At 41.5% G+C, this 144,179-nt stretch overlaps 1 protein-coding gene across 2 annotated transcripts; it reads left to right on the forward strand.

Annotated features, from left to right (window-relative positions):
* The first annotated feature begins 3,468 nt into the window (after positions 1 to 3,468).
* On the forward strand, positions 3,469 to 113,501 carry TBC1D22A (TBC1 domain family member 22A). Of its 2 annotated transcripts, XM_035128570.3 has the most exons (14): positions 3,469 to 3,751; positions 6,316 to 6,370; positions 9,487 to 9,543; positions 15,448 to 15,785; positions 17,066 to 17,239; positions 32,319 to 32,389; positions 37,004 to 37,132; positions 38,691 to 38,753; positions 40,292 to 40,406; positions 56,524 to 56,630; positions 61,106 to 61,181; positions 69,110 to 69,237; positions 83,975 to 84,070; positions 109,732 to 113,501. In XM_035128570.3, exons 4-14 carry the CDS (start codon positions 15,575 to 15,577, stop codon positions 109,858 to 109,860), a joined length of 1,299 nt encoding a protein of 432 aa, XP_034984461.2. In that variant the 5' UTR covers positions 3,469 to 3,751; positions 6,316 to 6,370; positions 9,487 to 9,543; positions 15,448 to 15,574; the 3' UTR covers positions 109,861 to 113,501. The 2 variants fall into 2 exon arrangements, with proteins under 2 accessions (XP_034984461.2, XP_034984459.2); XM_035128568.3 differs by lacking the exon at positions 6,316 to 6,370.
* Positions 113,502 to 144,179: the final 30,678 nt, after the last annotated feature.

The following is a 144,179-nucleotide window of genomic DNA, read 5'->3' on the forward strand; positions in this document are numbered from 1 at the left end:
CTCTGCCAGTCCCTAGAAATCTACCAGTAGTATCACTTTCTGCAGACTAGCGATTTTGTGGCCTTGTTTGCAAAGATGTAATAACGTGTTGTAATAATGAAACGTTCTAAGTAATGTGCCAAGGGTCACCTACTCTACAGAGGATCAGGCTTTCTGAAAGCATCTGGAGCTGGAAGCACCTTTCTTTACACAGCCATTTCACTTTTGAACAACTTCCCCCTGTCCTAAAAATGCCATATCCAAGTAGGAGCAATCTGTTTTATATTCAACCTCGCTTAGAATTGCAGCATTCACAATAAAAGGGAGTAGACCTACCAAGCAAGAGCTGCTTTGCCAAGAAATTAACTGCAAAGCTGTGACTGCCCAGCGCTGGCCAAAAATTTAAGCAAAACCCGTTGTGCCTTAGGTTTCATTACCCAATAATGGGTATGGAGATCAGCCTGTACCTTCTCCTCTGAGAAAGCCGTCTGAGAGCCTTTTAAGCCAGCGATGAGAAGTTCCTGCTCTTTCCCCCCCAAAATCTTCCAACGCTTGCAGCTTTCATATTCTTACACGCCATCCCAATCTCCAGAAGCAGTGCGAGATTTCAGAGGTTGCAGGCGTACTTACTGGGATCTGTCTTCCCTTTGGGGGCAATGAGGCACAACAGAGACAGTGGTGCCTTTATGATATATGGTTTTATTTACACCGACATACGACCTGCCCCTAGATGGAGACATTGCAGAGTATTCACACCCTATGAGGCTCTGGCTCTTAGCATTGAACGGACTGCCAAAAGCCATCCTCTGTGTTTCTTGGTTCCAGCCTGCTCACATGGAGTTCTGCCCCTCTTTCTCATTCTTGCTGCTAACCGACGCCCCTCAGCCTTCCACATTCAAAGTTTATTTATTTATTTCATTTATTATTACATTCACACACCACTTTTCCTCCGAAGAGTTCACACACTTCTTCCTCTGCTCCATTTTTTTATCCTCTCAACAACCCGGCAAGGTAGGCAGGGGTTGGCAAAGTTTTTGTGGCTTGGACCGGTTCACGGTCCTGCAAATGCCGCGGTGGGCCGGAGTGTGCAAGTGCGTGTGCACACAAGCGCAAACGCTATTTCTGGCGCTCCTTCCGGCGTGGAGGTGTGTGCAGCTTCCCATTGGCTGCAGGAGCTTCCTGCAGCCAATGAGAACCTGGCTAGCATCATGGAAGGCGGTCCCCACTCTGCTCCGCCCTGGATTAGCACGGCGCACGGGAGCTGACCAAGGGGGTGGCGAGGGTCCCCGAGCAGGCGGCGGGGGGCCATGGAGGTAGGCTTAGGCCAGGCATCCCCAAACCTCGGCCCTCCAGATGTTTTGGACTACAATTCCCATCTTCCCTTACCACTGGTCCTGTTAGTTAGGGATCATGGGAGTTGTAGGCCAAAACATCTGGAGGGCCGCAGTTTGGGGATGCCTGGCTTAGGCTGAGAGTGAGTGACTCAAGGTCAACCAGTGAGCTTCATGGCAGAGTGGGGATTTGAACCCTGGTTTCCCAGGTCCTAGTCCACTGCTCTAACCACTGGCTCTCAAAAGTGAAACCCTTTGCCCACTAGCACCCAGCAATGAAGGGGGCCCACTCCCCCTTGCCTGTCAGTCTGCTCTCTGAGGGTTTCCTTGATGGGCCATCACTGGCATTTGTTCCCTAATGGCCCATCCAGCTAGCTCTGCTCAACTGACTTGGCTCTTTGCGTAACTAAATCCAGGTGGTTTACATGGATGTGGGCAGGGGGGCGGCAGCTGCCCCCCAATTCAAGTAAATAAATAAAAATACTTACAGTAACTGACCAATCGTGTCACAGATAACTCGGTTCTGCCCCCCCCCAACATAAAGCATGCCCCTAACATAAATCATGGCTAGACCCATGTGGGTTTCCACATTTGACAAAGTTTGATCAAGCCTTCATTAAGCCTGACTTTTACTAAATCCAGGAATTATGGGGAGTCTGCTCCAAACCCTGCCCCAAATTCATAACATTATACCAGACTCTCCAAGTGTTCCTGTTTTCCAGGGTCAGTCCTGCATTTACAGATGTTTTTGTGGTTTCTGATTTGATCCCAGAATTCCCTGCTTTTCCTTAGGATGTCCCTCATTTCATCGGAGAAATGTTGGAGGGCACGGGAATAATATACCGGTAATAATAATTTATTATTTGTACCCCGCCCATCTGACTGGGTTGCCCCACTCTGGGCGTCTTCCATCCTATATAAAAACATAGTAAAACATCAAACCTTACAAAGCTTCCCTATACAATCAATCACACCCAAAACAAGAAAGAGGTTTAATAATAATAATAATAGTTTGGTTGATCTGATTTACATCCTATGCCCTTTTAAAATGTGGTTTTTTTGGGGGGGAAATTGGATTGTTGTTTTTATTTTCATTATGTATTTTGTGATTTTATATATTGATTTTATTCTGTAAACTGCCCTGATTCCCCCGGGTATAGGACGGTATATAAATTCAATAAACAAAAACAACAACACTAATAATAATAATAATATGAGCCAACTCTTTGGCTGATTAGCATCCTGTACCATTTTAATCTGATCAGAAGGTCGGCAGTTCGAATCCCCGCAACGGGGTGAGCTCCCGTTGCTTGGTCTCAGCTCCTGCCAACCTAGCAGTTCGAAAGCACGTCAAAATGCAAGTAGATAAATAGGAACCGCTATAGCGGGAAGGTAAACGGCGTTTCCATGTGCTGCTCTGGTTCGCCAGAAGCGCCTTTGTCATGCTGGCCACATGACCTGGAAGCTGTACGTCGGCTCCCTCGGCCAATAATGCGAGATGAGCGCCGCAACCCCAGAGTCGGTCACGACTGGACTAATGGTCAGGGGTCCCTTTACCTTTACCATTTTAATATGTCGGTAGGATTTATTGTTCTCTTCTTGTTTTTATTATGAGTTTTGTGATTTTATCTTGCCTTTTTATGCTGTGAACTGCTCCGAGATCTCCAGAGGAAGGGCGTCATACAAATACAAGAAATAACAAAACAATAATAATTTTTAAAATGCACGTTTAAGTAGCTCTTGGAAACCAGAGAAAAGAATCAAGGCATGAAGGAAGTGCATATCAGATGTTTGCGGGTGGCACAAGCCGAACCCTTTGAAACTTGACTATGTATAAGGGATGTTTTTGAGTCCTAGCGTCTAATTGACTCCAATTCATCATCGCTCAGCTGTAAAGACGCCAAGCGCCTCCAGGCAAATTATAGCCACTTCAGAGTAGGCGGGGTCAAGCGGCGCGAGGGAGTTCCTCGAGAGCCAATGAACAGCCGAGAAACAGCGAAGGCCATAACACTGGGGCTTCCATTGGCCAAAATTCCAGCTCCTCCTCAGATCTGATTCGAGGATTTTGATTGGGCAAAAACAAAAAAAACCCACACGCCGGGCAGTACGCTCACTCGCGACTGGGCGTAGTCGACAGCTGTTCCCCGGCAGCCAATGGGGAGAAGGGTTGTTGCAGGGTGCCAAGATGGCGGCGCGCTGCTCTCTGTCAGGGAGAAGAGGGGCAGGGATGGAGTGAGGGCCGCGGCGCTCGGCTTTGGGGGGAGGGGGCGATATAACGTTCGGGGCCCCCGGTCTGGCTCTGTGCGTACCTGCGCTCGAGGCCGCGGCGGCGGCGGCTCTCGCTTTCCGGGTGAAAAAAGGCTATGAGGTGACGGGAAGATGGCGAGCGACGCGGGTAGGAAGCAGTTCTGGAAGCGGAATGCGTCCCGGGTGCCGGGCAGGTGAGCGAGGGCGCGGGTGGAAAAGTTTCTCCCGGGTGGCGGGAGGCTTTTGCTGAGGCGGAAATCTCGAAATGTTATCAGCTTGCCCCTGTTTTCTTGGTTCTCGGTGGGGCTTTGCGCGAAGTAAACATGCCCGCCGGTGTGGCGCTCGCTGTGGGACGGCACAAATTCGCGGGGGGGAAACGGTTGGGGGTTGCTGCTAGTATTGATTGTGGTACAGAGCACGGGCAGGTTTTATGTTAGGAGTGGGGGCAGGCAGCCAGAATTTATGTCGGGGAGGTGGTCCAGGAGTCCCAGTGCCGGATTTACGTATAAGCTAAACAAGCTATAGCTTAGGGTCCCACTCTCTTGCCCCCCCCCCCCCAAATTATGGGTCTTTGTAAATTGTGTTTCTAAAGGAACTTTTGTTATTGCCAAATGCCAATGTGTTTGCGTTACATTATTAAGCTGGTTATGTATAAAACATCAGTTTAAGTTAGAGCTTAATTATTATTTCCCTATCAATATACTTCTTCTTAATTGTATTTCACTATTAATATACTTCTTCTTAATTGTATCTCAGTTTAACAATTACAGTACTTTGATAAAATACATATTTTGTTATGTGCAAATGGCTTTAGATACCTATTAGGTCCTTAAATTACTATATAGCACATATCCAACACAAAATACAGTGACAATTTGTTGTTGACAAAGGACACTGGACATATAACGGGCCCATTACCTTCGATAGCTTAGGGCCTCATAAAACCTAAATCCGGCCCTGTCCAGGACACCTGCTTGTTCTCATCTTCTGTCAGGCAGATTAAGAATGAAATGCCTCAGGATTTTAATTTCACTTCTAGTGTATCAAACACCACGGGCAATATGGATTGATATAAAAGTTAAGAGAATGGAAGAATATGCAGTTGTAAATGTTCAAATTGGGACCCCATGGAGGGGGTGGGGGGAAGTCGCGAGATTTTGAGGAATCTCTGTATATGGATATATATTTGGATATTTATAACTTTGTATTTGTAAAACCAAATAAAAATGATTTCTAAAAGAAAAAGAAGGAATGCAATGTCCCTGCAACAGTTGTTTCAGCTTACTTTCTTTCAACCTCAAGGGTTCATTAAAGATCTGTCAGAATCTTTCGACAATTTCTACTCTGGCTTAAGTGTTTATTTACTTGATTCAGGTAGCTGCCCCCCACCCCGCAGCTACGCCCATGGTGCAGAGACAGGGTGGGAGGTGGACTAGCTGACCTCCAGGCGCCTTAGAATAAGGTTGCCAAGAACTCCTGACCCCCAATTAAGAGTGGGATATTAGCTTGGGACACAGGTGGTGCTGTGGTCTAAAACCACTGATCCTCTTGGGCTTGCCGATCCGAAGGTCAGTGGCTCCTGTTGCTCTGTCCCAGCTCCTTCCAACCTAGCAGTTCAAAAGCATGCCAGTGCAAGTAGGTACTGCTGCGGTGGGAAGGTAAGTGCCAGAAGTGGTTTAGTCATGCTGGTCACATGACCCGAGAAACTGTGGACAAACGCCGGCTCCCTCAGCCTGAAAGCGAGATGAGCACTGTACTCCATGGTCATCTTTTGACTGGAACTAACCATCCAGGGGTCCTTTACCATTACCATTACCATTACCATTACCATTACCTTATTAGCTTGGTGCAGCATTGGCCCAGTATACCTGAAGGAGTGTCTTGTCCCCCATTGTGCAGGCCAGACATTGAGGTTCAGCTCCGAGGGCCTTCTGCTGATTCCCTCACTGAGAGAAGTGAACTTGCACGGAACCAGGCAGAGGGCCTTCTCGGTAGTGGTGCCCACCCTGTGCAATGCTCTCATATCACATGTCAAGGAAATAAACAGCTATTTGACTTTTCAAAGACATCTGAAGGCAGCCCTGTTTAGGGAAGTTTTTTATGTTTGATGTTTTAGCGTGTTTTTAGTTTTGTTGGAAACTGCCCAGAGTGGCTGGGGAAATCCAACCAGATGGGCGAGGTATAAATACAATAAAATCATCATCAACAACAACATATCCCTGTACTTAGTAGCTGATCAGAGGCACCATGTCATTTTCCTTATGGCTCCAGTTAGTATCTTTCTTTTGAGGGGAGGGTCTCCTAAATTTATATCTGGCCTGGAATCATTTCTCACTGTTAGGAGAGATGCTGAAACAGATGGTTCTTGCTCAGATCTGCTCATATGGCCTCATGCATATGATCAGGTCACCCAAAGCCTGTGGAAGGAGAGGTAAATAGCAGTGTCCACTGAAGAACAAAGTATTTCACCCAATTTTGGTAGGGAAATATAATTTTATCTTTTTTGCTTAGAGTTACTTATAGCATTAAATGCTCGGGTCTCTCTTCTGATATGGTTCCTAGCTGGACGAGGTGAAGCTCTTTACAATGGTTCGCCTTTATGCTAGTGAGAAGGAAACTGTATCTGTTGAGTTTGTGTGTGTCATGTAGCTGTTAAAGATATGTGGACTCTGCCATAAAAAAAAGTGTGAGTTCAACAATGGGAGTATGTTTATAACAAGAAAATCTGTTAAGGTGCCTATGTGCATTTCATTGACAGTGGAGAATGTGATGCCAGAATAGGACAACAAATACCCATTGGAGAAATTGAGGCGGTGAGTTTGCTTTGAACAATATGAATTACAGAATCAAGGCTGTTGAGTTGGTCTCTCTACCTCTTAAAAGTAGCATAGTTAGTAGAATGTCCACCATTTATGGAATCCCTTTCCTTCCAGGTCTTGGCGCTGGCTATTATCTTATTTCAGCTCAACCTTAAAACATGTTTATTTGCCCAGGCATTTGTGGGGTGCTATTTTTTCCAGCCTAAGGGATGTTTTATGGATATTTTATGATCCTACATATTGTAGACTGTTTCTCTGTGGTTTCATGAACTGTTTTGTTTGAACTTGTTTTATCTTTGTTGCAACCTGCCTTGGGATTGTTGAGATTGTTAGATGAAGGGAACATTTCAAATAAACACATGTGTTATAGTGTTGCAGACAGCAGATGTTGATGACTACAACAGAAAACAATGTTCAGATTGCTAGGGTGGGGGAGCACATCTCATTACCTTTTGTGATGGCCTGTTGACAACTGCCTTCAGAAGGTCATGGGAGCCTTTATTTGGCTAAAATTGAGGAGACAGAGCTTGTGGATTTCATTAATAATTAATAATAATAATTTGAGTATCGAGAAAAAAACCCATAGCTACTGGAACTTTTGTTCCTACAGTGAAGCCCTCTGTACTTATCTAGAGCAGGGTGAGAATATTTGGCTGAGGTAGTTTCAAAGGCTAGGTTAAAATGGTGGGGATTTTTGAAGGGTTCGTGGGGTTCATGCTCCTTCTGAGGTAGTTTGTCCACTTTTGGTCCCCACCCTGCTCAGCTCTCATCTGTGACTCCTAGAAAAACAACTTTGACTGGTCCGCTAGGCTAAACCAGGTGAAGGTAGCCGATGGGTCACATACCATTGGTGAGTTAGGGACTTCCTTTGCATGCAAAGCCAGAGTCTGATGGATGGAGCAGACAAGACCAATAGTGGGTCCAACAGTCAAGAAGGCAGTTTCCGCATGTGCTGTCGAGGGAAGTGAGGAGCATGGAAGAATACCCCCCTAAATCAGGCATTTACTGGAGTGTAGAACTGTTCTTCAGGTCCTCTCCTGGGGCCAGTGCCTGGCCTCGTCTTCAGATGAATAACCAATGAGGTTAATCTGAGACACGATTATTTACTAATAGGTGCTGCCAGGTAGTGTGATCCTGTCCCTCGGTAATCACATGGTGTCCTGTTTATGTAAGTAATGTTTGAAGGATTCTAGTGTTGGGCTAGGAACTTTGTGGATTCCTGCCACATGGGATGCACTAGAATGTTTTTCACCAGCAGGCTGTGTCCATAGCATAGGAAGATGTCCATTTTCCTCAGCAGATAAAGAGTCACTTGTAACAGCACTTAATAGTCTACAGTTGTGACACCTCTGGCTTGGCTTCTCCACCCACATCTCCCAGTCATTGACTTTCTTGCACAACCTCTCCCTGGCATCATCTGCTGGATCAGGTTATGGTATTATGGTATAAGTGATATATTAAAATTCTCTATAGTTACTTACATAGTTTTTCTACAGCCAATCCTGAAGAATGTGGTATGGTGTGTGATATTAGAGAAGGAAATGTGGACAGTACCACATGTAGGAAGTTCTACACTACAATATATGCAATACTTGTAAAACTGTAGACTTATTTGTTTCACAATTAGCCTACTAATATGCAATTTCTTAGTACTGTAATGCACTATTCAAGATTATTGAGCGCTTATGACTTCTAAGATTGTATATCAGGCATAGGCAAACTTGTTCCTCCAGATGTTTTGGGACTTCAACTCCCATCATCCCTAGCTAACAGGACCAGTGGTCAGGGATGATGGGAACTGTAGTCTCAAAACATCTGGAGGGCTGAGTTTGCCTATGCCTGTTTTATATAAATCCAGCATTTAAAACTTGGATGAAAAGGGGTGTGATGGGGATAAGTCATTGAAGTAGTCTACATTAGTAAGTTGCTTTCAAGTATTTTGAGTTGAATGCTTTCTATTTCAGTTCTACTTTAAGCAAGGCACTTAAAACATCACAAAGATGAAACTAAGGCATATTGAAATTGACTTGTGTTTCTTTATATATATAATGGCCGTGCATGATTTTTCAGGAGAGTTCTTCTGGAAACATCACAGATGTGTAAAATGTACAGTGACCAAACGTGGCTTTTGACTATTATTAGGCTAGTTGGGTTTGTTTCACTTGGTCCTGGTCCACCTAGTTATTTAATAAAAACTAATCCATTGAATTTTGCAAGTAAAGCATTAGTGTGGTACATTGTGGAATATTCCCTATAGTTGAAAGAAATAAGTCCAAGTGAAGTGATGATTTGGGCTGGAGCAGTAGCAAATTTCAGTTTGGTAGGTCCTTGTCTTGTTAAACAATACTGTAATTTAAACAGCGTTCAAGCAGCAGTAGGTGAATCTCTACCTATTGTGGGATCATCAGCTCAAAGGTCTATTCTAGTGCTTTTCAGTACAGAATAGTTTAACAAGCTTGTTGTTGCTGAAAGCATTTTAATGTGGAGAGGGCTAGCATTGTTGTCTTGCTTATCTGATAATGTTAGGATTTTGCCTGCAATCCGACACCTACTACACCACTTCTATTGGCCATGCTGACTGGGGCTGATTGGAGATGGAGTCTTAACAACCTATAAAGAGTCTTGGCTTCCCTGTCTCTGATGAGTGCTTGCAGGTGCTTTCAGTATAGCTATGATCTAAATCTTAAAAGGATGTACAGAAGGTGACCATTTTATGCATGTCCAATTGACACTGTTCCCGTTTTGGCAAACGGAGGCGGGGAAAACTTATATGCGCACAAGGGCCAGGAATGGAAACTCTGCATGAAATGGTTGCCCCCTGTATGTTTATTGTCTTAAGCTGGATGGGCTCATCTGTTTATATAAAATACATTTTTGTTAAAGAGTGCAGCATATCCTTTCCTGCCAATGTATGGTTTAGTTTAACTGGAGTACTGTTTGTAAATATTATAAATAAATAGTATAAGACTTCTTATAGTATAAGAAAAGTCTTGAGTTATTTTTGAAGCCTGCTAAACACACTTATTAGGGAGTCAGCTTCAATGAAATTCCATGTAAATAGGCGTTGGATTATGCTGTAATTGTACTAAACTTTCTTTCTTCCTTTTTAGTATTCAACATGTATACGGAGCTCAGCATCCTCCTTTTGATCCACTATTGCATGGAACGTAAGTTTTTTTAAAAAAGCAAATAAAGGACTTAAATCTTCTCAGTATCTAATCTTTTGTTGAAGTCAATGCTTTAGTCATCTTCTCTTTCTGCTTCTGACCATATTGCTCTCTTCATTCCTGTTTTCCACTGGCTTTTTGAATTTTATTGCTAAACATTATTTTGGCTTAGCTTGAAAGTCCCTTCACTTTATGGAATATGCTAATCAGTTTGTAATGCTGCATTAAGTAATTTTAATATAAGCAACTGTGTTTCTTTACTATTGACAACTGTTGCCAAAATTAGGGTAACTTATTTTCATGTTTCAAAGCATTTGACTCCGTTTCAGCTGGCTTGTATTACCGTAATTGTGTTCATATTACAGATTTGCAAACAATGTTTTAACATTTCTTGGGCCAAGGCCATATTATATTTGGGAGTGGTAATTATTTTTCCTTATGTCAAACTAATATTTTAAGCTTTGTGCTTTGTCGATGTTTCATCAAGGGCTGCTTATTATTGATTTGTTTAATTTAAAAATATTTTTATAGTGCTTTTATATCCCAATTTAGCCTGGAAGGCTGTGCCCCCCCCCAAAGCCCCACCCAGCTAACATCATATATGATGTAAGGTTTGAGGCAGGGAAATATGTGGATGCAAGGAAATGAGTAAGAGTTTAAAGTGTGCTCCTATTGTTGGCAAGTGAGCTGTGCTGTCAGCTCTGATCAGTGCTGACAGTGAACCCCTTTGAAGGTGCTGGTTTACAGGTGTGGTTTGGATTCGAAACTGTGCTTGAAAACATACACCTCATATTTGTGGACTTGCTTTGCTAGTCGGCAAAGGAAAGCTATCCTTTTGCAGGCCTGGTTTGAATCCAAACTGTGGCTGCAAGTTGTCAAAGTGGGTCGTGTCAGCACCTTTGACGTTGTTATTTGACAGCATAATGATGTCGGAGGACAGACAGATGAGTTGCCCCACACACCTGTCAAAATGGTTTAGGGAGGGTGGGTCAGTCCTTGATCCAGCCCTCAAGCTGAAAAAGGTTCCCTATCCCTCACTTAAACCAAGAAATGTCTTCTATATTGTGCATTCATTAACAATGAGCAAGCATAATGTTTCCCATTGTTGTATGGACCTATTAAAGAAGCTCTGGCCATTTGGGAGCGCGCTAGCTGTCTTCTCAGTTTCCTTTGCGCAAGGGTCTCTTGTACTACGAGTTCACTGGAAATACATGAAGCAATATAAATACAGATCCATCTGTATTTACATTGCAGTCTTAATTCCTACACAGCAGTTTCACTGTGACATATTGATTGGTGATGTTAATAGGAAATAGTTTTCCCCCCAGTCCTGCTTGCAAGAAATACCATGTATGGTCTCAACAGTGGTAGGAGACAGGTTTTTCCTCCTGTAGAGCTAATACAACAAAATAATTTTGTTTCAATGATAATGCTACTCAGCCTTGGATTGTCTACCAGATTTTTAAATTGGTCCATTTTGCTCCTCCGATCTTTCGTATCACTACGGCTTTCCTTCTTGCACAGGCAAACTAGCTTAAGCAGATATAAACTGAGAAATAGCAGGAGGTGAATTATTTGAGAGGCTTGCTTTCTGTCAGCTGGAGGAGAACCAATTTATGAGCTGGCAAAAAGATGCAAACTGTAAATGTCAAGTCTGGAGGAACTGAACTAGAGTATGGATTTTATCGCTCCCTGTTCATACTATTATTATTTCTGGAATTGGAGTAGTTTGGCAGTGCAGCTGTAATGTTGCTGATCTCTTAACCATTTTTAATACATTGGGATTAGTTCCTTTCCTCCCCGCCTCCCATGGTGTGAATTCTCCCTTTTTCCTCTGCCCAGTTTAACAGGAATCACTGTCACGTATACCTACACTTGCTATGGTTGATGGTTACCAAGCTTTGAGACCAGTTTGTACACCCTAGTTAGATAAATCATACTTGTGCACATACTGATGGTAAGTCATAGTTGAGACTGGGAAGGTTGGTGAAATCTCCCAAGGAGCTAAGAGAGTGGCAGTATTATTTTGACACAACGTCAGGCAATCTCTTGAGACTACTCTGTGAATATAATACCGTTTACATGTTGCAGCAGGTCTGTGAGTGATCAAAAAATTGCAAGTATTATATTGGGTTTGTAAATGACCACTTGACTAGTGATGAGGAAAACAAGCTTTATAAAAGTTCTTTTGAATTAGGTAACTTTCTGACAAAGTTCTGGTTACAGGTAGGTAGCCGTGTTGGTCTGGGTCGAAGTAAAATAAAAAAATTCCTTCAGTAGCACCTTAAAGACCAACTAAGTTTTTATTTTAGTATAAGCTTTCGTGTGCATGCATCTGAAGAAGTGTGCATGCACACAAAAGCTTATACCAAAATAAAAACTTAGTTGGTCTTTAAGGTGCTACTGAAGGAATTTTTTAATTTTATTTCTGAGAAAGGTATCTCTGGCAGGTTACCTAAAAAAATTTACAGACTTGTTTGTGGATCTGAAACACACCATCTTTAACCATTTGTGAAACGTGTAATGTGGTTCCTACCTCTTTATTTTAGTACTCTGTAATTAATAAGTTGTCATACAGGACAATGAAGAATCTGAACAAGCTAGGAATTGTATATTGTTGTATAAACTTGCTCTCTCCCCACCATCATGATGCTACAATTTTACATTGTCTCCTTGATTCAGTGTCTGTAGTAAAAGCATATAAAAGGTGCGTGGTAACCTCCTGTGTAACAATAGTTTGCACCTCATGGAAAGTCTTTCCTTCACTGGGTTATTTTCTTAAACAGATAAACTGTGGTTCTGCCTTCCCATAACCCAAACGTGAGTGTGCCTTATACTACTTGAAGAAGAAAATGTTTCCTGGCAGACAGCAATAATAATTTGTATGTCTATCAAACATGACAACACAGTGTAAAAGAGAAATTATTCTTTAAACCCACTTGTTTCAGTGCTGCTTAAGATTTGTATTTTAAGGCAATTAAATTAAGCAGGTTCCCTAGACTTGACAGTGAAGTTTTCTTCAGCTTGATAAAAGCTAGGAAGATCTTGGAGGCTAAAATAGTCAGGACCATTGTGCACACTATATTCTGTATACAACCCCACATGGAATTGTAGCTAACCACAGCTTCCTCACAAGTGTCTTTATGATGTCTGCCATTCCCACTTTACTTGTTTAGACTTCTATTTACAGTACAGTTGTACCTTGGAAGTCAAACAGAATCCGTTCCGGAAGTCTGTTCGACTTCCAAAATGTTCGGAAACCAAAGTGCGGCTTCTGATTGGCTGCAGGAAGCTCCTGCAACCAATTGGAAGCCCCAGAAGCCCCATCAGACGTTCAGCTTTCAAAAATAGTTCGCAAACCGGAACAGTCACTTCCAGGTTTATGGTGCTCGGGAGCCAAAACGTTTGAGAACTAAGCTGTTCGAAAACCAAGGTACGACTGTATTGTGTATATGTATGCCAGAGTTGAAGTAGACCTCACTTATGACTCCTTCCCTTTGTGTAAAACAGCAGCTTTGCCCAGTGATTCCTATGACATGCAAACTGAAATCTGAAATAGTTGCCTTTAAAACATTACTTGCTAGGCATTTTTTTTTAAAAAAAGCATTGCTGCTATGCAGTAGATGACATGGCTCAAATGCACTTTGAATTCAAAAGGGAAGGAGGAATATGTTTACATGTCTGGAGAAAAATAATCCCTCTTTGTACTAAATCATTTTTTTTAGCCTTGTGCTACTGTCATGTGCACATTTGGGACATGGTGAGGTTTACTTTGGAGAGAATATGTATGAAAATGGGCTGGTGAATAGTCTTGAATAAAATTCAACCAGTAGCTAAATTTTAACAGGATTGCACTTGGTTCTTTGTACCGAGCTAAAGGTGTTTCAAGATAAGCAAGCTAATTCTCTCCTGCAATCTCTGAGGTTCGGACAGTTTCTATGATATTTAAAGGGAATAGCTCATGAGGTCCTTTACCTATCAAAGTAAGCACACACAGTGCAAATATGTCACTTAGTGTTTAAGACAATGAAACAATATCTTTGACAGGCTGTATGAAACAATAGGTTTGTGAATGCAGAAGAAAATAAAGGAGTAACAAACACCTTTTGACCTACATACCTTTCTTGTTTTACTTCATAGAACCTGTCTCTCCCTCTTTTTTTATTAAACTAGCAAAACTTTGTCATTTATAAGCCTTAAACATAAAATTACAAATAACTCTGGGAAGCTTTCCTGTGCGAGTCCCATTGAAATGGACTTGCTCAGCTCAATTAAAATTAATGGGGCTTGCACAGAATTTACCAGAGGATTGTGCTTGAAATAAGCAGCAAGTAGCATAATGGGGAGAGGGAGGAGAACTGGATGGAAAAGAGGGACTGGAGCAACTCTGAGTTAATGTAGAAGATGATCCAGAAAATGAATCAAAATGGATTTCAGTCCTACTCTTGTGTGGCTAGCAGTACTGAGCAGTATTTTGCTCAATCCCTCTTGGATCTGTTGAGCTGTAATGACAGGCTATTCTGCCCACATTTACTGTCTGTGATTAGTGCAATAGAAAATTTTGGAGGTTTCATTAAAAGTTTGTTTTGCAGGAAAATATTCAGAAGCCCCTCAAGTTTTTTTTGGTGATAATTTTCTCATAAAAATTGTTCAAGTTAAATGAATTCTTTGGGAAGTGAAGAGTAGTTTATTTTGAGTATTTTTTTAGGCATGAAAGAATGTGGAGCAGGAAAGGTCCAGGGTTCGAAATTAGCATGGTGCCAGGCGCATTTTGCGCCTAAAGATTCTCCATTTGTGAGCACCTAAAAATATCTGGGTGCCATTTTTTGCACCTGGCTGATACTCAAGGATTACTGAAATGTATGTGCTTTAAAGCCTCAAAGTGTATGTTAAGGAAAGACAATGTGTTAAGACGTTTAACAATAAAGAGTAGAATGTTTTGAAAACTGAAGTGGAGTACAGTACCAATATTTTTTATTGTAAACACCAAATTAAACATGTATTAACAATTTCTGCTAAAAATGTGATATAACAATGTGTCACTTATGTGAATTGCATATTAGATCATGCTTATCAAAATAATAAAAAGCGGTGTGCCCACAACCCAGGTTCCAGAAGCCATTTGGCTGCTAACTTTTCTATTCTACTTTCTAACCCTAGAGAGGGCAGTACCACAATTTAAAAGAAATGGATAAGTGAAGGGAGAAGCAGGCTGTGCTTGAAAGTAGCACTTAATTTGTGAAAGATGGAAAGTATTTTGTGCAAAGTATCTTCTTGAACAAGCTATCATTTATGAACTGGAAAAATACATACAGAGATCCCTTGTCCAAGACCCTTGTCCAAAATATGCCAGGCATTCTTCACAGCATCACTGCTTCTGAGCACCAGCTTGAGACCAGCCTCTTCCATTGCTATTCTAATTTAAAATGCAGAAATATCCTTATAGTTGGAGCTGAAATGGGGTTGTATCCAGCAAAATCATCCCCTTAGTGCAAGGACTTCATCTGCCTGCATGCACCTGGTGGTCCTCCAATCTGCTCTGGGGGGTTGGGGGAACCCCCAGAACAGATTTGAGTGGGTGCAGGGCACATGAGGGAGAGGAAGCCCTGTTGTGCTGATGGAGGGCCTTGCAGTAACATACAAACCACAGTAACTAGGTATGCCAAATGCTATGGAAAACTGAAAAAGCTGCACATCTAACTAATTTTTGGTTAGCTGCACATTGTTTGCTGATTAGCAGCTCACTTCTTACCAAGTCTTCTCAGAAATATGTCCCGTCCCGTTGAATTTGGGCCAGCCTTAGTGTAACTTTTTGCTTTAGTTGGAATGAACTATTTACTTTGTCAGGTAGTATAATAAGCACAAAAGTGCTTGTGTAAAGTGCTGTTTTTTCCTTTTAAACAGCTTAAAACCTGGAGCCAAGCCACCAACAACTCCAGTGAAACTGAAGAAAATCAGCACGTTTCAAGAATTCGAAAGCAACACGAGCGATGCTTGGGATGTTGGGGATGACGACGACGAACTCCTAGCGATGGCTGCAGAAAGCCTTAACACAGATGTAGTCATGGAAACGGCTAACAGAGTAATTCAGAATCACAGCAAATTACAAGAACAGCACAAATTGCAGGAGGAACAGGTGGAAAAGGAGCAACCACAGCAGCTTTCAGAACTGCCCTCAGCTGCGTGTGGTGACAGCAGACTGGTTAAATCTGTCAGTGAAAGCAACACATCAAGTTCTGCAGGTATATTAAACCTCAAACTCCATTGCCATTCATTGTTTCTCTAGGTTGAAAGCTGTAGTGTATACCTTATTCCAGGATTTCTTGAGGGCTTGGAAGCTTTCACTTCCCTCTTAAGCCAGACAGTAATTGAAAGGGTCGTGTTATCCATTCAAAAATAAAAATAATGAGAAGTTGGGGAAATGTGCTAGTAGTTCTTGTAGTTTATACCCTAAATCTACCCCACTAATGTTTATGGGACTGATCCAAATAGTGGCATTTAAGGACCATAACTCAGAAGGGCCATTTAATTGAGGTCCCCTTTCCAGTCACCACATGTGATGTTCATTCGTAGGGGGTTCTCCATGATTACCTATATGTGTGGGCATGTTGATGAAGGAGTAGGAGTTCAGACACCAAGCCATGTAGATCTAAAGCTCAATGCTGCTACAAGTCAGTGTAGACAATGTCTTGGACAAATATCTTGCTGTGGTATAAGGCAGCTTCCTGCATATACTACTTTAAACTAAGCGCCAGCACTTGGTTTGGAGTTCACAATGCGACTAGAAATCAGTGGAGCTATCAAGCACTGATGACACGATGCAGTCCCAACGCCCAGTTCTCTTTCATAACCTCATAACTGTAATCTTCTTTTTCAAGGCTGCCTTCAAAGGCAGCCCCACAAAGAGCACATTGTGACAGTCCTAATTTTGAGGTTATATGACCATAGATAAGAAAGTGGACAAACTAAACTTTTCTACTTTGAACTGCGAACAAGGCCCACTTGACACGAATACTTGGTAGCAGACTGCATGTCATGCAAAAAATGTCATGCATGACTATATGGAGGCGTTTTTAGCATTTTCATGTAATCCTGAACAAATGAGTCCCGAGTTGTTTTTAAGACACACAAATCACTGTTTCCTCTTTGTCTTGGAAGGAAAAAATGGGAAACCCTGCTACATCACTGTGAAAGTGTTTAATAAAAGAAAATATTGTAGGAACCTTTTAAAACATTACTACTTGAAGTGTGTGTGTTTATGCCGTTCTATATGAATAACCCATCAGTTGTTCTCAGCTGTTTCTTCACAAACGTGAGATTCTTGGTATTGACATGATGACAGGGAGTTCTATTTTTATAACTGTTTTGAAGCCACAGTGGATATAACATTTTCTGTCTCTAGCCAAACAGCTGTTACAAATGCTTGTGTCCCAATATTTTTCTGTTTTAAATGAAAGTTTTACCTTTGCATTAAAAAAAATGGATCACTTTATGTCTGTTTGCTCCTTTATATACTCTACAGATGGTGCTGATGAGGTTATTTCTGTGCCAAGATCTCAGTCCCTTCCGCAAGCCTCCACTCTGGTGGGTGGAGTGTCAGACCACAGTAGCTCAGGTATCCCTATGCTATCGGAAAGAGAGGCATCACGTTTAGATAAATTCAAGCAAATTCTGGCTGGCCCCAACACAAACCTTGGTGAGTACTCCTTAACCATTGGTCTTCAACTGGTGGGTTAGGGCAGAGTACTGGGTTGCGACTTGATCTGAGTTGGGCCACAACAGCAGTGCTGCCACCTTACAAATATATGGCAAAAAGTAGTGGGTTCTTCAATGCGTGTTTTAAGTTGAAGTTGGGTCTTTTGTAGCAAGGTTATCTCTGGCAGTTTGATCCCTGCTAAAATGTGATATGTACTTCTCTAGGGATTTAGTTATTTCGTAAGGAACAAAAGTTTTGAGCTTACCTATTTCAGACTTTCAAGGATTTTAAATTGTGATTCTGTTTTATGGCAGGTCTTAATTGGTGTTACAATGAAATTCCCTTTTTAGGGTTTGGTACTGAACATTGATTTATTCTCTGGTTTCAACTGCACTATTCATGAATGTCCATTTTTATACCACTTCAGCATACATTGTTTTCCCCAAAGAATCCTGGGAACTGTAGTTTTTAAGGGTGCTGGGAATTGTTAGGATACTCCTTTCCTCCTCGCAGAACTACAGTTTACAGCAGGCATCCCCAAACTTCGGCCCTCCAGATGTTTTGGACTACAGTTCCCATCTTCCCAGACTACTGGTCCTGTTAGCTAGGGATCATGGGAGTTGTAGGCCAAAACATCTGGGGGCTGCAGTTTGGGGATGCCTGGTTTACAGAGTACTCTGAGAGAGAGGGATTGTTGTTAAAGTTAAAGTTTGTGGTGTGGACGTGCCCCTCACCCTTTCAGCCACCTTGACTTGTGTTTGATTTGAAATCAAATATTCTAGTTTTATAAAGTAGCACTTGATTTCATAACCTGATAAGGACTTTGTGCACGTAAATAAAGGTTTATATTGTACCATCTGTATATAAATTGTATAAACTACATAAACTTGTATGCATTGACTGTTTTGTATAACATCCGCTTCTGTTAGGCAAGGGGAGCAGCAGGGAACTGAAATGGCATTCCTTCCTATTCATTTTATATTTATTCTGGAAAGTGAAAATGTTCATTTTCTGAGTTGTTCTTTTTCACCCCCACCCTCACCCCCCGGTCATTCCTTTGTTCTGTCACCTTCAATCCTTTTGAAAGCCTGGCAGCTTATCTGTTGGCAACAATTTGAAATCCATGTTCACTTTACAACATCAGTTTCATTTCAGCGTTTGATTCGGTTACCCACATTTTGTAGCAGCCCCTCTCAAATTCCCCAAGTGATGCCTAGTATTTCCCCCTGATTTCCTTCCCCAGCTCTTTATAGATCAAATGTAAAGCTGATCACCACTCATGAACATTAATGAAAATGCAGAGCTGAAGGAAAAGAAAACCAGTATTTGGCAGCACTAGGACCTTGGAGGAACTGGGATACACAGTGCTGCCCGAGCTCTAGGAACGGAAACTCTAGTTATCTAACAAAAGATATTTAAAAAGCCCTGAGGTCAGTTTGCTATAATAGAGCAAATGGTAAAGACTAGATGAGCTCCTGCTCTGATTTGGGACAGCATGATGGATGGCATCAAAAGCTGCAGAGGGGTGCAGGAGAACCAGTAGGATTGCAGTCTCCCATCAGTTCCCTAGAGCAAGTCATCCACCAGAGCAGGCATAGGCAACCTTGGCTCTCCAGATGTTTTGGAACTACAACTCCCACGATGCCTGACCACTGGCCCTGTTAGCTAGGGATCATGGGATCTGTAGTTCCAAAACATCTGGAGAGCCAATGTTGCCTATGCCTGCACCAGAGTGACTAAGGCTGTTTTCTGGCACAAATCCAGATAATCAGTATCTCTCCTGTGGAAATTGGACTGGAATTTCACCTCCCAGGACACACAGGCTTGGTGGAGGGGCAGAATCTTGTTTCACTTTCCAGATGCTTCTAAGAAGGCAAGAGGTGGATGCAATTCCTTGTACTTTATGCTGAATTCTGAAAACTCCCCCTCCAAGAGGAGGAAAAGATGAAAATTACACGACAAAAAAGGAAGAGCAGCTTGCTGCCTTTCTCCATCCAATGTTTATCTCTCCCTAATGACTAGATCTTTTAGTGTCTGAGATTTCTGCTCTTTCTTGCTTTTTCTGTGCCTTGTTGGTCAGAGAACCATAAGTTTCAATAGCGTGTGCTCAGATGGTGAGTGTCAGGCTTGGTGGGCTGTCTCTAAAATGCAGCAGATACCATTAAGCCAGCTCTAATATGCCGTCACCTTTCCTACCTCACTCCTGAATGACAGATACTTTGTAAAGCCATTAGGCACCTTATGTACAAGAAGTGTGATCACGGGATTTGCAACAGTGAAATGTCTTTATACCTCTCAGTAATGGGACTTGATTGTTGAGAGATATGGCCAGGTTACAGACAAATTTGGAGCTTGCTTAATTTTTAGAATTAAATTATTTTTTTTCCAAGGATGTGGCATTAGGCTTTCCGGGCATTATGTATTTGTTGGGGACTTGTCTCATCAATTGAGTGAAAGCCAGATTTTTCAAATTTTGGCTAGCCCTGGTCACCAAACACAACTTTTTGGTTACTATGGGCTTACCTTTCCTGTTCCGTGCAACTGTGTGTATGTGGAAATTCAAGTCCTGCTATGTTCAGTTGGGTTACTCCCAGGATGGTATACAGTACATAGGATTAATGTCTTGGTTCCTGATGTGCTACAAATAATGGTTTGACTTCACCCCCAGAGGTGCACTCCATTGTCTCTCGAGACAGATGGATGCCAACCAACCAACATGAGGGCAATCATCTGATGTAGTCTCTTTTTAAGCTTCAGAACTTTGGAGCTGGGGGAGAGAAGGTGGGGTGTCATTTTGGCAGTGGTTAGCTGAGAAGCATCTTGGTTGGTTGCTTGCCTGCTGCCAAAACAGCTAGCACCATCTTTCCTCTTTGGCAAGGGGGATGAGTAAAAACGTTAGTGAAAAACACTGCATTTTTAAAATACTCTGTATGAGCTGGTACTAAAGGAGCTATAAATGTTTCCAGAGGAAAAACCCTGTATAGGAAGGAAGTTTTATGAAGTACAATTGCTATGCAGATCAACACATATTTCTACAGCTCTCATTTGCCCTTTTGACCATCCACATTAAAATTCTCTCTTAATGATCTTCTAAACATTCTGTGCCTCCTTTCACTTAAGCTCTTATGCAGTTATTTTCTGTTTCTTTCACATCTCCACCTCATCTATTTCGCTATTAAATTTTCCAACTTTCTGCCCTAGTTAGCTAATCTAGCTTGCTTTTTTGTCTAGATTTCTTTCTGAACAGGTTAACTCCTTCAGCACACTTGTATTTGACTTATCAGTTTCTGTATGCATTCAACTGACACTTTTGCTTCATTGAAGATTAAGGGCTTTATTTGCTAGGATTTTTTTTTAATGAAGCACCTAACAGAGCTATTACTCTAAAAAAAAAAATGCTTGCAGTGGTTTCCATAGTGATATCAAGCCTTTTTTAATAAAAGTCATTTTCTGTATGTGCTGTTTGACTTCCCAGATGCTGTTGGGGGAGCTGGAGTTCCATGAATCTATTGTCTTGGAAGAATATTCTAGTTCTTTATAGTTAAATTATGCTAGGATTCTTTTTAATAAGGATGTGAAGCTTATAAATCTAGTTTATCATGTCTATCATTTAATTGTTCATGCAAACCGTTACTTCATGTAGCGATTTACATTCATCTTGCTGAATTAACTGTTTGATGTCGCAGGATGGATAATGCATGTGCAGGAATTGTGGGTACCCTTAAAATTATGATTCTAGAAATATGATACTTAAAGGAAAGTGATAGAAGAATGGATATTGGTTTTGAACACAATACTGCATTGAGTTATGTGTGTGATTTCAAGGAGACCCATAATCTGGCAGTACCCATTAGTTTGAAGCTGGGTGGCCCTATAATTTATAATAGAGAGAGATGTTCTGCCATGCAACTGTGTGGTATAGTTCTATGAATCAAATTGCTGTTAGGTAATATGGTATTTGTTTCAACATAAATCTGCCACAGACTAAATGAGGATTGTGTTGTAGAAACACATAATTGACATATCTGGTTCAGCCATTTTTAGCAAGATATGCAAGCCCCAATGAATTCAGTTGAACTTCAGGAATGTGTAGGTTTATCCCCCTTTCCTGAAAATCTGTTGGAGCCTACCTAGTTAATCTATTAGCTCCGACTGTTGAATATTCCTACGGTCTGTTTCCTACAGCTCCCCCAATAAGGAGAGGTTGGAGAAGCTTAAAGTATTGACTGACTTGTCATCTTTCCTTGCCCTTCCAGGAAAAATAGAGAATCCTGTGTAAGAGGAGCAGGATTAGGTTCTTGGCTGGGAGAAGGAGTTAAACTATTTACTTCCACAAGAGGTAGTGATGGCCACCAGCTTGGATTTCTTTAAAAGATGATTAGACAAATTCATGGAGGACAAGCCTAATGGCTATGCTGTACCGCCACTATTGGAGCAAGTATGCTTCTGAACCCAATTTGTTTGGAACTTCAGGTGTGGAGAATGCCGTTGTGGTCAGATTGTGTTTCTCATAGGCATTTGGTTGGTAACAGTGAGAACAGGATGCTGGACTAGATGGGTCTTTGGGTTGATCCAGCAGGGCTCTTATGGCTTGCGTTGAGGCTTGTAGTGCTAGGGCAAAATTGACTGCCATATCTAATTACCGATTTTAGCAGGGCGACCTAAAATAGCCTATTGAGGACAGAAAAATGCTCAGTGGGCACTGAATGCTTGGCTGATGGTTGGTGGAAATTGGGGCAAGGGAAATTGAGTAGAGTATTCCTGGAAGAAGACATCGGTGGGTGGGTGGCAGCCTAAATGGGAACAGTTGCACAGCAACATTTATGTTTCGGGTCCAACTTGATGACTAATAGCCATTGTTATACAAACTCATAGAAGACATGTCTAAATGCCTCTTTGTAGCTATTCAAGGTAGTGGTCATCACAACATTGATTGTGTGAAGCTATTTTCCTGTGTGAATTTGCTTCATCTGTCAGCCACAAATCTCTTCCATCATCAGTTTTATGGAATGACCCTTAGTATTATGGGACAGAGTAAAATGTTTCTCTCCATCTGCTTTAGCAGCACTGTGCATTGCTTTTGTTAAAACACTTGGTTAAAGACATTTCAGTCTGATGGCTACATCAGGATAGAGATTCTTTGTGATACCTTAATGTTCCCCATCCCTACACTCAAAGTAATTTATCTTCCACCCCCTTGATGTTGCTTAGAGACCCTGGGCTCATTAAATTTGTTGGGTCTAAAGCAAAAAAAGGGAGAGGGGGAAAAGCATTGGTCACTGCTGTTGTCTTCCTTTTAAGAGGAAAAACAGAGTGTGGATGAAGTCTGGGCTTTTAGTTAAAACAACTGGAGTACTTCGCTCCCTGGCAGCTGGAAGAGGAGTTACTCCTACCAATTGAATTTTTCTCGCAAAAGAAAATGAGCTGCTACATACCGGTACCTCACAAGTGCCTTTATTGTCAGAGAACATCCCTGTAAGATTTCTTGACATTGTCCATCATCACTTTCATCATTATATATTTTTCTCCATTAGTTGTTGTTGTTGTTTTTTAAAAATGGTGCCTCTCAAACTAACATCCTAGCTGTCCTGTTACTTTTACGGCTATCACTTGGTTTTCTAGCTTTTCTGGTTTGTTTCTGTATGGTAAAATAAATCTACTTGGTTCGAGAATGGACCTGTAGGACAGCCCACTTCTGCAAAGACCAATTAAATCCCCATCACATAAAAGAGCCAGGGCTCTTTCATTTCAAGGTTGTGATGACATGGCTCAGAGAGCCCTCTGATTTTCAAGCTTTTTCGAAAAGGTTTGTTGTAGGAGAGATGGCAGACTGCTGTTGTATCCATGTGCATATTAGTCCCAGAACAAAGGACCAGGGCACTTATTGAGTGGCCAGCCATTTCCAACTGGAAAGTCTCTTGAATTTCTGTCCTTTTTAATAGACAATGTCTGGCTGGGAGAATGAATTCCACCTTTGGAATACAGGAAGCCTGTATTGGATCTCAATATGCAATGCAAGGCCAACTGGAGAAGATGACATATTATGGGGGTTTTCATTGCTCATTCAAAAGAGAGGAGTTTGAAACAAATGCTGAACGATTACAGTGGTACCTTGGTTTATGAACTTAATCCGTTCCGGAAGTCCGTTCTTAAACAAAAACTGTTCTTAAACCGAGGTACCACTGTTATTGGAATCTAAAGATTGGGGGCATGCCACTCCTTACAGGACATAATAATAAGAATGAGGAAATCCTACTTAAAGTACATACAGAATGTTCAGAATTGACTTAACAACACTTAACAGGATGGGGGTGGGTAAGATTTGACGCTTCTGCTGTTTAACATCATGCTGCTCAGCAAAGGAAATTGAATACTCAGATGTAGCAGCAGCTAAACTGTTGAACTTTTTTGTGTGTGCCTTAGGAAACTTGAGTATATCATATTAAATGGATCAGATTCTAGACCAAGGGTTCTCAACCATTTGGGTTTTATGGACACATTGGGAATTTTGAGAGTGTTGTGGGTACCATCACAAAATGGGCAGTGGGGTGTGTGGCCTGTCCAAAAGTGGCTGCTGTGGGGTGTTGCCAGGCTATTTATTCTAAATATGAGAGCAAACTCACTCAACCAGTGGTTGAAACACATTTCCCCAGCCTTTTGTGATGCTTGATACATTTCAAAGAGGGCAAACTGGAGAGGATGAGGTTTTACTCCATTTCTTGGGCAGGTTACTTTGGAGTACAATGCAATAAACCTTATCCACCCAGGTCACCCCAATTTAACTTCAAATAATTTGCACTGCATCCAAAATTAATATCCCACTGGCAGGCAGTTTTGGGAGGGGTGGTTGCTGAGCCTCTTATGTGATCTGTGCCATTTGGCTGCCATCTTGGATCCTCCCCATTTGTAATGCAATCACTGTTCCCTGTCGGATTAGCACATCTGAGGGAATGGGTTGCCTTTCTGGAAGGGACCACAACCAGCAGCCATGGGCAGAACCCACGTCCTCTTAACCATTAGGACGTGTGACAAAATGGATTCCTGAGGTAACGGGTGTCAGATTATTCACTTTGAGCAATATCCTTTCTCATTGAATTTTCATTTTATAGGATCTTTCTAATTTTTTACCTCGTTTAAAAACCCAGCATTTGAAATACTTGCAGCCAACCTGTTGCAGGGATAAATGATGTGTTGGATTTGCACCTGCTTATAGTCTTCTGTAGTATTGTGAAAGTAACCTTGCTGTGGCATGTTCAAAGTAGTGGTGAACGAGGGGTTTGCAGTTGTTTACTAAGAAGCAACCAGCTTCTCTTTTTAAAATGTCTTGCCTATGATCAATGTAAACCTGTATAGACTTTTGCTATTTTAGTCATGGGAAGCTAGAAAAAGAGGGTCCGTATGATGCCATACAATATTAACCTTTTCCTAATTAAATCCTGTAGAACATTGGCTGTGAAATCAGCAGTATTGAGAGAGTAGTGAATGTAATTAGACTTTTTGGAAGTGTTTGTTTACAGTTGATTTCAGACAGAACTGTTTTTATATGCACAAAGCAGATGGTAATATTTGACACTAGATCCTTATTGGAATATGTTAAAGTCTCAATTTAAACCTTTTAAACACTTACTGTGAAATGCAGTCTTTGTCTTTTTCATTTAAGATGAGGGAGAGTAAAGTGCTTAATTTCTGGGATTGGGATTATACACACACATACCTCGCCCATCTGGCTGGGTTGTCAACAGTATGTAATCTGCACCCCCTGGGTTGCTTTTGACCCACTCCTAATCTTTTGTGGCTCACAACATACCACTAAGCAGGGAGAAGGAATAATCTTTTCTGCAGTCCATCTTCTTTTCAACTGTTCCCTTGTCACATGGATTGCGGAGAGAAGAGAATTTTAAACCTTTCTCCCTCTCCCTCCTAAAAAAAAAACACTCCTCTCACCATCCTGATGAAAATTGTCACCCTCTGTTGTTATTAAATTTAGGAAAAAAACTTAGTAGTAACATGGCCAGTAGTAATTGGGGTTGTTGGGGAGGGAAGAGTGTGCCAGCTGAGGTAGGATTACCTAGCAGGAAAATCAAAGACGGATAAGAGAGGGAGTATAAAGTATTCCTGGTCCCATCTGCTGCCATTTCTGACCCTGCACATTGCTGACAGATTCCTTCCAAGAGAATTCAGCTTTTTTATGGGAAAAGGTTGTCCACTCCTAATCTCATTGATGTAGTCTTTTTAAAGGGGAAGGAAACCCACAACACCCTTCTCTGCATTTATGAAGGGATCAACTGCCAGGCAAACAGGTTTCTTTCACTTACGGCAGCTGGTAATGATAGAGCTTGCATTAATTATCTCTTGGCTGAGACAAGGCTGTCAAGTAGCCAAACCTCAGGAGAAAATGGGTGATATCCAGTGATGTGTCTGCCTGCATGTGCAATGAAGATCCACTTGCACAGTGAGACTTATGATTTCTCTTCCCCCATCTGCATGCCTCCAAATTCTGCCCTAGATCGTTCTTCAGTCATCTGGAGCATATTTGGGTTAGCAGGCCACACGAGGGGAACTGCAGGGTGCAAGGAGAAGCTTAATCTTGAGCTCCTTGTCCCTAGATACAAATGGATTTCTTGCAAATCATTCTTGTGCTTGGCGAAATGCCAGTTCTGTGTGCTTATTGCCCTGTGTGCTTATTGCCCTGTCTCTGGCTGTTTACCAATCTCGCCCAACTTTTAAAAAAATGAGTGGGACCGGTGAACTAAAGAAGGAAGAAAAATCCTGAATGCTAATGCAACCTTTTTTTACTGCATCTTTTGGATTACGGCCATGTGCATCCAGAAGTCACAAGTGGGCAGACTATGACTAGCCTTGCAGGGATGAGGGCATAGGTTCCTGGTCTTTCTAACAGATGGCTCCATGACACTTCTGAAAGGTGAACCTTTTTCTAATTCAAATACAAGATGGCCTGCTGAGGAATTGGCTTGCTGCCTTACTGTTCAAGTATGTTTTGAGACTTGCTTCTATAGCTTTATTTTCTTGGCTTGTAACTATAGCTCTCTCAGCTATAGTTGACAGTGTGGATCTATGAGCCTTATTCAGGTTCCTCAGCAATGCTGGCCAGCCAGCCACTTTTTAAGAATGTTTGAATGATCAGAAGTACCCTGCATTTGTAGTGAGCAGTTATGTAGCTGCTGCTGTGTCATAAACTTCAATATTATCTACCTACCACGACTACTGGTGTTTGGGATAGTCTCAGGAATGTGTTGTGCCTAAGAAGATATAATTGAATTAATCTGCCGCTTGCTAAAATGATGTTTAAAATTGCAAGTAATGCTTAAATGCTTCTTGAAATAGAATAAGGTGTAATTAACCTAATGTGCTGAAATATTTCTATTAATATATCTTGTGCTGTAGTAGGACTAGACAACTTGATTTTCGAATTGGGCTTTGAGGGAGAATTTAGAATGTGACATTGAAGATAACTCCCTCTTTTATATTAAATGGCATTATACTACATTATATTAAAATCTGTTTCTCTCCAAGTTGCCAAGTGTTACAACAGGGTGTGATCAAAGAGAGCCAGCAATTTGTGCTGGACTGGGAGTTGGGAGACCAGGGTTCAAATCCCCACTCAACCATGAAGGCCCATTGGGTGAGCTTGGGCCAGTCACTGTCTCTACCTAGCTTACTTCACAGGGTGGCTGTGAGGGTAAAATGGGTGAGGGGAGCAGTGTGTACGTCACCTTGAGCTGCTTAGAGAAAAAGGTGAGATATAAAATACTACTACTACTACTACTGTTGTTGTTTAGTCATTTAGTCGTGTCTGACTCTTCGTGATCCCATGGACCAGAGCATGCCAGGCACTCCTTTCTTCCACTGCCTCCCGCACTTTGGGCAAACTCATGTTGGTAGCTTCGAGAACACTGTCCAACCATCTCGTCCTCTGTCGTCCCCTTCTCCTTGTGCCCTCAGTCTTTCCCAGCATCAGGGTCTTTTCCAGGGAGTCTTCTCTTCTCATGAGGTTGCCAAAGTATTGGAGCCTCAGCTTCACGATCTGTCCTTCCAGTGAGCACTCAGGGCTGATTTCCTTCAGAATGGATAGGTTTGATCTTCTTGCAGTCCATGGGACTCTCAAGAGTCTCCTCCAGCACCATAATTCAAAAGCATCAATTCTTCGGCGATCAGCCTTCTTTATGGTCCATCTGTCACTTCCATACAACACTACTGGAAACCATAGCTTTAACTATACGGACCTTTGTTGGCAAGGTGATGTCTCTGTTTTTTAAGATGCTGTCTAGGTTTGTCATGGTTTTTTCCCAATAAGCAGGCGTCTTTTAATTTCGTGACTGCTGTCACCATCTGCAGTGATCATGGAGCCCAAGAAAGTAAAATCTCTCACTGTCTCCTTTTCTTCCCCTTCTATTTGCCAGGAGGTGATGGGACCAGTGGCCGTGATCTTGGTTTTTTTGATGTTGAGCTTCAGACCATATTTTGCACTCTCCACTTTCACCCTCATTAAAAGGTTCTTTAATTCCTCCTCACTTTCTGCCATCAAGGTTGTGTCATCTGCATATCTGAGGTTGTTGATATTTCTTCCGTCAATCTTTATTCCGGCTTGGGATTCATCCAGTCCAGCCTTTCATATGATGAATTCTGCATATAAGTTAAATAAGCAGGGAGACAATATACAGCCTTGTCGTACTCCTTTCCCAATTTTGAACCAATCATTTATTCCATATCCAGTTCTAACTGTAGCTTCTTGTCCCAAATAGAGATTTCTCAGGAGACAGATGAGGTGATCAGGCACTCCCATTTCTTTAAGAACTTGCCATAGTTTTCTGTGGTCGACACAGTCAAATGCTTTTGCGTAGTCAATGAAGTAGAAGTAGATGTTTTCTGGAACTCTCTAGCTTTCTCCATAATCCAGCACATGTTTGCAATTTGGTCTCTGGTTCCTCTGCCCCTTTGAAATCCAGCTTGTACTTCTGGGAGTTCTTGGTCCACATACTGCTTAAGCTTGCCTTGTAGAATTTTAAGCATTTAAGCATTAAGAATTTGCTAGTGTGTGAAATGAGCGCAATTGTGCGGTAGTTGGAGCATTCTTTGGCACTGCCCTTCTTTGGGATTGGGATGTAGACTGATCTTCTCCAATCCTCTGGCCACTTCTGAGTTTTCCAAACTTGCTGGCATATTGAGTGTAGCACCTTGACAGCATCATCTTTTAAAATTTTAAATAGTTCAGCTGGAATTGTTATTTGCCTTGTTATTTGCAGCGCTTTCTACCGTGTTTCCCCTTTTTTAAGACACCGTCTTATAACTTTTTTTACTCAAAAAAGAACACGGTGTCTTATTTTCAGGGGATGTCTTGTACCTTAAGGCCTCCTTGGAGGGGCCAGGCCACTGGTTCGGGGTGCTGCTGGGCGCTCTGCGCGGCACCGAGGCGGCAGGCTGCTGGCTCGGCGCTCCGCCCAGCACTGCTGGGCGCTCCGGGCGCTCGGCGCTGCAGACCGCCGGTTCCGGCGGTGGGGGGCAGGCCTCGGGCAGCTCTCCCCCCAAAAGAAGAGGCCAGGCGCTGCAGGGCGCTCCGAGCGCTCGGCGCTTCGGAGCGCTCCGCTCTGCAGCCGCCGCTTCCGGCGGCGGGGGGCAGGCCTCGGGCAGCTCTCCCCCCAAAAGAAGGGGCCAGGCGCTGCAGGGCGCTCCGAGCGCTCGGCGCTTCGGAGCGCTCCGCTCTGCAGTCGCCGCTTCCGGTGGTGGGGGGCAGGCCTCGGGCAGCTCCTCCCCCCCCCAAAAGAAGAGGCCAGGCGCTGCAGGGCGCTCCGAGCGCTCGGCGCTTCGGAGCGCTCCGCTCTGCAGCCGCCGGTTACGGCGGCGGGGCGGCAGGCCTCGGGCAGCTCCCCCCCCGCAAAAGAAGAAGCCAGGCGCTGCAGGGCGCTCCGAGCGCTCGCTGCTTCGGAGCGCTCCGCTCTGCAGCCGCCGGTTCCGGTGGCGGGGTGGCAGGCCTCGGGCAGCCCAAAAAAAAGAAAAGAAAAGAAGAGGCCAGGCGCTGCAGGGCGCTCCATGCGTTCTCTGCAGCAACAGCAGCCGGTTCCAGGCCCCTCTGGCTGGCTGGGGCGCTCGGCGGTCTCGCATGGAGGTATGTCTTATTTTCGGGGGGTGTCTTAGATCTCACTAATGCTAAAAAATGCTGCCATGGCTTACTTTCTGACTACGTCTTTAAAAAGGGGAAACACGGTAAGGCCCATTTGACTTCACTCTCCAGGATGTCTGGCTCAAAGTCAGCAGCCACACTACCTGAGGTGTACGATACCTCCATATCTTTCTGGTATAATGCCTCTGCATATTCTTGCCACCTCTTCTTGATGTCTTCTGCTTCTGTTAGGTCCTTTCCACTTTTGTTTTTTATTGTAATCTTTGTACGAAATGTTCCTTTCATATCTCCAATTTTCTTGAACAAATCTCTGGTTTTCCCCATTCTGTTGTTTTCCTCTATTTCTTTCCATTGCTCGTTTAAGAAGGCCCTCTTGTATCTCCTTGCTATTTTTTGGAAATTTTGCATTCAATTTCCTGTATTTGCATTCAATTTCCTGTATCTTTCGCTATCTCCCTTGGATTTTGCTTGCCTTCTCTCCTCCGCTATTTGTAAGGCCTCATTGGACAGCCACTTTGCTTTCTTGGATTTCCTTTTCATTGGGATGGTTTTTGTTGCTGCCTCCTGTATAATGTTACAAGCCTCCATCCATAGTCCTTCAGGCACTCTGCCCACCAAATCATCATCTTCTTCTTCTTCTTCTTCTTCTTCTTCTTCTTCTTCTTCTTCTTCTTCTTCTTCTGCTTCTGCTTCTGCTTCTGCTTCTGCTTCTGCTTCTGCTGCTTCTGCTGCTTCTGCTGCTTCTGCTGCTGCTTCTGCTGCTTCTGCTGCTTCTGCTGCTTCTGCTTCTTCTTCTTATAAAAAACATTGTTGCTGTTGTTGTTGTTTAGTCATTTAGTCGTGTCCGACTCTTCGTGACCCTATGGACCATAGCACGCCAAAAATATATTTAAAAAATTGGGGTTCTGCAAATAAGAAATTTCCGTGAAGAGAAACTCCCAAACTGAACTCAGTGGCAGCACAATAAATACATATGACACCATGGCTTTTTGGCATATTACACCGATCCTGGTCCGACTGCACTGGCTACCAGTTGCCGGGCCCAATTCAAAGTGCTTTTTTACTTAAAAGGTAAAGGGACCCCTGACCATTATGTCCAGTCGTGACCGACTCTGGGGTTGCACGCTCATCTCGCGTTATTGGCCGAGGGAGCTGGCGTCCAGCTTCCGGGTCATGTGGCCAGCATGACTACGCCGCTTCTGGCAAACCAGAGCAGTGCACGGAAACGCCATTTACCTTCCCGTCAGAGCGGTACCTATTTATCTACTTGCACTTTGATGTGCTTTTGAACTGCTAGGTTGGCAGGTTTTGACTTATAATCCTTAAATGGCTCAGGACTACAATACCTCAAGGACTGCCTCTTTCCATATGAACCCACCCAGACCCTGAGATCATGTTCTGAGGCCCATCTTCATGTGCCTCCTTTTTGAGAGGTCTGGAGGGTGGCAACATGAGAACAGGCCTTCTCTGCAGTTGCTCCCTGTCTGTGGAATGCTCTCTCCAGGGAAGTTTGCCTGGTGCCTTCATTACACATCTTCAGGCATGAGGCAAAAACATTCCTTTTTAACCAGACCTTTGGTTGATCTGATTGACATACTATGCCCTTTTAAAAATGTGGCTCTTTTTTGGGTGTGTGTTATTGGGTTGTTGTTTTTATTTTGATAATATCTATTGTGATTTTTTTGTTATTTTCTGTGAACCACCCTGAGACCTCATATTTGTATAGGGCGATATACAAATATATACCCCGATACTGGAGAGATGCCTTTCATCTGAATCTGCCATGGTTGGCCATTTTATTCTGCCTCCTTATTCTACCTGTTCCGTGTACGGGATTATATAGGTGGTGTTTTAAAACATTTTTTAAAAAATATAAAAATAAGATGTAAGAAAGCTCAAACAACACCACAGCTGGCTCTTCAAGACAGTCCACTTCAACTTGCTTCATGATAGGGTGCCTTTTATAAGTGCCACACAAGCTAAGAAATTATCAGTTCCATTCCAGATTGTATAGCCTTCACTGATCAGTTGTTAGCAAACGGAAAGAGACAGCATGGTTTCAGTAACAACAGTGAAATTCCATATATTTCTTTCTGAGTTGCAACACCTGTATGATCTATGCTTTATGAAGGCAGCTTTATCTTGCAGGTGACTAGTGGATGCAATGTGCCATATAATTCCAGTCCAGATTGCATATGTGCCAGTAAATTGCAGTATGTGTGTTTTTATTTCCAGAGATAAAAGGATGTGACCAGCCCTGTGGCTTTGAAAATAGCCCTGAAGTAGGTCTGGGGGAACCTGCCAATCTTGAAATGTTTTTTTAACTACTACTATGGCTCCCTGACTATTGGCTATGCTGCCTAGGGTTGATGGGAGTTGTACTTCCACAGTGTCTGTAGGGTGGCCATAACCTTCCTTATTACTGCGAAGTTTCCAAAGTGCAGTGCAACTGTACTGTGATAAAGGTTTTTCTCCCTCTGCTGGGGTGCTGTAAGATCAAACTGTTAATTTCGTTACAGACCACTGAAGCTCCTTATTCTTGTTCTTTAAGATTATGTGACACAAGATACATGTTATTTTTTTTCCTATTCGGTGATGATGTTTAGAGCCCAAAGTTGTGGTCAACTGTTCTTATGCTTCATGTACAGTGCCTTGTATGATATATACCGTATTTTTCCGTGTATAAGACTAGGCCCCCCCCCCAAATGTCAAAAATTAGGGGGCATCTTATACACGGGGCCATCTCGCCCCCAAATTTTCTTATATCTGAATCCCCCAAAATAGGGGGCATCTTATAGACAGAAAAATACGGCAACTTGTTAATGTTGTATAGCTTGATATGTAACTTGGTATTTTTCTATTCAAGTGACCTTAATTTGAATGCTTTTTGGTGCCGGTTTCTTACTGAAGTTTGCTCTTTCTTTTTTGTTGGGAGAGTAGAAGAATTACGGAAGCTGAGCTGGTCAGGAATCCCGAAAGCAGTTCGGCCAATTACATGGAAGCTCCTTTCAGTAAGTACTTCAGTATTTTGTGATGATAGTGTTATTTTTCTCGCCACATATAATTTTGCTTGAGTCATAGCTAATCAGTAGCGCTCCAAAATAGTGTGACAAAAAGGACGTTGTTCTGTTCTCAATTTCAAGCTTGGTTTGTCATAAGAGAATAGAGTAGTAAATCATGACAAGTGCTGTATTTTTCTTTGTTGCCCCCCCCCCCGCTCCTAAATGCCTTGTAGTGTTAAATAAAAAAATAGTTTCAGACAATAAAGTTAAGTATATTCCAACTATGTGCATATGTGTGTTTCTTACAGTATTGGTGTAAATTAGAAATTGGTGTTTATTGATACTGGTGTTAAGTAGAATGGTTTCCTTGCTTAGTGGCAAAATGTTTTGAGGAAGGTGTATATATCTATGGTATCTTGCACCCAAGTGAACGTGAATGCTGCTTCATCAGCGAATATTCATGTTGGCTTTTTAACATTCCAAGTTACACATCCCACAGTTTAGCACTGTTGAATTTTTTAGAGAAGACTTAAAACAGTGTTCATTTTTACCCCCTTTTTTGAGGAAGATCAATCTGTGGGGAATGTGAAGTGTTCACTTCAGAAGAGGTCTGATTTCCAGTGTTTAAAAAGATTCTTTCTTGCTAATGAGTCTCAATAAATTTCCAGGCTTAGTGCTTTCTAATCCAAAATTCAGATGCAGCTCTTAACAGTGAATATTTAATAAGTAGTCTCTTGCAATTAAAATTAAGTACACAGAATGCAGTAGCTGTTTTTTTTCCCTTCCCCTGGTAAAGTATACATTTAAAATGCTGACTCTTCATCCTGAAGTTCAAGCTGAGTTAGGCCATCTATTTGCCCTATGCTGCTGGCTTGATAGAAGAATGGGAAAAGCTATAAGCCATGTTGGCTGTAAGGTTATTACTTTGATTAGATTGGGATTTTTTTTAAAGAAGCATGGCAGAAATTGTATAATGTTCCACACTCCTTCCTTGTCCCTGCTTCCTTGAATCCATGCTTCCCACCCAAAGTCAGTGTCCCCAAGATGGATTTCTTATTGAGCACTTCTCTACCATTTGAAATGATGGTGTTTTGTCCCCTGGTCTCTGAATATTTGACATGGTAGTGATCTTATGTAGTAGAAGAAATGCTTTATTTCATGCTGTATTGAGATGTTTGTAACCTGCCCTGGGACTGCATGGTGAAGGGTGAGCTTTAAATATAAGTAAATAAGTGTTTTTTAAACAATTGGCAGTAAAAAGAAAACATATTAGAATTAGAAAAAAGAACAAAGGTTCTCTGAATAGCCATTAGTTTGACATAAACATCCCCATTTTGTCTGAATGTCTTCTAATTTGTCCACATGCACAGATGAGCCCTTGAAGTATAATTTTAAATAAGGCTGTAAGATCTCCTAAAGCCAGAAGGAGAAGTAAATGATTTGAACTAGTGGCTAATTTGTGCTTTCTTAGCTGCAAAAATAAAACATGGCTTGCAAGGGAACAGGATATTGAACTTTTCTAACAGAGAGGGTGTGTTGATTAATCTTTGAAACTGATTAGCAGCAAATGTCTGTTCTAAGGAAAATATTGGTGTATTTAGTCATAAATTAAATTGCTTTCTAATGGGACAAATAATGTATTCTGAAGAGTACAGACTCCTGAAAAAGAAATGCAGTCTTGACATCTTAATATCCTAGCTCACTACTTTGCATAAGGTTAGATATTGAATTCTAGAGATTGCATCTGAAGCTGATACAATATATGGGAAACTTTGTCTTTCTCCAACTTACTGTTTCAACAGAAATATTTAGCTGCTGTCAGGGCTGGTCCAAGACATTTTGTAGTCTGAAGTAAACAAAAGGATGGCGCCACCTATTCAAAATGCAGAAGTTGTTTGGACTAGCTGTTGGGTCTGTTGTCAATAATGCCATGGAAACAGTGTCCTGTGCTACACTTGAGGGTAGCAGGCTAGCTAGGGATCACACAGCTATCTTCCGAAACCTCACTGCCACTTTCTGCCCCCAACATCTGGTTCTTGAGGCTGCTGCCTAATGGTTGGCTCTGATTGGTGCTGAAAATGAAATGCCCATAGAAACGTTCCAATAATGTATATTGGCATGGAAACTTTTATTCATGTCCTTGGCACCAGTGTAATAGATAAAAAGTTGGATCTCTGCGAGAGAGACATGAGCCCAGAGCCCAGATGAACCATGAAGCTTGCTGGCCGCCTTTGGACAAGTCACTGACCAAGTTCAGACATAGTGATCTTTCTAATTATGACTCCACCCCCCCCCCTGCACACTAGCTCTTCCCTTTGGTTGTGTGCCATAATGCAAATCTTCCAGGTTTTGTTAAACCACAGCCACCCATTGAATTTGGATAGCAACACTGATATATTCTCTACTTACAAACCAGAATATGAAATTGATATGAAATCAGTTTCCTGATTTGGTTGTAATTGGAAGTTTAACAAACCCTGAAAGATTCCCCTTACAACAGATGAGATTCCATTTAAAACCCTTGTTTGAATAAACCTTGGTTTATTAGACCGAGTTGGTTACGTTTGAAATTAGCCATTGTCGCCAGGCCTATGACACCTGTGGATTCTTCCTTTTTAGGTCTGAGGTGTGACTTCTTCCTATTCTCAGACTGACATTATAGGGTGGCTTATGAAAGATAAAATGGGGCTGTTAAGTGCTTATCTGGATAATAAGTGTATCTTTTCTTTTTGACTTTGACTTCAGATGAAAGATTTGAGAAAGTGGTAGCTAACTGCTTGAGTCCATTCCTTGGCTGTATTTATGTGAAAGACTTAATAGAACAGGAAACATGAGGATCCAGTAAATTGAGGAAATAGCTATCTTTTGATTTAGCTTTTAAGATAAGCAGTTTTAACGTTGATAGCTTCATTTTCCCAGACTTTTTTATAACTTGTGTGCAATGTTTATAAACTAGTTGAGTTCTCATACTACCAGCATAGTCTGTAACACTTTATACAAATGGCTTTACAGAAACACTTCCTGCATTGTATACACCAAGCACATAGGCTTGATTACTTAAATCCAGATGAGCTTATTGATTTGCATCAAAGCTTTTTATTACTTGTTGAATTGTTTTGTACACAACACTTCCCCTACTTCATAGACTGTAGCCTTGTTCTTTTGAAGGTTGTAAAAGTTTTTCAATACTGTAGATCCCTGAATCATTTCACTTAATAGTATTGGTACTTTGCCATGCATACACAAATACTTGCTTAATTTACATTAAGTTTCTTTTATCTTGTCTTCTGGGGTGTGATATATTAATCTTGTCCAAACTTTGTCAGAAGTGCTCTGGTGTGCAACATATGGTTTGATTGCTCTGAAGCTTTTCATTTTTCATCAACAGCTATTTCTCACTTTCATTTTGTTTTCAGAATGTTTTAAGCACTCAATCCAAAATCCAAAATGTTTAATCTACTGAGTAATAGGACTGCAGGGGGAAAAAACCCCTCTTCTACAAAGACAAATACATTCCCTTTTAAAAATACTGTTGATTCCCATAGGGATGTGATTGGAGAAAGCATTTTCTGGTTGCAAGCCATAACTGTGGGTCATAATTTTTTAGCTCCTCTCCCACCAACTCACCCATCACCCTAGCTGACATTTTCCTTTCATGGGAGGAGATGCATACATTTTAAAGACTGCTCTTTGTGTGTCTCCAAAGTGTTGGGGACAGACTAAATTTATTTTGGAGAAGCACCACTTCTTGATTCTGACCAAGTCTGAAGTGGCACACTTCACTTTGGACTGTGAAGCGAATGTGCACACAGTGACCCAGTATAATTCCTCAGTGCGATTTAGAAAATATAAGTACAGTAGCCACAGCTAGTTTGCTCAAGCTTCCCTACCTATGGTTTGGGTTACACATTCTTTTTGTTAGGCTGTATATGGTCTCTGTTGTAGCCTGTTATATGAAGTGGAGAAACTATTTACAGGCATCTTAGACTGGGAACTTTTTGGAGCTATCACCTCTTAGAGTAGGCAATATTGGGTTAGATGAGGGTTTCTTAAACTTGGGTCTCCAGCTGTTTTTGGACTACAATCCCCCTCATCCCTGACCCACTGGCCCAGCTGGCTAGGGATTATGGGAGTTGTAGTCCAACAACAGCTGGGGACCCAAGTTTGGGGACCCCTAGTCTCGATAAACCAGTGGAACGACTTTGAATAATACACCACATAAATGGAAGAGAGATGCAATCCTATATTGAAGTGAATGCTTTCTTTAAATGAGGAACAAAATGGATGGGGTTTTTTCATTGAATGCAAGGCCCGCTTTGAACGTACACCCCTGGTTCATAAAATATGGATTATGAACTCCAAAAAGAGTTGGAGGTCAAGTGATCTGTGCAAGTGGGAGAGGTTCTGGTTTGTTTTAAGTCAGAGATCCCCAGTTTGGATGTAATGAGGAACCTTGGCTTAAAACCAGGATACCTGCCCCAAGGCCAGTGCAAGATGAAAGATGTGCAAACTCTTAATTTGCACCGTAAATGGGCCATAGAACCATTTTCAAGGGAAGGAGAGTTTTTAATGAACAATTGGTAAACAAGTTTTCTACAATTTCAAATGTGTGTCACTTTTTAGGGTTACCTGCCTGCAAATATAGATCGGAGAGAAGGCACTTTACAAAGGAAGCGGAAAGAGTATTTTGCTTTTGTGGAACAATATTATGATTCAAGAAATGAAGAAACTCATCAGGATACATACAGACAGGTGAAGGAACTGAAAAATGTCTCCAGTTAAACGAAATTTCACATGCATTCCAATGCCTTTTTCAATATTACATCACATTATTTCTGAGAGTGCTCCTGGCTTTCTGAGAGAGCTTCTCATTGGCAGGAACACCCTTCCAGGCACACAAAGAGCAATGGAACCAGGCTGTCCAGATTTTCCTTTCTGTGGCTAACTTCCTTTTTCGTTCATTTTCTTAATTTATAGTTAACCTTGGATACAGAGATGGCCTTTGCATGTTTAGCACACTGGTTTCCAAATCTTCTGTCTTCATAGAATACTTTGCCCATTGACTTTGGGAATAGGGTTGCCAGACTCAATATAGGACAGGACTTCTGTGCCTTTAATTGCCCTGCTCTCTCTTGAGTCTGGAAACCTTAAAGAGAAACCAGCAGACCCTTTGTTTAATTTCCAAGCAAAGGGTCTGTTGGTTTCTCTTTAAGGTTTCCAGACTCAAAAGAGAGCAGGGCAATCAAAGTCACAGAAGTCCTGTCCTCTATTGAGTCTGGCAACCCTATTTGGGAACGCCTGGGCAGTTGCCAGTGTGAATTTTGCACATTTAAAATACTGGCGCAGCCTTTCGTAGAGGTCAATTTGCACAGAGCACTCACTGGCTAAGGCAGCTGGGCTTCTCCATTGCCACACCTGAATAGAGTCTGCATCTTGGAATGCACCTGACATTCTACTGCATCTTAACCTTGTTTAGAAAGTGTAGTGAGGAAACTGTCTTTCAGGGAAGTCTGTTGGCCATTATTGGTATTCTCCCTGTGAAATCCCTGATAGGTGTCCAAGATATTCTAAGATTCCTAGGAACAAAGTTTAAAAACCATGAAAGCAATGGAAGGGAAGGGATAACCCAGACCTTCAGGAAGCCTTTCTTGAGGGGCTAATAGAAGGAACACTGGAGAGCTAATGCAACTTGTAAAATATTACAAAATCGATCCTCTCAGCCAGATGTTTCCCTGTAGCCTTGTACCATTTACCTTGTGGATATGTCTTTAATATTTGTGTTGTGCTTTGTCTGCATTTTGAAGGAGTTTGTGCAGGCAGCAACTTTTATTCCTTGTACACTAATAGTTTTGTTTTTAAAGCAGCTTGAAAGCGTTATTCTCTTTCTTCAGTTCTTGGGGAGTGAGAACAAACCACCGTTCATGAATTGTAAAAAGCAGCACTAGATAAATAGTGGCTCCATAGCTTTGTTTCTGCCTGTGCAGTACTTTCCTGCATAAAAAGGATGAAACATGTACAAAAGGGAAATGTTAACCTATGTACTCCCCATATTCAGAATTACCATTGAATTCCCCCCCTTTATGTGTTAATTCACTGTCTATCAAATCCTCAAATTACTGAGTCCTGTGTAATGCATATGCACTTCAAATCCTTTTTAAAGGCTAACAGGGAAGGCCTGTAAAGAATAAGGAAAATTGAAAACCTGCGTTCCTTCACTAGCCTTTTTTTTTTAATAACCAAGTTCAACAGTAGCATTATAAACTTAGTTATCATTTTAAGGTTTCTGAAAATTAAAAGATTTCTTTTTCAGATTCATATAGATATTCCTCGTATGAGTCCGGAAGCTTTAATTCTTCAACCCAAAGCAACAGAGGCAAGTAATACTGCAAGATAATAAATCCAACTGGCCCATCTGTGTGATTTGCTTGTTTGTGTATTGTCGGAGTACACATTTCACTTTCTCTGGAGATGCCATACTGAAAAGTTCTTCTTGGCAAGCAATCTTACACCCATACAAGACAGCCATTTCTGCATTCTTGAGGAAATTCCCTGGGATATTTAATGCCCTCAACAAGGGCTGAACAATGCTTATTGTCCTTCAGGAGCCCTAATGTTGACAACTGAAGTTCAGTTGGGGCAAGCAGGGGAAGGCAAATGAGGCAGAAGATGAAAACTGGTGGACTCAAGCCACAGTTCATAGCCTACTGGAAAGAGGGATACACTCTCCTAAAGCTTGCATTACCCACATCTAATTTTCTCCCCCAATTTCTGATGCTGCAAACTTTTAGGGGCTTTGACCCTTATGATGTGGACATAATTTGGGGGGCATTTATTAGGATAAGAGTAAATATGCCCTTAAAATTATAATTAATCACTCAACCCATGAACTCTCTTAATTTGTCTTGAAATGGCAATAAAAGTAAGTTGGGGAGGCATATTTTCCATGAGGCATCCATCAGTTTAGTTGAACTCGCCTATACAGCACCATCAATTCTGCACAGTGCCACTCAGATTTGGGGTTAGATGAACAGTTCCCACTCACCTAGCCATGGACTTCAGTAGACTGTGCTATAAAGCAATTGTACTATAGTGCTGAGGCTCAGGGTTAGTTGAACAAGAAGCTAATCTTCCAGACCCAGATCTTGGCACTGCTGGGGAGATAAGTTTCCCACTTGTCTTTTTTACTGGCTCTCATTTTTTTGCAAGTCACAGTCTACTTGATTTCAGTTCTTTGACTTTACAGCAGCGAGAGTTACAAATGTCAACCATAAATAGAAGTGATGCTTCTAATGATTCGTGATCTTATTCTATGATCTCCTGTATTATCATGACAATATAGCTTCCTAGATGCATCCCCCTCCAGTGTAATGTCTGTGGTGTTTAGGACATATATGTAGAATAGAGGTATTTTTTTGGAAGTATGCATAACTCTTCATTGTAGAAAATCAGCTTTCTACAACATGGGAGGAGGTGAAAGAGTATCCAAGGTCCTAAAGGGCTCGAGTAGCATTCTTGGCCCACTTCCAAATGGCAAACTGCTTTTGAAGCTGATAGGTGTTTCAAAATATGTTTGTTATGGTGTGAGAGGCTGCTTTAAAAGAGAAATAGTCCGAAAGCCGCCTGGGCGTGTGCAGGACTCTCAATGCATCTAAAGAAGCTCTTTGAATTTTGGCTATGAAATGTAGGAAGGAGAACAAACCTTGTTAAAAATGGTACATTTGTAACAATTTAAATTTTCTATAAAGGCTTAATTTTTACATAGTGCTAGAAATCTTTAAACGTTTTCCTTGAATAATCAAGAAACTGAATTTATGCTAATTATGTATGCTGATACTCACTTGCATTTTATTATGCCTACATTTTGTGCCTTCTGATTTCATTGCTTTACAGCTCTTTACATTTCTTCCCCAGATCTTTGAAAGAATTTTGTTTATCTGGGCAATACGTCATCCAGCCAGTGGATACGTTCAGGGCATAAATGATCTGGTTACTCCTTTTTTTGTTGTCTTCACATGTGAATATACTGGTAAGAAAAGTTACATCAACATTGTATATTCTTGTAATCTGAAATTTTAAGAGTGTCAGTGTATAGTATCTTTGTAGAGTTTTAGGGGTTAAGTTATTAAAAATGTGCTTATGTATGCAGAATTGCCTGTCAGTTAAATTTTTATTTGAATTTGTTTCAAAATATTACACCCCCCCCAATGAAAGCCATGCATTTCAAGAATAGTTTTTGTGGATTCTTACGGCCGTGGTCATACAGACATAATTTTATTTGTATGCCACCCTTCAGTAGTTAAACCATGCTAAGGTGGCTTAAAACGTGAAGAAAAATGCATAATTCCAAAACTAACAAAAGTTGTTGGCATCCATCTTTCTCAAGAGACAATGGAGTGCCAAGGGTGAAGTCAAACGGCCCAGGGTGCAAAAGCCTGGGCAGTGTGTATGGAGGTCCTGGGCCGTCCAGATGACAAGACCCTTCTCTTGGCCTCACTGATGTGGTCCAAAGGAAAGCAGAGCAATATGTTTGGCACCACCGCTGTTGCAGGAGTTGCCAGAAGGAGGCAAATAAATCACAATACATTCTAAAATAAAGATACTAAAATTTGTATCAATAACAGCAACAACCTCCCCGCCCCCAAATACTCCAGTCCATGAGTCTGTTCAGTAGCCTCAGCTTTTGTAGTTGGAGTCAGTCAGGACCCCGCCCTCCCACGCCAGGTGGAAAAAGGCCTGCAAGGCAGGGATCAGGTCTTCCAGGACTCAGCCAAGATGGTCAATGTTCCATCCCCCTTCTCTCCCTCCATCCCTTCCCAGTTGGTTGTGCTTCACACGCCTCATCAATATAATAAACTAGATTGATTTTGTTTTTAATAGAGGGCAGATTACCCTTGAAGAGTTGAACGGCTGTCCACTTATTTGACAGGAAGGCTTCTCTTTTGCTGTGCTTCAGTTCATAGGAAGTCCTTTCCCCCCATACTGAGCAGTTAATGAGAATTGCTGTAGCTTGCTCCCCTAATAATCTATTAAGTAGAGTAGGGGGCTACTCTAGAGAGTGTTTACAGTTTCTGCCTCTTACTCCCTCATTTGACAGATAATGAAAATGTTCCTAATGAGCCTAGAACAGTAGGATCTGTGCTGGTATACTTTAGAGTTGTTAATTGAAATAAGTTTAAATGAGATGTGATTAGAGGATTGATATTCCATGTTAAATAGACCATTTAATTAATATAGTAAAAACGTTTGTCTTAAGTACTTTACCATCAGTTTACATTTCAAGTATATTGACTGTGTTTTTTTCTGAAATTTGCTAATAACAGACCAGGGTCTGTCTAATGGCCATTTGTGGTAATTGGGGACAATGCCATTGAAACGTGGTTGCTGAACTACCCTTGGCATTAAACTTATTGCTGTGTTTGACTGGTAGAAAAGTGTATATCAGGGCACAAGTGTGTATACTGTAACTATAATCCCTGCTCCTAGAACATCTGCCCAGCTGTGGACCACTGGTGCTCTGAGTGCTCTGAGCACTTTTTTGGCAGCACTTTTGTGTAAAGGGAGGAGACATTACCTCTGACCAGCAACACCTGAGCCAGTTCTGGGCACCTTTAAATAAAAGGAGTGGAAGTATTATTGGTTCTCTAGTATTGGGTGGATGTACATGACATCTGCTTTTGAGAGGGAGATTGCTGGGCTACAGATCTCTGTTAAAATGCAGTCCTAGTTGGCAAGTTCAATCTGCACAAGAGTATTTGTATTCTGTTGCTATCATAAATCTTCAATGTCGAGGTGGTGCTGTTTAGGGAATCTCCAGAATAATGACAGTTTTAGCAATGCCTTCTCCTGTAGTCATGAGAAAACAGTATGCAAACAGCGGACTGTTGTAAAAAGCCAGTCTTTAGCTTGATTTAAAAAATATTTATATAAAAATTGTAATAGCAGCTTATGAGGATCTGCAAGAGCCTCTTTGGGATAAAAGAGATTAACTTTTGAATGACTGAAACATTGCAGTAAGGAGAGACATTCAGCTCATTCAGAAGAACAGCAAAATAGAGAGAGGAAGCTCAGCTAAGAACCAAGCAGTCTGTTGTCACATTGACTGCATTCAAACAATAATTCAAACCTTCATGAACTGAACCGTGGACAGACACTGTGGTGTGTGCTTGTCCCTCACCCTTCCTATCATGCACCAGCTTCATCACAAAGATCCTAGCTTGCACTGATTCACAGCTCCCTATTGTGCATACAGGGGAATTTTGGCTTGATGGTGGTTACCAAATCAGGGAAATAAAACACAATCTCATCCTGCTTTGGTCACTGACATTAAACTAGAGTTTCACAGTTTGTATACAGTGGCCTGGCTTGCATGTCACGGCAAGCCAAAACAAACTATGGCTTACTGGGACCATCCCAATGTACTGGCTCCCAGAGAGGAGCTCACGCTTGCGGTCCTCCCTGACAGCTAAGCCAGCTAAGCCAAGGTTTGACTTAGCATATTGTCTGAACCTAGGATTGTGGTTAAGGCCTCTTCTCCGATAACCACAAATTGTAACCGTAGGACACACCTTACTACAGATTGTGATTAAGGAGGAGAAACCTGAATCAGGATCCCAGGTTGGAACAACATGCAAAGGCTTTGCTGCTGCATTGTGCTATGAGGCCTGGGGAGGAAGAAAGTAGGTGTGAGTTCCTCTGTTTGTGTAGCCTGGGTAAGCCAAAGTTTGGTTTACTGTGACATGCAAACAAAACCAATGAGGAACGCAGTTTAAAGCAAGCCAGGATATTCACATGGAAGTCTAGGACCTGGGGAAAGACAAGGGAGGAGTGCAGCCACGTGGTTTATAAACCATATAGTTTCATGAAGTATAACTTATTAAACTTGGCTCATTGTGCAAATGAGGCCATAGTCCTGTTCTAATGAACTTTCAGATTCCCTCTCACTTAAATGGCAACTCCAGTGTATATTTCAGAACAGAGCCCATGAAGGCTCAATTGTTAACAATTACTCTGTTAATAATAATTAGAGTATCCTTGTGACAAGATAAGTAGATTTACACTGGCCCATAGGGATGTAGCAAGGCACTAATGCACAGAATTTGCCATAAGATGCGTTTCAGTGATATAGGCATTTTTTCACATATTCCAATTATGAATTAAAATTGGATGACATTCACGGGAAGAAAAGCTATCATAGTTACGATGTCGATACGATAGATTATTATGAAGCTGACCTTGTAACTATTTGCATTTAATTTGCATTTGATTGCATTCCATTTCATGTGTCAAGTTGACTGGTCTGCTAAACCCTTATAGAATTTTTCATAATTGTTTGACTTCATAATTCTGAAGCCAAGTGTTTAAGGTTTTTGTCTAGTTAAACAACATAAACCATCCTAAACTTAGATTTCATAGGTTTGGAAACTTTATAACATGTGAATTGAACATTGGATGCGAAAGGGTTTTAACAACGTTTTTGAGAGCAAGATAATGCAGCACAACTTAGAAACGTTCATTGATGTGATAAATTAGCTTTCAGTGTTGAGAATACTTAATTGTAGCATGTTATGTGTTATGTTGTGTCTTGCTACTTTATCCATGGGTTATACCGTATTAAATTTAAGGATTCTTGTTAAGGTGATACAACTTTGGTCTGTAAGTCTATGATGATACATGGTACATGATCATGGGTGCAATGACGGCGAAGAAAAAGGAGCATATTGTTTTTCTGCTGAGAAAAGCAGTTACATCTGTCTAGGTTTGCTGTGTCTTTATATTTAGTTTGAAGCATCCAGAAATTTGTTGTTCCACTGGATGATCTTTCAGGGCATCAAAACTTTAATGAGTGTATAATTCTCATACATATAACAGGCAATGTGTCCACATTTTTAAAAATCCAACACATCTTCTGGCAAGACCCTGCTTCCTGAGGGTACAGGGAATTGAGCCTTGGCAGTAGTTGCTCCCATCTAGTCCTTTAGAGCCAATCCTTTCCCAGTCAACACAAGGAGTTTTAATCAGTTTGTTTGGTCTTCTGTTGTAAGACTAAACTTTAAATTTCGTATTTTGAAATATATAACACGAAACTCGCAACATCAAATAACCCAACTCCCCACCACATGTAACCAGTCACCGGCACTTCATTTTGTTGTTGTTGTTACTTATTCATTTTGTTTTGTTTTAGTTGTTGTTAACATTCTTATGAAATCATGGACCTCTTTGAGTCTCAGAGTCTAAAATCTACATACCTTCCAATATTTGCTGGTACTTTTTCTATTGGTATAATTAACTCTTGTTACTGATAGTAGCTTTTACTGTAGGTGTCCTTACGTAATAGTCTCAGTGATCAAGTAACAACCAGGATGGCTTCTTAATGGGATGCTTTAAATCCATGTTCATTTTCCCAGGGCAGTAATAGAAAAAGTAGACTCGTATCTCATTCTCTGATACAACCCTATCTGCTAGCAAAGGGCTTAACCCATTTGCTAATGTTCCATTAGACGCTGAAGCCAATAGAGGACTGATGAGACTTTACCCTACCACGTTAATAGCTACTTCAAAAGGCTGCACTTGGCTGAGTGTAGGTTATATTTATAGCTTGGTAAGTTGTTGCTGTTCAGCACTGTGTCCTCCTGCGTTGCTCTGTTTGCTTAGCCTTGCTGGTGTAGTTGTCCTGTCGGTCTTTCCAGATGTGTAGTGACCATAGTTTCAGTTTATTTAACCTTCTCAGCCTCATCTGTAGGGATATATTCATGTAGTTACTATGTGACTTGACCTGTTCTGTGGACACAGGTTTAATTTTCTACACCTTCAGGAGTCTGGGAATAGAAATTTGCAGTAAGAATTTCCTTTTGTTTTCCACGGTCATGGTGACATGCTTTCCCCATGGCTGTAGCTTGTGTGACACGGGCCTTTCATGAACACATTCTCCCATTCTGCATCCTTGGTGATGGCAGAGCTGCATCACGTGAGGAAAGTTTCTAAAACATCTGAACCAGCCCATAGAGTTGGCGGCAGAAATCCAAGGAGCCAAAATAGCTGGTTTATGTTCTGAAACAATGCACTCCAAGGTGCAGTGCCCAAATTGGGTTTCTGCTGCCAATGGGAGTCGTTTCCAAAGCTGCAGCAACATGTTTTGCTTTCCAGTGGCTCTGATCTATAGCATGCAGGAGGCTTGCTGCAGAACATAGCTCTTTGGGGGAAGCAGCTTTTTTCTGTGGCAGTTCAATCAGCCGCATGAAAATGTTGAGGGATAATTTGAACTGGGAGCACGTCCATTGTCACCCAGAAGAGAAACCTGGACCCAGAGTTTACCGAACTTAGCTGATGCATTGTGTTTAAATGATTTGAATACACAACTATACTAAACTGTTCCATCTGAACTCTGGCTTTATAATTACCTTTGCTGAAATATCACAATGTGGCTTTTGCAAATGCAGTTGCTTCCAAATGCCACTCTTTATCAGTCAGCCTCCTTATGTTTGATGTATTCTTCTCATGCTTTCATTGAAATGGTGTTTGATAGGCCTATTGTGAGCATGATGCATGAGAGGTTATGGAAGGACAGTGCATTGTTGCTAATAAAAAAGATGCTGACAAAAGGGATCTAGCATAGCTGCCGTCTTTAAAGGATGGTTTATTGCACTGGTGTCAAAATGGAGAAGTGAGAGAGCACTTGGAGTAACTCCTTTGTCATCTTTAAAATAGATTTCATGAGCGTGGTAGGCTTAGTAAGCATCTCCAAGGGAATTGTGGATGTGAATAACAGAAGTTCTTCAAGTGCTCTCACTTCATTTTAGTGCCTAGTTTGTTTGCGCCCTGGGTGAAGCTCCATGGCAGCTGTATGCAAAGAGGAGCCCCATTACAACTTGCTCATGTATAATGGCTTGAAAAGCAAAGTGCATTGGAAACCTCTACAGACAGACAGAGCTGATGAAAGCTTTAGTTTCTAAAAATAGAATTTTTACGCATTGTAGGATTCTGACGTTGGCTACTTCTTTTTTTAATGAAGTCAAGGTTTGGGAAGATAATTAGTTAGGTCTTTTTGATATGGTTATTGTGGTTGCCTACAACTCTAGACATTTGTTTTCCATTCTTGCAGTCAATCAAATGTCATAGTTATTACCTAATATGTGTAATTAGTGCTCCGTGCTAATCATAAGTTAAAATAAGGCTTAGTTTTGGAGTTTCCTGTAGGTTTACTCTCCATATTTCATAGTAAAGCACAGAGGATTTAAGTTATGGATAGTTTTATATTAGAAAGCATTTTTTCATGATTATAGAAGGCATCTTCTTTTTTTTTACCTTGAACTCTTATACTATATAGGGTACATTTGAGACAACAACTAAAAATCTTGTGTGGCGATGGGAGAACCATACCTCTGTACAATTTCTCACTACTGTTGTTCTTGAAATGGCCAGAGTCCACAAATGTGCTCCCTAGGTTACCATATTATCTAACCAGTGCCAGCTGGGCTTAAGAAGTACTTGAAAGCAGTAGGACACTTTGCATCTTAACAATATCTCTTAAGTTGCGTGCATGGTAGAGATGAGCCTCTGTTTTCTTTGGAGCCTGGAATTCAAAGATGAAGCAAGACTTCCTCTCCCCAAGGTGCGGGAGGAACAGATAGTACCGTAATTACCGTACAACAACTTCCTGACATTTAGAAAACACCTAAAGGCAGCCCTGTTTAGGGAAGTTTTTAATCTGTGATATTTTAATGTATTTTGTTACTTGTTGGAAGCCACCCAGAGTGGCCGGGGAAACCCAGCCAGATGGGCGGGGTATAAATAATAAATAATAATAACTTTAAGGTAGTTAGCACCACCACAATAAAGACATATTAGCAGAGAAGGAAGCAGCTGGGAAGGAAATGACGGGATTGGCCACTGGAGAGCAGTCAGAAGGACGGCCCTTTCCCCCAACGCCTGAATTGAGGTGCATGGCACCCCGTAGAGCGAGAGGGAGGCGCATTGGGATTCCCAAGCTGTTACGTTGGGTGCGAAACAGGAAGAAGCCATTGCGAGGTTCTGACTCAGACTAAGCAGGCATGTTTTCCAGACTCTTTGCACTGTAAATAATATGCACAATAAAAACACCTTAAAGACAAGGAGGTGTGGAGCGTTATTACTCAAGAGTAGCCACAATAACCTCCGACAAGTACCTTTTCTTCAATTCAAAGCCTATCCAGGAGTACATTTTTGAGCAGCAGCATATATATATATATATATATATATATATATATATATATATATATATATATGTGTGTGTGTGTGTGTGTGTGTGTGTGTGTGTGTGTGTGTGTGTGTGTGTTTTCTTTCCGTTCAGGGGCAATTGCCGACTGCTATGTCAGTGTAATATGGGATTGCTAATTAAGTTGGTCTCGAAGAACTCTGAATTGTCCAAAATCATATAAACAAATTACTTATTTGCCTATATTCTGCTGATTGTATATTCCAGTGCTACTAGAGATGGTTTATATTGTATGTCTGCAGCATCTTAATCAGTGCTAGAAACATCTCATTGATGAAAAATCAGACGTGTCTTTATTGCAGCAATATCATTTTCCTTATTACTGCCAAAATCTCCTCCTCTTCAGGAAATCCAATTAACAAAATTATGATAAATTGGGCTGTTGCTACTCATGTCTGTGGGTTTGTTTACTGCTTTTTTGCACATTATGTACAATGATGCCATTGCACTGTGTGCTTGGATACTATTCATTATACACTATCTCAGTCCATTTACCCAGTCCAAAGATGCTTGCTCCTCTTTTTAAAGAACTATTTTCCAGGCTTCTCCAAGCTTTCACAAGCCATGGCTGAAACAAACTAAATGGCCTTGGCCCAATGTACCTGAAGGAGCCTCTCCACCCCCATCGTTCAGCCCGGACACTGAGGTCCAGCTCTGAGGGCCTTCCGGCGGTTCCCTCACCTCGAGAAGTGAAGTTACAGAGAACCAGGCAGAGGGCCTTTCTTGGTAGTGGTGTCCGCCCTGTGGAACGCCCTCCCATCAGATGTCAAAGAAATAAACAACTATCTGACTTTTAGAAGACATCTGAAGGCAGCCCTGTTTAGGGAAGTTTTTAATGACTGATGTTTTAATGTATTTTCAATCTTTTGTTGGAAGCCGCCCAGAGTGGCTGGGGAAACCCAGCTAGATGGACGGGGTATTATTATTATTATTATTATTATTATTATTATTATTATTATTGGTGTTAAATTTCAACGTATCTACTAGTGGCAACTGAAGGCCAGAAGATTGTTGCCTTACTGATCGCCACAAACAAGCACTGAATTCTGCTTAGCATGAATACTGACTGCAAGCTGCCGGGGGGGGGGGGGGGCTTGTTTTGAAAGACGACATGTAAATTCTTCAAGTAAAGTAAATACTTTGTATTAGTTCCTCTGAGGATTCACTAGCTTAGATCATTGCCTTCTACTGCAAATTATCAGCAAACTTATATAGTTTTAAATTCGTATTTAATTGTGGTAGAGCCAGTAGTTTTTGCAGCATTGGGAATTTGTACATATGCTATTGATGCTTCAAAGTAGTATGTTTTGCGTAATTGATTTGTAGACGGTGTAGATACACCATAACATTGATTAGTTATGGTTGAAAGTATAGTGCTGCTAGTTTACTGCACGGTGCAATCCTGTGCAGGTTTTCTCAGATGTCCTATTCAGTTGAATGGGACTTATTCCCAAGTAGGTTATTCCCAATTTCAGTAGAAATGGATATTTCTTTTCTTTTTACAGTTGCTTAATTCTGAAGGCTGTCAGCCATTTTACTTCAATAAGTAAACTAGATTTACATCAATTAAAGTGAAATAAATATATGTATGACAAAACCTCAGTTAAGACACCTTTTGAGAGATCCTTAAGAGAATAGAAGAAACTGTAATGCAAAATTACTATTTTAACAATCACTCACAGGCTGGAGAAATGGCCGTCTTTGGTAGTGCTTCATCCCTTTTGGGATTAGGGTATGTGCTGCTTTAAATGGCTTTCAACATAAGCAAGATCATTTCAGGATGACTGGGAAACATCCAGTTTAAATGACACATCGACTTCAGCTGTAGACAATATAATTTTGCTGCCATTCTTTCCATTAGAAGGAATGCTAATGGATAGTGGAAGTTGTAATCCAAAACATCAAGAGGGCACCAGACTGGGGAGGCCTGTTCTAGCCTGATACAACTTATTCTTCTCTCTTAACAGCTATCTTAACTCCTAGCCCCTTTACTAGACCTCCTCTCTCTCCTCTAACTCCTGTTGGAAGACAAGTTTTTATTTTCAATTCATATTTTTTTTACTGAAATAATATTCATTTAAAAAAATAAAGCATTAAAATTGGATGGAATTGTGGCTTTTGGAAACACTTTATGTTTAACTGCTGTGCATTTGAAACTAAAGAGGCCATTTGGTTGCGAGTAGTTCCCTCCAATTGGTACCACTTCATTTCACACATGCAGTAAAAATAGTAATTTTTGTGCTGTTTGACCTACTTACTTAAACAGAGCAGCTTCATGCGATATAATTATTTGAGTGAGGTTTATTCATTCTAAAAGCCATATTGACTGTGGAAGTCTCAGTGCTCTGTTGCACTCTCTAGCTGTCGTTCGATATCTTGTCAACCCCGGCAGCTTCTTCTGCATATCTATTTATGCAACACTTCCCTTCTGCATATGATAGTTCTTGATATTTAGGTGTGTTGGAAAGTTTTTAGCAAACCTTTTGGTATAAATCTCACTTAAAAATTTTTTTTTTGAGACTGATGTGATTTCCCGGTCTCATTTTCAAATAAAGTTGCTGGAGCAATGTGCCTGAACATTGAGCACATTGAGTGCCTGGAGCCATGAGAACGAGATGTTTTACACTTGTTTACAAACCAAAAGTTTGGATGGTGACATTATTTGAAAAAGTCAGAGACCTAGTCATAAATGCTTGTTAATCACTGTAGAGAGAAGAAAGCTTTAGGCTGCAAGCACAGAAATGGAGAACTTCCCAGATTTTGATCCTTGGATTAACAGCCATAATGGCTCAAGAGAGCTGCAGACCCGCTTAGTCATATTTAGATTCCAGCTGTTTTATAAGCACAGTTGAATCTGCACCACCCAACATATTGTTTCAGCTTTTTGTTGTGTGCATCTGCTGCAGATGATCATTACTTTTGCTCTAAACCAGGCATCCCCAAACTTCAGCCCTCCAGATGTTTTGGACTTCAATTCCCATCTTCCCCGACCACTGGTCCTATTAGCTAGGGATCATGGGAGTTGTAGGCCAAAACATCTGGAGGACCGCAGTTTGGGGATGCCTTTTCTCTTGGCTTGACAAAATGTGCGGTTATCAAATGCAAAATAAAATAAAGAATGGAATGATAAATTATTTTTATTACCGAAATCTATATCTGACCTTAATGTAAAATAAATGAGGTGGCACGTATATTAAAAGTGCACCATCATTGAAGAAAGGAATCAGTTCTGACAGATTCAGTATATTAAGTCACAATAATTCGGCACTGCAGTCCCATGCTTAACTAGTAAGCCCCACTGAGTTCACTTGCACCTATTCCCAGGAAAGTGTGTAGAGGATTGCAATCTAGTTCTCCCAAATCATGCTTGTAATGTTGCACCACTCCTGAGAGGTATTCCTTCTTCTCTGAGCTTCAGCGTTTTTGTCATTTGGAAAGCTCTAACTCAGGGGTCAGCAACCTTTTTCAGCCATGGGCCGGTCCACTGTCCCTCAGACCTTGTGGTGGGCCGGACTATATTTTGAAAAAAATAATAATGAACGAATTCCTATGCCCCACAAATAACCCAGAGATGCATTTTAAATAAAAGGACACATTTTACTCATGTAAAAACATGCTGATTCCTGGACTGCCTTTGAGAAGGCAAATGGGCCGCATCCGGCCCCTGGGCCTTAGGTTTCCTACCCCTGCTCTAACTCCTACATCTTCCTTACTCTGTAAATGTTTTGTGATTGGCTTTCCAAATTCCTTACCATGGTTCAAGAGTAAGCTGCCTTTTTTGTATACAGTGGTACCTCACAAGACGAATTTAATTCGTTCCGCGAGTCAATTCGTTTTGCGAAAAATTCATCTTGTGAATCGCGGTTTCCCATAGGAATGCATTGAAATTTCTTTTTTGCCCATAGGAATGCATTAATTAAATTTCAATGCATTCCTATGGGAAACCGCGATTTGCAAGATGAATTTTTCGCAAAACAAATTCGTCTTGCAAGTCACCATCAGATTGCAAGACTCATTCGTCTTGCGAAAAATTCGTCTTGCAGGGCATTCGTCTTGCGAGGTACCATTGCATCCTGGTTACAACATTAATGCAACTGTCAGAATGTGCTCCTGAAACTTGTTGGTTGAATTATCCCCTCATGAAAACATTTTGTACGTTTCCAGCTGTTGCATATAACTGTCTCTTCCTTCATGTGGAACATTGTATTCACATTATATCGTGTATTGCAAAGCAGAAAGTCCAGTTCTCTCGCAGGCAAGTAGGTAATAATGCACAAATCATTTTAGCGGATTCTCTGGCAACATTCCTAGCATCATTGACTAATAATTGTTAGCAAATAGTGAGGCAAACGTCATAGGCCTAGCGATCTGCTCCACTTAAAGTGTACAGTTTTGATGTATCAGCATAGCAAACCATATTTGTGCAGCCATAGAACTTCTTGGTATATGTAACCATAAAATTGTAAACAGTTCTTTCATTTGAATGAAACCAGGCCATTTTGAGAAACAACAAATATGAATTAATTGCAACCATGGAAGGGTTAGCTTTGTAGTGTTTAATTGAATCCACAGTAACTTTCTGTGTTCGGTAGTGATTAGCACAGATTGATTACAAAAGTTTAATAGTTGAGAGTTGTGGCAAAATGTAATTCTTGACTGATTCCCCCCCCCCCAAATTTTGTAAACATATTTATAATCCCAGTAACAGTATTAACAGTGACTTGTGGAATAATGAGTTGCTCTGTAATTAGGTTATGCTAATGAAACAGTCTGTTGCATGCTGTGTATTTCCTTATGAAAAATTAAAATACAAATTATGAGTCTTTGATTCATTGTTCATACTAAAGGAGCTTTCTGAATTCACTTTCACTTATCCAAAGGTGCTTTTAATTAGCTAAGTATTGGCAATTTAATATATCTGAATATATCAAGGCAGAGCAGTGGTCAAGGGCATTTAGTAAATGGCATCTAAAAATAAAATTCCTTTCATTGTTTACTTGCTCTTCCACACCATGAAGCCTTTTTTGTGATTTAGTATCACTGAAACAGAAGTGGCATTTTATTCAGTATTCTTTGTGAATCTGAACATGTTTTATAGCTTGTTTATAACATGAGTTTGGTGAATTGATTCAAAGCAGCACATAAATCAGATGTTCTTACTGTGAGTCATGACACTAGTGGGCCCCACTAGTGGGTCTCTCTTTATTTCCAGGGTTCCCCCACCCCACCCCAATACAACAACATGCCATTACTGCTCTGTAGCCCTTTTAAGAGAGCGGCTCTGTATATGTCATGCTTGAATTCTATGTACACATCTAATAACATTAAAAATAAATAAATAAAAATAAGATACGTATTCTTGCATTTTTATTTATTTTTGATTTAAAGGGGGGGAGTAGAGCTCAAAAGGTACCGAGTTTCGTTTACAAGTGAGTCCCACAAAGTTGTGTACAGGTGGATCCTACTTCAAAACCTTTGAGAAGTGCAGATATAAATTATTTTTGAAATGTCATTCCTTTTCAGGCTTAAAATAGTCATTAATGAAGAACACGCAGCTACTATGGGAAAAGTTGACATGATGTGTTGTAAGCTGCTCAGCCTTAACAGGTTGTGTGTAGGGTCAGAGAAACTCAAAACAGTGTTGCATCATGCATTGTGAGGTAGCAGTAGGCAGTTCTCCTTGAAGGAAGTGCTTATTTAATGGCATCAGTAAACTACTGCGGCCCAGACACCAGAACAGCAGCATGTCTCTTTCTCAGATCTGTAGCTTGCTATGAAAGCAAAGCTTGTATGTTTTTGGACTTCATAAATCTGTAAAAATTCATCTCTGGCACCTGTTAGTGATGGTGACCATCCTGGAGTATAGGTGGTAGTCTCTTCAATCCAGGCAGCAACCCAACAATTTGATTGTACTTTCTGGTGCTTTTGAACCACCAAAAGACCATCACTGGGCTTGCTCTCAATTTCACCATTCAGTAATGCATCTTGAGATGTTGCAAACTGTAATTAATTCTCTTTTCATTGTGTTGCTTTGCTGCTTCCTGTGGAGAAGGTGTCTTGTTAAAGCCCTTCTAAATGAATTACTCTTTTTTTTTTTGCTCAGAGGAGATTTTCACAAGAATAGGATAATATTCTGTGAAGGAGTAAACAGCAGCTAACAGCAGTGCTTGCAGCAACCGTAGCACTTGGATCAGCATGTCACAGCAGTTTTTCTTTAGGCAGCTATTTTGCTATCTTCCACACTTACACAGACAGCGTGATGAGAATCGCCGCAGGAAGCTGAAGAAAATGAGAGACATTGCTGTGAGACATTATAATTGGGATTTTTTGTACAGTGATATCTTCCCTATCCACCCAGATATTGACAAAGATGCATGTTGTCCTGCTACTTAGAAAAGAAAAGAAAATCTACATACTATTTAATTCTTATGCTGCAACGTTTGTGGATTAAACTTGTTGATAGCCCTAAAAGACATCTTAACTCTGCTTCTAAAAGGATTACATTATTCATGCAGTTCCATTCTCAGCATTAGCTCTGCTTTTCTCAAATGGTCCCTTATTCTGTATTCTTAATGAGTCTGTATGGATTGCTCATCATATTCTACACACTCTCTCTCTCCCTCTGTGCTCTGCAGATCTGCTAGTGAATTTACAGTTGACAGCTTTTTCTCTGGTAGCATTCCTGTGCCATCTAGTAGGATATAATGGCCAGAAACCAGCAGATGAAGCCTTTCCTCCTCAATTGAGTCTTTGCGGCTGAAGATGAAAGAGTTCCACCTGCTCATTCTTGCCTGATAAGAACCAGTTAAATATACAGGCCCAGCCAGCAGAACGCTGACAGTCTTAGCTGAAATTGGAGGTAGAAGACAAAATGGGGCAAATAACTAACCACTCTGATTGAACACCCCCCAGAGTTTACTTTCTGATTGCACTGTGGAGACAGGTAGTTCTTAAGATTTTGAAACCTTTTTTTTAAGGCCAGAGGTGTAACATTTGCACACTTTGGACATTCTTTTTGTTTGAATGCTAGATGGATCATCAGGCTAAGAGGTATCTGCAAACACAGCCTCTCAGAATTATTTCTCTTCCCCTTTCCACAGGAATGGGGAACCCTCTTGAGCTTGAGAGGTTCATTCCCTACTGGGCAGCTTTCTCAGGGCTGTAGTGGCGGTGAGGACCGGAGGCAAAAGTGAGCAGAGCAATTAATGTAGATTTTCCCTTTGCATAGTAAGATAGTTTCTGTACATACCCACACTCCTTTCTGTTTGCCAACCGGACAAACAAAATGCATTATTGGGAGCATTCCAGCCAGGCAAAAATGTCTGGTATGAATCAGGTCATAGAATAGAATCATAGAATTGCAGAATTGGAAGGCACTCCAAGGGTCATCTAGTCCAGCCCCCTGCAATGCAGGAATCTCAGCTAAAGCATCCATGGGAGATGGCCATCCAGCCTTTGCTTTAAAACCTCCAAGGAAGGAGAGTCCACAACCTCCTGAGGTTCCACTGTTGAACAGCTCTTCCTGTCAGAAGGCTTTTCCTGATGTTTTGTCAGAATCTCCTTTATTGTAACCTGAAGCCATTGGTTCAAGTCCTACCCTCCAGAGCAGGAGATAATAAGCTTGTTTCCTCCTCCATGTGAGAATCCTTTCGATATCTGAAGATGGCTATCGTATATTCTCTGTCTCCTCTTTCTCAGGCTAAACATACTCAGCTCCGTCAACTGTTCCTTATAAGGCATGGTTTCCAAGCCTTGATCATCTTGGTTGCCCTCCTCTTTCTAGACCATTCACTTTTTAGCATTGGCTAGCCAATATAGACCTTGCTCCTGCCAAGCCTGCTGAACATAAAGCAGAACTATAGGTCTGGTTTTGTCCTGACTTGGGGCTCACCTCACTGACTGTGCAGCAGCTGTTCTAAAATGCACCATTACTCTGTGACATAAGAAAAATTACTTTATTATTACCATGGTTTCGCATATGGAAATTGAGGTATGTTGCTATTTGGCAGGAAAACAGATCTTGGGGTCACAGACTCATTCAGATTCAGGCACACTTGGGTTTGCTTAGCCTGGATTGAATTGTAAATTTAGTCTAGAGTCTCAAGTACATCATTGGTCAAAACAGCTATCAAGATTGGTTTTGATATCTTTTCTTTGCCATCACTAGTAAAAGTAAATCTAAGCTAAGCAACAACTGCCACTTAACAAACATTTCATTATTTTTCCAGAGGGTGGGGTTGGACACCTGTAGATTGCAGATGTGGGAGGAATGTAACTTTATATCAATTAATTTTGCAGCAATTACAGTTCTGATAAACTTATTCATTGCTGATATCTATTCACACTTGTTTGCTGTTCTGTTAGGGCTTGGAGCAGAAAACATAACTGGAACTTGTCCTTCAGTGTAGGGTCTCTGTGTATACTGCAGCAAATATGTGTCCCCAAGTGCTAGAGGTGTGATATTTCTCTTGACACTTCTGCATCTCTCTGTGGCCTTGAAATCCTAACTCAACACACGTAATCTTAAGAGGGTGATCTTGGTTGGCCCTTGGAAGTTGTGATGTGAAATGGACTGGAATTAGTTGTGGATAGATTTCATGCATTTTCAGATTTTTATGGTGGGTGTGCCATAGTCCTTTAAGTTTCCACAGTGGATTTGATTTGATTTGATTTTTTTTTAGCTCCTGTGCATTTCTAATATCAGGGGTGAATGATTGTTCAAAACCACCAGGTTTAGCTGAATAGTGCTTTTAGTCCTTAGTAAAGGTAGTACGGTTTAATGTTTATAGATAAGGTTAGTGATTGCTCTATCTTGTATATGTGTGTAAAGCTTTTGTTTATTCCGTGCACTTCATTTGTGTATCTTTTTTCCCCTCTCCCTTTTACCAAACAGAAGAAGAAGTGGAAAATTTTGATGTTTCCAGTCTGCCCGCCGAAGTGCTGCAGAACATTGAAGCTGACAGTTTCTGGTGCATGAGTAAACTGCTTGATGGCATTCAGGTAAAATTGATTTCCCCTTCTCTAACCATTGGGATAACTGATTAGCATTGTGACCAATAACAGCATTAAGGGTGTTGAAAAAGAATAGGGCAGTAGATGCCACTGTATTTAAAAAAATGTGAAATGTAAACAGGACATTGCTATTTATGAGGTACATTTTGAAATTGGTTCTCCTTCCCGATGTGCGCCAGTACAACCTTTCTTGAGCTTGATTGAAAACATATTGTTTTTCCACATGTTGGTGAACAGTTTTCTTTTCTTAAAAGTAGATTATTCTGATAAGATTGCTATTTTATTGTGAGCGTTTCTGGTCAGAGATGAGGCCAAACAGTCTTCATAACTTGCTTCTCATCTGTGGAGTCTTGTGTTAATTGGCAGGTTTCTTTTTGGCAGGAATAAACTCCCTGCAGCTGCTCATTCTGTTGCTTAGGAGTGTGGGGGGGAAACATTTTCAGCTGGAGGGTCTTATTCCCTTCTTGGCAGGTTGCCTATGCTTTATATGTTAACACAAGCGCACCATACAGTTCTTTCAAGATTGGTGTTACACGCTTCTGGTAGGTTGTCATATAACAGCTTAGCCACTGCATTTTGCACAAACTGCAGCTTCTGAAACATCCTCAAGGGCAGCCCCACATAGAGAGCATATTGCAGTAATCTATCCTTGAAGTCAACAGCGCATGGTCACTGCAGTCAAGCTTTCCAAGTCCAGGAACAGTTGTAAGTAGCAAACCAGTGTGATCTGGGATAAGGTTATTGATGGCAACTAGTCATGATGCCTATGCACTTTCTCCAGGATCAGACACAAAGCAGTTCTGAATGCCAACTGTTGGGAAGCAACACAGAGGGCTATTTCCTCATATCCTGCTTGTAGGCTTCCCCAGAGTCATTTGATTTGTCAGTGGAGGGAAAAGGATGTTGGACTATAGATACCAGCAAGTCTTTGGTCACATTCAGCAGGGCTGTTATACAGTTTTGTCCAGGAAGCATGCTGGGAAGAAGAAGAAATAATCCTGGTCTGTATGGCAGTCCGTTACACATGGTTGGCTTACCTTGTGAAAAGGATTCTTTCATTGCCTTCACTGATGCTCATGAAAATGCACAGGTCCAAAGACGAATGGCCAATAACTTAGAAGTGCTCCAAAAACCAAGAGCCAAGTTTCAGTTTCTGCACAGAGCACCACCTACTTCATAATGAATCAGGGATTCATTTGTGAATACATTTTGGGACCCTGTGGGGGCAGAGGGAGATTGTGGCTGCTTTACGCTTCACTGCCAGTTTTATTAAGCTATTGACAGGTGTACCTTACTGCCTTTGCTAACTGCAAGTCGTCGCTGACCGCATTGAAACACTCCCTTTGTTTTTGTTGCCATTCCTTTCTGAAGTTTCCTCATTTGCAGAAAATGTGCCTTCCTGTCGAAAGGTTGGTTTGTAAAACATGTGAGGATTTAAGATGGGGAATTAGGCTTGGTAAGTGGTTAGCGGAGTGGAAGCTTTAATGTGGCTCAAATATTATTCTGTTCTGAAGCACTGAAAAAAGAAACTGGATCTTGCAGAGTTACCTGGGAGCAGGGTACAATTATTTTCACCACTTACGATCAGAGCTTCCAATTTCTTTGTGGCCATTATTCCCTTTCAGAGCACAAAAACTGTTTTGCTCCGCTCCGATTGTAAATAGTGTTGTGCAGAATGTTTAAGCTTGTTATACATAACAAGTTATCAAGAAAACAGATGTGTTGTCAAGAATATGTGATACTTTGAAGAAAAGGCCATTTCTTGCACCTTTCTTATTTAAGGACTGCTTCTGCATTATGCCACTTAGGGCATATGAAGCTTCAAACTCTTGGGGAAATAATTTTAGGAAAATGGGAAAATCCAACCCTTTTTGGCCTGAGGACAGTGTTCCAATTTACCAGCTCCTTTAGGCTCATCATACCAGTGGTACGTGGGCAACAGCTACTGAGCTCAATTTGGGGGGGGGGCGAATATCTCTCTGGTGAAGATGAGCACACTAGAAACTGTGCAGTGGTATGGAAGATAAACTGGTCAACTGGCTCATGAGTGAAGCAGGCCTGAATACATACTGTATATTCCGGCGTATAAGACGACCCCCAACTTTTCCAGTTAAAATAAGTTTGGGATATACTCGCCGTATCAGAAATACGACCCGGCGTATAAGACAACCCCCCGACTTTTGAGAAGATTTCCCTGGGTTAAAAAGTAGTCTTATACGCAGGAATGAACTGCATCCGGGTGAGAAAAAATGAGTTGAGAGAAAAAGACAAATCACAATGCTGACAAGTTTGGGTTTCAGCAGGGACCAAAAAGAGACTGTTCAGTGCTAGAGCTCACTCCTTCTTTTTTTAATTTTATTTTTGCCTAGACGCAAGTTTTTCTAATAGATTTTTGCATATTCTGAAGCCTTTGGAGACCAGTTCACTTTTTTGCTCTCTCTGAGAGAGAAGTTTTTGTTTTTTCCTTGTAGCAAATCCCTAGCTTAAGGTTTGGAAGCTGCTTGTCACCATTTTCTCTGAATTCACCATCAGGGGCTTGACTTTTTGGCTGATGAACAGTTTTGAATAGATGCAGTTTTCATAGGTTTTGATTTTCAGTTCGTTTTCTGTTTATTGTGTTTATTGTGTGGCACACACTTCACTGTTCCGATTAAAAATGTTTTCCTTTTTTATTTTTTTTGCATGTGTTTAGTTTCCATTTGTACTTTGCTTGATCCTATACACTAGATCAGGCATCCCCAAACTTCGGCCCTCCAGATGTTTTGGACTACAATTCCCATCTTCCCCGACCACTGGTCCTGTTAGCTAGGGATCATGGGAGTTGTAGGCCAAAACATCTGGAGGGCTGCAGTTTGGGGATGCCTGCACTACGGTAGATCCTGGAGTCAGCTTTCTCAACTTCCCCCTGATAGCACAGAAGCTAGTTTCATGGATCCCTGCTTGAATTTGTAGCTATAACCCCTCCCCTCCCTTAATCTGTAGGTTAAACTGCTATAAGGCTAGGAATTTAGTAAGCTTTTAACAAGTTTGGACTGGTGGAAGTTTTATGGCTTATTAATATACATGCTGTTTGAATACATATTATTGTTTGCCTATTTAATACTGTTTTCCATTTATGAATTGCTTCCTTATATTTTATTCATACATTTTATTATATTTGAGTTTTTGCCAAGTTTGTATATTTTCTTCATTTTTGTTTACTGATGGAAATAATTTTCTCCATTTTATTTTATTTTTGGTCTGATCTGATCCCTTTCTGATTACTACCAATAACTCAATGGAGCAAAATTTAAGAACCTATTTGTAGATACCTACAGCTGGCATATGCATATGCTGCAGACATGTTGCACACACATGCATGCACACACACACAACATGCTCACATGAGGATGTGCGCTTTTTATGGGATGTGAATTGCTCCTTCCCCTGCTGACCTGGCAAGTGACCTGTATCCTGATGTAGGACTGGGATGGAGAGCTTGGCGGTCTGCTGCCTGTCTCAGCTCCTCAGTGGAGATGTGAGATCTGGTGAGCTGGGAGAAGAAGCAATCTGTATCCCGATCCCACCCAGATGTAAGCCAGTGAGAGCTTTTGAATTTGCCCCCTCCCAATTATTCCAGGGAGCTTCAAAAGCAGGGAATCAAAGGGCAATCTAGTACCCTGTTTCACCGAAAATAAGACATAGACATAAAATAAGCCATAGCAGGATTTTTAAGCATTCGAGGAATATAAGCCATACCCCGAAAATAAGACATAGTGATAGGCAGTTTAACCTTGTAGGTTAAAGTGTACCATACTTAATTGAAAAAAATAAGACATCCCCTGAAAATAAGCCATAGTGGTTTTTTTTTTTTTGAGGAAAAACAAATATAAGACTGTGTCTTATGTTCAGAGAAACACGGTAGATTAGATTAGGGGACCGGGGGGGGGGGGGCTGGTGTGGTTGGCCTAATATGGCCTGCAGGTTTGCTACCCATGGTGAAAAGTTATGCTATGGAATTTATCAACCGGGGAGTTTCCAGATTTTTAAAATACACAAGGGTGGGTTACCTGTGGCCCTCCAGATGTTGGACTCCTCATATAACCTTAACCAGGATTACCAAAGGTTGGGGTGATGGGAGTTGTAGTCAGCAATACTCGGGATGCTACATTCTTGGGAATGTCTGATGTTCTTGGGTAGTTTATCATGTCTCTCCCCATAGCCACTGAAAGGAAACCGAACTGTGGCCATCTTTGCATGATAATTCCAAAAGGCATGTTTTACTTAAGCAAGTTGGACAGAGCCTCTGTTGAGATACCTACTGTGTTTTGAATGGTAATCTTACCCACTCTCAGCTGGACATTCTGCAAGGTTGAAGTCAGCTGCCAGCAAGACATTCATTCAGCTGGTTCTTTTTTTTTTTTAAGCAGCTGTGTTCATGACAAAGATGTCAACATGCTTGCTTTATGATCTTGTCTCCTTAGGATAACTACACCTTTGCTCAGCCTGGTATTCAGAAGAAAGTGAAAATGCTGGAAGAACTGGTTAGCCGAATTGACGGTACGTCTTGAAAGCTAAGCGAGACTGGACGTGGCTTGGTTGAAAGTGTTTAGTTAGAAGGCTTTGCTAGCTGCCTGGGCAATACCAGCGCAGTGATCCGTCTCTACCATAATGTGGCCTTTCTCAGGCGAGGTGTCACCCTTAATCAACTTGTGGCATAGTGGCCTTTTGCAAACTTACTGCACTGTATCACTTAAAGGAAAGCCACCAGAGCATGAGCCACTCTCATTACTTTTTATTAAGGCAATGTAATCAAAATCCAATGCCAATCTTTTTTGCTGCAGACTAATGGCTACATACAAAAGCCAGCCAGCATTCATTTTACATTAAGCTCAATGATTGTAGTAATTCGGGAGAGTCGCAGTGGTTGTTTATAGTTGTCCTTTGGCACTATGTTTTGTGCCTTTGTGTATCGTTTTGCTATCAGGAATGTCTGAATAATTTCTCTGTGGAATCCAATTAATTACCAACTTTGGAAATAACATCTTTAATATTGGAGATAAATTACAGCGGGTACGAGGGTAATTTTAGATTATGCTTTCATGTTTTTTGCAGGACTACTTTGAAACATTTTCTACCTTCATCCTTAAAACAATTCCCATCATGAAATGCTGACTGTCATATTGCTGGAGCAGAGTTTAATTAAATGAAATTTGAGAGATAGTGCTTGCCCATTCTAAGCATATTCTCTTGATAGTTCGTTAAATTAACGAGCACAGCGATGCCGAGCAGAACTAAGCATATATTTGTGACACTGCCTGTCAGTTGTGTGTGTGTGTGTGTGTGTGTCAAAAAATGCTGTTACGCAAGTAACTCAACAGTGGCTAAACTTATTAGGAAGATGATTTCTATTGTTTCATTATGCACAGTGTAAGCTTTGTTGCAGCAGCATTTACTGCTACAATTTATATATTTGCTTGCTTGTATTTTAACAATCTAGATTGTTGATAGTGACATTGGCTGTGCTTAGAGGTGAACAGTCACATACCTGATGGTGATGAAATGCATGAGTTGCCAGCAAAGAAAGCTATTTAATATGCCTAGTTGCAAATAACTTGCTAGTTAGCAGCTGTTGTCTGCAGAAAGCATTGGTGCGATCTTTCCTCACACGAATGACACCCTTGTTATAAATGTATTGCATGGGAAGCGCCATTTTTCAGCAGTAGATCATAGGCTTTTCTTGCAAAAGTCTCTCTGTGGCATCTCCAAATAGGACTGAAAGGCTCTTGTCTTGTTTCCTTGGAGTGCCTCTCCCAGTCAGTGATGACAATACTGAGTTGTATAGTCCAATTATGTGGCAAGGTGTGCTGCTATCTCTTAAGTTGCAAAAGGGAGGCAGTTTGCTTCCTGGCTCTTCATTTAGCCCTTGTACTCCAACCCAGAGATCTGGTTGGAAGTTTACCCATGCTTGAAATTAAATACGGCTCTAGCTCTGGGTTAAAGGAATGGGTGGAATATTCAGAAGTATCCTGGTTTCCTGCTCTTGCAGCCGTAGTACAAACTTTAGAAGATGGATTTTTATTTTTATTTTTATTTAGCTTTCTCTGTGTGTATGTGCCTGTTGGTAGGAATCTTGCCTTATGTACTTGCCCAAACCATTGGCAAGCTTATTTGTACATAAGGAACAATCACTGCATGTCTTAACATAACTGGTTAATGAAGATAGCAAGGCTTGAATTAAGAAGAACAGGAGGTTGATACGTGGTGACAAATACTGTATGCTCTGCTAGAACAATCTAAGATGGAAAGAGGGTGTAAGTGGGGGGCGGGAATGTTAGATGGAAAAGTGCTTTAATGAAAAAGTGGAATGATAAATGAATATTTATGTTAATCATCCCTGATGTTTGCCTAAAATATGTGAGGTTGGAAATATTTATGGCTTGGTTATTAGATGTAGCCAGCCAACTGGAAAATATGGCTTTATTCTCAAAGGATAAGATCTTTCCTCCACATGCTACTTAGCTTCCCTGCAACTTCTGCACCTGTCACAAAGTTAAGCTGATGATAACCAGCAGCCAGAAAAGCCTGTTGGCAGAATGGAAAGGTGACTGATCTGTGGTTTTAATAAGTTTATTTATTTAGCAGTCTTTACATCCCACCTAGTGATTGAAATTCTCAAAGCGGTTTGCAATGTATTTGCAGCATGATGAAACAGACAGTGAAACAACCATCACTGCAGCATGGCACAAGTCACACACACACACACACACACACACACACACACACACACACACAAACACACCAGTTATCTGATGGTCCGATGAATGCCATTTTGTGGCAGAGTCTCTGTTGACACAGCTAGATCTGTCACAGGCCAGGACTTTCTCACTGGCTGGTGGCTGGTGGTGCTGTCTCTCAGAAACCCAGCCCTAGTGGCAGATGCAGGGGGTGATGGGGGAATATAGATGCCTCCCTTCCAGTTCTCAAATGCTGCAATCAGTTAAAGTTAAAATCTCAAGCTGTGCCTAATGGGAAGAGAAGGCAAAGCAAAATGCAGTGAAATCAGAGCTTGATCCATTAGTCCCCAGTTCTCTGTTGTCAGAAAAGCAGGGCTGGGGGCTTAGGTTGTTTTACATTGAGGACTGAACATGCTCAGTGGGCATGAAATGCCAGCTGACTAGTTTTTGGGGGGAGGGAGGCAGGAGGGAGGAAACACAGGGTGGATGGGAACTGGCTGGAACCCTATCCAGAAGCATTCCAGCGTGCAACATTTGGTTACAGTGTCCTACTTGTATATTCATGCCTCGACAGGCAAAAGTACAGTGTCCATGCATGAAAGAAGAGGTATCAGTAGACTTGGAGTAACTCAAGACGTTTGCAGAGCATATTAAAAAATGGGAAAAACCCTCCAAGCAGACCCATAATAACTCAATGGCATTGAGTATCCGAAAAAGGGGGGGGGGACATTGGCAACTGGGTGGAAGGTTGAGGGGGAATGGAATAGAATGGAATGGCTGGAACAGGACACACAAACACATGCACATATATGTTAGAAAGAACGGTCTCGTCGTTCATTCAGTCATTTTCATAGGTTCCTGGTTCATACTGGGAAGCTGCTTTCCCAAAGAATGGAAGTGACAGGTGCCCCTAGGCAAAAATGCAGCACTCCCAAGATTTTCATGTAGCTGAGATTTTAGGTACAGTATTCAGCCACCCAACTCTCTCTTTTCCTCAAAAAAATCAAAACAACAAAAAAACAACAACACCACCATTCTGAATAAGCATACATTACTTTGAATTGGATCCAATGGGCTCTTTGCGTTCTTGGGACTGCTGGATTATATAACCCTCCTGGAGACTGAAAAGGGGAATGATTTTTTGCCAATCCTCCCGCATCTTTCACCTGCTGAATCTGCTTTAGAGGGTTGGGGACCTGAGTCCAGAACAACATCACAGGTGGTGCAGGGGGAAGGAGAAATTGCCTTTTCCATTTTGCCCTGCAGATGCTGAATGGAAGCTAATTCTTTGGATTGAGCCCTTTATTTCTATTAATGTCAATACATACAGTTTAATAGAAAGTTCTATAAACAGTTTCCCATACAAGTTTAAGTTTAAGTGCCTTTTCTTTCCTAACCCCTTTCTCCCTCTGGTGTTTTCTATTAAAATACCTCTCTTTTAAGGACCATGATCTGGGAAGTTCTGAAAGGGTTACTTAACATTGTTGGATGTCTCAGAGTTTCTGCATTCTTGATTTCCAAGTGAGGACAGAATTTTATCCATAACCTTGTTGGAATAAATCCTTGCTCTGGGCATTTGTTTTTTCAGTCATATACAGTATTGTGAGGACCACATATGTATTATAATAAATGTAGGATCTTCAGAATAACCTGTTCTTCTCATCTTCTAAGGGAATTGTTTTCCAACTCTGTGGATTAAGCTTTCAATTTCAAAGGATTTGTTATTTTACAATATTTATAAGAAATGTGATTACAGTAATTCAGTAAAGCTGTTTTAAATCGCATGCCAAGCATTACAGGAAAAACAATTTTAATTACTTTTCTAAGGTGTTTTAAAGTTGGATGATTTAGAGGCTCAGTTTTACAGCGCTAGAACTAAATTCAGCCTCTTGTATGAAATAGCAAGCCCTTTCCCCAACCTTAGGCTGTGAGATATTTCTGCATGTTTTATGGAACTCAGCGGTTCAGTATCTTACAAGAAAATTTTACTGCCTCATTAAACAATTGTATCGATTGAAAATAACTTTGTCTTCTGGGGAAGTTCAACACGGACGAAACTTATTTGAGGTTGAACTGGAATGACTTTTTTCTTTTCTTTTTTTGTCTAGTATAGTACCATATTTTAAGTCATAATGGACTTTTGGAGAAAGGTTAAGCTAGGAAATCTTGTTTTTCAGTGGTGATGACCAAGAAGGGCTTTTTGGAGTGCCAGGGGTAAACAAGCAGGACTGTCTCATGATTGTAGATCTTTGTAATGAGAGGAAGACAAAGACTATCAATAGGAGGGTTCCCTAGCACAATTCAGAGTGTTGATGCTGACCTTTAAAGCCCTAAACTGCCTTGGTCCAGTATGCTTGAAGGAGTGTCTCCACCTCCATCATTCAGCCTGCAGACTGAGGTCCACCTCCAAGGGTCTTCTGTTGGTTCCCTCACTGTGAGAAGCGAAATTACAGGGAACCAGGCAGAAGACCTTCTTGGCAGTGGTGCTCTGTGGAATGCCCTCCCGTCAGATGTCAAAGAGATGAACAACTACACAACTTTCAGAAGACATCTGAAAGCAGCCTTATATTAGGAAGCTTTATTTTTTATTATACTTCATCTTTATTGTTTTAAAATAAATACATTTATAAAATGGAAACAAACCAACAAACCAACCAACAAGCGTACAAACAAACAAGCAAACAAACAAACAGTAGAAGAAGCAAACATATAGCAAACTAGTTGACCCTCCCACGCGTTGCTGTGGGTTATCCCTGTGGCTGCCCCCACCCTGTGATGATCCATGACGCATTGCTGTGCCTGACTCAGCGTCATAGCTGTCAAGTGCTCCCCTTTTTAAAGGGAACTTCCCTTTTGCTGAATAGGCTTCCTCGCGAGAAAACGGAAAACTTGACAGCTATGCTCAGGGTCAATGTTTCCCAGGAAAGGGGGAGGATGTGTCCATTTCCCCTTGACTATGTATTTTTCCTCCCCCCTCCCCCCGGTTGTGTCTCATCCCTATGTTTACTCTCATCCTGTAGCGACCCATGAGATGGAAATTTAGGGAAGCATCTGATGTAATGAAAGAAACTTACTTAGCATCTGGAAGCAGGGTGTCATTTTTAGCAAACACTATTTCTTGATATTCTACTTAAGAATGGAGTATGAAATGATTATGCTTCTTGGTACCAACACACAGTGCATTTTGCATAAACATGTTGTTTAATAAGCCTGAACACACATAAATCCATGGTATAAAATATGCATGTGTAACTTTTTTAAAAAATGGAAAGACCTGTATCAGCACATTTTCAATAGGTTAGTATAAGTTTTTTTAAAAGTGCTGAGAAGACTGTTAAACAAATTCACTCCTTATTTCTTTTGATACAAGAACTATTATTTCTTGAAGATTTAGCATAATTTTATTATTGCAAACTGCTGCATCAGTATTTTATGAAAAAATACTTTTAAGTCTGAAAGATGGCAATAATTACATCTGCCGAGTCATTCATTACATCTGCATGCTTACTATCAGTGAAATGGAAAATTTAAATTTGGAATTATTGCCAGACAAATTACCTTTATCGGTGAAATAACATCTGTTCACAATTACTTATAAAGAAGGAGAAATGAATCTTTTCAGCCTGTGCATTTTCGTTTTGTCTCTGAATAGATTGTAAAATAAATTGCAAATAAAGCTTTGCACTTAGTGGTCCATTTTTCAACATGTTAGGGAGAAATAGAGGCAAGCCCACAGAAAATTCAGTATGCTTAAATTTGTATTTTTTAAAAAATGAGTTGAAATATGTTTCCCCAGTTTGTAGCTTTTCATTATTTTCAAAGGCTTTCCAATAATCCGAAGTAAATATGCAGCAGCTATGGAATCTACTATTTATGAGTAGCTGCTGCATTTACCCCTGAGTAAATGCTTCAATTAGCTTGAAATAACTTCTAAATCGTAACGCGATACAGCAAATTTGTCAACCTACGGTATTTGCGCCTGCCTATGACACATTCTTAAGCAAGTTAAATGCTCCCATCGTATCTCACTGCTTTACATTTCCTACTATATTTGCTAAGGGCAAATGTAGGCTTTTCTAATTCTTAGCTTTGAGCAGCAGTTGTTGCTTGGATGGTGGCCTTTCTGAGACAAGTGCAGCTCCATCAGTTTTGGCAGGTACACATTCAAGACTTGCTGCATATATGCTTGTGCTCTGTAACATGCAGGAGTGTCAACTTGGCCTTGTAACCGTGGGTGCCCAGAGCCGTGGGTGCTATGCAGCGTGCATAGCCATGGCACCGAAAGTTGTGGGTTCCTGGCCCATTCATGGGGAATTTTGTGAGCGCTCAGGCACCTAGGGAGTTGGCACCTATGATAACACGTAAGGGTTGCATGTGGGGGGAAAGGGTAGTGGCGCTTCTCTCTCACTATATAATTTCTTTGTAGAGAAGGTGCTGTGCATGTTAGAAATTTAAGATAAAATCCCAGGCTTCTATGCTTCGTATAGAATGTGGGAAACCCCTGCTTAGTGTGTGTGTTATTTATGTCTTTCTTCTTAGAAGTGTTGGCACACCAGGGGTAAGGGGGGGCTCTTTCTCTGCTTCCCCTAGTGGTCCACTTGGATGGGAGGGACTGCAAAGTGGACTTTGCAGCCATTGCTAATCATCTCATTGGCGCTGTCCGCAAAACCCAGTTCCATCAGGGACCAGCTACACTTGGAAGCTCTGATAGGGAATTGATTCTCACGAGACTTGCATCTGGAGCCCCGTTTAAGAGGTGTCAAATGCAAGCCCTGCTTGCCAAGAAACCATCAAGAATGCTCTGCAAGGTTCCCAATGCTTTCTGTGCAGCTGGGTCTCGACTAACCTCATATCTGACATCAGGTTTGTGGCAGGTGGGTGTAGCTTGGGGAAAACGGCCTCACAGGCCAAATTAGAAACCCTGCCAAACCTAAATGGGCATGCAGTTTGGAGGTTACCCACTGCTGTCTTAAAAACTTAGGAGAGGATGGGGAACCCCATTGAGAAGCAGTGTAGGGATAAATTGTAGTGCCGATTCTTCAGAGGCCAAATCTCTTTGGGCCTCACCACCATTCCATCGCAGATCTACCAGAAATTTTGGTTGTCGGGTTGCTTGTTTATATGTATTTATTTATTTATTTACTTGGAGTATTTATTTTAAGGAGGATACTCAATGCTGCTTTAATTTTAAAACACACATGTTCACATGAATCATAAGTAACTCTCAACTCCCCGTAGCTTGTTTTTAGTGGTGTGTATGCAGTGAAAAGAAAAATAAATTCTGCCTTTTAATGAGAAACTTTTTTTAAAAAAAGATAATGTATTCATGGCTTGGTTTTTAAGCTACAATTCCATCCTGTGTTCATGCAGCTGATACATTCTCAAATGACAAGTTAACAATGTCACATTTTATTTTTTATTTAAAAGCACTAGGACAAACTTGGGACTAAATCAGTGTGCCAGAAACAAGTAGCTGTATTAAAACTCTGCACATGCAGCACGATTTTCATCCAGTTATTTAAATATATGGAAAATATTCATCACTGAACCTGTCAATAGATCCTTTTGAACGCCATCTACAATGCTGGCGTAAAATTTACTTGCTGTTTCTATTAGGGCCTCTTTGGAGGAAATTGCTTGGTTATATAATGTTGAATTTGGGGTGTGTGTGTGTGTGTGTGTTTTAAACTGCTTGTGATTAATGCTGCATAGAGCCCTCTTGGTAAACTTATTTCAATTTTTCTCTTTCAGAGCAAGTGCACAGACACTTAGAGCAACACGAGGTGAAATACCTTCAGTTTGCTTTCCGCTGGATGAATAACTTGTTGATGAGAGAAGTTCCCCTGCGGTGCACCATAAGGCTTTGGGACACGTACCAGGTGAACCGCTGCTTTGAGCCCCCATTATGGAGCACAGTGCTGTTTGAAGCCTCATGCCTCTCATTTATAGACTTGCTTTAAGAAACGGAGCCAGCCAATTTCTGTTGAGCTTCCGAGTATTTGACATTCTTGATGCGCAGCAGCCTTAGATATTTGAAACTAAAGTTGATGAGCATGTTTGCTTATGGTTATCTGTATTTAGCGGAGGGAATAAGAGTCTCTTTCAAGATTACTGCACACCCAAATGATTTTACCCTGATCGTGGTTGAGCAAGTCCTCGGAGATGTCACCTCCATGTGCTGCAGCTACCAAGATGGCAAACAGGGTTTAGAGCAGCACAGAAAATGCCTCTAACAATATCCAGTGATTCATTCTTTAACAACAAGCCCCTTTTGAGGTCTGGAGCTTTTGGCCTTAACACCTAATCCTAAACTTAAATGAAGCCTAAATTTCTCAAGTACACTTCCTTGTATCTCCCTCGTTTACTCTGGCCTTCCCTTCCCTTACTTTCAAAATTTAGATTGCAAACTGTACTGGTTTATATTACTCTATAAAGTGCCATGTATGTTGTTAACACTACATTTCAAAAAACAAAAACAGCCTCAGTTCTCAAAATCGATGTACTATTAATTGCTTGGCACTTGCCAGTTGATGACAGAAATATATCTCAGCAACAGATAGCCTGGGCTTAGGGTTGCCATGTACCCTCTTTTTTCAGGTCACGTCTTCTTTCTAGGGTAAAATTTCTGTCTGGGTGGATTTTAAAAATTTGCCAAAGTGTCTCTGGCTAAACTTTCAGGATGAGACAAAGACATATGGTAACTGGTTGTTGAAGACTTGCTTTCCTCTTCTCTTCTCCTGGCCCCCTTAGTAATATATCACAGCTTCTGTAGTCTACATATAGTAGGAGTATTTAAAATGAGAGTTGTCATAGCATCCTCTTTTTTTCTCTTCAAAATATGGCAACCCTATATATACCCCAAATATATTATGAGTACACTATTAAAAATGAGCTCTCTTTCATGGCTGCATATAGGAGAGCTATATATTCCAAAGAAGGTTCACAAAAAATCTTGTGTCATTGACATTTCATTTTATTTGAAATTTCTGAACCACCATACTTTTCAATGCAGCTAAGCAACACATATAAAACAATCAAAATATACAAAAGGCAGTAAACGATATGCCTAAACAATAAATCTGTATCAGCAATAAAAAATAATTAAGTATGGAAATGTTAATTATTGGTTTTGTCCTCAAATAAAGGTCTTAAGCTTGTCATCTGAAACCTAAAGTGTTTTGGCTCTAACGAGCCTTCTTCGGGGGTCTATCCCATTTGTTTCTTTATCAGTGGCTCAAAAGCCTGAGATTCCATAGGAGCTTTGCCCTGGAAGGTCATTAAAACATAAGAAACAAGTGAGATAAACCCATGAAGACAACTCGTTGGAGCTGAAAAGTGTTGGGCTAATATAGCAATAAGCTACCATTCTTTCCAGCATCTCTGAGAAACATTCTCCCTTTTTTGTTCACATTTTGGGATGCCTCCATTTCCGTGTGTTTCTGTGTGAAACCTAGCAATGTGGCAACCATGCAAGTGCCTGTTTCTTTGTCTGCTCCCCACCCCCCTTTCAGAAAAGAATCTCACTATCTTTGCACCATTACAGTCAAGGCTCCATCCTCTGCATCCATTCGGCTCATATCTGGGAATAGGGAAGTAGGATACAAAATAGGACCTCCAGAAATAGCCCAAGTGCATAGGCAGATTAATATGGGAGAAGGTAGGTTTTCTGTTGATTAACTCTGAACTAATCTTTCACTAAACAACTCCATTTTTGCCATTTCCCATGCTTTCTTGCATACCCCAGCATTAGACTGAAGATTCCTACTAATTGGCCAGACTGGTCTGTTCATGAGACGAGTTATATTAGCCTCCTCTTAAGGCTTTCTATTGAAAGTGAGAGCTCCTGATTATTTCCAAAAAGAAGACTGGCAATTATTATTTCAAATACAATATTAATTAAAATAATGCAGTCTCCAGGAAGTAAACTATTCAGATTCTGTACAGATTAAATCTTCATACTTGCAGCAAGTATTCTGCTTTTCTGGTGGTGGTCAGTGGTTCACTAGGAAACAAAACATGGCCGTGGGGAGATGTATTGCATTTCCAAGAATCTGAAGATTTCTGAGAGATGGCATGTAGGACAAATCTGAACTGTTAGTCTTGTTTGTTACAACCTAATATGTGGTTATTAAATATCCAACTGTCTTGCCCAATTAGCCAAATAGACTCGGGCATTCTCAACTAGCTTATTATTTTAATCTGTCTAAATTTTATTTCATATAATTTGTTAGAGGCATAGTAAGTGTTGATTAGTCTAATATTGGGTTACATGCATTTTCCCAATTAAGAGAGCTGAACATTGTTTAATGGGGTAAGTCTGTAAGTAGCTGTAAAGGTGAGCACTGGAATAAAAATCTCACTCGTAAACGGAAAGTTAAAACATTCAGCAGCTAATGACATGGAAAATGTAGTATATAAATCTGAGTATAACTATATACAGGTACACAAGCATGCTTGGTTGTGCTCCTAAATAACCACATTAATCTGGGGGGAAATATCCCAAACAAATCCCCCCCTCCAATAGAGATGTCTTTGTATGTCTCCACATTTAAACTTTTAATAAAAGGCAAAGTATGAGCATATATACACAAACTGCCTCTCTGTTAAGGTCTGAAATTGATCCGAGCCTTATTGCCCAATAAGCAATGTCTTGCTCCTGCTCCTGAGAGACGCAGTGTCTTCTCTTCTGCCTTATCCCCGTAGTCTTGCTAACCCTGAGCCCTTGTCCAGGTGGCTCAGAGCAAGAGTGGGAGTGAAACAGGAAATCCCAAGTGGCTGGAGAGAGCAACTAATTTCATGTCTTCTGGGTTGGTGGCTGGAATAACCAGGCATGCAATGTTACTTCCTCCTCCCTCCCTCCTTGCCTGCCTCCTCTTTGAACTATGGGGTATTGAGTTTTTTTATGCAATCAAGCGTGGTCCTTATATGGTGTCACTGAGGCTGGAGCAAGGCAAGAGAGTTGTAGGTGGCAGGTTGAGCAGAAGGCAGATAACATGGAAAAGAAACTAATACATATCTACTTACCCAGATTTGCTTCCTCAGCAGCAAGGTACCATTACTCTGCTGTACGCAAGGATCTCTTTGATCCCCTCCTGAACAGATAGGTGGTGCTGGATTGCAGTGGGAGGTTGCAAAAAGTCAAGTAAGTTTAGAAGAGGGGCCAAAATGTTGGCAGTAATGTTCCTAAACGGCCATTATTGTGCATTATTTTAAAAGCTAACATTGGGAGAATTTTTGCTGAAAGAAAGGATATTGTAATGGGGTTTGTTGCCAAAATTAAGTGTGGAATAGAAAGCTTCTAAACACAATCTTGTAACAAAAAGATTCCATGTACATTATTGGTTTTTTTTTGAGGCAGTGATCCTAAATACTCATGAATCCCATCCTTTTACTCCATATCCTGGTTCTGTTTTATAGCAACTTACAATTTTGCTCGGCATAAGCCTCTTGGCACAGCAGGAAGAATGTGAAGCTAATTTGATTTTGGGCTTGCATTTCATCAGTGGAATAACAAGTCTGGGGTTTAGAGTTATCCTCTCCCTTCTCAAGTATTCTTGTGATTTTGATTGTATTGTTCAAAGCTTCATTCCATCTTGTCTGTCTGACATTTTCTCCCTAGATGACTCTTGGCAGCTTCAATTTAAAGGAGTGAAAGTACTCGAGATTCTTCCTACCACTGTCTCTTCCCTCTCCCCCTTCTATAATTTATAAAAGCAGAACAGCCCTTTCTGTGGCTGAAGTTCATAATCCGGGGGATCATCTTGACTGTTGCATCACATATGCTATCACATCCAAGTTTTTTCTTAGTGCTGCTGTTTCTTTGTCACATCACACTGTTGTGTAGATTTGGAGGGGGGATGTTTCCTTGATATAGAATAGCTTCATATGAATATCTTTCTTTTTGTTAATAGGGAAGCCTTAGTTTTGTTACACACTAATCAGGTAGTACTTCCAGTTGCACAGTAGCTTCTAAGCATGTTCAGCCTAATTCAGTTTGTGTCATTTTCCCCATATGCGCTGTAGATAATTAATGATACACAAAAGCTTTTACCTGGGAGCTGTAGGTGCCGACAGCTGCTTCTATGTCTTTCCTATGGTAGATAATTCCTGGTTACCAATCTGGCCTTGTTGATCGGGGTTTTCACTCTTTCGGGTGAGTAATTGGTTGTCAGTCTCTGTCCAAGCCTAATATGGTTTCATCTTAGATCTTTGCTATGGTCCAATGGATTTTGTGGTGTGTTTGGGGCAGAAGCATGAAGCATGTAAATATGCTTAGCAGTCAGTGGGCTTCGTGTATAAGGCGGTACTCATATATCTATGTACCTGCAGAGTAGTGTACAGAAAATGAGCTCTTGGTTGGACTCTTCTGTGGTAAGGTTGAGCTTGGTGAAGTCCTGATAGAATAGCACAAATGCTTTCTGTCCATGATCTCCATGATTCTGGATGATTCAATGTCATGCATTTATCTCTGATGGAGGAGCTGCTCTGGAAGAAGCTGAGAAAGTGGTTTTCTAGGTCAGCCTTGAAGATGTTGGCCTACTGTGGAACCATGTGGGTGCTCATGGCAGTGGCACTGATCTGGACATGCATTATTTAATTATTTATTATTCATTTTATCGTTCAAGAACGAAAAGTTACAGTTGTAAAATTGTACAGTTACATATTAACAAATTCAAACTCTGTGTTTATCAAATTAATTGAAACTATACTATATACCTATGTGGCTTCCTCCCACCTCAGCTCGACATCCTTTAATCTTTAATATCTACTGTATCATACATTGTGTCTTTATACTAAACCCTATCTGGTCACTGTTGATTTTACTTTATATTGAATCATCTTTACATACTTAATCTAGGCATAACAACATATTGTCCTTGGAACAGTGTTTTTTCATATACAGTGGTACCTCTACTTACGAATGTTTCTACTTACGAATGGAGCACCGTCCGCCATCTTGGATGCTGTTTAGATAGGATTTTTTCTACTTACGAATTTTTAGATAGGGTTGCTTCGACTTACAAATTTTTTTCTCCCAATGCATTCCTGTGGGATTCGACTTACAATTTTTTTCGACTTACGAATGTGCGTTCGGAACGCATTAAATTCGTAAGTAGAGGTACCACTGTAATCCTCAAAACATTGCCATTCCTTCCTCAGATTCTGGTTAGATTGATTCCTTATGGCTGCCATACACAACTACAGGTCAGGGGAGCACTACCCGTGCCTGTTGAAATGCACAGTGGTCTACAAAAGCTCATGCCGCAATAAATTTGCTAGGCTTTATGGTGTCACAAGGCACTTTCCATAATGTTGATATGTAGCAGGGCAATTCCACAAAGCAGCAAATGACATTCCTGCCTCTGAAGAAGTATCTCAGTGGGTACCAGTACTTCCGCATTGTGTGTGAAAAATACCTTAGCGATTCAGGGTACAGTTTCTGAAATGTTATGATTTATATAGTACAAGCAGGCTTTTTTCCCCTCAAGAGAGAGAGAGAGAGAGAAGGGTATGGGTGCAATTGCCTATAAGATACATCCGAGGGACTAAAAAATAACTTTAGGATAGCACCTAATAAGGTCCCATTTTTTTGTAAATGTGTCCCAGATTGTGGTCAGGGCCATCCACTTTTTAAAGTAGCCTGTGACACTGGGGGAGTTATATTTCTGGCCTATCAGTGAAATCCATTTCACCACCCCTATGTCACAGGGTTGCAGAATAGATGTGCAAGATCTCCTTTATTCTAACCCAGGGGTCAGCAAACTTTTTCAGCAGGGGGCCGGTCCACTGTCCCTCAGACCTTGTAGGGGGCCGGACTATTTTTTTTGGGGGGGGAGGGGGGAAATGAACGAATTCCTATGCCCCACAAATAACCCAGAGATGCATTTTAAATAAAAGGACACATTCTACTCAGGTAGAAACACCAGGCAGGCCCCACAAATAACCCAGAGATGCATTTTAAATAAAAGGACATTCTACTCATGTAAAAACATGCTGATTCCCGGACCGTCTGCGGGCCAGATTTAGAAGGTGATTGGGCCGCATCTGGCCCCCGGGCCTTAGGTTGGGAACCCCTGTTCTAACCCATGGCATTTTCAGTATTCAGGAGACCACACAATCAGATTAAAAACATGCTTGCATTCCATACCCATGTACATTGTCTGGATTGCTAAAAGCTCTGTACTGCAATAATATGCAAAAATAATATTAAAGGAACTCCACCTAGCATATGTCTAGCAACATGCTGAAGTGGGAAAAAATTACTGCAATGTTATTTCTAAATTGGCAGGGTACATTGTTGGTACTTTTTTCTTCTTAGGTAGGCAATTCAGAGATCTTTAAGAAGTAGAAAATTTAGTTTTGAAGCCTGCTTCCACAGAAACATTAAAAATGCAACTTCTGTCAAATACGCATATATGTGCTAATTCAAAATAAAAATAAAATAAAGCTACAATCCAGCTCCACTAAGTGGGAATTGGACCACTTAAATGGGATATTGACAGCACCTTTGTTCCATCAGGTCCATTTGGAGTTGTATGACCTTCATTTCAGGAAGTTAAGATGAAAAGGCATGATGATGCCACTATTAATTTTAATTCATCTGTGGATGCTGCTGTCAGTCTTTCCCATGGCAACAAATGGTGCCAAAACTGATTTGCGTTAATTTAATCGTGCTGGTATAGGAATCTCTCCTGCAAAGCCCCCACATTCAGATACCCACCAGGGATTGGAGTTGGTATAAGAGTATTTTTGTGCTTTTCCCAATGCAAAAAGCAAGGATGCATTCCTGTCACAGTGAAATGGGTTTCAGAAGAAGCAATCGTTACAAAGGTTTAACTAGCAAGTGGATGAAAAGTTTTTTTGGAACGGACCAGGAAGAAAACCCCTGTTGTTTAATGTCTATGTAGCAGTGTAAAAATGTAATGATTAATATTCATTTGCTCTCAGGGAGCTCTTCAGAGGTGATTCACTGGTAGAAAAGGGGGGAAATGTGTGGCAATTTTTGATCTGATTTGTAGAGACATAGTTCTTTGTAAAAAGTATAATAACATTTACTAAAATAAATCAACTGTTAAAACCTATCCCACACTGCCTAATCAGCTCATCAGCTCTAGGCTTCCTCCATTGAAGAGCAATTGCTAAGAAGGTTTTCCTGCAGGCTGTTGTGGTCTTAAATTGTTTCACAGATGATGCACTTAAGACGTTCTTCTGATTGATATTATTTATTGATTTCTTACATTTTTGTGCTGCCTTTCATCCCCCATGGAACTCAGGGGTTCCACCCAGGCACTGGCCAGACCGGAAGATAGTGCCAGATACTGGAGATGGTGATGTGAAATAAGTGGGGACTCCTCCAGATATATCGGAACTGAGCCATTTAAGGATGTTAAAATTTCATCCAGCACCTTAAACTGAATCTGAAACATAGCATAGGAGCCTTCTCTTTGGGCTGACCAGATGTTTTGAACTACAGTTCCTATCATCCATGACTATTGGCTGTGCTGGCTGAGGCTGATGGGAATTGTAGTTCGAAACACCATGTTGTAAGAAGACTCCAGTACAGAGTCTATGCAGAAGGGGCAGTAGTGGAGTAATGTTTAATGATCAGGAATCGAGCTTCTGCTTTGTATGAAATTTAAATCTTTCAAATTGAGAACGTTCCACTAGTCCAGGCATCCCCAAACTTCAGCCCTCCAGATGTTTTGGACTACAATTCCCATCTTCCCTGACCACTGGTCCTGTTAGCTAGGGATCATGGGAGTTGTAGGCCAAAACATCTGGAGGGCCGCAGTTTGGGGATGCCTGTACTAGTCCAAAGGCATGAATGAAAGTTGCTCAGTCTGGCAAGTGGTTTCCTTGGCTGCCTGCTCAGTGCTTCCAAATCACCTCCCTAGCTCTCCCTAGCTGTTGGGTAAGCAAGGAAGTTCATGGCTTGTCTTAAATGTGCAAGGTCAATCTTGTCCACATCAGTTTTGGCTGTTTCTAGTTAGGACCAGTTTTTAAACGTTTTAACCCAGCAGAACAAGTCATTTTTTGTGCATAGCTATAAATGGAATAGTAATGTTGCCTCTATAAGGCTTGCTGTCCTTGAGCTATCATGTTTTTTTCTACGGGTAATAGCAGATGCACAGAATCATGCTACATTGTATGTAATCTTATGTTTCAGACACATGACTCTTCCTCCCGGTCTTCAACTGGATTGCTTTAGAAACAGTTATATTTCTAGTTTTTTTAACCTGCTGGTCACTGACTCTTATCTCCCTGCTCTTATTCTGGCTTGTTTTTTTTTAAAAAAAATAATAATTCTATCTTGCTTTTATAATTTTGCATTTTAGCTATTTTTAAACTGCTGGTCTATGGCCGTAATAAACCGATTGAGTGATTGCATAGCTATAAGTGCTGGAAGGAAATGAGAATTCAGACACCTACAGTACTACCCCAAGTTCCTTATCTCAGTTATCTTCAACGTAGAAACCATGAAGGCTCCCTTCCCCCCAAAAAGCATAAAAGTGTTTAATAGTTTAGGAAGTATGATCTCTGGTTGAAATTCAGAGCATCTTATTGTTAATAGAATGGGTTCCAGGATTTTTCCTCTGTACTTTCTCAATTGCAAAATAAAGCCTGTCAGTTTTATCTCTGTTATGATGCTACATCAGTTTATATCCTCTCCAGACCCTTCTCTTTAAACAGTGACATTCTCTACTTTATATTTTATTTATATTTTGTATATCTGCCTCAGCATCTGCACCTGAGAATTTTTATTTTTTATTTATTTTTTTGTCATTCATGCATTCATTCTGCAAAAGCGAGGGAGTGTGAAAGGGATGCCTTCAATTGAGTCTACTTATTACTATTCCAACTGTGTGACTCTGCTTCCTTAGCAGGACTATTGAATCCTTGGCATTCATTCCCTCATGCGGATGTGATAACAGAATAAAGAAGCTTTACAGCTGGTTGCAGTCAAGTAGCAAGGCCATTGTAAAAGCTCACAAGAAAATCACTGATGAATGCCATTACCGTTGGTAGCAGGTTTAACAATTGGGAATACCTATATTTTTCCCTAGAGGGGTGATCAGTTACAGCAGATGTGTCTTTCTGATATTCTTAAATGGTTTATAAATTACAGGATGTTTGTTGCAGAGGAATCTGCAAATAACAATTTAATGTGTTTTAAGAAGGGAGGAAATATTATATAAACTTGTCATTTCTCCCCTAACGCTAAATGAAATGTCAAGTTGTCAACCTTTGTTTATTCTAAAAGGGGGGAAAAAGAAAAGAATTGAGGATACTGTACTTGCATTCTTAGCCAACCATATTATCTGACAATCTCAAGTTTAGCATATTGCTATACTGTATTCCAAAGTAGAAAATGGACTTCATTCCAGGAACATCAGACCTTTTATGTTTATGAGTCTAGAAATGTTCTTTTCCAGTTGAAACAATCTTGGTTGGTGAGTGAGCTTTGTTGAAGGGCTTTCCGAGGCAATTTCCATTAAATTGTTCCTCTAAGTACAAGTGGAAATATAAGGATTTAAGAATGTGTTTGTTTGTTTGTTTTAAACATCGTATTGTTTGATTTTTTTAAACTAGATCTGTAAACTGCTTTGTGACTATACATGGTGAAAAGTAGCCTAATAATAATAATAATAATAATAATAATAATAATAATAATAATAATAATAGAAGTCCCTTTTCCATAAATGTTCACTCCCCCCCCCCCAAGCTAACCTCACATCAGGGGTCAACTGAGCAGAAAAGTGCCTGGTAACTTGGACCCAGGAAATTAGGATTCAAATCTCCACTCAGCCATGAAGATCATTGGTTGACCTTGACCTAGTTACTGTCTCTCAGACTAACACAATGTTTCCCAACCCTTTTCCGACCATGACCCCCTTCTGACCTTTTTTCCTTCCTGTGCCCCCCATGAGCATAGCCCCCATAAGTAAAAAAAATCAATACAAATATGAGGTTCTGCCCCCCCCAACAAAAGCCTGCCCCCCAATAATCCTTGCTATGACCATGCCCCATCCCGTCCTACCAGTGGTACCTTGGTTTGCAACCGTTTTGGATTACAACCACGTCGAACCCAGAAGTTTTTTTTTTGGGGGGGGAGGCCCCATTGGTGAAAGCGCGCCTTGGGTACAACCTGTTGTGGTTTACAACCATACCTCCGGAATGGATTATGGTTGTAAACCAAGGTGCCACTGTATTTAAATGTTTTGTTTGTAAATAGAACAGGTTTTATTTATAATTTTTATAATTTATACAAAAAAACCAATTGCATAAAATGATAGGAACATAATGAAATATTGTTGAAGCAGAAAAACAACAACATAGAATCGTGGAGCTGGAAGGGGCCCCCAGGGGCATTTTTCTAGGGCAGCCCCCGGCAATGTAGGAAATTCAGCTAAAGCATCCATGACAAATAGCCATCCAAACTCTGTTTAGAAACCTCCAAGGAAAGAGAGTCCAAAACCTCCCGAGGGAGATCCATCTTCCATGTATAATAACAACACTTATTTGACCCCAGTTATTTGACACAGAGCAGGAAACCTGTAGATACAGTCCAAAAGGTACACAGGGAGTTCTGTAAATATGGAAGAATTTTAAAAAGCAAGTGATCCTTACTGACCTGGTGCAAAAAGATCTTGTCATATGGAGGAGCCCTGGATGCCTAGATTAAGCACTGTAGCCCCAACCCCACCCTTACCTGGGAGTACGCCCTACTGAACTCAGTGCGGCTTTCTTCAGAGTAGACAGTTATTTACTAGATGCAAGTCAGCAGCACCAGATGACCCCGCTCGGTTAGGCGCTGGGGTGTGTTTCACCCCTTGTCTTGCAGAGCTGGACTGACACTGCAACAACCGAAGGCCCTGATCCACTAGACACTGGGGTGGATAGCACTCAGCACCTTGCAGAGTCAGCCCAGCACTGGCAGCAGCAACAAGCAGCTCTGGCTCACACAGCCCTAGCCATTGCCACCCACCACCACACTTACCTGACCTGGGGGTTCTGGATTGTGAGCTGTACTGGTCAAAACGGGAGCCTCGGCGACCACCCTCTCCTGCTGGAAACAAACCAAGAAAAAATCATGTGGCAGAAAGGCCGCCCCCTTACCTGCTTGTGATTGCCCAAGTGGTTAGCCAGTCAATCAGGTTTTTTTTTTTAAAAAAAAAAAAACATTTTCTGTCACTTCTCACTTCCCTCTGTGGCCTCCTAGACTCGTGCTGTGTCTCCTCCCCACCCCCATTTATGTATTTTAAACCTGTGGCTCCCTTGGAATATCCTGGGGGCCCCGGTTGGGAAACACTGTACTAACCTAGGCTTTAAATGTAATGATTAATAAGTCATGGCTGCGGGTGTATTTAGTACACCTTTGAGGCCATTTTGCTGTTTGCATCAAATACTCCAGTCCCCTCTTTCAACATGATGGGAGCCGATCATGTGAAAACATATATCTGCTGCTGTTAGATTTAGCTGAGCCTGAAATTAACTGTTTTAATTTCTTCTACCTAGTCTAGACCAGACATCCCCAAACTGCGGCCTTCCAGATGTTTTGGCCTACAAATCCCATGATCCCTAGCTAACAGGACCAGTGGTTGGGGAAGATGGGAATTGTCGTCCAAAACATCTGGAGGGCCGAAGTTTGGGGGTGCCTGGTCTAGACTCATGAAATTATTTCCACCGAAAGTTTTCTACCTTTTAGAGGGTAGGAATTTTTGATGACAAAAAGTTGTTCAGGGTTCGTACTGTCTTAAATATTTAACTTCTACAATGTGTGGTACTTTAAAAAAAACACTTGAAAGAATACTGTTAATATTTGATACCTTTAAGATTCATATTGCAGGTCTAAAATGTTACAACTTAAAAAGTTATTAGAAATAATATTAAAATGGTGTTAGGTTTATAGCCCTTTCAAGGCTAAGAATTGACTCTTTAAACCAGGTTGGTCCAGCGTGTGGCCCTTGTTGCCTTTTCAGAGGACCTTGGCAACATTTGACACCCCTCCCAGCCCTTGCACTGCTTTCCCAAGGCTGCGAAAGCAAGGCACTGGGCTTTGGGAAGGAGGCTCTGATATGGTCCTAGAGTCTTCCTGCCTCCTTCTCAAAGCCTAGTTAGCACTTTCCCATCTAGGATCCTGCCAGAGCCTCGCACCTCCTTCCCAAAGCTCAGTACTTAGCTTACAGCTTTGGGAAGGCAGCATGAGGGCTGGGGCGTCAAATTTAAACTTTGCCACACACACACCCCCAACATGGCAGTGTGCAGCCCACAATTTCCGTGGCAAAATACACTTGCAGCCCACTCAGTCTGAGAGGTTGGACCACGCTGCTTTAAATTGTTTGGTTTAAATATCTCCTACTACAGCAGGGTGGGAAAGTTTCAGTGTAATTATAAGTTAATACACCAATTAAGCAGTATTCTATAGATAAAAGCAATTTCTTTTTCAACTGTTGGGGCACATTGTTACCATGAACATGTTCTGCTTTACTTCTTTAACTTTCCCACCGGTCTACGTCCACCCCCTGATTAATTCATGAGATTTTCGTGGGCAAAGTCGGAAATAATGGCTTCGATTTCATCCACAGAAGCGATAAACTTTTTGCAAGGCAATGTAATATTTGTGATGCTAACCTTCTAAATGATTTTTATTGATGATGACAGATGCCTCTGTGGTGATGCGCTCTGAGTCATGCCTAATATGTTCAGAATAAGTCTTCTGGAAGGCTGTACATCTGTCTTAAGATCTTTTGCTAAAATATTTAAATCAAGGTCATTGTTTATATTTGATATTTTTTGATTTTTTATATAAAAAAAATAGCTATTAGCTATTGGCCCGCTGTTTCATACATTTAAAGATGAAACCGGTCATAACTTCAAGGGCTGCAAATGGAAAGTTATAATAGGTAGCAGGTGTTAGGAAAGGCAATTATGCATTAGGTGCTTTGCTCAATTTCCAAAACTGTCCAAGACTATCCATTTGAAATACTTTGTAGCCTAGTTTTATCTCTGAACCATGATGAATTCTTAAACCTAAAGGGAATATGCATTTTTCCTTTAATGAATTGAATACTTAAGCCCATTTGATTTGATTTAAAAGAGCCCAGGAAAATAGCATTGGAACGCAATGTGGAAAAGGAAAATATCAAGAGCAAATGGCATGGTTTACAATTATTTTGAAAGAGCCTTTGGATGTAGCTTGTATAACAGCAGTGTTCACTTTTTGTAAAGATTCTGATGAACTTTGTGCTCAGTTCCTTCTATGGCTTTGGTCCTTCTTGGACCTAGACTGAAAACTGCTTATATTTTTTTTCCCCAACCTCCAATTGAGAACATTCGAATCAGAAGTGGGTCAGGTGTCCACAGTGAAGTCCACAAATGGGGCTTGAAGAGCAATTGCACTCTTCTGCTATTATTCTCCAGCAATTGGGATTCAGTGACATATTAACAATAGTCTCCAATTGCAATTCTCCCTTTTCATAGCAGTTTTAATCAAACTATCCACCATGACCTCCAGATTTTCTTGCTTAGTCTCCATCCGTTCAGACATCAGCAGTGAATGTGAAGTCAGGGTATTCTATGTTTCTCAGTTTAAATGCCAGCATTTCACTGCTCATCCCAAACTCCTCTAAATACCATTGGGAATCTCACCGCTTACCTCTATTGTGAGTACTGTCTGTTTGCTTCTACCTCCTATTTTCCTGTTTACGGTATCTAGAAATAATCCATAGGATCACCCAACCTCCTATCCTGTGTCTGCTAATTTTACTCCAACCTTTGATGGAGGGACTTTGTCGAAAGCGGATTTAATTTTGCAGAAGCAATGCTGATTCTTCCTCAGCAAGACTTTTTCTTCTATATGCTTAATAATGTGTTACCTGTAATAATAGTTTCCACCAATTTACCTGGAAAAAATTCTAGGGCAACTGGCTTGTAATTACCTGGATTTCTCATGGTATAACAGTATTGTATTGAGGACATTCGACTTCAGAAACTCTAATGATCTCAGCTTCATGTTGATGTTAAATAGTTTGGGAAATAAGATTTATCTCTGTGGTATCCCACAAGCTGGGTCCCAAGGGCAAGCCCTTTCTTCCTTTCTGACAGGTAGGAATAGAAGCATCACAGTGTGATGTTCATATTCTCAGTTTTGGCAGGCAGTGTACAATGCTACTATGCTAAATGGTGACAAAGACAATCAAGAAGTCAAGGAGAATAAACAGGATTAAAACCCCACCGTCTTTTCCTCTCAACAAAAGATGGTTCACTGGCACAATTAAGGCAGTTTTCAAAACAAAGACTGACACCAGAAATCTTTACTTGATGCTTACTGCAAAGCTTAATTGATATAGCATGTCTTTTATATACTGTAATTGGATAGAGTACTCTGAAATAGTGTTGGTTCCTGGTGAGCAATTCCCCACCTGCAATAAAGATAAAATTATTTGGGATCTGATTTTGGAGTTTGATTTAATAATTCAGTCATAAAAATCAGCAACAATTTTACCTCCTGGAGATAATTAACTTTGGAGTAACTAGAAAAATGACAGAATATCATAATGAATAAACTGCAGTTATTGTCTGGTTATACTTAAATTCTCTTTCTCTCTTTCTCAGTCTGAACCAGAGGGATTTTCTCACTTCCATTTATATGTGTGTGCTGCCTTCCTTGTCAGGTGGAAGAAGGAGATCTTAGAGGAAAAAGACTTTCAAGTAAGTGAAGTAGCCTTTGTCTTCAGGAAAAGAAATAAGCAGACGTCTTCCTTGAAACTGTTTCAGATGAAACTATTTTACTTATTGAATTTATAGATTGCTTTTCACCACAAATGTGGTTTACAGCAGGAATAAAAAACAAAACAAAACAGCACACAGAAACAATTCAGATGGTAAAACTAGTAGCGCTAGAATAATACATAGTATACTATGCAGAGCAGACTCAGCCAGCTCCTACAAAAGCTTGGAGAAGAGATGAGTGCTTAGTAGGCAATGTGGCCACCTGTGCTTCCAAGGAGAGAGAATTGCACAGCTGAAATAAAGTACTGAAACCTGATTGAAATGGATCCACGCAATTGGCTCCATCCAAGTCCACTTGAAGCTGTGGTCACCACCATAGCTGCCAAGTTATCCCTTTTTTTAAGGGATTTTCCCTTATGCTGAATAGGCTTCCTCGCGAGAAAAGGGAAAACTTGGCAGCTATGGTCACCACCCTCTCAAACACCTTGCCCAGGAATTGGAATATTGGCAATTTGATGGTAGCTGTTTAAAACCTCAGGTTCCAGGGAGGACTTCTTAAGAACCACTGCCTCTTTTAAGGAAGCTGGGACTATTTCCTCCAGCAAAGAGAAATTCACCTCTGTGACGAGGGACAGTAATTGAGGGAGTATGCATTTTACATGGTTTATGTGACAGTGTTGCTGGCAGGCTTGTTTCATTGTCAGAGTACCGACTCGGCTTATTCCAGGTGAAAAGGCAACGGAAGGAAAAAGCAACGGCCACTTTGCTATCTGATACAAAGCTGGCTCATCTGGCTCACTGGAATTTTGCAGAAAGATAAGAGGGATATGCCCTCTCTCATATATGAGCAGGGCCTGCCGGGTTACCTTCACTGTCATAAATCTTGCCTGCATACGTTGTACATACAGAGGTAATTTGGAGTAGCTCCTGTTCGCATGGAACTTCCGACACATGCTATGTTTCAGCCAGCTGGTCATATGGTCACTTTAATTTCTCTTCCTTCCCCCCCCCCCCAATTGAAAATTATTTCTGGGACATAGACACCTCAACTTTAGGGGGACCCATCTTTAGATCTAAACTGATCTATCAAAATGCCCTGAGTTTTCTGCTGCAATAAAATATGCTCATGAACTTAACCACTTAGTGAAGCAGTAGCCAACATAAAGCTGCTATTATAACTTAAGCTGAGGCCAGAAAGAGCCATATATCACTCACATTAATAAAGGTAAGTCTAGGCATATGTTAGTGTGGTTCAGAAACCACACTTCCTTCAATTTCAGCCATTATACTGTTCTACATAGAATTAATATGTCAAGTCGTTTGTTCTCATTGTATTTTAATGTTGAATAAGTTAAATTTCATGCACAATTATTTTATCTCCTGGCACTTTCAAGCGTTTGCATCTATTTTTCTTCAGTCCTGTGAAAACCTCAAATGTCCCAGCTTTAGCTAAAGAAATGAACAATAAGTCAACGTCAAAGTCATGGGGGTGAATATGTAGGGAGTCATCATTTAGCACTGTGATCAATTAAGCATAGACAATGTAAATTAATGAATTTTACATCTTGCACACAAATCATGAGACAGGTTGTACTGCACTTAGAAATGTTCTACATTTATCTACATTAAATCTACCTTTTCAGAAACATAAATAGAATTGACACAAATGTTCAGTAGTGAAGGAGGGGAATATTCTGATTTAAACGTCCTGTCTATTTAACCCACTATAGCCATTACTGTACATGCCATTCCCATGACAATCTCCAGCTAAGATGAGATCATGGGATGGGATTGCCTAAGACATCTTGACCCTAGGATAGTGGCTACAATTAGCAGAATCACTTTTCTTACAGCCTACTATGATGCCAAACTTTAGTTTAGGCTCCAATATAGCAATACCTTTGCAAATTTACTGGCGTGATCACTTTAGGAGATGGCATGGCAGGTACTGTAAATTGAGAATCCAGGCATCAGTTGAACTGGCATTAGATATGAAAAAGCTGCCTAGATTTTAGCTACCCAGGTTGTGTGTGCGCGTGTTATGTACTGTCACATGTATTTTGGTGAGATTGAGCTTCGCTAACTGCTGACCCCAGATTTCATACTGTCTCTCTCTCTCTCTCTCTCTCTCTCTCTCTCTCTCTCTCTCTCTCTCTCTCTCTCTCTCTCTCTCTCTCTGTGTGTGTGTGTGTGTGTGTGTGTGTGTGTGTGTGAGAGAGAGAGAGAGAGAGAGAGAGAGAGAGAGAGAGAGAGAGAGAGAGAGAGAGATGGTGGTCTTATCAATCTACCTCAAGAAAGAAATGATAGTGATAAGGAGAGATCCTAGGTTTTTTCTGATCTGGATGTGGTTGGGGTCCTAGAAAAATCGGGAATGTAGTTCAGGGGTGTGTCTGGAACTGGAGAGAGTCCTAGAACTACTTATGGTGTCTTTTTTCAAGAATGTGCCTTTTACCAACTTTTATGCTTTCCGACCTCTAGGAAATGACAATCTGGCTTGTGTGTTGTTGTGAATTCAAACAGCTTTTTTATTTTCTGCTTCTGATATATTACCGCACATGTATGCGGCGTTACATTTCTGTTGATCCTATTTATTTTATTTTGTAAGTCATCGTGAAGCTCTGAATCAATGTTTACTAGGATATACATCTTAATTTGTTTAAAAACTTGGCAGAACGTTCTATGCAGACTCTGCTCATTCATTAACCTTACAATCACTTTATTTGAAGTAAGTTTAACCTGCAACTTCTAGAAAATGTTTTGATTGTTGCACTAGCAGAGTTGCCCTCTTTCTTCTCCTTTTGTACCTCTATGTTTGCTTTCAGAGAAGATGCAAAAACAGCATTAAATGTTTTATTATATTAGCTTCTATTTTATCAACACTTTCAGAGAGTGGAACTTGCTTTCCAGACCAATTAAATGGGCTCACTTAAAAGATTGTCTTATGTATCAGCATTTACGGTATACAAGTCCTATATGGAGCTGCCCAAGCATAAAGTTGAATGGTTATTCTCTAAGCCAGTATATATAAAAACTGGTATAAAGGCCTGCCAAGAACTGATTGGATGTATTTTATCGATTTGTTTAAATGCTGCCATTATTATTCACTTCAGGCAGGTACCTAATTAGATAATCACTGTAACATAGCAACCTAAGAAGCATATCAGCAACATATCACTTCACTTTGCCTCTGAAGAGCTGCAATTATAGCAGTTTCAGGGTCCAAAGGTGGCCTGAAAGAAAACAAAGGATTGAAAAGGACAAAGTTGTATAGGCTAATCTGCACCTAAGGGCTTTGAAGATCATTCCACTAACACTAGCTTATGCAACATTTCATTTTCGAGCCCACTCTGTTCTACGGAGTCTCTGATCCTAACATTTTAATCCCATAAAGCAGAAGTTTAGTGTGTAATGCCATCTTTCTGCACTGTTCAGCAGTTTAATAAAATGCAGATTCCAATAGACTCTCTTTGAAACTTGAATATTTCTAATATGATTAGGTCGGGGCTATTAACCTTGTAATGTCATTGGTCAGCTCTTGGTATCTGCCCCAGGAATGCTTTTTGAATTCTTGAAATAGCGAAACGCATAATGAAGTGCATACTATCCAAAGGGTTTTTGTCTCCATTAATGATTTTATTTTAATTGAGGCAGCATGTTTAATATGGGTTAATGTCCCTTATGTGATTGTATTTGCCCAAGGATTTCCTTGTGGTATTTGAAAGAACTGATGCAGGATAAAAAAGTCTAGGCACTGACAATAAAAAGTGAATACCAAAACAAAGTCTTGGATGAAAGTGTGAGGAGACAAAGAATATGGTTGGTTTTGGTCTTAGCTCTAGAAGTAATTTTTTTATAAAAACAAACAAACCAATTTCTCAGTTACTGTCGTTAGGCTGTTTCCAAGAGATGGCAGCATTCAGGCCATTTAGTGCCCAGCTGTTAAACATTTTGCTCAATTGAACACTGATAACTCTTCGCTCAAGGAAAGAAAATTCCATGCACTTGTATTTTGAATCTGTCACTAAAAAAGCACACACACAACTCCATGTTGATTGGTTCTGCTGTGTTGTGAAATGCTAAACAGTTTTGTAGCAGTAAACCCTGTAAGGATATGGATCCTCCGAAAAGAAGGTTTTTTTACACCAAGAACTCTGGCCAGAAATTTCATTTCCACAAACTCAGACATGATATTTGAAAAACATAGAAATCTATTTCACAAGTCAACATGACCTCATAAATTAGCTGACGAAGATGTCCACATCGAAACAGGGCCCTGTCCTGGGTTCTTTGACTGAATCGACTCAGCATTCCGGCTCTATATAAAACGACCCTTTTGAAATCGGACTGATATTTACAGATATTAGTTGATATCTTTTGTGTCTTTACACAATACACAACAACGTGCTATTATTTTCTAAGTTGTAACATTTATTTCAAACTACATATACTCTAGTGAACTTGAAGCTCATTTCTTGTTTGTGTTCATTTGTTCTGTTCAAGACTGTTAGTCTTTACCAGAATACATACTTTATTTGACTGTAACTCGCGAGTAGGATTTATTCCTAACATTGAAATTTCTGGCCAGAGTTCTTGGTGTAAAAAAAACCTCCTTTTAGGATATGGATCCTAGGAGATCAGAGTCCTAATAATTTGACAGTTCCAACTGTTACCAGTCCTGATCAGTTCCCTGTTAAATACAAATATGTGATTCTTAGTTTTCAGGCAAATTACTATCTCTTGTTGGATAACTTGTGGGTCAGATTACGTTTTAACAGCAACAGTTAAGGACAAATAAGGAGCATTCTTGAAATCCCTATTTATACAGGCTTTTTAGGGGGATTGTAGTCTAGCACAGTCACCTGCTTCTAGGGAAGAATGGTGATAGCCTCCTCCCCGCTTTCCCCATGCTGTGTGATGACTGGGTGCCTCTTCCATTCAGTAGAGAGAGTGTTTCTGCCTCCTCTTGCTGGAAGATCCAACAGCCTGAATATCTGTTTCAGTGGCACCTCCACTGTTTGAAATCAATACTTTAAATAGAAGTTTCAAAGTTCAAGAATGTCATATGAATGCCTAGAAAATTCTGTCTGCAAAAACCCAAGCTAGGAAGCAGTTAAATAAACTTGACCAAAATGACCAATTTCTGGCTACAAAATCCTCTTGAGAGTTCTGTGCTGTTGACTGAATGTAATGAGTTTGGACTTTTGGGGTGGGAACTACCCTGTTTCTCCTATTTTAAGACATACCCATAAAATAAGTCATAGCAGGATTTTTAAGCATTCAAGGAATATAAGCCATACCCCGAAAATAAGACATAGTGATAGGCGCAGCAGCAATGCTGGCCGCGGCAGGAGGAGGAGGAAAAAAATAAGACACCCCCTGAAAATAAGCCATAGTGTTTTTTTTTGAGAAAAAAATAAATATAAGATGGTGTCTTATTTTTGGAGAAACACGGTAAGTAGAGCCTCATGACACTTGGGTTTGAGACATGGACCAGAAGGTTGCTCTTGGTTGATGGTAAAGATTGAAATGAAACACAGCAGTTCAGAGGTATCCAGTAAGCAGTGTTGGTTCAAAAAACGCAAGCACACACTCATTGAAATCTCGACTCTGTGTCTATTTAAAATGTATGATGATTGGAAAACATTATTTCATTTGAAGACATTGATGCTACTTCAGACAAACGAAGATGATAAAGCTTGTCTAAACACGATGCTACAAAGCTCACGGAAGCAAAACAAAACATTACATTGAACTATTATGTTTAGCGTATTTTGAAACGTGTAAGTTCTGAATTGTTCAACAAAGGTAGAATATTAATTAGTCATTTTAAGAACTGGATTTTTTCTGATATTGGTATATCTCCACTGATAGAAGTCTCTGAGAGGATGCTGTTAGCAGAAAGCACGAGAAACGGTTTTCACTACTTCCCCCTTCCCTCTGCAGCCACTTGTGTACCACCACCCCCCCAAAAAAATCTGCTCAAGAGTGTTTGGGGACCTTTGGAATAGCATTGTACACACTTCTCCTTCCTCCTGTGCCTAGTCCTTTGAACTCTCTCCTGCCTCCATTTCTATCATGATATTTGCTAATTTTGTTACAGGGCCATTTCCCATTCCTAATTTGGTCACATTCCCAAGGTAAAGCTGAGAGGTACTGGCTGGCCTGAGATCACCTAGTGAGCTTCATGTCTGACTGTGGTTTTTAGCCCTGATCTTCTAGGTCCTAGTGCAACCTTCGAGGCCTGCTGCTTTCACACAGTATTTCCACAGCTCCTAGCCAAATTTAGTTGAGGCAGTTGATCTTTTACTGTGTATAAAACACTTCAAATGTGATTTTTCCACATTTGTATGTTGTTGTTAGATTTAAGCTTTTTCAAAAGGAATATAGTGTCTTCCTAAAACTATTTTTCTTGGTACCGTATTTCTTTTAAGGTCCTGCTTTCCTCATTTGTCCTGTTGGTATTCCCTGTGTCGCTTGCCTAACTTCCAATAAAATAATCGGATTATTCCCCATTAAATCTGCATGATATGCTTGCATTGGGATAGACTGTATCCTGAACATGTTTACATTCATAGTTGAGCGCTGGTACATGCTACTTACAAAGGACATTGCATAGCCTTCACTGAAATATGTTAGGCTATGCTCATCTTAGACCAAGGATAGGGAGCCTGTGCCCTTCCCAGGTGGCCTTGGTGACTTGGGCTGTTGGGAGTTGGAGTCCATTAGCATCTCAGTTCCCCGCCTCATCTTATGCCGCCTCCTTGCTTCATATGCATGGGAATTTGAGATATTATATATATATAATCACACACACACACACACACACACACACATACACACACACAATTCATATGTAAATTGTAATTTTGATCAGTATTCCATATTGATTCTCTTTACAAATGTAAAAAGAGAAGGAAGATTGATCATTTAATGTGTTTATAGAAGCCAGAGCATAAAAACAAATTGAGGCTCACAGCAACTAATAAAACAACAATCCTATTACAGAGAAAGCCAAGGTGTTCTAAAATGTGCAAATTTCAGAAGGAGTTTGTAAAACCTAAATAGGAGGGTGTGTACTGTACCTCCCTATTTGCTGCGGTAATAGTCATTTGTGCCAGCATACTGAGGGGAAATTAGTACTACTATAAACATGGGTCTAATTTAGAGAAGGACCCCAGTGACCTGAAAATATTTAATTTGGCCAACTTCATGAATTTAAAGTAGTTCATTTAATAAATTGGGAGCAATTGCAGTGATTAAAAAGCATGAATTCAGCAAGGAATTACTTATTATTGTACAGTGGGATATATTTTTGCCCACACTGAATTATTGCAGTATTTCAGCTACAAAATGGAAACTTGCTTTTTACATCAAGGTTTGTGCGTGTGATAATGTATATAAAATCTGTGATCACTTCCCCCATGGCCATGACCCCATGTTGTAGCCGTAACAGTATATGGCAGGCTTCCTCAACATTGGCCCTCCAGATGTTTCTGGCCTACAACTTCCATGATGCCTAGCTAGCAGGACCAGTGGTCAGGGATGATGGAAATTGTAGTCTCAAAACATCTGGAGGGCTGAGGTTGAGGAAGCCTGGTATATGGTCATTCTCCACAGCAATAGCAATCTCTTCTGCGTGTCTATAGGCCAAACTACACAGGTGTACATTGTCTAAATTTGGCAGCCCCAGACACAAGAGGAGCAGGAGCAGATGACAGAGTGGAAAGCAGTCACTCAGGGATGGCGATCCTCCCCTTGTGACTCTAAATGTCAGAGAGGAGGCAGATCTGCCATTTGTGGGATATGTCAGTCAAATCCAACATTCTAAGAGAGGACTAACTGCCTCTATGTGACAGTCAGTTGGTCTGCTGATGATAGGAGTGTTAAGTAGTAAATGCTCTGATGGAGTCTTTTTAGGGCTCATTAATATCTAGTATGAGGGACCTGGGTGGCGCTGTGGTTTAAACCACAGAGCCTAGGGCTTGCCGATCAGAAGGTTGGCGGTTCAAATCCCCGCGACGGGGTGAGCTCCCATTGCTCGTTCCCAGCTCTTGCCAACCTAGCAGTTCGAAAGCATGTCAAAGTGCAAGTAGATAAATAGGTACCGCTACAGCGGGAAGGTAAATGGCGTTTCCGTGTGCTGCTCTGGTTTGCCAGAAGCGGCTTTGTCATGCTGGCCACATGACCTGGAAACTGTACACAGGCTCCCTCAGCCAATAACGCGAGATGAACGCCGCAACCCCAGAGTGGGTCATGACTGGACCTAATGGTCAGGGGTCCCTTTACCTTAATATCTAGTATATAGTTTATATGTTATGTAACCTAAGTATGTACTCAGTGAATCTGAGTAGTTTATGTTATTATCATTCAGATTCATGTGTATTTTTCTTTAAGAGGGACAAAAGGGATTATCAACCAGGAAGGCAAGAAGGCAGGAAGGTAGAAGGCATAATTATTAAAAGGACTCAAACGAGTTAGCAATCTGCTTGCTGCTGTGTGAACTCAAACAAGGAGTTGTTTAACTCTGCTATATTATATAAATGTTCCTATACCAGTTCTCTCCATCATCCCTCCTGCAGAGTGCACAGTCTGGTCAGGGAGGGAGGAAGGACTTTGACCAGCCAAAGAAGAGGTGTCAGAACTGGAGGCTGGTGGGTAGGAAACAGTCTTGTTGCTGAGGACCATATGCCACATTTGTAGGTGGGATCAGATGCACTTTCCATGAGAGAGAGTGGGTGTACGCATCCACAGCAGGCTGACAGAGTTAGGGTCCTAGGTGTGAGCCCACCCTGGCCCTTCTTTAAAAGCTTGGCGGGAGTATCCTCTGTTGACCTTCTCAACTGGCATGAAGAGTTGAGTGAGCTTTGGCCTATTGATAACTATAATAAATGCTGGGTCCCTAAATCTGGATGCTGGACTTCTTTGGTTCTGTGGTTTATTCAAAAGGTGGTTGTTCCTCCACCTGGGTAATGAACAAGGTGCTGTAGGGGTGAATTCTTACCACAGTTATGAACCTCTTGCCTTGCTCATGTGCCTTGAAAGCATGACTTCTGGGCTTTGGCGCTTGCTGTTGAGCTGGTACCACTGTTAGCCCAAATAACGATCTCTTCCTTACTTGCGAGTAGAAGTCACTGTTGTTGCATATTGTGACAAGAGCTGGACAGCAAGTTAAAATGCAGGAGTGTGTTTAATGCATCTCGTGTGCTTCCCTAAACACTCAACACAGGCCCCAGTTATGACTCGGTTAGAGAAGGAACCTTCCACTGGTGCCATTTTGATGTCTGCTTTTCTGCATAATACCTGCATCTTCTGCAAAAAAAGAAAACCATATCCAAAAGCAGCATGGAAACTGCTTATCAGCCTTCTGAGGCTGCTATCAGCGATGTTGAATGTGTTGCGGTTATCAAAGCATTCATTCAGGTTCATGTTATCATGTTTCTTTTTAGACGTTCCCATGCCAGCATGCTGTTTGCTGCATATGTGATAAATTTCAGTAAGTGAAGTCACTGTTTTGTGGCTGCTATTTATTTAATTCAGTATCTTGAAGTGCTTTCACAGTAGAAACCTCAACAATAAAAACAACTACCATATTTACTTGAGTCGAATCTAATGTGCATCCTAATTTTTGCAATGTAATTTGGCCAAAAAAGGTGCACATTAGATATCCCCCAACCCTACTGACCACCTCAAACTATCTTGTCTTATGGGAGGGGCTGCCTCCTTTTTTACAGTCTCTGCCACCCCTCTGACCCACAGGCTCCTTCACCGCCTGGGCACACTGAGGACTAGCCATGTGGCTGGCATGCTCATGCTGCCTGAGCTCGGGTGTCCACCCCAAATGCAGCCCAACAGCCTCCTGGCACCCCTCACCCGGATTCACCAGTTGCGCAGCCCTCAGCTCCGACTAGTCTGGCCGGGCAGCAGCTGTGTGCAAGGTGGTGAGGCACATGAACTGAGCAGTACAGTGGTGCTGCTGCCCGGCCAGAGGAGCAGAACGGAGCAGCGTGCCCCTCCCCTGGCCCAGTGGCGGCCGGCTGGGAGGGTGCACCTGGCCCCGCACAGCCAATTTGCAACCAGGGTACCCTATGTATTCAAATGTAATGCACCATCGCATTTAATGCACACCTTAATGTTCGCAACATAATTTGACAAAAAAGATGTGCATTAGACTCGAGTAAATACGGTAAAAACCATTTCATTTTTTTTTTGAAAAAAACAACAGAAAAGCAGTTCTTGAATAAAAGCCATTTCAAATCCAAGACAGAAACAGGCTGGGATAAAATTGTGCACCCTTGTTGAAAAAGGACGGTGCTGAAAAGACACCAGAGGTGGCACCAGTCTGGCATGTGATGGGGATGCTTGCACGTGCACTAGACTATGGCTGCACAGTCTTCCACCAGCCTCTTCCACTGTGTCGGATGGCCTGTTTTTAATGTTCTCATCAACCTTTCTTCTGTGACAAGATCTGTCCAGAATCTGTCAATCCGGTGGATGGAGTGAAGACTGTTTGATATGGATTGATTACGAAGCCAGTCATGGATTGAATGGAACAGCTGCATCACTTGCAAGTACATAGCTGGCGCACTGAGCACATCCAGTAACTGCAAAATAGTTAAGCGTGTGACTTCAGTTACATGTAGGTTCCAGTTACCAATACATTTAGCATCAGTGTGCTTCTGCTATCTCAATGCTAAATCTATAGACAAACAGCTTTAGTCTTTAGCTTATACCAGTCTTTGCATTTCCATAGTTTTGGCAGAACATGGTTTAGTGTTTTCTCCCTCTCTTTCAAAATACATGCAAATGGGGATTGTAGGGTCCTAATGCGTTGTTGTTCTGCATTTGCAGTAAGTAGGTCAGATTATACCTTAGTCTTTGGGTGCTCGCATTATGTCTCATCTGCTATGCAGTCTTCCCTGAAATTGATCAAGGCTTCTTTCAGTCTCTGCTTGGCTGTGGAAATGCGGCCGAGTTGTCGCTGCAGATTCTTCTCAAAGCTGCCACTCTAGCTCTGTCTTACCTTCCCTCTTCTCTCATTTGTTTCACAGCTGCAACACCTCCTCTAGGACAAAAATGAAAAATAAAATAAAATTGCAATCTGCTCCTTCAGGAGAAAAGTGCAGTTGAATCCCTGCAGTTGTCACAAATAAAATGAATGATTCACAGACATGGCAGGGAGGAAGTTAGGAAACTACCGTAAGGGTGGAAGGAGGAGTTTATGGCACCCAGAAAGGGTGCCATAAAGAAATGGGTGTGCAGCTGATTGTATCGAGGAAGTAAAAAGGAGGTATAAAGAAAAAGGTGGGAGTCACTTTCTGATACCATGTCTGGCGGAAGGGAAGGGATCTGGACTTGATTAGTATACTTGTTGCCATTCAGTTGAAAGATGATTTCTGCATGCTGTACTACCAGAACAATAGCAGAAGCTAAGATATGACTACACTCTGCAAAACTAAAGGTTCTACAAAAACAAGGCTTATATACCTTCATGAAAGCTAAAGTTGGTATGTACAGCATATCCAAAATTTGCTTCTTACATGTCATGTATTTTTGTGTTTTTATATTGTAAATCGCCCTGTGATTGTCAGATGAAGGGCAGTATGAGAATTTAATTAATAGAAACAAACAAAATTTAACATTCTGTGGCAACTGAGCATGCGCAGATTCCCCACTCCCCAGATTCTGTTATTAATTTATTTTTTATTCTGCCAACCTTGGAGTTCCTCCAAGCACACCAAGCAAAAATTCACCCCCATTTCTGTCAGCTCTCATCACCTGAGTTTACCTCTAGAGGAAGTTGTGGTTTTAAGGGTGGTGGTCCCCCCTCACCCAGTTTGCACAAGCACGGAGTCCAGCATATCAAAGCAAGGTTTCACAGCTCTCAGTTGTGGCATAATATAAAAACAACAAGAAGAAAATGGCTGTGCCGGTTCCCTTATTTTTTACACGGACATCTAAGGCTGGAGCTAGGTTAAATTAAAGTTCAGCCATTTCAGGGCATTTGATCACATTTAACTGGCTCATCCTTTCAAGCAGTAAAGGTCAGCTTCTGTTTGTGCTCTAACTGTCTGATAATTTGTGAAAACCACTTTTGTGTGCATTTATTGTTCAGTAACCGCATAAGGCAAGTTGCCATGTAACAGAGTTCTTGGCATTTGTGACAAATATATGAAGTTTGGGCATGGCCCTGAGCAATGGGCTCTTGTTTCAATATGTTTGAACTCTGCAAACGTTAAGTTTAAAGTTAACATTAAAGTTACGGTGTTAGTCGTGTGGCTTGCGGGGAGAGGGGGTGTAGGAAAGGGTTAGCACACATCTCTGCGGCATCCACTCATTCACACAATGGGGGCCACCATATGCTGTGAAATCTACACGTTTTGAGTTTCCGGGTGAATCGGATTAGGGTCTTCTGAGAGTTAAAATATTGTACTCTCAGGGAGAAATCCTGAACTCGTATGGCACAGTGAGAATTTAGAGCAGGCATCCCCAAACTGCGGCCCTCCAGATGTTTTGGCCTACAATTCCCATGATCCCTAGCTAACAGGACCAGTGGTCAGGGATGATGGGAATTGTAGTCCAAAGCATCTGGAGGGCCGAAGTTTGGGGATGCCTGATTTAGAGTGTGTGAATCTTCTGGCCATCCTCTGCAAACTTTGAATAGCTGCAGCACACTTCTAAACGTAAAAGTATACGGTATATAATTCCTAGGTGCCAGTCAAAAACTTTCCTCTACACCCATGCCTTTGGCTTTAACTATCTGTAGCCTTTTTAGAAGTGGGTGGGATTTTTTTTGGTATTTGGTTGTAAATAGCTTTGGGTTGCCTTGGGCAGGATAAGGCAACAAACACAATTAAAAAACAACCATTTGGAGGTACTCCCCCCCCCCCAGGTTTACCTGTAGAATATGTAAGGTTCAAAGTTAGAATGAGGTGCATGGGGAGGGGGGTCAGTAATTGCTGTTAGCCATGGAAGGAAAGCTTCCATTCTCAAGAAGCTCATAGAGAACCTTTTTTTAGGGAGAGGGGTTTAGTCCTTTCCCCCCCAGTGAGGGCACAATAGTGTTATCACCCCTCCTCATCCATCACAGTCTCCTTCCTCCTCCTCCCCCTACAACTGCTATTCAGTTGTTTATTTTTTAAGCCATGTATCATTAACTGAGAATTGTAATTGCACAAGTACAAATAACATCACATCTAACATAGCTCTATGAGCTACCTGAGTTTAGAGCAGCACTTTTCAGCTGCTGATATTTGTACCACTGCTTGAAAAGCATTGGCATAGAGAGGCACTTGCCTCCTGCATTTCTCCACAAGTCTCAGGTGCCTCGTGACTCCTGAAAGTGGCAAGAGCATGACTTGTACAGTGATGCAGTGGGGAGTTCTCTCTGAAGGCAGGAATTTTGTCTGTTGGGAACGCTTAACTGATTCTGTTACACCCAACGCAGAGAAACAAGAAGTTTGTATTGTATTTGAAGGAGATAAAACCAGAAAAGGCACACATGCTGGGTGGGGTACAGTAGACCAGCGTTTCTCAACCGGTGTTCCGCGGCACACTACTGTGCCGCGAAACACTGGCTGGTGTGCCGCGACGAGAAGGGCGATTTGCACTGTCACGTCGCTGACCCGCCGGAAAGGAAGCCGGCCGGGTCACGACGCGAGGCGAGCGCCCGCGTCGTGACCCGGCCGGCTTCCTTTCCGACGGGTCAGTGCAGTCTATTGGCGGCCGCCAGGCACGTGACAATGCAAATCGCCCTCCTGGGGAGGAGGAGGCAAGGAAGGCTGCGCAGGGCTTCCCTTCGCCGGGCCAGAGCGGCGGCGGCTGCCTGGGGCGGCTGGGAGGGAGGCGGCGGCAGCTGCGCGCCCGTGTCTGCCCGCCTGGGGTCTGTCCCCGCTCGCTCCGCAGGCTCTGCGCCTGGTGGGTCCGCCTGGCTACCGCGCAGCAGTTCTTCAGCGGCATGCTTTACCGGTACGTTTCCCCTCCAAACTAAACTTAATATAGGGCGGCACAGAGTTGGTGTGCCGCGGGATTTTTTTTCATAGAAAAGTTTGCCGTTGCCCAAAAAACTTTGAGAAACACTGCAGTAGACAGCCTCTTCTGTGAGGAGAGAATACTTTGTGTTCACAAGTGAGCTGGGCAACAAAATGGGCAGTGTGGAGTTAACACAGCCAGCTAATAATTCTCTTTCTCAGGTCATTTCGTTATTCCCCACCCTGCCCAAAGAAAGAAGCAATCCAAACATTCCCCTTAGGATTCCACCCCCTTTTGAAAAACAAACAAACAACTGTGACATTCTCCTAAGCATTGTGTTAGCATCCCTTCTTGTCGTTGGTAGCCTTTTAGCTACATAAACACCTTAACTCAAAAGCCAAGTTCATATATTTGATCATGCAGTAAATAATTTAGCCTTAAGTTTTCATCGGTGGCACCTACAATGTGTGATGCTCTTCCTGGTGAAATAAGAGAGGTCCCATCAGTATTGGCATTCCACCAGCTCTTGAAGACACACCTGTTTAGGCATGCATCCCCCTGAACTCCCAACTTTATAATTTGTTTTAATAGTTTTTAACTGTCTTGCTTTATTATATATTTTAAGTATGGATGTTTTTAATGCTGTGATTCAACTGGTTTATTGTGTATTTTAATTATTGATTTTATAGTTGATTGTAAACCACTTAGGAGCCATTTTCTCATTTAGGCAGTATATAAATATGTAGAACAGAAGGAACAAACCATAGTAGTATTACTAAATATAATTTTACTTGCCTATCATAGTCAGCACTTTTTTACCATGTATTTTGAATCTAGCTCTTCACAGTTTCCTGCTGTGTTTGTTTGAAGCCTCTTCACTGGAGCTCATGTTCTACCACTGAGCTCAAGGCCCAGTTTCTTCCAGGATCTACTTTTAGTTGCAATAATAAAAATTAGTAAGCATTCCAGATTTCCAGGAATTATTTAAAAAAACTCACTTGCATTCTTGCTGTGTAAAATGGATGAAAAGCTGCTGCAAAGCCGGGGAAAAAATTAGAAAAACCAGTTTTCCCATAAGGCCTGGAAACACAACTTTATGTAGCTGCTTTTTGGCTAGGAAACGATTTCTATAAAGTCTGTCTCAACATTAATGCCCCATTCCTGTACCTATTATTCTCACTAAGGCCTATGAAGCTCTTGTATAATCCTTGAGAGATTTGTTAAACTTGAATCGGCTCTAGCTGAAATCTCAAATAAGAATACCGAGAGGCAAGTGTTGTTTGTCCAGACACGTAGTTTATCTTCTACATTTCTGCACTTGATTTGACCGTGATGAAAGCCTCATCACAAAGTAATGCAGTAACGGCATCAGTGTGGCAGAATAACAGCATGAGTAACCAGCACGACGCAGCAGGCGTACAACAATTGGGCTTGCCAACTCCCTACTGCAACCAGCCTACCTCCACAGCACGTACAGAAATAAATGAGGTGGTGGTATGTTTGGAGTGGCTCCAGCTCTTCAAAATGGGCCGAATTCATGCTCCACTGATGATTCAGGCATGTTGCCTTGTCTCTTTCATGTCTTGCTCAATATGTGCCACCATTTCCCCTGAGCATGGCTATTTCTTCGCCAGTAAGTGATGCATCACCGCTGATCGCTAAATGAACTGTGCGGTTAAAAGAATCTAGCACTTTTCTTCTTCGTTATTTTCATTTTGTTTCCAGAGATTCCCTTCAGAGATGGTGCACTTTGCCAATGATTTTGAGCGCCCCCCCCCTTGCTTGAGCCTTAGCAAGTCTGCACACAAACACATTTTTAAATGCACAGAGGTGTCCCTTTGGCAAAAAAGGAGAAAGCTTTTAAAAGGGGTGGGAAGCAAACTAGAAAATGCTGTATGTAAAATTCATCCTGGTAGTTTTTTTAAAATAATAATAATAATGACTTTCCATATTTTTTAAGCAGAAAATTACTGGCTTACATGTCTTTTCAAAACTAAATTGAACAGTTCTGTTCCCAGTTACTTGGAAATCAGCCTGTGTTGGATTCTAATGGCAAGAATAATTGGTTCAGTGTTCAGACTTGGATGTCTGTATACACAAGACACTCTTTAGATCACACTTTTCTGCATTGTTCTGTCTAGCAGCTGCATATCTCACAGTAAGGCAACAGTAGGTTCATTTTCACTAGTGTTAAAGCAATCTAGGCTAAGTGCATGAGACAGTTATATGCAATATCGTTTGTACTTCTTTTATAATTGGTCTCTTGCCAGGCCCAGGGGCAGGACCATAAAACCAATGCTGCAGAACTCAGTGACAAATTGTTTAAGCTTACAAAGACATCATTTTTCAGATGAAAATAGAGACGGTCTATTTCAGGGGTCCCCAAACTTACCCGGCTTCGGGCTGGTTCCTCTGCCGCCGATTGCGCCAGACTCACTTTTTCTAGCGTGGGGCACCGCCAAAAATGGCTTCTGCACATGCACAGAATTTCTGGCACCGTGCCAACCCAGAGATGGGCAACCACACTGTGGTGCGCCGGTAAGAGCGGGTCGTACAATTGGCTCACGCGGGCCGCATCCGGCCCCCAGGCCTTAGTTGGGGGACCCTGGTCTATTTGATGATGATGATGATGATGATGATAATATAAATGTAAAAAGGGCATGTGGGTTTGTGTCCCCTTTTCTCCGAAACTGCTTCACCAAATCTGTTCAAATTTGAACACAACGTCCAAAGCGAATGTCCGAAGGCTCTTATAAGGTTTTCAAAGACAGATGCCACACCTCCGCCAGGTGAAACCCAAAAAAACCCCTGTTCCAGAACGCACCACTCAGCTGAAAGTGCATGCTGGGGAAAGAACCAGGTTGTGGCTGCTACACTGGTACTTCACCTATAGAACCTTCCCTCTCAACAGCATCTCAGCTGCCATTTACATACTAGGCCGAAGCCTTTACAGACTAGGACAAATGGAGGTACTGACTCACCTGGGTGGGGAGGTGGGGGAGGAGGGGACGGGATAGGTCAGGACACAGTGGGGCCAGTCACAGGGATGACCCAGGGTGGGGTGAAGAGGGGGCGTGATATGTCATGGGATGGGACAGGTTTTGGGGAATCACAGGGAAAACCCGGGGGTGGGGAGGGGGCGGGATACATCATGGACTGACACAGGGTGGTGGCAGTCACAGAGATTAGCCACAGCATCGCATGGCAGGGCCAGCCAGTAATAATAATAATTTATTTATACCCCACCCGTCTGATTGGGCTGCCCCAGCCACTCTGGGTGGCTTCCAACATATATAAGAACATCATAATGTCTTTTAAAGTTTGTATAGTTATCTCCTTGGCTCGGTGTGTGTGTGTGTGTCTGTCTGTCTGTCTGTCTGTCTGTCTGTCTGTCTGTCACATAACTCCATATCCTCCAATATTTCTCCAATGAAAATAAGGGATGTCTAAAAGAAAAGTGGGACATTCCAGGATCACATCCGAAACTGGGATGACTTCTGTAAATCAGGGCTCTGAGCAAAGGACTATTGATAGGGCTGGGTGATACCTGGTTTTCAACATTGTGATATATCACCAGCTAAACATCACAATATTCTGATATATTGCAGTGTCTAAAATAAGGGTGAATCTATGTAGAGGCATCGGCTGGCTTCATGGTTTTTCCTGAATCATGATTTTTACATAGTGCGCATGTACACACACACACACACCAGGATCTGTGAAATATTGCCAGGTCAAAAATGATGAAATTGCTATCATGATATGCACTTCAAACCAGTTTTGGATGATATATTGATATATCACCCAGCCCTATTGATAGCAGGTAGGAACAAATGAGTTTTGCTTGGAATTAATGGGGAAAGAGCTTGACAGTCTTCACTCTGCTCACTGGAATCTTTCTGAGATTCACTCTTTTTTTTAAAAAAAAATTTTTTTATTGAATTTTACATAGAGAAAAAAGAAAAAGGAAAAAAAGAAAAATTTAAAAAAGAAATACAAAGATACAAAAACAAAAATAACAATATTATCACACCTTATCTCTTCAGACGACTTCTTCACTTCCCCTTCTTACAGTCCTTGTTGATAATTAACTCTTACCATTTCCAAATATTAGCTAAACATCATAGAATTACGTCCTATCTCCTAATTCATGGCCTTATTCTTAAATAAGATTCACTCTTTTCAAAACCCTTCATATGTACACTTTTAATCCTATTTGAGCACCTCTCTCTAACTTGAAGGTTATGACCTTTAATATGTAATGAACCTGTAACCTCAAGGGGGATGTTTAGCTCCCTCCTTTTCTCTACTTTTCCATTTGGCTTTTTATGATAACAGAGAGAGTTCTATGCCCCAGTTTACACTATCACTGTTGTTACATTGCGGTTTATAGTGAATTTTATTATTGTCATTTCATTGTTTGCATTTTAATGGTATGGTTGTCACCATGGTGTCTTTTGACCAAAAAGCAGAATAAAGAATAACCTCTCTAAAAACAGCATACTGAAAAGTGGGTTTTGAAAGGTATGGCCAATCAGTGTTTGTACCATGTTACCATTTCATACAGTGTGACAGAGTTCCTAAATGCTTCTGGGAGAGAAAACACACACTCAGGGTCCTGGGTTCAAGCCCCATGCTGGGCAAAAAGATTCCTGCATTGCAGAGGTTGAATGAGATTACTCTCGTGGTCCCTTCCAACTCGGTCCATTCTATGATGCTAGGATACTATTACCACACATTTGAAGCTTATGTAGGCAGGAGGGAGATTATTTGGCAGCTCAGGAATTTGAAAGTTTCCAAGTAATTCCTGTCAAATCAGCAGCAGGGATAGGATGAGATTCAGGTGGCTTTGGAAATAAGCCAGACCATTTCCCAAAGATCCATAAGTGATTCAGGTCATCTCCAAGCCACTATGATGCTCTGCTCATGCTCCTCTCTAACATGTGCTTTTTCACTTCCAGAGTATAACTCATGGTTGGGAGTATGGAGATTTCCACTGCACACTGAAGTATAGGATTGCAATCTTCTCTTCATTCATCTCTGAAAATTCTAAATGCTTTTATAAACCCAAATCGTATCTGTTTTACAAGACAGTTAGATGAAATTGCTGACCTATAACTTTCTATCAGGGCAGCTTACTTAGTTTCGGAACATCTTTCCCCCTAACATTGTGGTGAGTGCATTCATTTTTGTAAGTGCTGCAAAAGAACCACCTGGTGCATTTCCCTCAATTTCAATATAAAAAGCCCCTTTAGGAAAGGCAGGGGATAAACTAAATAGTGCTGTGTGAACAATTTAGTTGACCTGCCCGACTTAAATAGCCAAGTAATTGTTTTGTTTAGTTGGTAATTCAAGGCTGTCACTGGAGATGCCTCACTTGAAATAAAATTGTTTTCTTTTTTTGTTTCTTTCTTGGGTAGAAACTGAATAACAATGTCAATTATTGTCTTTATCAGTATGAAGCCCCCAGAGAAAATGAAAATCACAGGAGCCCTGTATACTTAGCTACACAATTCAATCAAAGCTGTTGATAAGAGGGGCAAATAGAAACAAAACAAAGAAAAAAAGCTTTTGGAGTATGAAATGGATAATATGCAATGAGGTGATGGATGCCTTTGCAGACAAGCTGATGGAAGAGGAACTATTTTCTTTTCTTTTTTGCATCCAGCCCCTTATGGCCAGCTAAGTGCTGGTGCATTTAGATTTTGCTGTCTTACAACAAAACTGTCAGACTGCTACAGCTAGATTGAAAATAAGCAGAATTATGAATGTGTGTTGCTTTGTCATTGGGTTGTAAACAAATTAGATTTCGAATTCCTTCCAGAAATGGAGTTTTTAACGGATTGTCTATTGTTGTAAGCTCTGGTTGACTCTTGCAAGTGTAACAAAACGGAATGATCTTTCCACAGAATAGCTAATTACTTAATGTCTCTGGGCACATGGGTAAAAGAGGCCCATGCATTTTCGCAGAAATCCACTCCCTACTACCCGTCAATAATAATAATAATAATAATAATAATAATAATAATAATATATTTATTTATTTATACAATGATTCACCCGGTATTAAAAGCTTCCCTAAACAGGGCTGCCTTAAGATGTCTTCTAAAAGTCCGGTAGTTGTTTATTTCCTTGACATCTGATGGGAGGGCGTTCCACAGGGCAGGTGCCACCACCAAGAAGGCCCTCTGCCTGGTCCCCTGTAACCTCACTTCTCACGGGGAGGGAACCACCAGAAGGCCCTTGGAGCTGGACCTCAGTGTCCGGGCTGAATGATGGGGGTGGAGATGCTCCTTCAGGTATACTGGGCCAAGGCCATTTAGGGCTTTAAAGGTCAGCACCAACACTTTGAATTGTGCTTGGAAACATACTGGGAGCCAATGTAGGTCTTTCAGGACCGGTGTTATGTGGTCTTGACGGCCACTCCCAATCACCAGTCTAGTTGCCGCATTGGAGGACTGCGTTAGGCATAGGGAATATGTTCTTGGCGGCATAAACTTTCTTTTTCTGCCTTCTGCCGTGGTCAATACAATCATGACGTATATTCTGCCTGTCACCACTAGAACCATTGAAGCCTTAGAGATGTCATCAGGATTGTTGGTGTACCGATCAGCTGTTCAATGTGATGCATACAGTCCATTTTCTTTCCAGCTCACTGAGACTCATTCAGCATTTAATGAGCCTTTGATCAGCATGGGGGGCTTGTTAATTTGGGGATTTTTGTGGCTTGTTGTGGCAACCTCCTTTGGGTTCCGTTGACCTCTTCAAAATATGCTGGATTCATTTCAGTTACCCTGTCTAGCACTCATTCCACAGTTGTAAGAAATCAATCCTTTAATGTGGTCAAACCATTACCCCCCAGCTTCACCCTAAGTTACAATACATAATCTCTTATATCCCTCTGTGCAGTTTTACTGAAACCTAAACCAAGATTGTGTGTCCCAAAGGATGCCTAATCACGTTTCCATGCTGTTTGTGGTTGCTATGCTATCGCTGTTACATTAAATGACCTGTATGGGTATATTGGATTCTTTACTTCTCAGTAACCGGAATATATATTTCACCCTTACTCGGCACCATGTTTAGTTGAAAGCTAAGTTCAGCTTTATCCCCACTCCTTTTTAAATGTTACTAGTTCTGATCTGTTCGAAACGAAAAGAGTTGAAAAGAGAGCTGTTGGCAGGCCAGCTACTGTGTTAGAGAAAGAGACAAAGACAGAAATACAAGAATGGTCTAGCATAAATGTGGGTCCTTGAAATGGTGTAAGGATCTTCATTTGGGGCTGTGAAGTTTCCTGGTCAGGACCTGGATACCTCCCTATACCCGTAGGTGTCAGGTCATTTACAACATAAAATCACAATATATAAAGGGACCACGAGCAGGAATCTTTTGCCCAACATAGGGCTTCAACCCATGACCCAGTGATTAAGACCCAACATAGGGCTTCAACCCATGACCCAGTGATTCTCATGCTCCATCTTCCATCTTCCATCTAAAGAGCTCAAGGTGGCATACATATTTCTCCTCCCTATTTTATTCTTACCACAACCTTGTGAGCTTCATGGCCGAGTACAGATTTGAACTCTGAGCTCCCAGGTTATAGTCCAGCACTCTAACCACTCCTCCACACTAGCTTTCTATAATGGTAGAGAATCTTGTTGGTTTCCTATGCTGTTAAGTAACAAGAAACCTATTAGTCCTCTGTGTAATTTTGTGAACCCAATGCCGCCTTATGCTTTCAAAGATGTACAAACAAACATTCTTTATTTCAGTCCAAAGACCCACCAAAACTGTTTTGAAAGCAAAATACAGCAGGAATACTTAGAAAACATTCCAAGGCAGTCACTATGTTTTATCCAGAGCATGTTGGTTTCTAATTCTTACTACCTCCGAAAGAAATTTTGTCAAGGCCAGGGTAATGTCATTTGACTTGTCTTTGAGAATGTACATTTTCCCCATGTGACTTGACTAGACTTTTCTGGCAATGCTCTTGCAAGAGTTTTGCTAAGAATGGGAAGTGAAGATAAAAAAAATATTATGCAGATGGATTCCTATTAGATAAAATGGAGATCCATCTAAGATTATTTTTCAAAATACATTGCATAGTGCCCTGAAAATATGTGGCTTTGTATGTGATTTGACGTATAAAAAGGGAGAAGAAGAAAAAGCCACCACCTGTCCAATTGTTAGCTTATTTTCTGCATCCTTTCATGAAACTGCTTCCCCTGGAAAATATGAAATTAATCACATGGAAAATATATCTCCCTATGTTATCAAAAGATTAATGGAAGATTGTTCTGTCAAAGTGTCACCTTTTCAGTTTCATCTTGTTGAAAACTGTCAGCCCTAGTTGACCAATTTTAAATGCTGACAGTGGAGTCCAATATAACTATCACTTATTTTCTATTTTTAGAGGCTGGTTCTTCCAGAATTTGACAAGGTTTCCCCCACCCCCACCCCCCAGACTAATAACAGAATTGTCAAAGAAATCAGCTATAAAAGACAACATTTGCTGATTCGTTCAGGGTTGAAGCATGGTATGTTTCTGGATCCACATCTGTGAGATCAGAGATAATTTCGAGGGAGATGAATAAAAGAAGTCATACCACACTGTTCCAGCTTTGAATATTGAAATGTTCTCAGGGTAGTGACATTTTAAAAGGCATTGCAGGTGTGCTACATAAAAACAGGAAAAATAGTTTTTGTGTGTGAAAGCAAAGTATTGCCATTCAATCTGATGCAATGGCTTAGAAAATTTGGTTTTTATGATGTGTTCTGCATGTGTGTTTGTGTCACATATCTGCTTTAAGATCTAGCTATTCTCACTGGTGTGTGGGCTGACCTTTTTGTCTAAACACAGTTTAATCTTTTCTATGAATCATGCTTGTGTTCTGTTTGATCTATTGGTTGAAAGGTCAGGGAATGTGAAAGAAAGGTTAAAAATAAGATAAGAATGTTCCTTTTCTAGGCAATTGGCTTGCAAGAAACTCGCACTCCATTGAAGGCTCTAAAAATATAGGGAGCAAAAATAATCCCTGAATTTTTGGTCTTTCTAGTTGTCACCAAGAAAAGTAAGAAAGTTCAGCTTTAAATCAGACTACCAAGATTTAATAAGCTGGGTCTTGAGTCATTCAGCATATATTGATTGTTTTCTTGTAAGCAGTAAATGGAGAGAGGAATTAGAACTGTTAAACGACCAGGTGGAGTTTATAAGTGACACTGATTTATGGCAAATCTAGAATATGTGGCTCAAGATTCACCTAATTCAACTTATCATTGGCATTTTGAAGTATTTCATGAATATACATTGGATTTCCACTGAAAGCTTTTTACACACACATTTATAGAGCTATACTCATTGTTACTGCTAGTATCCTATAGTGTTAAAGAGCCCAGCAACAACATTTTAATATTAAATTATATGTGCAGTGTGTATAATTACCATAGTGCTGATGTTATCCGATGTCCTAAATAATGTGTACATTCCTGTTATTTCCAAAAGCTGTGAAGCTTTAAGCTTTCCATAGCTCATGAGATTACTAGCTGGTTCCTATTCCAGTTGCCGTCGAACTCCAATAGAGCATAAGTTGTGTGTTTTGAGCAACTAATGCAGAATCAAAGTTGTGAAGAAATTCCAAACTGTAATAATTTTAACAATAGAATGATAGATTTGTTTATTCAAAGGCACGGGAAGACAAAGGTAAATAGAGCCCATACTCTCACTTCCACCACATGTAATATGAACATTTGGGCATATTTCATGCTGTTCTATTGAGCTGAAAGGATAGTAGGAATTTGGTCTATGGCTGTCAGGGACTGGACTGAGGAGGAATGGTGGAAACCGCCGCCCCATCCTCAACCTTCCAGGAAGACAGTATAGATTTACAACAGTGTTTGCAGAAGGTCATGGCTTTGACAGAAGAGGGGCAAAGCTGGGAGCTAATGGGAGAAGAGAAGCAGAACCAGAGCAGCCGGCTGACACGCTGTCACTAGAAAGCATTCTCCCAGAACCCAGTGAGCAGTGAAAGTAGGAGAGCAAAGAGCTAAGAGGCAAATGGCCTTAAGCAGCCACCGTAAGGGGGGGGGGATGTTGTTGAGGACACTTGGAGAGGCAGCATTTCTAAGCCTCTCTCTGTGAATATTGCATAAAAAGACTTGGTAAGAGTTTCTTGTCTATTGGTTACTGGCAGCCTGTTGTGGGGAGGGAAGACCGGATTCCTGGAAGCCAGACAATGACTGCATCGTGAAATGTATACTACATGGTTGAAATTTGGGATGGATAAACAAGCTTTTTCCGACCTGCCTTCTTTTCATAGGTGTTCACTTATAAATCCATTGCTGTCTGCTTTCACATGAATTGTGCATTCTTTAATGAGACATGGATATTGTATTTAAATATATGTATTTGAATTTGTTTAGCTTGAAAGCATTTTGAAACACATTTTGATGCATTTTTGAAGCAAGAAAGGTGTTGGAAAATTCAGATAAGTGTGAAATCCAATGGCTGTTTTTCCAATCCAAATATTAGTGCAGGATCTCTGGATCAGGTCAGTTCATATTGGAATTTCCAATGCTCAAACAGGCCTGTGGTTTTTCTGGCTCTTGAGTTGTAGCAGTCATAGAATCATAGAATTTTAAAGTTGGAAGGGACCCTGAAGATCATCTAGTCTAACCCCCTGCAATGCAGGGATATGCAGCTGTCCCATATGGGGATTGAACCTGCAACCACTTGGTGTTATCAGCACCATGCTCTAACCAACTAAACTATCCATTAAAGGACCCATCCATTATCTGTTATTTTCAAGCTTTTGGGATGTGAAATGGTTGAGAAAACCAACTCTGGGAATAGAAACACAATTAAAATTGAGATAAAGTATCTTTTACCTCTGAATTATCTTGACCTTTGCCCTATCTGCACTATTCATTTAAAGCAGTATCATTCACTTTAAACAACCCCAAAGAATCCTGGGAACTGTAATCGTTACTTGAACTCATTACAGTGGTGCCTCGCTAGACAAATTTAATTTGTTCCAGGACTCAATTCGTCCTACGAAAAATTCATCTAGTGAGTCACGGTTTCCCATAGGAATGCATTGAAACTTAATGGTTGAAGCCATGACTGATGCAAGATTAAAGGCGTATATTCTCTTTGTTGTACTCCGTAGCTGCCTTAGAAAACACCTTCCCAATAAATATCATTCACCTGTACTGGAGAAAATGAGAGATACTTAGATCTCTCTAAGATACTTAGATTAAACCTAGGTATTCATGAAATGAACAAATAACAAGAAAGGTGTATGCACAGATCTAGATAAGAAAATTCCAGATGAGAAAGATGTAACAAATAATTTTTTAGAGTTGTCTTCTCCTCTCTTTTACCATTCCCACATCTATTAACAGCTGGATGAGTTTCCATCCTTACCAATTATGGTTAGCTAATTTATTTGGATTTTTGTGCTAAAAATCGTCACATGTAGGCTTCCAAAAAGCAAGTTTTATTTTACCTGTGTGCATGCAGATGTTCAAGATCAAGTCATTTTAGAAATGGTCACAAGTAACATTGGAGTTCAGTCGCACAAAAAACAACAACAACCCACCCCAAACAACAACTGACGTTTACTGAAATAGTTGTGTAATAACCTATTCGGCTGTCTTTTTCTTCTTTTCCCAAGGAACTGCTCATCTTTCTGCAGAACTTGCCCACGGTGCACTGGGGAGACGAAGATATCAGTGTCCTCCTCGCAGAAGCCTACAGACTGAAGTTTGCATTTGCAGATGCCCCCAATCATTACAAGAGATGAAAGCACCAGAAACCATATACAGTACAGCCAATCTGTCTGCTATGGCATGGGATCATTTTCATTATTCTGGTTGTGCAGACACAATTACTCGCTCCTGATTTCATACGAAGCGTCCCAAAATAGTTCAGCAAAAAAATGTGGTTGGTGGATTACCAAAGAAATCGGCAAGCCAGGTCATTGAGAAGATTGTGATTGACTTAACGTTCATGCTGAGTGGCTACAAAAAAAATTGAGTCTGCTTTTGCTTTTATTCTCCCTTTTTCTTTTTATAGTTACTATATGAATGAAGAAAGTGTTTTATGTTCATTGGTATCTAATGACTTATTGTCTTGTCTCCATGAGCCTTGTTCCTAGTTGATTGTATTCATTATTTTGATGGAAGTATTATTAGTCTCTGGGGTACTTGTGAGCTAATAGGAATGATCTGTCTTGAACAGAAAATGAGGGCAGATGTGTATCAGGCAGTAAGGTCATCTAAGGGCCATATGGACTTGCTTTTGATTTTGGTTTGAAATTTTTTAAAAATTCCTTTTAATGTTATCTTTGTTTACAGCGTGAAATCTAGGAACACAGATTTTAATGGAAAGCAACATCTAGAATTTGAAAAGAATGTCACTTAACTTGGGTGCTATACCCTGTGGTGTGGAGATAGTTTTGTATAAATTATTTCACTTTCAAGTGTCTGAACTGTACTAACTAAAAAAGAAAAAAAAATAGATTTATTCTGCCGTAATAATGTATACATAATTTAATGCTTTAAAACTATCAAATATTTTTTCAGCACATAGACTTTTAGCTTCAATGCTTTTTTTTCCTAGTAAGATTTTTACTTCACAGTGAATATATTTTAATACGTTATTGCCTTACCTGGAATTTCTAGCATGGTAGGAATACTTGACGGAAAAGTCATGTATGCATTTTTAGGTCTTCCATCCTTGACATAGACTGGCTTGAGCATGGAAAAGAAGCACAGATGGATAAAATTACCTGATGACTAACAACCAAGATGCTGTCCCACCTCCAGAATAAACTATGGATTTTGCACTGTGTAAGGGAAGGTGACTGGTGAAGACTTGATTCCAGTCTGCCCTCTTTCTTATCAATCAGGCTGGCTGATTGGTTAACATGCCAGCCTGTGTGTGTGTGTGTGTGTGTGTGTGTGTGTGTGTGTGTGTGTGTAGATATATAAAAAAAACAGAACGTGTCAAGTCAATTTATCTGGAGGAAGTCACCTGCATACAATTGACATGCACTTAAGGATTTTGCACAAACTGATCGGGAAGCTTATCTCACTTGAAAAGCAGCTAACAAAATTCTTCCGTTATTTTTGTGACCAAGTTCTTAAGTTGTGACTAAGTGGCAGTACATTATAGAAGGCTCCATCAAAAGTTGACACTCCATTCACTTTTTCTCCAAATAGCAGGGATGGGTAGTGAAGTTTTTTCCTGTGCTGTATCACTTTAGAACAGGCACCCCCAAACTGTGGCCCTCCAGATGTTTTGGCCTACAACTCCCATGATCCCTAGCTAACAGGACCAGTGGTCGGGGAAGATGGGAATTGTAGTCCAAAACATCTGGAGGGCCAAAGTTTGGGGATGCCTGCTTTAGAATAAAGGTATGGCATTGCATATACACATACAAATTCATTGAACATGGAAATCTGGAAGGCTAGTATGAATAATTTTTTTCTCCCTGATATGCTAGATTTCTGTGTGCAAGTAGGTTTGTTGGAGGAGCATTCTAGAATGTGCCTGCTGTCTGAAGTGTGATTGATTCTTGTTGATCAAGTAAGTTTGCATACTATCAATCCCAAATTAATTTATACTGTAAATGGAACAACTTCTTTTCAGGAGTTTTTTCAAGTGTGCCTTTAAGTCATTTTTGGTTTGGGGGAATTTTTTTTGCCTTTCAGTTTGGCTGCATATGTTACCTTACTGCTTGCCATATGTATAGATGCCTGAACAGAGAAGAACAATAGGCAAGATTGGCCTAAAAATGTGGAAGATGCTTATTCCAAGAGGCTATAAAGATTTCTTGGGATTAGTTTCCTTAAGGTATGATTTACAGATTAAGTTCAAGTGTCTTAGTATTGAGTTGTGCATTTAGATTGCTTGGGGACATTTGACTGTGGAACACAGTCCCGTCCAATACATCATTTGTTTAATAAGCAAGATTGCGCTCTTACTTTCGCAGTAGAGAGGTGTGGCCTTTTTCACAGCGCTAAAATTGTTGTGATGTTCCAGGACAACAATAAGAATAATTTGGTGGCGTTGCATTACCTGGGAGATCTTGCTGCACCGTTACTTAGGAGTAGCAGCAGTAGATATGCTCCCTTTTATCTTCCATGCAGGGATTTGCTATGCATGAGAATACAGAACTCTTGCAGCCTTACTGGGCATTGCTTTAGGTTATTACACGCTAATACTGCAAATAGAGATAAAATTCTGTGGCATGGTTTGGCATGTCTACAGGTCTTAATATGTGTCTTCCCCAAGCATCAGGATAACTTCTAATTCTGTGTTCAGTATAAGATTTCTCTCTTAAATTTTCTCTTTTTTAAGTTTACAGTGTCATTGTGCCTAACAAAGTATCTGCCAAGAACAGAACACCCAAAGTAAAAGGTAGAATACAGGAAATTCTGTGGATAACAGCGAACATTTTATTTAATAGCAAAAGGAAGAATGAGCTGCAGCATGCTTTAATGATGGGGCTTTTTAAATATGTCATTATTTATATAGGAATTTGAATGCTGAGGCAGGGGTGCAGACAAGTTTACTGTGTTAGATGCAAGTATACAATAAAATGTGTATATCTTAAAAACACACACCTTTCCTCTGTAAAGATCCATTGAGTTACCATCTCAACTTCCAGGCTCCTTTAGGATCTCTTTAAGTGTTTCTCGTTTAAGAACCGAATGCTATCATGCCGCAAAAGGGATTTACATTTGTAAGAGACAAATCTTGAGCACATTGGTAGATGAGGGTAGAGACTTCTCTAAATGCATAACTTTTCATTCTTGTTTTATATAAAAAGGGGGGTATTATACAGACAATTTCATGCATACTCTCCCCTATATACTATTCTATATATTCCCTATATACCTTTTTCTTAAAGGAGAATTATGCTTGGCTTTTGATAATTTTGTATCTCAGGTAAATGCCATCCCAACCAAATGTTATGTGGAAGAAAGGTTTCCCTCATTTTTATACTCCTTTATTAAAAGTATAAAAGTAAAAAAACAACAACCACAAATAGGTATCTAATAGCTTGTTTTTTTTTATGTTGATATTTTTCAGCGTAGAAAGAAATCAGGACACCTAATTAATTTAGCCTGATTTGTAATTTAATAGAGTTCATACAGGAGGCACTCTGTCATAAACGCAATATTAGCTAACAGCTGTAACAAAAGAACCGTACAGCACAGATAACCAATTTATTTCTATAGTATATGCTTAGAAATGTAAATAGTAAGCAATATATTGAATTATGTAAATACAATACAAGGAAGAATATAACTATCTTGCATTCATCTGTACATCTTAAATATAACAAACTAGTTGCACTAGTCTTTAATTTCTTATGGAAAAACTCATAGATTTGTATTTAACTTGAGAACTCTACAATAAAATGTAAGTACCCAAGACTCACTCTCTCACTCTCACTCTCTCTCTCTCTTATATATATATTTCTGACTGAATATAGTATCTGGTTTAAAATGAATGATCCAACTCTTTGTATCACAATAACGAGGTGTAACTGAAGAATGGGTAAGGCTCAAAAGGTGTCAGTTGACACCTGCAATACTATGTCCAATTCTGGGCACCACAATTTAAGAAGGATGTTGACAAGCTGGAATGTGTGCAGAGGAGGGCAACCAAGATGACCAAGGGTTGGAAACCATGCCTTATGAGAAACAGTTGAAGGAGCTGGGTATGCTTAGCCTGAGAAAGAAGAGACAGAGAGAATATATGAGAGCCATCTTCATCTATCTAAAGGATTATCACATGGAAGAGGGAACAAGCTTGTTTTCTCCTGCTCTGGAGGGTAGGACTCGAACCAATGGCTTCAAGTTACAAGAAAGGAGATTCTGACATACGGAAAAACTCTCTGACGGCAAGAGTTGTTCAGCAGTGGAACAGTCTTTCTCAAGAGGTTGTGGACTCTCCTTCCCTGGAGGTTTTTAAGCAGAGTTTGGATGACCATCTCCCATGGATGCTTTAGTTGAGATTCCTGCATCGCAGGAGGTTGGACTAGATGACCCTTGGGGTCCCTTTTAACTCTACAGTTCTATGATTCTATGAAGTTATTGGTCTTAAAGAAGCCATGTAATAAAGACCAAAGAAGAATTTGCGTGCTAACAAATATTTAAGTATAGCTAGAAGCAAACAAAGGGTGGAACCCGACCAAGTTGTTGTGCTGGCGGAAAGACTTCTGCTTGTACAATGAAACTTTAAGAACTATTCTGCTATAGCTCTAGGGAGAAATGGTATGGGGTTGAATGCAGCAAGCAGGAGAAACGGTGTTTGGGTTATCCAAATTAAGTTGCTTGGTACTAATATTATTCAGGACAGCCTCCAAGAATTACACTTTGTGCTCTCTGTGGGTGAACACGATCACTTCCTCTGGTTTTAGTTTGTAAGCTAAGCTGTCTCTTAAGTTTCCACTAGATTCCAGAAATCTCTTGAGCAATATTCCTCTTCAGGCTGATCATTCTACAGCCTTTTCGTTGTGTCTGTGGGAAGGGGGTGTTATTGTTTTGCTGCCTTTTACTTGTTTTTCTACTGTATTTTATTCTGTGAACCGCCCTGAGATCTATTGATAAAGGGTGGTATATATTTCTAATAAATAGAATAAAATAAAATATACATTTCAGCTCAGAAGTAAGCCCCATTCATAGAATTATAGAGTTGGAAGGGACCACGAGGGCCATCTAGTCTGACCCTCTGCAATGCAGGAATATTTTGCCTAATGTGGGGCTCAGACCCATGACCCTGAGATTAAGGGTCTCATGCTCTCCTGACTGAGCTATCACACAGGATTGCAGCCTCAAACTCTTCCTCCCCCCCAAAAGAAAAACACAAATCCCTAGCGATAATACTCTTGCTACTTGCTGTGGCAGGAATGGGAGAGGAGTGTGGCACTAAGATGCCACGTGTGTGAATTGTACAAGGGCTTCTCTTTATTGGTAAGCTACATCATGGAGTCGGAATAATGCCTGGGGTCACACACAGCCCCCGGGGTGAGACAAACCTCTCTGGCATCTTCCTGATGAAGCGCAGCCCGGGACGTCCATAAATCCTCAATCCTGGCACGCTCCCAGCGAAACATATCAGAAGACTCTGTGCATGCTCTTTTCAGCAGTTCAGCAGAGTAGCAGAAGCAAAGCGGAGCGTTGTGTGTGCATTCTAAGTACAGTATTTATTAAGCAATATATACAGCACAAAGCAATCATGGCATCTCTCCTCCTTCTCCAAGAGATGGAGAAAGTACAACAGTACAATCACAAACGGAAGAGAGATAATTCAGGCTTCCATTCTCACACTTTCCAAGCCTGGAAAGTAAACACAGACGTGTGATATAACAATCACATATCCAGCAACGGAGGCGTGAAATGCTAACATCCTCCCCCTTTTCAGGTAACCGTTGCTGCATCTGCTAGCGCAGCCGTTACACTATTAAACATACAGTTGTCATACACATAACAGACTCCTGTAGTACCTGTTCCATCTGTGGGACCATCTGCAACTGGTCTGGCCTTGTGCCTGCCCATCTTGCCCTTCATGGCTGTTAGCCATGGCTCAGCATCCTTGTGAGGACACACCCTGTACCTCTTGGAAGTTTCTAGGTTCAAAAACCTGTGCTAAGCTGACAGCCAAGAGGCAAAGGCTCAATAAAATACATTTGTGGGTGTATGTTCAGCTATGGACATGGGAATAGATTGTGTTGTCTGTATTTCAAAGTCTATGTTAAAACACACACGCAAGAAACTGGAAGAGAAATAGGTGTGCCAGCAAAATGTGTGCATGGAAAATTAGCCTGCTCTCTTATGGATCTTGAGCTGAACGTGTAAGCCTCACTACCTAATTTTGTTCACTCATTTGAAATTCCTGGTACATGCCTAGAGTAAGGAAAGGTTTTCATCACAGAGAATCCAAAGCTGGATTTTGTCCCTCCTCTCTAAAAGTCTATTTTATGGAAAGCATAAATTAATCCAACTTTGGTTGGAGCCCTGCTGAGAGGAATCAAAGGAGATATATAGGTTTATCAAACGCTAAGGAGACAATAATAACATTAATCATTTATTTGTGTCTCATGCATATGTTGATTCATTATTTCACTCTATAAACCTTGTTTGTTAGCAATTGGTGTACATATAGCAAAAGTCTCGGTGTCTAAGATAATGACAGTAGTCTTTCAATTTCAAATTATCTCATACCCATTAACCAGCAGGGTCACATCAAGGAGATCCAAAGAAAACACAGATTTATTAAGGAGGATTATTCGGGTGGGGGGGAGACACTTTTTTGTTTTCAACAACAAAGAAATCTCTGAAGAATCTACTCATTTGTTTCATCTAGGTGTTTATTTGTATTTGCAATTTATATTTGCTGGAAGTGGGGATCATTCTATTGGGACACAACAAAGGGAGCGGGTTAGATTTAAAGCAAGACAATCCAATGCAACACAAATAATAAAGTAGTCGCTGGTGGCAACATAAATAATAAAGTAGGACGTGGGTGGCACTGTGGGTTAAACCACAGAGCCTAGGGCTTGCCAATCAGAAGGTCGGCAGTTCGAATCCCTGCGACGGGGTGAGCTCCCGTTGCTCGGTCCCAGCTCCTGCCAACCTAGCAGTTCGAAAGCACGTCAAAGTGCAAGTAGATAAATAGGTACTGCTCTGGCGGGAAGGTAAGCGGCGTTTCCGTGTGCTGCTCTGGTTCGCCAGAAGCGGCTTAGTCATGCTGGCCACATGACCTGGAAGCTGTACGCCGGTTCCCTCGGCCAATAACGTGAGATGAGCGCCGCAACCCCAGAGTCGGTCATGACTGGACCTAATGGTCAGGGGTACCTTTACCTTTAGTTGCTGGGCAATCTGGCAATCAACTCAATTTTGTGCAAAAAAGACAGAGGGTGCCATTATCAATTGAGTCATTGTGGTCTTTCTATTGCAGGGGTTACCAGCCTCACACCTTGCATGCACAAGCATCCACAAGGCTCTTTCCAGGTTCGACCCCCATCCCCCACCCCCACCCAAAAAACAAGCTAGAGAGAAGCAATCTGTTGTTGCAAATATAGTGTTGAGGTGTCTGCTTGGTTGTGGTGTGTGTGGTGCCCATGGCAGTTTTATAAGCTGGCAAATGTGTCCACAGGAGTAAAAAGGTTGGTGACTCTGTTTCTATTGTTGCCTCATGCCGCTAAATCTTCCACAACAGTTGGAATGGGAGTAGCTGGGAAAATTAGCCACAAGGCCCCTCCATCTTTAATTATAGTAGAGCAGGCCTCTCGATCTACCAGTCGATCGTGGGATGTCCCTGGTCGATCCTTGTTGATTGCGGGATCCTGATCCCCCCCTAAAACAAAACAAAACAGCTCAACAGCTTCAGCTCATCCTCCCCCCAAAAAGCTCAACTACTCTGGTCAATCCAATGGGTAGATCACCGTCACTTGAAAGTTGGACAGCCCTGTAGTAGAGGAATGCTGAAGAAACAGAGCTGACGGTTTTCTACGTGCAAAATATAGCCGGTAGGTTTTCTTATTTTGAGGAACTATCCAAACCTAACCTCATAAACACCTACTGTGATTGGCAAATTTGCTAATCCTGGATTAGTAAATTTGAACTGCAGCTCAAATCCATGGTTCCCAACATGGGGCACACACCCAACAGGGGAGGCAATTTGATTTATAAGGGGGGCAATTCGAGAATGAGTTAGACCAAGTTAATGGCCTTTTAGGCTTCCCTCACATGAATAGGAGTTCACTTTTTGAATAATAAGAATTCTATGTCATGGGGGGGGCAATTAGGATTTTAGAGATGCTTAGGTGGGGCATGGACAAAAAAAGGTTGGGAACCACTGCAATGAATTTTGTATCTAATATTGTCATACTTTCACCATACGTAGAGCCAATTCACTCCCAAGGTTGTTTCCATCGCTGTGTTCATTTTTCAATACTTGGTGTTAGCTGGGTATGGGAACAGACTGTATGAAAAACGTAGAAATTGATGCACCACCGAAAATTTCTACTTGGGGTCTTAAATCTTCGAGAGCACATTCAAGTTATTAGAGCTTCCCTTGATACTGTCCTGCTTCAAATAATCAACCCTAATGGTGCTTTCAGGCAGTCCAATTTTCATTCTCGATAAGCGGAAGTCATGGAAACTGCTCCTTCCCCTGTATTTTCTTGGGCCACATTGTGCCCACAAAATACCTCAACAATGCTCGCGTCCATTTGTAGTCCATCAAATTGAGTCCATCAGTGGCAATGAATGAAAATGGACCAGCTCAATTATAGCTTCATTGTCTCTTAGAGGAGCTTGATGTTCCTATGCTCCCATTTGTCAACACATATCCAAAACTGCACATTGGGTTGTATCCAGCACTAGTCATACTCAGGGTAGATTCAGTGAAATGAATAGGCGTGACAAAATGAATAGCCATTCATTTCATTGCATAGAACATAGCTGGATAAAATTGATTGCGTTTCAGGCATCAATTTAACTTTTTTGCTGCAATGTTGAAATTTTAATCAATGTTAATCCTGCCCCGGTTTTTTCTGTAGGCAATGTTTCTGCTTGGTTCTCAGTTAAAGCATCTCTTTTGCCCTCTGCTCGTTTATTTGCAAAGCTTTCTAGTTCAGAAAAGCAGAGCGCAAGACCGTATTAGCAAGCGGCTTCGCTGGACTTCGTAATAATCCCAGCTGGCATCTCTCCATTTTTCTTAAGCTTCGGTCATTGCATTATTATTTCCTAGGCAGCTGTATTGGAGCCAGGCACACATTTAGTGCCACTTGTCGTGGTGTGATCAAAACGTGAGAGGGGTTGCCAAGGCAAGAGGGAAATTATCCCTTGCATGGTCCATAGGGTCACCCTTAGGATTCTGGTAATGAGCTTCGCTTACAATAGAACAGTCTTTTGCTACTTGGCAAAGTTCAGCTCTCTAGACAGCAATCCTGAGTTCCTAATTGTCAAGCTCAGGAAAATGTGCCAAAGTATAATGTGTGCCTGCTACACGGAATAATTACAATAGCTTCATTTGAACTAGAAAGCTCTGCAACTTCTGTTTCTTATTTTCTAGCTTTGAGATTTCACATTAGGAGGTTTCACTAGGCAGAAAAGCGGTCTCCGCTCATCTTCGAATCCATTTGTGTTCACGGATACATTTAAAGAACTTTTAAAAAGCCAAATGATGGTTAATGCATTGGCTCTCAATCAAAATAAATCTGTAGGGTTCCTCAAAGATTGATCTGAGCAGCAGTTGTAGATAACTACATTGTGTATTCTCCTGGGAAGATGACATGGTGTGTCTAATTTGAGATGCTTCTCTTTAAGATATTCTTTTGTTTTTGGTTCAGTGCGAAGATTGCTGTATTTGATGTTATCTCTGGAAGAAAATCAAGAGGAAGGCTTTGCTAGTGTTCTTCTGTAACAAGTGAAAGTGGAATTTGCATTACACGATGAAAGTGCTCTGATATTATTTGGGGGAACATTGCAGACTTCTCTTCTGCCTCCCCACCCCTCCAGTTTTTTCATGCATTAGATCATGGGTTACATAGGCAGCAGCTGGGAATTTGTCCTTAATAAAGCAGAAGATATTGGGTGAAGCTCACACCAGCTGTGTCATCCAAAAGGTCTTGTTGGGAGATCAAACTAGATCTTGTAGCTGAATGGTGGCGGCAGCAATTTAAACTACCCAAGGAAGGATAAAAAGTCCCACACAGTCTGTGTATGTTGGCATATTTAAAGGAAAGCCTTTCCAGGGACCTTCTGAAATGAGCTTGGTTAACACTTGGAAACTGAAAGAGGAGGCATATTATTTTTTCCAAAGCACACAAAGCCTTTTGTAACTCCCACAATATTACAACCCTGAGGGCATTCTGGTTTGTGATGTTGCTCAGTATCATTGGAAGCATAACTGAACTCCACCTTAGCGAAAGCACGAGCAAGGAGCCATAAATAAAATGAGAGGCATCGCTGTGGGTTTTTTCCTCTAATTGTCAAATTAATCCTGATAGTGTTTCAGCAGGCAATAACTCTGTAAGCCTGGTTCAGATGTAACCAGCACTTTTTTTCTGAGGGGGCGTAGGGGTACGCATACCCTAAACATTTTGTGAATCTAAGTTTGGCCTCATTGCAGGGCAATATTTCAACATTTATACATCACTTGGGAAGTCAGGCGAACTAATGCCGGTGTACGGGAAGAAGCAAAGATCACCAGTGTTGAAGCAATGATTCTTCAACATCAACTTTGTTGGACTGGTCATGTTGTGCGGATGCCTGATGATCGTCTTCCAAAGCAACTACTCTATTCCAAACATAAAAATGGAAAGCGTAATGCTGGTGGTCAACAAAAGAGGTTTAAAGACTCTCTCAAGGCAAATCTTAAACAAATGTAGTATAAACACCACCAACTGGGAAGCAATGGGCTGTGAGCGCTCCAGTTGGAGAACAGCCTTTACCAAAGGTGTCATGGGCTTTGAAGACACTCGAACTCAGAACGCAAGGGAGAGACGTGCTAAGAGGAAGGCACGTTTGGCAAATCCACACCGTGATCAACTCCCACCTGGAAACCAATGTCCCCACTGTGGAAGGACGTGTGGATCCAGAATTGGCCTCCACAGTCACTTACGGACTCATTGTTAAAACAGTGTTTATGGAAGGCAATCTTACTCAGCTACGAGTGATCGCCAAAGAAGAAGGCAATATGAGTAGGAAAATGAGATTACCCCTATACATTTTTTTTTCGAAAAAAGAAAAAAGCACTGGGTTCTTTTCCTCAGACCCGGATGAATATTTCGTTCTTATTACATTAGCATGCTCACTCATAGTGTCTTCCTATTTAAAATCACAGTTTTAAGGAAGCCTGCTTGGCACTCATTTAATCAGCAACCAAAGACACCATCAATCCATCAATCTGACTGTCGTTTTCCACAGAGGTTTGACCATGGTGGCTCACTACAAATCAAAATAGAGTGCTAAACAATTCATTTTTAAAGACAGTAACATCAGCAGCAAGGCATCAAACACTTCATTAAACAATTAACGATAATAGGAATGCTTCTCATAGGGACCATGCATGGGCAGGGATGAAACTCGGCCCACATACCTGCACCACAGCTACTAATCTGAATACATACATGCAAAATAAATTATATGTTTAACATGACATGTAGCTTTTATTTGGTTTTGGCAAACCACACTTCTTTCAGTTATAATCTCTGCCAGTTAACACACCTTGTTAGTAGAGACTGCATATATTGAGTTCTTGGGCATTGTCCCCCAAAACAGTTAATGTGTGTTAATGTCAGAAAGGCTATTGCAACTTTCTCTCCATATTTATTGCAGTTTCCTTATGCTCCTCAGGTTTATTTAATCCAGCAACATAAATCACAATTTCCTCAACACTTCTTTTCTATTGAACAACAGACTAATTCCATATTTTCTACGTGTTAGTCGTACTTTGAATAACTCACAGAAATCAGTGGGACTTAAGCTAGTCATGACAGAAGGTTGCATCCCATTAGCATATAACAACAAGAACAACAACAACAACAATAATAATGAATAATTTATTTGCACTCCGTCCATCCGGATGAGTTTCCCCAGCCACTCTGGGCGGCTCACAACAGAATATTAAAAATACGATAAAACATCAAACATTAAAAACTTCCCTAAACAGGGCTGCCTTCAGATGTCTTCTAAAAGTCAGATAGTTGTTTATTTCTTTGACATCTGATGGGAGGGCGTTCCACAGGCCGGGCACCACTACCAAGAAGGCCCTGTAACCTCACTTCCCGCAGTGAGGGAACCACCAGAAGGCCCTCGGCTCGGAAACATACAACAGGACTTCCTCCCTGTCGCCTCTCTCTGTGTGCCCCTATCCCTCCTCGCACCCCAGTCTCTGGAGAGTTGAGAGGAAACCCAGAACAATTGGGGAGGGTCATGGATAGGGAGAGGAACTCCTGTTGCAAGCACACACGCTGAACTTCGTCTGTGGAGCCTACCCCCCCCCCCAAAGAATGAGACCAGAAACCAATGTATGGGTTCAAATTGGCCACACCTTTATTTTACTTCAGAATGTGGGTAACTTGGCATAGGCCCGTCCGGGACTGAGGCATAGCTTCCAAGTTATCCCTTTTTTTAAGGGATTTCCCCTTATGCTGAATAGGCTTCCTCGCGAGAAAAGGGAAAACTTGGCAGCTATGGACTGAGGATGCGCAGGGCCATGAGGTGCAGTGGGAGGGGACTGTAAGGCACACACTTACACAGCGTGCCCTCCCACCTTACCTCAGCCAGGAGTTTGACCTACATGCCGCCGCTCTAGGGCCAGAGACTCCCGCAATCAACCCTTTAACGGGCCCTGCAAATGCCGCTGCGTGGGGGTGCATGAAATGCCTGCCCCCAACTTGAAGATAGACTAAAGGATACCTCGCCAAGGTCTAAAAACTGCCAAAGTTGTGACGAAATGCTACGGGGAAGGCGAAACCTGCTAATGCAGGGGAAATTCCTTCCTGGTTCTGAATACAGCAACCATCTTACGACCATAGCAGCGCCCGCTGACCTGGAACGCAAAATATTAGGCTGCAAGAAAATATCATTAATTTGGGAGGGATGGTTGGGTTAACTTGGAAGAGAAGAAACAAAGTGAGGTTTGGCCGAAGGGGTCGGCCTCTTTCACCTGGCCCTCGCCTCACCCCGCCCCCCACTGGCTGTCCATTATCCTCCTAGGCCGGGGTGGGACAATAGCCACCCTGACCCAGGTGGGAGACACTGGATCAGGTAACCCCGCTGGGTGTTTCAAACCCTGCCCACCTGTTGGGAAGGGAGGGCGGAAATTGTGGGAGGACTTAGTTGGAAGCAACCTTACATGGAATCCAGTGGGCCTACTCCAAGCATATCTACATCTGGATCCAGTCCGTATCAAAATGAGTGTGGGAATGTTCAGGAATGTGGATGAGGAGATATTGTTAGATATATCCTATCCCCGCTGGCGCTAGCAAGCACCAAACTTTAGCAAAGTAAAAACATTCCCCTTTTGCAAAATGCACAGCAGAAAAGCGTTTGCGCAGGCTTGATTCTAGCCTGTAAAATAAAGTGTATTTTCCTGGTATTTCCCCTTTGTCCCTCTTAAAAGAAAAGACACGACACAATGCTCTTAAAAGTATAAAAGATGTTTACTTACAATCTTCCTGAGATACAGCATACTCAAGAGGTAGACTTGCTTAGGAGAAAAGTAATATATACATTGTGAAGTTCACTTATAAGAAGTGAGACTCCATCTCATCTCTCTCTGTTGGCTGGAAGCCTAGAGAGAGAAAGTAACTGCAATCCAAGAATGTGAGAGAGTAAGAGAGGGAAATGGTTGCTTGCTTCAGAATTTATCTACCGCCTTTCCCATCTAATTAGCATGTGGAGGAACAAGAAACTAGGCTTAGTCATGTGTTCCTCCTCAGTCCTCCAAGCATAGCTGCCAAGTTATCCCTTTTTTACAGGGATTTTCCCTTATGCTGAATAGGCTTCCTCGCGAGGAAAGCGAAAACTTGGCAGCTATGCCTCCAAGTGGACTATCTAGGGATTGTTGTGACTTTTTGCATCCCACAATGAGCACATATATCCCATCCCACATGTAATGATTACTTCCCTTGTGCCATGTTTCTCACTAGAGCTCCCCCCCCCACTCCCCAGTTCTTCCAAATCGATTTCTGATTCACGGCTTCCTTCCACCTTGCTGCTCCTTTTCTCCTTTCAGTTCTCTCTCAAAATCCCAGCCCTTGTTCAGTATTCATGATAGTAAATCATTTTATAAATATATCTGAAGGTCATTTTAAATGGCATGGTCCTTCTATATTCTGTGCAATTTAATTCTAACCTGTTAAGAATTTCAGGTTTCTGCATCCCCCACGCCTTCCAGTGGTAAATCTGCCAGAGAATTGATTTCTGATCAACCATGGGTAGTTGGGTTGCCAAAGCATCATTTTCTATTCCTTGAATGAAAAAAAAAAACAAAACTAACCAAAACAACGGCATCTCCTTTTTGAGTACAGTACTATCACCAACTACTAATGGCAAAAGTAAATTAAAAATACTATAATTTAGGTGAGAACCAACAAATTCCATCAATCTTCCATAGTTAAGAGGTAGCAATGCTTCACAATACCTGTTGCTGCAAGCCACAGGAGGGGAGAGGGCTCTTGGGTTCAACCCCCTCTTGCAGGTTTCCTAGAAGTATCTGGTTGGACACTGTGCCGATGGGTCTAATCCTGCAAGACTCTTATGTTCTTATGACCACAGGTTTGCCATTTCTACTATAGGAAATACAACTCAGCAGCTGTATCCAATTTACGAGCTGGAGCAAAACTGAAAGTTCACATGTTGTGTTGGCATTTCAATGAGGAGTAATTAAAAGGGGGGGAATGTTAAAATAAATCTGAATTCAATATTACACACGTTGCTCATTCACAATGATCCGTCAAAGCATCTCAGGCTTCACTTCCACAAAGATTTCAACTTTTGTGCTTCTCACACTAAATTGTGTTCAGAGCCTTTGTTTTTGATGTTCTGCCTCAAACGATTTTCCATTCCATTGGGAAATGAATAGTTTAAAATGTATTTAAATAAATGGCTCCTTGGGTTATACTGTATCGGAATATTAATTTTTAATTTAAACCACCATATTATCTTGAAATGGTGTTTTTTTTCTTTGCTTTTCTTGTTAGCCTCGGGGTGTTTTAAATCTGTCTATCCAGCAATCTGTTCATAACAAGTTGTTAACTTCAGAATTAATCTGAAAAGCTTTTCTTCAAATGCTATTGGAATATCCATAGAACTCTGCTGATGTGCACAAACTCCTGTTGTATAGTTGGAAAACCATCTAGAGCATTTGAACCGGTGACCACTGCTGTCGCCCCCACCCAGTCAGTGTGTACTTACGCCATGTACACACCATACATTTAAACCGCAAAGCTTCCCCCAAAAAACCTGGGAACTGTAGTTTGTTCCTCACAATTCCAAACACACTTAATGAACTACAGTTCCCAGGATTCACTGAGTTCCTGTGACCTGCCCCTCATCCCTCCCGTCCTTTTAGATTCTGGATTTGGAACTTCTCGTGTGTTTTGTTTAAACCATGGTATCCTTTTGCATCTAATTTTGGGAAACTGTGGTTTAATCTTGTACTAACCAGAATATGAACTCAGGATCTGAACCTCCTTTGATGCTGTGTTTAATATCCTGCCAGTTTCTTCTAACGAACAACTACAGGCCGGTATCTAAATGCCAAGAGAATGCTTTCACAAAGCTACAATTTTCGAGAATTCTGGGGGCAAACCATGACAAATGTGGTTTACATCTGTGAAGTAGGTGGTGTTTTAAAAGAAGGCAGCATTCTGAAAGAAGATGTATCACACCCTCGTGGTGTTGCTTTTAATAAAATTCAGCATGAACCCCCCCCACTGGTACCAGCAACTTTGCTAGCCATCATTGTCCTAATGGTTGGAGTGGATTTATATAGTTTCCCCTCGAGGGGACTGGCACTTCAGTCGAGAGAGCTGTTTGTGGCAGGGATAGCCCATTTTAAAGATGGCCCCCTGTCGTGTTAGTGCCATTTTAAATAATGCTCAAAACGGTTTTGCTAATTTTGGGTTTTGCTGTGCTCAACTTGTTCCCACTTTGGCGAACAGCTGTCTTTATTTCCGTCAGCTTTTCTGTTTGGAGTCTGTTTGCCAACTCCTCCATTTCCCACTTGCTTTATTTCAACAGAACAAAGCAAATTCAGCGTCGTGAGCAGAGAACAGAGCTTGTTAACAGAGCCTGATGGGGTGAGGATTTTGAGACTCTTTAGAGGGGAGAAGCCTACGGCCTTGGTTTTTGCTATCAAGGATATCGCTCCTCTGTCATCTTCTCTCTCTCTTTCTGTCTCGCTCCTTTTTTTTTTTAGTGGCAATATGAGAGAGATGACCTCTAATGAAGGCACTGGGGGCTTCCTAAACAGAAGCCGCTGAAGCAGCAAAATGGGGGCTATTCAGTTTTTCCTTGACTGAAGATTTTCCATCTTGATTTCCATACGGAAGAATCTGGCTATCTTTGGGGCTCTTGAATAACCTGGGTCCTGATTCTATAACTAGAGTGGCATCTAAAATTAAATTCCAGTTCAGATAATATAAACGCTTCCCTATATTCCTGGTGCTCTCTTCTTTACAAGATAATGGCTGACTTTTATGGTTTTGAAAGAGAAAAGGCTGCTGCCATTTTAATCTTTGGAGTAAACTGTGACCATTGACACTGGGTACAAATAGCAACTGTCAATTTTGGTTATACTGATGCTACTTTTTCCTTATGGAACCTATGAGGCTGGAATAGTTAACTCATCCTTCAGTTCACAAATGTATATTTTCCCTTGCTACTTCTCCCCGAGAGAGAGAGAGAACACAGCAGGTCACCAAAGGATGTATGAATGGATAAATGGGCAACATGCCTGTTTATACACAATGACAAGACTCAGGAAGATATCACCTTCAGTCTACTTTAGACTTTCCTTTTAAATTGAAGATAGAATAAGTTGGCATCATCAGGTTGCGTCACATGCTGGCTGTTTTAATGACAAAATTGGTTGGACATCCCATCAGCGTACTTAAAACATTGGCTATCCCAGTTTAGGTTACAAGAGGATTGGAACAGATGATCTGTTTAGTTCTTTGCAACTTTGGTTTGGATATACAACCCATATCAGGTTTGTGATTTCTATCACAACACCAGTCTTGAAAGACCTACATTGGCTCCCAGTATGTTTCCGAGCACAATTCAAAGTGTTGGTGCTGACCTTGAAAGCCCTAAACGGCCTCGGCCCAGTATACCTGAAGGAGCGTCTCCACCCCCGTCGTTCTGCCCGGACACTGAGGTCCAGCGCCGAGGGCCTTCTGGCGGTTCCCTCACTGTGAGAAGCAAAGTTACAGGGAACCAGGCAGAGCAGTATATGCATGCTGTAAGGGGAAGAGAATATAGGGATCCTCCTCCCCTCATCAGAAGCAGCTCCTCCACAAGCAGCGATAACAGCGGGGACGCTCAGGAGTCCAGTCAGGAAGTGGAGAGAGAGGGACAGGGCTCTGGCAGCATGGGAGAGCCCCTACGACACAGGAGAGAGGAAGAGAGAGAGGGGGAAAGGGGGGAGAAGGAAAACATGGAGCGTAGACCCTTTTTTCCTCCGGTTCCGGAATTATGCAGGAGAAGGAGGGGAAAGAGATTTGCTGTCCCGAGACTCTTATGTTGGAGGAGGTCCAGGGGCGGTCCAGTGCCGGATTCTGCATCGGACTGAGTAGACATGTTTTACACACCAATTCAACTGTAAATAGACTGCACCAATAAAAACTGTTTAAAGACAAGCATGCGGAGCGTCGTTACTCTAGAGTAGTCACAAGAACCCCCTGACACATACCAAGCAAGCACTTTAATCCGCCACTCGGAAGCCCTCAAGAAGTGGCAGAGTGACTCCCCAGGTAGCTTAAGTTTGCATGGCCCTGCAGCCAATCAGTCCATGCATGAGATTCAAAGAAAACTCTGCTCAAAACCATCTGATTTATAGCTAGCTAGCCTGAGTGGCTTGCCCAACTGGCTATGTGCAGACCATTAATAAGCCTCACTTTCTCCAAACGATTTCCAACATCAAAGAAGGTGCCCAGCACAATCACTTCCTTCCAACAGACGAGGACATTACAGGCTGCTCTCAGCCATCAAAGAACTTAACAAGAGATAGGGAAGGGGAATGAAGAGGAGGCAGGAAGGGTAACCATGTCAAATCACTAACTCCTCAATATACAATTATCTTCTGGATAGATTGCCCATACCCCATTGGACAAACTTGACCTCCTGGCAGGCCAAGATTTCGCTATGAGCTGAAGGTTCTCCCCACCCCTGGTTTACACTAACTAGCAGGATGTCATCCAGGGTTTCTGCCTGGTGTCATTTCTAGTCCTGGCTGGAGATGCTGGTGATTGAGCCTTCTACATGCCAAACAGATGTACTTACCATTGCATCATGTCCCTTCTTCATTTTGCATCCTGTCTACTAGACCGTCAGGTTTTCCAGTAAGGATCTGTCTACAGTGGACCCTCTGGATACGAATGTAATTCCTTCCAGGGGTCCATACGTACCACGCAAAATCTGCAAGTAGAGGCACTGCTGCGCATGTGCGAGGCACGCAGTGTGCTTCTGTGCATGCGCATGTGGCGAAACCCGGAAGAATACACTTCTGGGTTTGCCGCGTTTGCAACCCAGAATTTACATTGGACATAACCCGAGGGTCCACTGTATTTTGCTTTAAGCTCATTGCTCTGTTTAATTTTAAATACTTAACAATAATATTTTTTTTCTCTCGGGTGTTGCTTTAGTTTGTGCAGATAAACTTATGGGACCTTCAAAGATGGCTCCTTTTGATTCCAGATCTGACCAAGATCTGGGAAGCTTAAATGTATGATAATAGTTTGCAAGGCGTTCTGACGCTGGGAGAAGAACTCTCACGAAAATGTATCTCAGCAGTAGTGGTTTTACAAATCAAAGGAGGTACGCACTTCGCAAAAGGATTTTAAAACACGTTTGTACAGGGATAATGGTGGGAGCAAATAGAATGAAAGTTGGAGGTGGATCAAGAGAGAAATTGCTTTTATTCACCAACAGAACAACTTCAGTCAGATCTTGAACAAAATGGGAGAAAAAGAAAAGGTGACGAGGGGAGGTGAGGGGAATTGAGGACAAAGCGGAGGAAAGCTGTGAGATGAATCTTGAGCAGATCTCAAGAAGTTGCAGTTTTAGAAATGGTAATGTAGGGAGCTTAAAATCTTTCTTTTTTAATTCATTGATGGTGGTAATAACATTGTGTTCCTGGTTTTGATCATTGAAATAAAATCCCAGGGGAGGAAGCAGCCTCTGTTTAGCCTCTGCAACCGCAGAAACTGTATAGGCACCCCAAAAAAATAAAACAGGAAGCAGAACATCTGTTAAAGTTTTGGGGAAGAATTGAATTTGGGCTGGATAGTGTGGTTTGTCCTTCCTAAATCCTGATCCAAAGATCTCTGTTGGGAGTGTGAAATCAACCAGAGCCCTCTTCAACCATGCTTTAGAGGAGTGGTGAGGGCTGAGCCCTTTTGTCCCCCCCCCCAATATTTTTGGGGTGGGAGCTGGCCCTCCCGATATCCAGAAAGTGTGGGGTCAAGCACAGCACAGCTCCAGTGGCTGACTCTTCTTCCTCCTCCTGCTATGGAGGGCAAGGAGGGTCAAAGCCAACTCCCAGCTGGTGGTGATGCCAGGAGGAGGCAGAGGAAGAACCGCTGGCCATTGAAGCCGTGTGGCCACTGTGTTCGGCTCCTCCCCACATCCTGACGCCACGCATGTGACGTTGGCCCCCATAATTGCCCTCACAAGCTGGTGCCTCAGATGCAAGCCCCTCCACTTCCCTTCCCATGATAGTCGAATGATAAACTTCTGCAGCAGGAAGCCTTCACAGTTTAGGAGAGTTCCCATGTGTTTTAGGACCCTGATTGTAGGAAGGGTAAAGGTACGTGGGTGACGCTGTGGTCTAAACCACTGAGCCTCTTGCGCTTGCCGATCAGAAGGTCGGCAGCTCGAATCCTGTAAACTCCTGTTGCTCTGTCCCAGCTCCTGCCAACCTGGCAGTTCAAAAGCATATCAGCATGAGTAGATAAATAGGTACCTCTGCAGCGGGAAGGTAAATGGCATTTCTGTGTGCTCTGGTTTACGTCACGGTGTTCTGTTGCACCAGAAGCGGTTTAGTCATGCTGACCACATGACCCGGAAACCTGTCTGTGGACAAACACCGGCTCCCTTGGCCTGAAAGTGAGATGAGCGCCCTAACCCCATAGTCACCTTTGACTGGACTTAACCATCCAGGGGTCCTTTACCTTTTTACCTTTTACCTATAGCAGGCATCCCCAAACTCTGCCCTCCAGATGTTTTGGGACTACAATTCCCATAATCCCTGACCACTGGTCCTGTTAGCTAGGTATGATGGGTGTTGTAGTCCCAAAACATCTGGAGGGATGAGTTTGGGGGTGCCTGACCTGTAGGAAGGGGCAGGGATGAGAATCCTCTAGACCTCTCAAACCACACCCCTCCTCCTAGGCCACTCCCCTCTAGGCCACACCCCTCACCTCTCTACTCTGCACCTGGCTGGAAAGAATCTGTGATGCTCTCTCTTGCTTGCCTGCATGGGAAATGGAGAAATATGGTTGTAGGAACCTCTGCCTTCTGCATGGATGGAATGTGAGCTACTGAGCAAAGGTAAGCCCCACCCACTTTATGCCTCTGGTCCCCCACACCACTGGTATGTGGCCCCTGGAACCAAAAAGGTTGGGATGTGGCCCCTTGAACTAAAAAGCTCCCCCAATCCTGCAGTAGAGGGAGTGAGGCTTGGCAGCATGCTGGCACGCTCCCTCATTGTGGGGAAAAAGAGAAGGCTTAAAGAGATGGCCCATATATTTTGCTTAAATGAAGAAGCAATATATATTTGCACAGGATTTCAACTTTCAGTACCCATCCACCTGCATTCTCATGAAGCATGATGAGAGGGCTCTCATTTTCTCACCCCTTGCTTTTTCCTGTAAGACAAATTGCAGTCGTTAACAGTCATCAACGAGTTTCCACGCCTATCAGTCAAACACCCATTCCCACCACCCTTCTGAGAATACCCCTCCCCACCCTCTCACTATATATAAGGGTCTGGGGACTTCTGTTTCAGTGTATCTGAAGAAGTGTGCATGTACATGAAAGCTCATACGAATGACAAACTTAGTTGGTCTCTAAGGTGCTACTGGAAGAAGAATTTTTTTTATTTTGTTTTGACTGCGCCAGACCAACACGGCTACCTACCTGTAACTTATTTTCATTGTTAGTTGCTTGTTATTTGGATAAGGACTGCCTTGTTCTCTGGGCGTCTCACCTGCATAAAATGGTAACGTACAATACAATAAAACAATACCGTAAAACAACACACAGTCTGAACTTTTCCAGGAGGGAGAAGAATAAAACCAGGTGAGTAAAATGTTCAAAATATGCAAACAGTGGTTTGGGTTTTCTAAAAAAGTTAAAAAATAAAATCACAGATCTTTTCAAAAAGGTTTCACCTGGTGTTAGAATATCTGTAGAAGGTTTCACTTTCTCCCAGTCTGCATCTGATTCTGAATTGGACGAGCAATTGTGTGCATGTTTTTCATGCTTTTTACTGCTGACGGTTTTCCCTCACAGCAAAACCACTTTGCGATACCTTATGGGAAGAGATTCATAAAGGGACTCAAATAAATACCCCCCCCTCTTCCCTGTAGCTCCTAGTCTCCTCCTGGCAAATATCAGCAGCAGAAAGTTAGGGAACATTTCAGAACAAAGGGGAAGGTGATGGTTACTTCCCAGGGCAAAGGAGCAAAAGTTCGCCTCACCACCTCTTCTGCCAGATCAAAAGCCCTTCCATAACTAGAACACTTTCTACTCAAAGTGTGAATTGGCCCATAATTCTTATTTTCTCTCTCTCTCTCTCTCTCTCTCTCTCTCTCTCTCTCTCTCTCTCTCTCTCTCTCTCTCTCTCTCACACACACACACACACACACACACACACACACACCACTTTTTAAAGGTTGTGATAGCGGTGTTCATTTTTCCTGTGTTGTTCTGTTAGTTGAATTTCTGCCACAGCGAGTCGTACCTATTATAACCACCCCTAGAGAAGAAAATCAACACTTATGAGCATAATAATCTTCTCTCCCCAACCAATCTTTGCAGAAGAATACCGTAATTGCATCGCCTTGGCAGAACCTTTGGGGTTGGGTCTTGTCAGTAGCAATAGGGACTGAAACTCTATCATTTTGCTTTGGGTGAGCAATATGATGATGAAGAAGAAGAAGAAGAAGAAGAAGAAGAAGAAGAAGAAGAAGAAGAAGAAGAAGAAGAAGAAGAAGAAGAAGAAGGTATTCTCATTCCACGTAGCAGCTTAATGATTTTGTTTACTCTTTGGCAGGCTCATTTCCAAACAAGGACTGATCTCTTCCTTTTCGGAAATTATGGTTCAGTAATGATTTTTGAAGCCCAGCAGGAGAGACCGCCCTTCCATGGGATTGCTAATATTGATGGGCCTTTTAAGTTCAACGTTTATGAGGAGAAAATTCAGACAAAAGTTGTTGGTTAATAGCTCTTATCAAAATGCAGCTTCCAGACAAGAGAGGACAAAGGAACTATCTCCTTATGGGATAGAATCCATGTGTATATATTTTATAATTTAAGTCTGCCATATGTGAACAGAATGTGTGAGTAAACTATTTTATACTTTTTATATAAGACTGTGTCATGTCTATTCTTTTTAGGAGGGAATAAAGGGGAATTACCAGGATACTTATTTTAGAGGCTTAAGCAAGCCTGACAACAAGTTATCCGCTGTGTAAATTTAAAAAGGGAATGTTACTCTGCTAAATTATAGAACTTGCTAACACAAGTTGAGAAGGGTATTATTAAACAATATATCCTCTCCTGCCTCCCTGAACATTCCCACATTTACACTTCCAGCAATTATTAGGAACCTGCACTTCATAATTTTGGCAGGTGTGGAGTGGAGCTTACCTTATTGCTGTGAGGTGGCTGCCAGTGGAATGTGATATTTTCTTTCCGTCAAATATTTCCGCAGCAGTTTTAAGCGCCACTGGGTTCCTGGGCATCTTGATATGAAACGGCCCCATTGGAGGGTAGCTACACCATGAAATCTTCCCCTCAGCTTTATCTGAAGGCCTGGACTTGGACAGAGGGGGACTTTGGTAAACTTTTGCAATATGGCGCCCTGTGCGAGGCCAACATTTGACACCCCCAAGTGGATCTTCTCAGTTTGAAGCCCATTCTTTCCATCACAGAGTTCTGGGAACCGTCATTTGCCCTTCCTAGCAACCCCTCGCAAGCTGGAGTGACCTGAATTAAAGAGATGGTATGTACGCAAGCCCTAGTTGAGGAAGTAAAACCTGTTTGATTGTTGTGCTGTTTTCAGAACCTGCTTCATCAGATACATCTCCAGGTACTAAACCTCGAGGTGGATAGTTGTCTCCTTTTTAAAAGAGTGTTTCTTGAATGTGGTAGCAAGGAATTGGAGGGAAGGAGGCAAGTTCCAAGCTGACTAGTAAAAGACAGTAGCTTAAGGGCTGATTCTTCTTTTCCCCTTATTCAAAGTTAGTTTCTTCTTCAGTGTGATTCAGAAGAGGCTCTTTTTACTTGAGAATTCTGACAATAGCTTTCCCCAAATGGATAATGCCTTTCCTGTCAAAGGAAAAAGAAAAGAAAAAAGAAGTTCTTATTAGGGAATACAGTGGTACCTCTGTTTAAGAACTTAATTCATTCCGGAGGTCCGTTCTTAACCTGAAACTGTTCTTAACCTGAAGCACCACATTAGCTAATGGGGCCTCCTGCTGCCGCCGCGCTGCCGGGGCACAATTTCTGTTCTCATCCTGAAGCAAAGTTCTTAACCCGAGGTACTATTTCTGGGTTAGCGGAGTCTGCAACCTGAAGCATTTGTAACCCGAGGTACCACTGTAATGTCCTGGGTTTTCCTCACCCTCTGCTCAGGAGTAATAATGAAGCAACAGAACTGGTGGATGCAAATACAGTTTTCAGTCACGAAAATATGCTTAGTATTTTTGGATGAACTACTAGATATCCCATGATGTATTGTGTATTTTACTTGGAAATCTGCATTGCTGGGCTTCTTTTCCCCCTTCTGCTTTTTATTTTCATGTCCGTGGTGTTGTTGAAGGAAGTGGTTAGTTTTTTGTTTTTCCAAAGCAGTGCGTCACTCATGAGTGTGGTGTAGTGGTTAAGAGTGGTAGACTCGTAATCTGGGAAACCGGGTTCGCATCTCCGCTCCTCCACATGCAGCTGCTGGGTGACCTTGGGCTAGTCACACTTCTCTGAAGTCTCTCAGCCCCACTCACCTCACAGAGTGTTTGTTGTGGGGGAGGAAGGGAAAGGAGAATGTTAGCCACTTTGAGACTCCTTAGGGTAGTGATAAAGCGGGATATCAAATCCAAACTCTTCTTCTTCTTCTTCAAATGTGGGGCGCAACCAGAGCTGGATTTCAGTTTGATGAGGCCCTAAGATACTGGAGGCAATGGGGCCCTTTATATGTCCAGCTGTCCTTTGTCAACAACAAATTGTCACTGTTTTTTGTGTTGAATATATGCTATATGGTAATTTATGGACCCATTACTTACATCATAGGAGCCTACACAACACCAAACACTGTTGCTCTATGTAGGTTTTATTTTATTTGTTTTTTATCTTATATTTTGGAAATATACACCCAGTGTTTTCTTCCTTTAATTTTTTTTGGGCCCCCCAAGAGAGTGGGGCTCTAAGCTATAGCTTGTTTAGCTTATACGTAAATCCGGAACTGGGCACAACCATGCCTCTTGTCCTGCAAGACCACTGCTTACTCCAAAGTGTGTGGGAACAGGCTTGGTTGGGGGAAGCAAGTGGTAAGTGGTATATAGTACCAGCCTTTCCCAACCTGGTGGTCTCCAACTCCCCTAATCTCTGACCATGCTGGCTTTGTCTAATGGGCATTGTAGTCCCAAACATCAAGAGGGCACCAGGTTGGGAAAGTCTGTTGTAGACACTCTCTGTATGTTCAGATGGTCTTTCTTAATATTTCTGTTCAGCCCTGGTGAAACATTTGGCACAAAGAACAACAACAACAACAACAACACTTTATTACAGTCATAGACCAGCATAAGGAGGGAGGGGTACAATCATTTAAAATCTTTAAAAAACCAACCCCCACTAAAATGAGTTAAAGCAGAATATATATCTCCAAAAGAAGCTAAGAAAGTCTAAAAAAGGGTTAAGAACATCAGACAAGAATGAAAGAGCGCAAAAAGACTTACAGCTATCAGTCTACAAAGCACTCCAATACAAGTGCTCATTATATCTAGTTTGTGGCACAGGTTGGCACAAAGTAAATGCAACATCGGAAACTCGAATAAGGCCACATACGTCCAGAATTTCCCAGACCTAGCCAGCAATTTGCCATTGCAAACAGTGTCCAGGTGGAAATCGCTTAAACGTCTGACATGGCAACCCATGTTGGCAGTGCCGTTTTAGTGAATTTCCCTTAAGAGTAGCTCAGAAATTTCAAATTTGTTCGAGAATTTGCTCAGCAACTTTGCCCAAGAAAGCTCAACAACTTTTCTGTCCAGATTTTCACTTTTTGAGATATGGCAACCCTACCAAACCTTTAAAGCCATTCATACCACTTTGGCTTCCCTGAAAGAACCTAGAGTCCTGGGAACTCCCATTCTTTCAGGGTAATGGGACTTGTAGCTCTGTGAGGGGTCTCCTAAAAGCTTTCAGCACCCTTAACAAAAAGCAAGGTGTGGATGTGACCTAACATTTTCCTACTATAGTCGTACCTTGGAAGTCCGTTCCGGAAGTCCATGTTTGGAAACCAAAGCGCGGCTTCTGATTGGCTGCAGGAAGCTCCTGCAGCCAATCGGAAGCCCTGTTGGACGTTCAGTTTCCAAAGAACGTTCGCAAAGTGGAACACTCACTTCTGGGTTTGTGGCGTTCGGGAGCCAAAATGTTTGACTCGCAAGGTGTTTGGGATCCAAGGTATGACTGTACTCTCTGTTCACCTTGCCATCATCATCATTTTATTATTTATACCTCACCCATCTGGCTGGGTTGCCCCAGCCACTCTGGGCAGCTTGCAACACTTATAAAAAAACATAATATATCACCCAACATTAAAACTTTCCCAATGCAGGCCTGCCTTCATGTGAATGAGCTCTCTCTACTTCCTTGAGTTAGTTACAGCAGAATGCTATGTATGTTTTCTCAAAAAGTCCTGCTGATATCAATGGTGCTTACTTTCCAGGAACTTTGTAGGACTGCAGACTTAGGTGAATTCTGAAGCCGTCACATTCATCCCCTAAACATAATATCCAAGCTTTTCAGCAGTACTGGCTGTTATCTCTTTACAGGCATTATAGAATTTTTCTGCTCTTCATTCTCACTGTGAGGCTTTTTTTTATGCACCGATACCCTCAGGCTCTCTCAGCAATACACAAGAGAGCTACTTTCCCCTCCAATTTATTTCTATGAGTCTTGACAGCTTTCATTTACACAAGTAGATGGTGTTTTAAACATTACCTGTGCTGCTCCTCTCCTACCATCCGGACCTCTGGAGTAAGTTTCCGTAATTCCATTCCATTGACGGGCAGCAAAGGCATTGCAAACTTCAGGCACCATACGTTGCCTTATATCAAAACCTTGTTTATTGCGGAGACATCCAGCGAGACCAGCTGCAGACAACTAACCTTATAAGACAAATTGGTTTATTCCAACCAGTCGGTCCATTTCTGCAGGTCCTTCCCCCTCTGGAAGTGTTCCTTTGATTCTGAAAAGAAAGTCACTCAACTTTTAGGGTGGTAGATAATATTTATGGCTCTTATACACACTGCTTTTCTGATAGACCTCGGAAAATAGTTTTCATAAGATGATTATGATAAGGTTTTTAAAACTGAAAGTTACAACAGAATGGAAAAGATGGCTATTTGTTTAGACAGAATCCATTCTGGAAGTCCGTTCGACTTCCAAAACGTTCGAAAACCAAAGCATGGCTTCTGATTGGCTGCAGGAAGCTCCTGCAGCCAATCGGAAGCCGCAGAAACCCGGTCGGACATTCAGCTTCTAAAAATGGTTCAAGCTGTTTGAAAACCAAGGCACGACTGTATTTCTAGATGGGTGAGCTGTACCCCATATGTTAAGATCTCTGAAAGAAAAGGTGTTCTGTATATGTTAAAGACAGAAACCAACAATTGGGAGGCTCATGGGGGGATGAGCTCATTTTATGGGGCTTCTGTGTGTGTGTGCTTGCCTCCTGCTGGCCTATCTCAGGGCAAGATGATAACCATGGGATGAGGGAGAGGCCTCTATTGGATAGTGGTAGCTTGTCAGGTCTTTTTCTTTCTTCCCCACTTTTCTCAGGGCAAAATGAGAGGGAGAGGTCTGATTTTTTTTGTTGGCTAATGGGAACGGGAGGGGGGATCTGTGTGTGGTGTTTTCAGTCAGTCTCATTGGTGGGAAATTTGACCTTTGCAAATTCCAATGCGCACTGACCTGTGAAGCAGAGTTGAGAATCCACCGGCTTTTGCACTTCCTAAACATTCCACTGCTCACTGCTCTACTTTATAAACATTAACCCAAACACACATCCCAGAATAAACCCCCCTTTTTAAAAACATGGTGAGTTTTGGGAGGAAGTATGTATAGAAATGCATATTTTGAAAGAAAATGTTAAAATGCGTATTCCAATTAGGGTTTTTATCTTTTTTTAAAATCACAAATTTAAGGAGTCAGGATGGCCTTAGGTATGAGCTCGTCTGAAAATGACACGGGCTGGAAAGAAACTGATTTGCAGCTTGTTAGGAATGCTCCTCCGTATCTTATTGAGTAGGAAGAACATTTTGCAACATTGCTATTGGCCTACAGACCCCGTTGCAGGGGGGGGGGGTTATAAAGGCTACTCTTGGATATATGCAGATTCCCTCCCCGTTTTCTCACTTTTAAAGAACTGTTTATATTTTACCATGGTTGCACTAATATACAACAAAAGTGTGCACACAATCTCTCTCTCTCTCTCTCTCTCTCTCTCTCTCTCTCTCTCTCTCTCTCCCTCTCTCTCTCTCTCTCTCCCCCCCCCCCTTAGGAAACAAGGAGCCAAGGAAAAGCAAATTCTCCCTCTGGTCATAAAACCCAATTGTAGCGTTAACCTTCATTTTAATGGATTTTTATTTATTTATTTAAAATGATCTATCTCGCCATTTCTGGCCCAAACGGGACCCCAGGTAGCTCACAGCATAACAAAAGAACATTGACAGCCATAAAAACCAATAAAAACCAATAACATAAATAAAAATACAATATAGAGTAGAAAGAACTGTGGAGCCAGCTTAGCCCTCATTTCCTTTCTCCCCAAGCCCTGGAGAAGAAAAAGATTTTGCTTCTTTCTCAAAAGATTTTCCCTTCTTTATCTGCAGTGTGCATTCCTTTGGGCGGGGAAGTTCCCTCCTGACTTGATTGCCATATTTAAAACATTTGCATACCACCACTCACTCATTAAAAGTCCATGGTATATAAAAATGTAACTACAGTCCAGTAAGTTTGGTAGCAATGAGCAGCAAATACCCGAGGGAGCAAGTGTGATTTTTGCAAGCACCGAAAACACGTTGATGTTGTATATCAGGAGGGAGGTGATTCAACAAAGGGGAGCCTGTGACAGAATAGACCCTCCCCTTGGGTACAGGAATGGGAAACCTGTAGGCCTTCAGATGTTAGATATATCCCACCAACCATATTGGTTGGAGTTGAATGGGAGTTTGGAGTCCATTCATATTTTGACTGGCCGTCCTTGTGACATTTTTGGTCCTCGCTGAATGGAGGCTGGGATACTGTTATTGCTATCGAAGTTCTGTTTTGTTTATTTTTAAATCAATCTTTATTTTATTATTGGTTTTTAGTAACCTTGACTTTTTATACAGGCAATTACCGGTATGATTGTTGTAAAGGTAAAAAAAAAAGGTAAAGGACCCCTCGATGGTTAAATCCAGTCAAAGGCGACTATTGGGTGCAGTGCTCATCTCGCTTTCAGGCCGAGGGAGCCAGTGTTTGCCCACAGACAGCTTTCCAGGCCATGTGGCCAGCATGACTAAACCGCTTCTGGCACAACGGGACACCGTGACAGAAACCAGAGCACACAGAAACACTGTTTACCTTCCCGCCGCAGTGGTACCTACGGATTTATCTGCAGTGGTACCTCTACTTACGAATAACTCTACTTACGAATGTTTCTACTTACGAATGGAGCTCCGTCCGCCATCTTGGATGCAGTTGGGATAGGATTTTTTCTACTTACGAATTTTTAGATAGGGTTGCTTCGACTTACGAATTTTTTCTCCTAATGCATTCCTATGGGATTCGACTTACAAATTTTTTCTACTTACAAATGTGCGTTCGGAACGCATTTAATTTGTAAGTAGAGGTACCACTGTACTTGCTTTCGAACTGCTAGGTTGGCAGGAGCTGGGACAGAGCAATGGGAGCTCACCCTGTCGCATGGATTTGAACCGCCAGCCTTCCAATTAGCAAGCCCAAGAGGCTCAGTGCTTTAGACCACAGCACCACCCACACCCCTTATTATTGATGTACGTTACTTTTGATGGGTTACGTCCCTGTGAAGATGGCAGTATTGACCTTGTGGCTCATGTGCTTCTGGCTTGCACTCTCTATAAAGATAGGAGGACTGAGGTTATAACCCTCTATTATTGTCTACGCTGGGTCGCTCAACCATTGCTACTGTGTCCTTTCTTTTACCAGATCAAGATGATCAGGTGACAGCAAAAACTGCCAGGTTTTTTAGCAGGGGCAATTAGAATAAGATCTATTATTTGATTATTGATGTAAACCCCTCTGCCAAAATAACCTCACTCCCAGATCCACCTTCCCCTTCATGAGTGTATAAATCTATCCCGCCATGGGCGTATTTATTTATCCCACCGCTGCCACCATTTTTGTGGCGTTCACACAGAGCCCCTGGTCGTTCCACGGACTATTGACCCTGTGCCACCACATCTATTCTCCAACCAGGTTTCCCCGGTAATATATTCAGACTCAGTCAGGTTGTAACGTATTAGCAAAGATTCCAGTTTATTGTGAACGCAAACAAGTTTTAAATACTTTGAAACATTATAATCCAATTCACTCTCTCTGTCTCCCCTCTGTCTCTAACCCACTCTGACTCCTATGCCTCCCACCCACAAGAAACCAACCGAACTAACTGTCTATTTCCAACTGTCTTCCCAACTGTCTAAACCTCCGGCTAAGCCTTTTAAGAGCAGGTAGACTCCGCCTCTGGGCTTTTCTATTGATCTACCTATTAACCCTTTCTCTCCCCCTGTATAGACGTTTCCAAAAGAACGGGCAAACGCCACACGCCCAAATAGTTAAGTTTTAACCTCTGTCTTCAGTACATTTTATTTTATTGCTATGGTTAGTGGCTGATACAAATTTGTCTTCGTAACCCCATGGACCATAGCACGCCAGGCACTCCTGTCTTCCACTGCCTCCCCGCAGTTTGGTCAAACTCATGTTCGTAGCTTCGAGAACACTGTCCAACCATCTCGTCCTCTGTCGTCCCCTTCTCCTAGTGCCCTCCATCTTTCCCAACATCAGGGTCTTTTCCAGGGAGTCTTCTCTTCTCATGAGGTGGCCAAAGTATTGGAGCCTCAGCTTCACGACCTGTCCTTCCAGTGAGCACTCAGGGCTGATTTCCTTCAGAATGGATAGGTTTGATCTTCTTGCAGTCCATGGGACTCTCAAGAGTCTCCTCCAGCACCATAATTCAAAAGCATCCATTCTTCGGCGATCAGCCTTCTTTATGGTCCAGCTCTCACTTCCATACATCACTACTGGGAAAACCATAGCTTTAACTATACGGACCTTTGTAGGCAAGGTGATGCCTCTGCTTTTTAAGATGCTGTCTAGGTTTGTCATTGCTTTTCTCCCAAGAAGCAGGCGTCTTTTAATTTCGTGACTGCTGTCGCCATCTGCAGTGATCAGGGAGCCCAAGAAAGATACAAATTAAGATTCTAATAATTCTCATTCTGCTTTGGATGGGCTTTGCTGCGAAAGCAGCACAGCAATATTTTAACAAAAATAAAGGAACTGTAGGCTCACAGGTGGGAACTACTACAGAAGACTGTTCACCTGTATGTACTGAGCATTTCGTGGGGTGGAGAGTTCCTTCGGACAGCTTTGATAAGGCTTTAAAATATGTGGGATATACAACGTTGATTGTCACTAGGTGTCAGTTCCTGACAAGTTCCTGATTGCTGTTAGTCTTTGTCCTCTCCATCAGCGGGGGGCTTAATATGAAAAAGAATTCATTGAAAATAGAAAGTTTGCCATGAAGCCTGCTATTAAAATAATTGCACATCTTTTAATGGTCTGAAGTAGACGTTGCTTGCAGTGCACTTTATATCCACTTTGTTTCCATAGTAATGGGGAGGGCAGGAAAACCCGCAAATAAGTCGCTAAGTAATCTTGGGGGCATTTAATTTTTTTAAGTGCTTCCCTTGCACTCTCTCGGAACAAGGTGAGGTGGCATGAATAAATGAGTGGTTTAAGTTATAACACCAATCCACATCACAGAATTACATCTCATAATAAAGGTATTTTCCGGAAAGAACAACTGCCTTGATGTCAAAGAGCTTTTGGGCGGCTCATGCCCTGTGTACAAATTGAAATGGAGGTTTTTGAGGCAGGACAAACATTGTGTTTGGCTCCGAGCTTTTTGGCTTATGAATAGAAGGCCCCCCCCACATTATACTCAGCGATGTTCAGGAATTCCAAGAACCCAAAACCATCAGCGCAGTGTCGAAAGGCTCAATCCACCATCTTAATTCAAAATGGCATCTAATGGTATCTAAACGTGAATAAAAGCCTGCTCCTTAATCTTAGAAATCACCGTGCAAAATTTGGTTATGGTATCTAAAGTGGTGCCGAAATGCATAGTGAACAAGCGACTTTCCAAAATATACCAGAAATATGTGTGTGTTTGCACACATGTGTGTATAGTGTATATGATAATTCTGCTCATAAGTTTCTGCACATAAGTTTTCTGAGCAAGGTCTGTGCAAAGCTTTACTGAATATTAATAGTTACAGGTAGGTAGCCATGTTGGTCTGGCGTAGTCAAAACAAAATAATTTTTTCTTCTTCCAGTAGCACCTTAGAGACCAACTAAGTTTGTCATAGGTATGAGCTTTTGTGTGCATGCACACTTCTTCATACGTATCTGAAGAAGTGTGCATGCACACGAAAGCTCATACCAATGACAAACTTCTACCATATTAAGTGATATATATTTTGCATGGATAGATAAAACAAGGCAAAACCAAAGTGTTTGCTTTCCATTTGCTTGGATAGTTCTTGGCTTCTAACTAAGCCCTGTTACTTGATGGCCAGAAGGGGTCTGGCCCAATCAAAATCACCCAGTGCTTTAAGGCAGGCACCCCCAAACTTCGGCCCTCCAGATGTTTTGGACTACAATTCCCATTTTTCCCGACCACTGGTCCTGTTAGCTAGGGATCATGGGAGCTGTAGGCCAAAACATCTGGAGGGACGCAGTTTGGGGATGCCAGCTTTAAGATTTGGTCTTTTATTTGCTTCCTGATAAACAGATACACCTAGGTACCCAGGTGGCGCTGTGGTTAAACCACTGAGCCTAGGGCTTGCTGATCAGAAGGTCGGCGGTTTGAATCCCTGTGACGGGGTGAGCTCCCGTTGCTTTGTCCCAGCTCCTGCCAACCTAGCAGTTCGAAAGCACGTCAAAATGCAAGTAGATAAATAGGAACCGCTACAGTGGGAAGGTAAACGGCGTTTCCATGTGCTGCTCTGGTTTGCCAGAAGCAGCTTTGTCATGCTGGCCACATGACCTGGAAGCTATACGCCGGCTCCCTCGGCCAATAATGTGAGATGAGCGCACAACCCCAGAGTCGGTCACGACTGGACCTAATGGTCAGGGGTCCCTTTACCTAAACAGATACATAAAAAGTCCAGCAAAGCAAAGGCTGTAAACCAGGCATAGGCAAACTCGGCCCTCCAGGTGTTTTGGGACTGCAATTCTCACAATCCCTGACCACTGGTCCTGTTAGCTAGGGATGATGGGAGTTGTAGTCCCAAAACATCTGGAGGGCCATTTGCCCAAGCCTGTTGTAAACCCACGAGGAGGCTGATTAAACATCAGTGTGTAGGGAAGCCCTTTGAGAGTACTTTGTTGCTACCAGTCCGTCTTTCTTTCCCCCATGGGACAACCATTTTATAGGCATAGTTGCTCCAGGTGGCTTATATTTCATACACCAGACCATCCAAGTGTCCCTATTTTGCAGGGACATCCCTGATTTAGAGAAGCCATTCCGGTTTCTGATTTGATCCCGGAATGTCTCGCTTTTCCTTAGGACGTCCTTATTTTCATTGGAGAAATGTTTGAGGGTATGGGGTTATTTGACTCCCGAGCTGTCCGAAGGCAATCTTGTACAGTATAGGCAGGTTTTCTAAAAATGTTTTATTATGTTTTTATATGTTTTGGCGTGCTCTGGTCCATGGGGTTACGAAGAGTCGGTCACCACTAAACAACTAAACAACAACAAGAAACAACATATGTGTTGGAAGCTGCCCAGAGTGGCTGGGGCAACCCAGTAAGATGTGTGGGGTATAAACAGTAAAATTCCCATTTTGGAATGGGAAGTCCCTATTCTCATCGGATAAATGTTGCAGGGTATGCATACACCAATGTGCAGAGATGAAGGACATGAAGCTCCAGCAGTCCTTAAATATTGAACATGCACATCCTTATGTTACAATGATGACAACATATGCCCTATGTTCACCCTGGGTTGTTTTTTTTCTTGTAATGTCTGAAGTGGGGACAAAACAACCAGTTTCCTACTCATCTCCCCAGATCTTCCTTATACAGTTTGGACCTCTTGAGACCCAGGTTGAGATCCGTGAAGTTCATATGTGAGTACAGCTCAGGCTTATTGACTGGAATTGACCATCCAGGGCTCCTGTACCTTTCTTTTAGCACTGGGTTTGCACACGAGGTCATTGAAAATAGCCAAGAGCACAACATAATTGTTGCACCAGCAATAGGGGGACCTAAGTCTGCAACTGATGGTGGATCTTGTGGGATGTAATCCATTGGTACAGTCAAATGCAACATTCCTTATTTCCCTAGAGTGGCCACATGCAGGGGGGACATCCAGTCAGATTAACTTCCTATTCCACTGGTCTGGAGCATTCTCCCCCGCATGTGACCTGGGAGATGGGCGTGGCCCTGGCTGACTCCACCAAATGCAGCCATTTCATTCTCTTAATGTACTTTTTGCTGTCTGCTGGCTCTCAGCCAGCAGCACATGAATTCAGTCTCCATAGGAGATGAACTCAGAGTTTGTTGTGTAACTATCAAGCAAAGTCTGCCTTTCAGGAATCAAACCGTGAGCTGAAATGTGAGTAAATGT

Source organism: Zootoca vivipara, chromosome 9, assembly GCF_965207765.1.
Source record: "Zootoca vivipara chromosome 9, rZooViv2.hap1.1, whole genome shotgun sequence".
Lineage (NCBI taxonomy): Eukaryota > Metazoa > Chordata > Lepidosauria > Squamata > Lacertidae > Zootoca > Zootoca vivipara.

What these genes read in the sequence shown, in the direction of transcription:
- TBC1D22A (XM_035128568.3), top strand. Translation starts at nt 3,690, where the DNA reads ATGGCGAGCGACGCGGGTAGGAAGCAGTTCTGGAAGCGGAATGCGTCC. An exon ending in CAACACATCAAGTTCTGCAG is followed by an intron (nt 15,786 to 17,065) that starts GTATATTAAACC and finishes TATACTCTACAG; the next exon opens with ATGGTGCTGATGAGGTTATT. An exon ending in TGGCCCCAACACAAACCTTG is followed by an intron (nt 17,240 to 32,318) that starts GTGAGTACTCCT and finishes TTGGGAGAGTAG; the next exon opens with AAGAATTACGGAAGCTGAGC.